Below are 140,321 nucleotides of genomic sequence, written 5' to 3' on the forward strand. Positions count from 1 at the left end.
TTAATTTCAAATAATATGATTGCATATCTGGAAAACTCAAGAAAATAAACTAAAAGACAGTGAGATAACTAAGTAATATGGCTGGGTGCAAAATCTATATTCAGAAGTCAAAAGTCTTTACATAACCAAAAAAAAAAAAAAATCCAACTAGCAAGCATAACGGAGGAAAAAGGATTCTGTTTATAGAGCAACAACAAAGAAGTAAAACATTACTAGAAATAAACTTAAGGAGTAAAGTTCAAGAATCACACAGAGAAAAGCTCAAAATGCTCCTGAGAAACACACAAAAAAGATGAACAGATGGAAAGGTGAACTCAACAATTCAAAATATCAATTCTCCCCTAAATTTATCCATTTAAAATTATACGTAGATTATAGCAAGTTTTTTTTTTTTCTAGCTAGACAAACTGATTAAAATTTTCACATGCAAATAAATGTAAGCAAGCAAAAAAGAGGGAACACAATTCTGAGAAGGAGCAGTAATGATGAGGAACTCTACCTGTAAAAAAGATTATAAAGCTATAATTAAAACACTCCAGTACTGTCATTTGGGGAAAAATGTATTATTCCACAAATGGTGAGGTAACTCAGCAGCAATCTAGAAAAAATATTTAAGTTCAATCCATTACGGCTTATCTGACCTCAGGATAAATTTCAAATGGGTGAAAGATTTAAATGTAAAAATTAAACAAAATTAACATAAGGAATGAAAGGATGTATATAGGAATAGATAAGATCTTTCTTAGTGAGACATAAAAATGGAAGTCAAAAAAGAAAAGATTGATAAACCTGACTTAATTACAAATTTAAAAAAAATCAATATGGCCCTGGCCGGTGTGACTCGGTTGGTTGAGGTCACGAGTTCGATTTTGAGTCAGGGCACATGCCAAGGCTGTGGGCTTGATCCCCAGTAGGGGGTGTGCAGGAGGCAGCCGATCAATGTTTCTCTTCTCATGGATTTTTTTTTCTCTCCCTCTCCCTTCCTCTTTCTCTCTGAAAATCAATAAAAACATATTAAAGAATTTTTTAAACAATAAAATAAAATTAAAAATTAGTATGGATACCACCTGAAACAAAATAGACAAATGACAAACTGAGGAACATATGTGCAACCCATGTCATAAAAGGTTGATTTTACCAACATATAAAGAGCTTCTATGAATCAATAAGAAGTATAACAACCCAGTAAGAAAAAAAAAATGGGCAAAAGATAAGAACATATATAGAATACTCTAACCTTTACTCATAAAGAGGTTAATGCAAATTAAAACTACATTGTGATACCATTTCCACTTATTAAATTGGCAAATATAAAAACGCTTTATAACAAATCATGGGAAAATAGGTAGTGTAAAATGAAATAACCAGCACAGTGGGTGATTTCATGATGTCTTTCAAAGTTACAAATGTTCATACCCTTTGGCCTAGGGAGTCTTCTTCTAAGGAACTGTCATTCAGGTCATCTGACACGGGAACATGACGTATTATTTGGTGATTAAATGTATCACTGGCTGTAAAAGCAGTAGATTGAAAACAACTAAAATATTTATCAGCAGGAGAACAGTAGAGTGAACAATGTCACATTCATATCGTAGAAAAATCTGGAGCCATTGAAAAAGGAAACAGAAAAAGAGGGACCTCTTAATTAGGGATATGTCGAGATATTTTGCCAGGTGGAGGACATGTGCCTAATAGACTGCCAATTGTACGACAAAGAAAAAGGTGTCTGTGTTCATTTGTTTATACAAGCTTAAAATACCTCTATAAACCTACACTGGAGCATTGATAGCATTGATTTCCTGTGGGTGAAGGGAATCAGATGCTCGGGGACAGATGCAGAGAAAAAATGTTTCGAAGCATTTCTTGAATTTTGAACCATGCGAATATACTGTGTTTTGACCCTAATGTATTTGAGTATGGCTGTGTGTTTCTTTGATATTCTGGGACTTTAAAAAATAGTCTCTGTTGGAGATACTTTATCTTCTTAATTCTCTAGGTATGCTAAATTAATTTACAGAGTAAGATCTTATTTATCCAAAATTCCACTACACCCCCCTTCCCTGCCCCCCACCTTCGTAGAATCAGGCTAGGATCAGAAATGGCAAAATAGGTGTCCCAGAGTCCATGGACAGAATAAATCTTAGGCACTTGACTCATAAGAAGTCTGTTAGGCTCCCTTTAATCTATTTCATTTTATTTATTTACTGGAGACAATTATATCAGGCTTGATAAAGTGTTTTACTCATAGACAGTAGATAGGAAGGGGCAGGGCCTACTGAAAGCACCAAGCAGTGTGTTAGCTCACAATCTGAGAGGCACGCTGGGGCTAAAACAAAGTCAAGCCAAGGACTTCTGGCAGCAGGAGCAAACCTTCTCAGAGATCATATCTGTATGACTGTGCTGTCCTGTTATTCGTCTTGAGGGACCCACATCACATTCAGGTATGTTCAGTAGGATCAATTGAGGTGGGTTTTCATCCCTAATGTTTAAATGAAATAGAAAAAGTTTTGATGATAAAACTTGGGTTCTATGGAAAATAGAATAATATGTTTCAGATTGGTGGTGTTTTGCAGCATATATATTTTTAAAAAGCTTAACTGGAGACAAATAGAAAAAATGGCAGAATAACTGGTCATAGATTCCTTTCTCTAATGAACATAATAAAATTTCCACATAGACTCAACAAATGAAAATATCAGTATCTAAAATTGAAAGCAGATATGCAAAAATGAGGCAAGAAAAATATTCTAAAACTATAGAGCGATTCTGCAATACGTAAGAGCCCAGAAGACAATTTTAACTTCTCTGTCATGGAATGACTCCAAAACTCATGATCAGAATATAAAGAATGAAAAATATCTAAGAGCAAAGAAATGAGAGAAATCATAGCAATCATGAATCTGGGACGCATGAGAACAAAACAGATTGTAATGTAATGATTAACTCTAATAGAGTAATTAAGAATGTTGCTGCTATACTCTTTGACCCAGCTATCCATCTATAGGAATCATTCTTCAGATATCCTTACCCAAGGTGCAGATAGACACACACCAGGGTATGTCTAACCTTGTTGGGAACATACATAACTTTTGCTTTGAAACAATGACACTTGAAGCAATTTATATACCCACTAAAAAGGGACTGATTAAACAAACTATGTTATAGCCATATAATAGAAGACTGTGTAGTTATTAAATAGAAAGAGGTAATGCTATATATACTGATCTATAAAATTTACTATTTTAAAATGATAAAAAAGCCAAGTTGCAGATCATTGTGTGAAGCATTATATATTTTGTTTAAAGAATTTCTGTGCATGTGCACATATGTTTACACTTGTGTGTTAAGATATGAATGGAAAGGGTTATAAAGATAAACACCATACACCTGAAACTAATATATGTCCACTGTAATTGAAAAATAAAAAAGATATATTTAAATATTTTTAAAAGATACACACCTAACTGTTATAAGAGTTGGTTGGGAATTTGGGAGGGCAGGGGAATGGACAACAGGTCAGAAAGTTTTACATTTTACTTTACACATAGGAATATTATTTGATATTATTATTATCGTTATTTTTAATCCTCTCTGAGGACATGCTATTTGATTTTTTAGAGAGAGGGAAGGGAGAAGGGGAGGGAGAAAGAGAGAGAGAGAAACATTGATCGGTTGCCTCCTGTATGCGCCCCGACCAAGGATGGAACCCACAACCTAGGCCTGTGCCCTGACCTGGAGATGAGCCCACACCCTTTCAGTGTCCTGGATGACACTCCAACCAACCGTGCCTCATGAGCCAGGGAGATATTATTTTTTAAATGTTTTAGAAAGAAGGATATTTTTGTCAACCCCAAAAGTCTAATTGATGGGAGAGATTAGGAAATCAAACCCCAAACATAATTGGTTTAAGATAAAGTGATAAAAGTGACTGAGCTAGAGAATGGTGTGTAATAATCTGTTTGGGATTTAAACAGAGTTCCCGGATAGGGGGTTTCAAATCCGTCAAAGCTGCTATAAAGAAGAGAGAGAGATTGTCTTGTCTGCCTGGAACTCATCCCTCCCTCCTTTCTCTGGGCAGCACCCCTTTCTCTTGGGAAATGCTTCCTTCCGCTTTGTAAACATTTGGCTTAAAGAATATGCAAGTTTCTTCCCAAGTCTGTGCTCCTGACCACAAACGACAGGCCGAAGGCGGGCACCTGACCCACGCTGAGCAGACCCAGGAACACTGCCCCCCCCAGGGACCCCGGGTGATGCGGTGCCCACCCGGCCGAGGCAAGGCCCATCCCAGCTCGCTCTTGGCATCGTTCAAACTGGACTCGGAGGTGAAAGAGGGCCCTTTCGTCCTGATGGTGGGAATTAAGGAGCGAGTATCCCTGCAACGGCCACCACCCACACGGAGGAGGCCGGGTTGCAGGAGCTGGTGGAGCCAACGCTAGAAAGAAGCTGTGGGGAGACCTGGAGAGCAGAACAGCCCAGCCACCCCGCTGCCCCACTGCCCCACTGCCCCACTGCCCCACTTGCCTGTCTCCTGGTTATGTGGGGAAGCAATTCTCCCCATGGCCCAAGGTAGCTCAGGGTGCCAGTGCACTCTGCACGAAGGGGCATACTTGTTAGAGCAAAACCAAACTAAGTACAGGAGGGGGAACAACTCAGCAGAGCAGATTTCCGCCCTAATTATTTCTCATAAGATAAAACAGCTCCCAAGAAAAGTCTCCTTCTATATTGAAAAGCATGGCCAATTTATAAAGTTTAAAAATAGAAGATGAACTAAGACACTACCATGAACTTATAAAGCGAGTATGATTGATATGCACTCTAAGGGGTGTCGATGCATAAATTGTTAACCATAGTGGTCACTATATAAGATAACGGAAAGGCATAATAGGAAAGGATATTTGAATAATTTTACATTCAATCGAATATAGCACTGACACGTATGAATGAAAACATGTTTAGGATGGAGCGGAGTGTGGCAGCCGCCAGAAGCCTCCTTGCAGACCTCCGGGAGATGGACTAACTGGGGAAGAGCTGCAGCTGCTGGGCTGTGAAACCCATCACCGTGGGCGGCAGTGCCACCCACAGGCTGCTCCCATGGGACCCACGGCACACCCATTCCTGGGGACAAGGGATTCCTCTGACTGAAGCTTCAGCTGGAGGACTCCCGGGTGGTTTCCCAGGCCTCCCTGACTACGTGGTCGGCTAAAATGCTTCCACCCACCCTGTCTCCCTCCTTCCATCCCTCCAGGCCCGGCTCGCATTGTGCTTGAGGACTCCCCAGCCTTCTCTGGCTCCCTCCCTGTGCTCTCTCCCAGGCCTGTCCCTAAGGAACAGTTGCGTGGTTCATCTGGGCTTGGCACCTGGCTCTCTGATAACCCAGAGAGAGTGACAAAATACTGCATGCATGGCGAGAGCTGGGCAGGACCAGAGTGGGAGCTACCTGGGCAGGTTCAGGGGCAGGCGTCCCAGATGCGGCAGGGGATGGAAGGCAGGATTCCACTTCACCATGTAGTGGCTTCCCAAGGCGCGCAGCTTCCAGGGGCAAACACGGATTTGGTCTTGGCTGAACTCAGCGCTTGGAGATCTCAAATAAGAACTGAAATGCAGGGAGCATTAGGACTGAAATTAGTGGCCAGGGGTGCATAACCGTGGCTGGCTCATCTGTTCAGCAGAGCGAAGGGTTCAGGGAGCAGGATCGAGCTCCCCAGGCAATGGCGATGGTTGAGCTGGAGCTGAGACCCGGTCCTAGCAGAGGCTGCAAGCAGAGATGGGCACAGAAGTTCTGTGGCATCAGTCAATGCAGAAACCATGGCACAAAAGCGGTGGCCCAGGAGGCTCACTCAGCCACCACAGATAATCTTTAGGGACCACGGCGCTCCCCACAAACTGCTCATACAGCACTGAGATTGTAGTGCAATTCTTGTGGGTCAGGATTACCTCCAAAGGAGTGGTGATTCTTGGGGAAGGGGGGGCGGCAAGGCAGGGCCTGGCATCAACACGATAAAACAAATTAATGAAAATATTGATGACTTGGACAATCCAGTTATTCAGGCAAGTTTGACACACTGCTGTGAAATTTGATGAGAAAACTTCCCAGTAGCAGGGATTCTTCCCAGCAACTTCTCTAACCACAATAGATTCGAAGAAGTTAATAATAAACACATTAACAAATTCCTTCATTTCTTGGGATATTAAAAAATATTTTTATAAGTAAACATTGGCTTAGGAAAGAAATTAAGAATTCATTAGAAATCTATCTTAAAGTAATAATAACACTGCTCTGCATATCAGCATGAGTTGGGACACCGCCAAACGGGGTTTAGAAGAAAATGTACTCCCTTAAAGGTCTGTAATAAGAAATTTTAAAAAGAGATATTAATGAAAAATAATTAGGACACTGTAAAATTCTAGAAGAGGGCAAAGTATTAATTGAAAGCAAAATAGGAAAATAATATAAAAGCATATGTTAGTAACATGGAAAGTAGGTGGTATAAATTACATAAAATTAAAAGTTGGTTATTTGAAGAGAGGAAAATTGATAAATTTCTGATAAATATAACTAAAAAGACATGTATAAAGATATCTGTATGGACACCCATATGTCCTTTATTGTATCTCTTGGATAGCTGTGACATCTACCAATTAAAAACATCAATGTGCACACATACACACACGCAAAATCCTAACATTCCCCACACTAATCTCCTTTGCTGGCTTCTCTTTCTAGCCATCAAATGGTGAGGGGACCCACGATCTGACCTCTAAGATTCATCCCTAGGTGATCTCCTCTGGTCCCTTGACTTTAAAGAGAATCTTCTTAAATTCAGGCTTTCAATTTGCCATCTCTGTTCTTGACCTTTCCCTTGAGCTCTAGATGTTTTTTGTTTAATTTCCTACTCAGCATCTCTCCTTCACTGTCTGGTAAGCACCCTGTAAACACCTAGACAGAGCCCTTTGCATGCACCCACTCATGGCTTGTCCCTCCCTCAGTTTCCCTCCCCGCAGGGAATGGTACCACATTTGCATGTTACACCTCTCACCTCACCTCCCATGGAATGTGTCAACTAGTCCTATTGGCACCATCTTTGAATATACTTATATTTCAGCTGCTTCTTGCCACCTCCATCGCTACCACTTTAATCTGTATCTTCATCTTTTCTCGCCCGGATTTTGCAGTGAATCTAACGGCCTCCTAATGAGCCTCCCTGTTTCTATTCAACACCCCTTCCCAGGAGGCTGGGTGATCCCTCACACACTGTCCAGTGACTTCCCATCACACTTAAAGAAAAGTCCAAAGCCTTCCCTCAGATCACATGGCTAGCTCCTTTAACTCCTGCCCAAATGCCAGGTCACATTGTCAGAAGCGGTGCTTCATTCCCACCACCCTTCCTCTCGCTCTGTTCCCTTTTCCTGCTATATTTTTCCTCACAGCCGTGAAAACTACCTAAGACTGAAGGATGTATTTGCATGTGTGTTTATTGCCTGCCTCTCTCTCCCTCCGGCTCCCTACGCCCGTGCCCTGCCCTGCCCACCCCTACTCTTATTGCCTCAAAAAAAAAAAAAAAAAAAAATCTCAGAAACAGCAATTCCCAAAAATACTTAGGTAAGAAGGCCGAGTGGAGGCCTGGCAAAGGGAACAGATGCCTGAGGCTATGGGAGGCCCCCACATTCATGGTCAGAGGCAGGAACTTGAGCACAGCAGTTGCAATACATGCTGGGATTCGAGTTATCACACAGGACTGACGCTGTGACCTCAGCAGAGCCCAGCTGCATAATGAATACCTGTTGGAAGGACAGACAATGCCTGGAAGTGATACCTGCCATCCATAAACACGAGCATGGGGGTTGGAGTCCACTTTCCTTGGGCGATCCTTCCAGTTCTAGGGTGGAGCTAGAATGGAGTCTTTATTTCTCCAAGTGAATCTCAAAGTACAATCAAAGCATGCTAGCTCTGATTCACCTCTAGTCACTGGGAGAAACGGAAATCAAAGAAAGGCTTGAAGACTCTGGGTATGGAAGTGTAGGGAGAGACACTGGGGCATCGTCTCAGCAATCTGAGAGCCCTGAAGGAAAGTGACTGCGCTCAGGTCTCCCCAGGGCAGGAATGGAGCTTTTAGTGGGGCTCAGTGAGTTCGGGACTAGTAGCCTGGACAGGGTGCAGGTCCCATAGCCTCGGACACCCACAGCCAGCGGCCTCTGGGTCTTCTCTTTGTTGGAGAACCTCCAGGTGTGGTTCCGACCCTTCTCAAGAGCAGTTGGGCATTCTGGGCTCGAGTAACCCAGCAGTCTTTTAAATATAGACAGTGCAAATCCATTAACAACACTTACATTTTAAACATAGCATTGGCACCACCACTCAGGCTGCTGTACCGAAATCAAGTTACATCCGCCAGTTCTATATTTACAGACCACAGGCTTTAGAAAATGTAGAAACAATCTGGAAAGCAGGGTAAGAACATTTCATTTCAAAATAGGGTTTGCTTGGGAGACTCCACGTCCCCTAAAGAGAATTGTCCTGGAGGCTCTCCTTTACCCCCACAGTCACACAGAATCTACAGCAGGGATAGAGGCAAGATACACACACATGATAAATCTGGAAATCTTATTTTGTTCAGTTAAGAAGTGAAAACAAGCCAGAACTAGACTCATGAGAATCTGGGGTTAGATGGATGCGTCAGCTCTGTACCCTCCCCATGACTCCCCATGTCTACTGTACACTTGCTAATGGGTTGTTTGGTTTTTGAATGTTGAGAGGTTCTCTTAAATATGTATTTTAGATACTAGTTCTCTGTTGGATGTGTGGTTTGCAAATATTTTTCCCAGTGTGTACTCTGTCTTTCCATCCTCTTACCATGGTTCATTGCACAGCAAAAATGATTTAATTTTGATGAAGTCCAGTTTATTAATTCTTCCTTTTATGGATCATGCTTTTGGTCTGCAGGCCTCAGAATCAGGAGCACCGGTGTCCAGGAGCAGGAGAAGAGGGATGTCCCGGCTGAAGCAAAGATGGCAAGTTCACCTTCCTCCGCCTTGTGCTTCTAGTCAGGCCCCCGGCAGATGAGGTGACACTCGCCGGCACTGGAGAGGGTGACCTTTTCCCCCTCAGCTTCACTGAGACATAATTCTGTGTAAGTTTGTGTACAATGTGATTATCTGATACACATATTTAAAAGCAAAATGATTACCATAATGAGGTTAATTAACACACCCCTTACCTCATATAAGTAATATGTTTTTGGTAGTAAAAACATTCAAGATTTATCCTCTTAGCAACTTCCAAGTATATGATATAGTATTGTCGACTGTGGTCACAATGCTGTATATTAGATCCCCCAAACTGATTCATCTTATCACTGAAAGTTTGTAGCCTTTGACCAATATTTCCCCATTTCTCTCACCACCCTGCTGCTGGCAACCACTATTCTACTCTCTGTTTCTGTGAGTTTAGCTTTTGTAAGAAGCCACATGTAAGTGATATCATACAGTATTTGTGTTTTTCTGTGTGGCTTATTTCACTTAGCGTAATACCTTCATTCTTATGGCTGGATATATATATGTCACATTTGCCTAACCCATTCACCCATTGTTTCCATAGCTTTCCATGTAGTGTGAAAATGCTGCAGTGAGCATGGGAGTGCAGCTAACCCATCAAGATCCTGACTTCATTTCCTTTGCATATATACTAAGAAGTGGGATTGCTGGATCATATGGTAATTCTATTTTTTTTTTTTTTCTTCCAGAAACATTCCTACTGTTTTCCATAGTGGCTGCACCAATTTACATAATCACCAGCACTCATGTCTTGTCTTTTTTTTTAAAGATTTTAGAGAGAGAGAGGAAAGGGGGAGAGAGATCAATTTGTTTTACAATTACTTATGCATTCATTAATTGATTCTTGCATGTGTCCTGACCGGGGATTGAACCAGCAACCTTGGCATAGAGGGACAATGCTCTAACCAGCTGAGCACTGGCCAGGCCACGTCCCTTGTCTTTTTAATAGTAGCCCTTCTAACAGGCGTGAGGTGATATTTCATGGTGGTTTTGATTTGCATTTCCCTGATGAGTAGTGATGGAGAGAAATTTTTCCCGTGCCTGTTGCCCTTTTGTATGTCTTTGGAAAAATGTCTATTCAGCTCCTCGGCCCATTTTTAAATCAGATTATGTGTTTTATTTCTTTATTTGTTTGTTTATTTATGTTTGGTATCAAGTTGTATGAGTTTCTTATGTATTTTGGATATTAGCCCCTTATCGAATGCATTGTTTAAAAATATCCTCTCCCATTTTATACGTTCTCTTTTCACTTTGTTGGTTGTTTCCTTCGCAGGAGGAAGCATTTTATTTTCACGGAGTCCCACGTGTTTATTTTTGCTTTTGCTGCCTGTGCTTTTGGTGGAACAGCCAAGAAGTTATTGCCAAGACCAATGTCAGGAAGCTTCTCTCCTATGTTTTCTTCCGGGAGCTTCACAGCTTCAGGTCTCACATTTCAGTTTTTAATCTATTTTGAGTTGATTTTTGTGTCTGGTATAAGATAAAAGTTCAATTTTATTCTTCCACATGTGGATATCCAATTTTCCAGCACCATTTGTTGAAGAGACTATTATTTCCACATTGTGTATTCTTGGCTTTCTTGTCTATGATCGGTTGACTATATACATGTGTGTTTATTTCTGGGCTCTCCGTTCTGTTCCGTTCCATTGATCTCTAGCTCTGTCTCTATGCCAGTACCATACTGTGTGTTTGTTTTTTTTTAAAAGACTTTATCTTTTTTAGAGCAGATTTAGATTCACAGCAAAATTAAGGCGACAGTACAGAGATTTCTCATATACCCCCTACACATGCATAAATAGCTTCCTCCGTTTTCAACATCCCTACTAGAGTGGAACATTTGTTACCATAGATGAGTCTACATTGACACATCAACATCACCCAAAGTCATAGCCTACATTAGGATGCACTCTTGTTATGTATTCTATGGGTTTGCACAAATGTATAATGGCATGTAACCATCATTTTAATATCATACAAAGTAGTTTCACTGCCCTCAGAGTCCTCTGTGCTCTACTTAGTAATCTCGATTCCCTCTCCCACACAACCCCTGACAAACGCTGATATTTTAATGGTCTCCATAGTTTTGTCTTTTCCCTAATGCCATTTTGTTGGAATCATACAGCATGCCGCCTTTTCAGATTGGCTTCTTTCACTTAGTAACATTCATTTGTGTTTCCTCTATGGCTTTTCATGGCTTGATAGCTCACGTCTTCGTGGCACTGGATCATATTCCATTGTCTGGATGCACCCCAGGTTATCATTCTGCTACTACAGAGCATCTTGGTTGCTTCCATGTTCTGGCAATCGTGAATAAAGCTGTTACAAACATCTGTGTGCAGGTGTTCGTGTGGACATACATTTTTAACTCCTTTGGGTAAATACCAAGGAGCGTGATTTCTGGATTATATGATGGAAGTATGTTTAGTTTTGTTAGAAACCACCAAACTGTCTCCCAAGGGGGCTGCACCATTTTGCATTCACACCCGTAATTAATGAGGGTCCCTGCTGCCCCACATCCTCACGAGCACTTGGCGGTGCCAGCGTTCTGGATTTTGGCCATTCTAATAGGTATGTAGTGGTGCCTCGTTGCTGTTTAATTTTCATTGCCCTAATGACATATGATGTGGAGCATCTTTTCATATGCTCATTTGTCATCTACATATCTTCTTTGGTGAGGTATCTGTTAAGATCTTTGGGCCATTTTTTAATCGGGTTGTTTTCTTATTGCTGAGTTTTTTGTATTTTTTAGATAACAGTCCTTTATCAGATGTGTCTTTTTCAAATATTTCCCCCCAGTCTCTGGCTTTTCTTCTCATTCTCTTGACATTGTATTTCACAGAGCAGAGGTTTTAATTTTAATGAAGTCCAGATTATCAATTATTTCTTTCATGGACCATGCCTTTGGTGTTTTATCTAAGAAGTCATCATCATTCTCAAGGTCATCTAGGTTTTCTCCTATGTTACCTTCTAGGTGTTTATAGTTTTGAGTTTTATATTTAGGTTTGTGATCCATCTTGGGTTAATTTTTGTGAAGGGTATAAACGTCTGTGTCTAGGGGTGTTTTTTTTGCGTGCAGATGTCCAGTTGTTCCAGCAACATTTTTTGAAGAGACTCTCTTTTCTTCATTGTATTGTCCTTTTTGTCAAAGATCAGTTGACAATATTTGTGGGAGTCTAGTTCTGGCCTCTCCATTCTGTTCCATTGATTTGTTAGTTTATTCTTTAACCAATACCACACTATATTGATTACGGTTGCTTTATACTAAGTCTTGAAGTTGAGTAGTGTCAGTCCTCTAATTTTGTTTTTTTCCTTCAATATGGTTTTGGCTATTCTGGGTCTTTTGCTTCTCTATGTAAACTTTAAAATCAGTCTGTCCATATCCACAAAATAACTTTCTGGTATTCTGATTAGAACTGCATGAAATTTATAGATCAATGGGGAAAACTGACATTTTGACAATATTGTTCTCCTATTCAGGATTTTATTCATCAGAATATTATTGTTTTTTCATATAGATCTTGCACATATTTTGTTAGATTTGTACTGAAATATTTAATTTTAGGGAATGCTAATGTAGCCATTATTGTGTTTTTAATTCTCAATTCCACTTGTTTGTTGATGGAATACCATACTCTTTTGATTAGTATGACTTTGTAATAACTTTGAAATCAGGAAGTGTGTTGCCTACAGCTGAGTTCTTCTTTCTCAAGATTGCTTTGGCTTATTCTGAGTCTTTCTTAGTTCCATGTAAATTTTAGGATTTTTTTCTATTTCTGTAAAAAAAACACGATTGGAATTTTGATTATGATTATATCAGGTCTATAGATTGAAGACAATCCTGAGAGTAGCAGTGTCCATTGCAAGGATACTGTTTCCAAATAATAAAAACCATCTAATTCTCAACATATTGATGAGTTCTGCACGTGAGAAGATAAAGTTTTCTTCCTAGCTTTGAGCCACTCTTGACCATCTGGGCCTTGAAGCAGTAGTGCGTGTGCTCAGAGATTTGAAAACGAGCCCCAAACTCTTAGTCATTTGTCTGTTTGCAGATCAATGACCTGACCTCTTCTGCATGCTCTATATCACAAGGAACTAAGTTTCCCAAGGCCCCTTCCCCTCTGGCTTCTAGGAAGATTCAGTAAGAGGAATAAAGTAGAAGTAGAGAGAAAGCCAGGGCATTTCTCCTTTACTCTCTGCTTCATGGGGCACCTCTAGTGGCTGTATCTCCTTTGTGGCTCCAACTCCCACCGGACAGCTCTTTCTCCTATGGTCCCAGTTTGATTGATTCTTTTTTCTGCTGGGTGGCCCCAGTTCCTGGGCTTTGGTAACACTTTCCTCCCCTTCCTTCCTGTGGCCTTAAGGGTGGTAGTAGCTCTTTGCTGTTGATGATTTTGGGGTTGTCTCGTCCATATGGTTTCTCAGTTCTTCTATCATCTACGTACCAATTACATGTATTAAATTTATCTTGTGTTTGAAATACCTGGAGTGGTTTCTGTTTTCCTGGGAGGCTCTAACTGTTAAAGACTCTCATAAAAACAACGTCAAATTGAACAGTTTAAACAAGGACATCCAGGTCTCTGGGTGAACCAGCAAGCATTGTAGGAACAACAGAGCATTATGAGATCTACTTCCTCTTTCGCACCATGCTAGTTCTTAAGGCTTGCCATATAGCTCAGCCTGTAGACAATCATTCACATCCTAGTCCATGCAAGTGACAGTCCTTAGAGTTGTGCAGTTCACAACATGGCCATCTGTATCTAACAACCCTGGGTGGGTAGATGCTAACCTCATTTTTCTTGGATAGTGATATCTGTTCTTAGTAAGACTAGAGTCAACTAGAGGTAGAAGAAACTATAAAAGCTTTAAAAAAAACACAGTAATTTTCTCTTATCATTCATGAAGCATACACCTTCCAGACAGCAGAATGGAGGAAGGGACAAAATAAATGGAGAGGCAATGGAAAAATGCCAGGTATCTCCTAAGAAAGATTCCAAATAGCTACTACATGACACTTCTGCTCACATCCCTTTGAGGGAGTGGTGGTGGGTGGGCTTAGATTGTTCCTTTTCTGGTCTCTGGTTATCTCTAAGAAGCTCATGCTCATGCTCAGGCCTTAAACTTATAGAAAGTTCTAAGGCCCCCATAGAAGAAATAAATAGAGACTAAATCAGAAACCTAAAATCATAGGCATTGAGTCCTAGATTTTACAGATATAAAAAATCAGGTAAAAAAATCACACAGCTAGTTTATGAAAAATGTAGGATTGAAAACCGGGTTCTCTCATTCCTAGTTTGATGAGCTGTTCATGACATGTCGCCTCCCAGGGAAGGCTGTCCTTCGTCCAGTAGCATAGTAAGCAGAGATGCACATTCTTTACAGTTCATCTCCTCCAGTGGTGGAGTTTACTTTTCTACTCCTTGAACCTGGGCTGGCCTTGAGACTTGTGCTGACCAATAGAATATGGCAAAAGTGATATTGTAGACATTTCAAACATAGGTCTTCAGAGCCTTGTAGCTTCCACTCTTGCACTCCTGAAATGCAGTTGCCATGGGAACAAGCCTGAGCTGTCCTGGTGGGGGGGGGGGGGCGGACACAGACGGACTCCATGGAGGAGACCTCAGGCGCGATGGCCAGCAGTTCCCGCCAGCCACCAAACTGTGCGACCACTCTCGACTAGGCAGCCCCGAGCTGCCTGCCATTTGAAACCAGACACATAAATGAGCACAGCTGACGCTCCAGCTGTACTGAATTTGCCAACCATAGACTGGAGAGCCAAAAAAATTAGTTTTTAAGGTATCAAATTTGGGGGTTGTTTATAATGGGACAATAAATTACTGGTACACTTCCAAACAAGTAAATCATATTTCTTGTGTGTGTGAATGTGTGTGTTTTAAGCTTCACAGAGGAAAGACCACAAAACTTGTCCCATTCTTTGGTTTCCTATCGTTCTAAGTGGGAAAATTGTTGTTCATCAATCCTTTATACAACACAGAAGACCTACTGAACATTAAATTGGACCATCCAGTGCTAAATGGTTTATGATCTTTGTATTAGTAAGATAGATTTAACTGAAATCATGCGTAAGTAGTTTCCATATGATGAAACAAGTGAAGCTCCTTGTCCTTGGTCATGAAGTTAATATGATGGGTTGAATAATGGAGCTAGACTCAGCCAAGTGCAAGCAGAATTGTCTATATTACAACTATTCCTGCAAAACCTTTTCTGTCAGCTTGTTCACCACCTCTGAGGGAGATCTTGGGCAAGTCTGGGAGCTCTTCCCAGGTACTTTAGATAATAAGAAGGCCCCCAGTCATTTCCTGGTAATAAAGGGGGATGTCTACCATCAAACTTCTGGATCATTGTCTCTCTCAAAATTTCTGTTCCTCCCCAGTCTGCACTTGTCTCGGGCTTGGAGGCTGCAGTGAGAAATGCAGCTCATTATCAGGATCTCCTCTCTTTCTCCACCTATCTCTTTCCTAACTTGCAACAGCAGATTTGGTTCCTTCCAAGTTGATGATGGGGAAGTGGGGAGAAGTAAGGATGGAAAAGTTTTACTTTTAATCAGTGGAGCCCTCTGGATGAGACTGATGTCCAAAGTTGTCTCTATGTTATGGAATACTCTTCTGGGCTCTTCAGAGTTATTCCCACTAGGAACATCTGATTGAAGTCCTCCAAATTGGATTATGCTTCCCTTGGCTTAGCATACTTAATTTTGCCTTAATTTTTAAGGATGTGTGTCCAGACTCTTCTTTCTGGGTAGCTTCTCTTCTGGCAGGAAGCCCAGCAGCATGTACATTCCAAGTCAGCTGATGGCCAACGCGCTCCATGGGATCCACAGAGCACAGAAGGTTCACATCCTTAGAAGTGCACCTTGTGTCCAAAGCTGTGCATCCAGGGCAGGCATCCAGGCAGAGTCTCTTGTCTTTATAATGTTCAGACTTAAGTCGTGTGCTACTTCCCAATATGTCAACTTCTCCAAATTAATCTCTTGAACATACTCATTTGCCTCAAAGTGAGTGATAAATATGATTCACGGTGAGGAAAAGAAAATCCCCTGTATCCCCAAACTCTCTTTTAAAAATCTCCATTTTCCAAAGTCTTAGCAAATTCAGTCTTCACAGTAGTTCTAAGAGCTATTATTTTTTTCCAATAAACTTGCCCAACTTATAAAGTCAATAATTATCAGAGCTGGGAATCAGGCCGAAGCCTTAACCATTGAGACTCTCAGTCATGACAATTCTGCTTTTGGAAGTCTCTTCCTAATGAGATCTTCTTTAATCTAAATTCTTTAAACTATCCCTCACTGCTTGACCGTGTTATATGACTGCCTTGGGGCTGCTATTCTGCAAACTCTCAAACATCCAACTTTACCTTTTGAAGACCGTGACCTTTATAACAAAGGTCACATATAATCAGCTACTATCTATAGTGGTTAAGGTATCAAAATCAAGGATGGGACATTTATCTGCATAATGTGGGACTCTCAGGTTTGCACATCACTGGCAATTCACTTCTAAGATCACTTGATTTCAGTGACAACAGCTAAAAACTACCTCCTGAGGAGCAATACATCCCATTTTGAATGAGCCCAAATAAGCCTTGATGTTCCAGGCAATGCTGGGGGGTGGGGTGGGGTAGGGTGGGGGGGAGGGGAGTTGACAAGAGGAGGAAGAAATAGATCACTGGGGCAGGTTCGGGATATTCTGCTTTTTCAAAGGAAGTCATAGTAAGAGTTGGGGATCACCTCTGAGAAAACAGAATTTATGCTTTTTGGAAAAAAACTGAAGTAACAATAAAAGGACTACTTTTAATATTTTTATTACTATGTGCACTTCTTTTATAGATATAGGATTGGAAGAAGAGTATGTAATCACTGTTTAATTAAATTAGTAAGTCCACCAAACATTATTAGATAAAAGTTGGGTTGGTACTTAAATATGCCAAAAACTTGAAGGTAATACCCAAAGACTGAGGTATGAATGTGAACATGTGGACACATCTCAAAAGGAGGACCTTTGTCTGTTATTTTTCTGAGTATTTTTTCATATTATCACTTCCTTCTTCCCAATATGACAGGGGTGCAGGGAATTACCCTGAAAACAGGAAACTCCAGTCGACACAGGTACCAATTTAATGTATGTTCCTCAAAAAGAGTTTGTATAAGGTCCTGCAAAGCCCACTGCGTTAGTCTACTAGTGCCATGATTATGCTTTGTAACAAATTGTTCAAAACTCAATGGTTATAAAAACAAGCATTCTTATATTCAAAGATCTGCATATTGACTACTGTCCAGCTGATGAAGGCTGTGTTCGATTGTGCTTCAGGAGGCGTTTGGATGGGCTTGAATCTAGGACATAGATTTATGCAGGTCTGCTGCATGTGTTTGTTCAGGGACCCAAGCTGAGGTAGCAGGACCTGAGCAAGTCACATTTTCCCATAAAGAATCACCTGAATACAAGAGTCTAACCAGACCATGCAAGTGATTTTCAGACTTGGTTTTCATGTTTATCATGGTTAGTAATGTTCCATTGGCCAAAGTAAGTCATATGACCAAGCCCAACATCAGTGGACCAGGAGAAATGTTTTGTTCATAGTGGTGGTGGTGGAGTTGATTTCAATCTGGGTTCTATCAGCTACTAGTCATGTGGTTTTAGGAAAGTCTCTTAATAAATCTGTACCTCCAGTTTCCTCATCTGTAAAACAAAGCATGCCCTTGTTGGCAGATTAGTGTAGGACTAAGGAATTAATGCATGATTTGTGTATTGCCTTGCATGTTGTAGGCCAACAACGAATGATAGCTATCATCATTTGCATGTGTTTATTTATGCTGTCCCAGAGTTTCTAAGAGCAATATAATAGTATCAGATCATCTACGAAGTAAAGGGTAAGAGATAGTGAACCTGGTTTTTCTACTTTGGGTTCTCACATCTCAATGGAATACAGGAAAAGGCTAAGAATTTGCTAAGAGTTGGAGAATGGGGGCTGTTTAAGGAGAGTTTGGGGGATTCTGGGGGTTTCTTTTCCTTCGCTGTGAATCATGTTTACCACTCACTTCAAGGCAAATGAGGATGTGCAGGAGGCTAATTTGGAGAACTTGACATATCAGGAAGTAGCACACGACTTGTGTCTGAACATTATAAAGACAAGAGACTCTGGCGAAGTCACAGAGCCGGCCAAGAGGAGCCACCCAAGGGCAAGATTGCTTGGGGAGTGCGGACTCCCTGCTGTGCCTCTCCTGAGAAGCCAAGATAAGGGAGGAGAGGCCACAGTGTCTCCTGACTGATAACCAGGCTCCACCCAGAGGCCAATGGTGTGTGTAAGGGGACAGGGGCCTTCAGTGGCAGAAGTGCCCCTTCTCCAGGACCAACAACTGGGGTGGAAGGAGGAGGGGGGCCATTTCCTGAACCCTAGTCCTGGGACTCGGCACCCAGACCACAACCAGGAAAGATTTGGGGAGCCAGAGAGAAGGACTGACGGACAGACTGCAAGCCCCCTGGAGAAAACCACTTCTTTTTGGAGTCAGAGGCCTCAGCTGGGGAGTGGGGGCGGCTGCTGTGTGAGAAGGCCCTGCCCCGCCCTGGAGGGGGGCCGTGGGAGGCCTGGGAAGGAGAAAGGGCAGGAGGTGATGGGGGAGGGCGGTGGTGCATCCAGGGGACAGGTTCATTCTGAAGCCCATTTGGGAACACTGCCCTGGGATGAAAATATGTGTGGGGTGGGGTGGGGGGGTGGAGGTGTTAACATGACCTAACTCTCTTTAATGTACCCCCTTCCCGAACCAGCTTCTCTCCTCCTCCTGCTCACTCGGTTCAGGAGGGTGGGGACAACGGTGGGGAGAGCCACGGGGGACCGAGCCGGGAGAGTGGAATGGGGACTCTCTGGAGCCAGGAGGTAAGTGACGTCCTCCATCTGCCCTGGGCAGACTGATGACACCCTTCCAGCTCTAGTGTCCCACCCCCTCACAGCCTGCTTGGTCTTTACCCACGACACCCGGCATCTCTTGCCTGCGCATCTCCCAGGGGTCTGCACAGGGCCGAGTTTAGGGAGATAAGAACAATCTCTGAACACGGGGCCCCAGCACTAACTTATTGATTCTCTCCCCTCCTTTCCCCTTCCCCCTCCCCTCTCCCCTCCCCTCTCTCTCGTGTTTTCTGCCTCCTGGTTCCGCCTGCACAGAGACCTCTGGAAGAGGGGCAGCTCCCCCGGCAGAGCAGATGGTGGGCCAGGGCCAGGCGGCTGCTAATGGCTGCCCTGCTTTTAGGCCTGCTCCTTGGTTCCTTTGTGCTTTTGACCTACATCTTCCAGAGCTGTGGACCTCGTAAGCAGGCTCCTGGAACCCCCAACCCCCGCAGCCCTCCCTCAGTCACGGGCCCCATCTGTCCATCACCCGGAGGCTCCGCGCCCACCGACCTAATTCCCCACTCATCCTGGCCCTCCCCTCTCCCCCTTCCCGGGGACACCAATAAGGCCATCTCCTCACCAGGGCTCTCCCCGTCCTCACCACGCGTTCCTTTGCCCAGCCCCTTGGGGGAGCCCTCATCCCTCTTTCCCCCCAGCTCTGAGCTTTTCCCCACAGGCTCCTGCGAGAGGCCCGCGTGTGGGCACCTCCTGAGTCATTACCTGGCCTCTAAGAACACCAGTGTGGCCCCCTGCACTGACTTCTTCAGCTTTGCCTGTGGAAATGCCAAAGGCACCAGCGACCCTTTTCAGGCCCTTGCTGAGGAGAGCAGGAGCCGACTTCGGAGGATACTGGGTAAGGAGTGCAGGGCGAAGGTTCTCTGTGCACACCGGTGACTCTGAACCTGAACCCTCGTGACTCCAACGCCTGTGTGGCTGGGGGACCGCGGGCCTGCGCCATCCCCAGTGGGCCGTCAGAACACCGCCCGGGTGCGCGCCTCTCTCACTGTACCTGTCGCCTCGGACACCTCCTCTCAGCCATCTCTCCTGGCCTCTCACTTCATCTTTTCTTTACCTAACCCCCACCCCCTTTCCTTTTCCACTTATCCGTGGTTACTCCCTCTCTCCAAGTCCCCCCCTTTTACCAGCTCCATCTTTGTTGTCGCCCCTATATGTTCAGTTTCTGCCCTGCGCCTGGTCTCTTCCCCACCAGCACCTCCTCAAGAGCTTTTGCCCTTTAATTCTCTCCATCACTCTCAATCCCTGGCCTCCGAAGCCTTCTTGTGTCCATGCCGCCTGCAGGGTTGTCCTCTCTGTGCCGTGAGCTCCCCTCTCTCGGACAGTGCTCTCCTGTGCGCCACCGAAACCTGGGGCCTTGGCGTGCAAGCCGAGCTGGAGCAGTGGGACAATGGGGGTGGACCGTGGGAGGCGGGGTGGGAAGAAAGAAGTGGCACAGCGGGGTGAGAAGTGACGGGGGGGGGGGGGGGGCGACTTTACTTGGCTGTGTGTGAGGGAAGGAGCAGACTGTGAATAGGCATGAAGAAGAACAAGTTAAAGCCCTGGGGCAAAGAAAAATCCCTGTAGGCGGTGGCTGTGGAGGAACGACAAGACCCCAGGGGAAAACCATGAGGGAAGAACCGAGCCCATCCGGGGGGCTGCGCGTGGGTCCCAGGGAATGGGACGGTGGTGAGGATTTGGAAATGGGAACTTTTAAGACAGTCCTGCATTGCCAGGGGAAGGGAGCCTGGAGAGTGTGTGGGCAGCGCAGGTTGGAATTTAGGCGAAATAAATGCACCCCCCTGGCCTCCTTGTGATGCAGAAAGAGTGGAAGTAGGCTCCCCGTTGGCGGGGCCGGGCCTTCCTTTAAGGCACAGGGGTGAAAAGAAACAATGGGCTTGGGATAGACCGTGTGCCCACGATGGCATGAACGGACATTAGGGACACCGAGGGAGAGGCGCTAGATCTTGGAGGGCGCGTGATTCCAATGGGCATGGGTTTGGCTTATTGTCATGTGTCTGTTTATTTTTTTAAGGTTCAAAGAGGGAGGAGTCTCGGTTAGGAGAGCCCGCCCCGTTTCTTCTCCCGGCTAAGCCCTTCCTCAAAGCTCTCGGATGTCCTGAATTTCTCTGATTCCTTTATTCATCTCCCTCCCGCCTTCCACGCCCACCCCCTGTCCTCTGTCCATATCCCGCTTCTTCCTCTCTCTCCTTCCCTTCCCTGCCTTTTCCTCCTTATTTCCATTCTCACCTCCCCTTTATTTTCCTCATTGTCTCCTCCACACCCTTTGCCTGCTCTAACTCCGCCATCTAGGTGATCTGTCCAGACTGGACAGTCCTCCTGTCTCCCCAAGTTTCCTCACCCCTCCACACCCCCGCCCTTCCCTTTCCCCATGAGTCTCCCCTCTTTGCTATAAGCTCCCCGCCTCAGCCTTCTCTGCTTGCCTCTGCTCTGGCCCCGCTCCTGTAACCCACCCGTGCTTCTCTTCTAGAGGCCCCAGGGTCCTGGCACCTGGGATCCGGGGAAGAGAAAGCCTTCCAGTTCTACAACTCCTGCATGGACACAGGTGCCATCGAGGCTGCAGGGGCTGGTCCCCTCAGACAGGTGATTGAGGAGGTGAGACACGGGGCATCATTCTTCTGGATACACATTACATAGGACCAATGTACGCTCAGGGCTGTCGTTTTGTTTTCTAGAGGGTGGGTTTCTTTCTTAGGGATCCCCAAGTTCTAGGAGGTTAGATGGAAATGACAATGCCCTGTGGAAATATTGGGTCCTTGGGTGAGGCTGGAGAAAGGGGGATAGAGGTGGAGCCCTGGAGAGATCAAAGAACTCAGAGTAGAGGTCAGGAAGAAGCAGCTGTCTGAGGATTGGGGTACAGGGGTCGGAGACAAGACCCCTATGCTGAGCCTTGTCTCTCTTCTTCCCAGCTTGGAGGCTGGCTACTCTCCAGTAATTGGACTTCCTTAGACTTTAACCGAACTCTGAGCCTTCTGATGAGTCAGTATGGTCACTTCCCATTCTTCAGAGCTTATCTGGGACCTCATCCCACCCCTCCACACACGCCAGTCATCCAGGTGAGGGATGTACTGGCAAAAACACAGGGAGACCTGGGCCTGCCTGGAATTCCAGCCTCTCATTTCTTAGAGGAGGGGTGCAGGTTGGGGAGACAGGATAAATATGCAATGTAGGGAAAAGACCTATCTTCAGGGCAAATCATTCAGGTGAGAGTTAGCACTCTAGGCAAGATTCAGGAAAGGAGCAGCAAGGCCAGTCCTGGGAAGACAGAAGTAGTTTGGGTCTTCCTTATTGCTTATCTGATTACCCCAGAACCTCCTAACTAGACCCCTGTCTCCAGTGTCACAGTTACTCTTTATTTTCTTCTGGGGAACCTTTCTCCATCAAGAGCTAATTATGCTATTATCTCTGCTTAAATGCCTTCGCTGACTCACCAGGTCATCAGGATCTAGTTCTTAATCTCGAGCAAAACCTTGCAGGTCTTTTTACTGTCTGATCCTACTGACTTCTCCAGCCTTATCTCCTGCCACATCCCTTCTGCCCCTTAAACTCCAAGCCATGCTCGCTCACTTATAACTCCTCAGTCCTTTGCATGTCTGACTCCCTTTGCCTGCAGCACCACTCCCCAGTCCCCCACACTCAGCCTGGAAGATGGACATATTTTGACTTATATTATCACGTCTTCCAAGAAGTCTTCACCGACACCCTGGCTAGAGTTTGGGAACCCCTCCCCTTTCCCATGCTCTGAGCACTAAACTCTGCGCTGGAGACTAAGCCTCTTAAAAACAGGGCAGCGCTGTGTTCACCTTTGTTTCTCAGGACCTAGCCCAAGGCCAGGCCCACACCAGGTGTTTGTTAAGCAAGTAAATAAATAAAAGCATTGGCGGCTTCGGTATTGTGGTAGGCAATGTGATGCTATGTATTTGACACCATTCTTAACCGTTTCACAAATTTATAAAGGGTAAATATACAAGAAGAACTGATCACCAGTATGGGGTGTTCTAGGCTTCAGTTCTAAAGGGGGTGCTCAGGAGTTTAATGGCCTTTGGGGATTAGTTAAAATCTGAAATGGTTAAGGAAAGGCTCAGGGAGTAGAGACTGTGAGCTGAGCCCTGAAGCTGTGGTTGGTTCATACAGGTGAAGGTGAAGACATAGGGCATGCAAAGAGCAGTGGGGGAAGTCCTGAGCGAAGGGGAAAGCCTGGGGTGGTGTGACTCCTCTGTGGGGTCGGTGGACAGAGGATATGGGGGTGGGGTGCAGTCAGAGGTAAAAGTAAGCCTGAAGACATGAGGCCAGGCTGATTATTCCATTCCTAAGAAGCCAGATCGAGGTGATAACTTTTGACATAATAGAAAAACATTGCTACTGAGGCCTTTCAAATCCAAGGGTTGTGCAATGAACTTAAGTGGAGTCAGCAGTTTGCGAGGTCAACCTGGAGGTGCTGAGGAACCGAGAGGGGCAAGTTTCAGGTTCTGAACTGAGATGCTTACGGTAGAAATGGGAACAAGAGGCCAGGTGTGAGGGTTTAGGTGACTTCGACCTTGTGGTCATGGTCCAGAGGACTTGATGACTGATCGAATGTACATAAAAAAAAAAAGGAGAAATTGGAAAAGGTTCTCCCAGCTTTGATTTGGTGTGAATGGGAAGAAGGTGGTTACTCTCCATCTCGAGACTGGATGGAGCCTGGGGAGAGAGAACAGACGGCAGAGGGAGCACCCCAGTGAGGGGCTGGGGGCAGAGAAGAGCAAGAGAAGGCAGGGGGTGCTAGTCAGACGGGCCACCAAGTGAGCCACAAAGGACAGGGAAGGAGCCAGTTTCAGGAAGGAGGAGTCAGCCCTGATTCTAAGACTTCTGAGCTCAGAGAGTAGGGAATGAGCAGACAGCACTGGGACCTCCTACAGATAATATCAGGAACGGCTGTGCGACTGGCCACAGGCCACACGGAGTTGAGGAGGGAGCGAAGGGAGCCGAAGTACGGACATAGACGACTTAATTCTTTAGTACAGACATAAAATGCGATGAGGGAGTCGGGTGAAAGTTTTTTCAAGGCCAGGGAAATTGTAACTCAAGGCAGGAGTGGGATTGAAGTTGGAAAAAACAAGGGAAACTGTAGGAGAAACAATTTTCAGAATGGGATCGAGGACCCGCCAGCGCAGAGCCCAGATGAGGCGAGGGAGGCCAGCAAGCCTCTCGGCCCGTGTGCAGAATGCAAGAGGACACCCAAAACCCAGTGGTCAAGAGAAATCATATTTTAATGAATATTTAAAAAAATCAAGGTCAATGCAAAAACCCATGATGAACAAAATATCAAAATTTTGTTCAGTGTGGACTTTTTGAAAAAGAAAGAAAAAACCATATATCTATTTCTCCAAAATGGATTAAAACTCTATCATAGACTTTTTTGAAAACATCTACAATTTTTTTTTTTAAAGTGAATTGAAAATACATTGTGGATTTGGGGGCGGGGGAATCTATGGCGAACAAGGCCTTGTTCTTTTACTCAGCATGGATTTTTAACACTCACTTTGATTTTTAAAAATGTCAGTTAGGATATATCTTGATTACTGAGTTTTTAGTACCTCTTTAATTTTGCACCCGAGATGGGTATCTCGCTCATGTACCCTGGACCTTACCCTCGCACAGAAATGCCTTCTTTCAGGGCATGGATTATTACGCGTCTCTCGCTGAGCGCCCCCAAACTGGCTGAAATACCCACCTTCTCTGGTCTTTTTCCCTGTGCCCCTTGCATCCAGGCCCGTCCTTTCTTTGTACTCTCGCTCCTTCTCTGTGCCCTGTTTATTCCATCTCCTGAGGCTGTCTTCCACGACGGCCCCCATCTCCCCACACCAGCCCTCTCCTTCCTCCACACTACCCACTTCTCTCCAGTCTCTCTTGTGTCCAGATAGACCAGCCCGAGTTTGACATTCCCTTCAAGGAAGAGCAGGAACAGAAGATCTATGCCCAGGTAAGACAGAACGGTGGACAAAGGTCCCGACCTTTGCCTCTAGGAGAAAGGCAGGGGCCACTGGTGGCTGTGACTGAGGTTCCCCCTCCCCCAGATCGTGCGGGAATACCTGACTTACCTGAATCAGCTGGGAACCTTGCTGGGAGGAGACCCAGGCAAGGTGCAAGAACATGCCTACTTCTCCATCTCCATTACCTCGCAGCTGTTGAAGCTTCTGAGGCCCCTGGGGCAGCAGTGGGCACAGGGAAAGCTCATCCAGATTGTCACTATAGACCGACTGCAGGTGCCTTGAACCAGGGACTGGAAGGGGATGGGCATGAGGGTCTCTCTCCCAAACTTCCTCCACCTCCTTGTCTTCGCTGTCCGCATTCCCTTAATTCCTTTCCATCCCTGACATTTTTGGCTCCATCGGTTCCCCCAGCCACCCCCTTCCCCATGCCCCCTCAAACTCTGAAGGTGGGGAGACTGTTGTCCTTCCCCCTCTCCCCTTTTCCTGTTCCCCTCAGCCTTTGTGTCCCTTTTCTAAGGAAATGGCCCCTGCCATTGACTGGTTATCCTGCCTGCAAGCAACATTCGCACCAATGTCCCTGAGCCCCTCCCAGACTGTCGTGGTCCATGACCTGGATTATTTGACGAACATGTCACAACTGGTGGAAAAACAGCTGTTGAGCCACAGGTTTGCCCCAGGTGGGACTGGGGAGGTACCGGGTGGAGGAAAGAGCCTGAGGACCCAAAGGTCTCAGGAACGCAGGTGACTTCTGAGAATGAAGGCTGGTAAAGGCCTCCCAGGAAGATGGGGGAGATTCACAGACCCATGGGACAGAGAAGGGGTGGGGTGGACAGCCCAAGAGGGAATGGAGGAAGGATGAGAGGCTTGAGGGGCTTGGGGAGGGAAAACACACATGAAGTGAGGGATACAGGGGTCCGGCAAGTCGCAGGATTTGCTGGGAGTACACCCAGCCTGTGGAGAGCCTCTAAGCTGTGGGAGATGCTGGAAGGCCAGGCACGGGGCTAGCTCAGCGGTATATGTCTCATCAGCGGCTCATGGGTACGCATGGGTGTGGGGGGACGCAGGAGGTGAAAGCAGGGGTGCTCTGGGGGGAAAGCTGAGGGAGAGGCCACTTCTCAGCTGGAGACCTTGTGGGAAAGATCAGGAAGTTGAGGAAGGTGGGGAACATGAGGGTGACGCTCTGTGTTGGGCCCCCCTCCATCCCTGATACCTGTGTGCCCACCACCTGAAGGGACTTCCTTCTCGGGCTTATGCCCCTCTTCATAGTAACTCAGGGGCAACAACATCTGGAGCTGGTTTACACAAGGGCACAAATCACACCTGTAAGAGAGATGCCAGCAGGGCAGAGAAAGGGCCCAGGCCCGGCTCTGCTGTGCTTAGAAGGTACGTCTTATACATCTTAAGATGAGCTGAGATGCCTTGGTTGGGGAAGTAGATGAATCAGTTTTGTGAAAACTTAGTCCAGCCTTCATCTAGACCGGATCCTTCCCTCCCTATGGCTTGAGAAGTCTGCCTCTTTGTCCAGGTCCTTCTGTCGTCATTTTCCCAGCCCACTCCGACCCAATCCAAGGCGAGCTCTCCTTCCCTTTCTCATGGTCACATGGTTCTCCTCCGTAAATACAGAGGAGAAGGGGCTTCTCCCCGGAATCCGCCTGACTTACGCAAGGAGAGGCTTTGCTTGAGGGACCCCCAGAGCCTTGGGGTGTAAGTGCGGGTCTCTTTTCTCTCCACAGGGACTTTTTGCAGAGCCACATGATCTTCGGGCTGATAGACACCCTTTCTCCAGCCCTGGACAGTAAATTCCAGGAGGCACGCAGATTGCTGAGCCAGAAACTGCGGGAGCTGACTGAACGGCCACCCGTGGTGAGGACAGGAGGGCATGAATTGTCCCAGATTGGGGGCTAAAGGAGCACCTGTCATTTTGAGGGGTAAATTTTGGCCTATCGCTCTCAGGTCGGGGGCATGAGGGTAGATGCCCCTCAATGTCTGGGCCTTTCACAGAGGCCAACAGGGTGGGCATACAACACTTACCTTGAGAACCGAGGTGCCAAGTACCGGAACTTTATGGCTATGGCCTTTTGCTAAGTATTAACGGTTAAATATAGAACTCTAAAATGACCAAGAGCTGCCTTTCCTTTGTCATGACCCGTAAACTATTTTCCTAGCCACTCTGAGCTCTGAGATTTGAAGACGGATGCAAGACAGGTATAGCTAGCAGTGGCCTTCCCTCTGTCCAGGTGGTTCCAGTCTTTAGTGTTCAAATTCTTCACGAACAGTTTATCTCTGACATTCAGTGGGATCTGTTGGGCCACACTGTGCGCTTTGTGGCACAGATCCCAATATATCTGAGGAGGGGGCTAAGTAGCAAATGCATTTTACTGACTGAAGTCTACTGTGTTAGATAAGATGTGGAGATATTTTTTCACTGAGAACTTTGAAGTCCTGGGTTGGACACATCCAAATGCAAGTGGAGGTATCTAGTAGGTTAGAAACACCCCAACCTCGGGCCTTGATTTAGTCTTGAAATTCACGGGGTTTTTGTGGCATTTTTCTTAGTCATTTATGAACCATTTCTCTGCCCTGGAGAAACTCGCCACCTGAAATATCTGTGGAATTCAGAGAGGGGAAATGTATGCACAGGGACTGGAGTGTATGTATTGCTTATTGAGAATTTATAATGTGCTAGACATTTTTCTAAGCCCTTTAGATAGATGAGCTGGTTTAATTCTCACAAGTTTTCCACATAATTTTGTCCCTGTTTTATAGATGGGGAAATCAAGGCACAAAAGTTAAGAAACTTGACCAAGATAGTACACCTAGTAAGTCGGTAGAGCTACATTGGGTAGCTACTCTTTTGCAGTTTCATTGCATGCATCTTTTATCATAAATGACTTTATTTGAACTCTGATAGTCTGGCTCCAGAGTCTGTGTGCTTAATCACTGTTTTAGAAACAACAAAACAAAACAAAAACACTCCTTCTTAGGACTTTCACTCAGGTGGGCAAGGCCCCAGGTAGATTCCTTCTGCTCAGCCTTTCTCTTCACTCAGATGAAGAACAGAACCCCGACTCCCGTTAGCTGTGGTTGCTATAAAATCCCTGGCAACAGCCAGCTTCCTATGAATCCCAGAGCCATGGCCTGATGGAGATTCTTGAATAGGGGGAAGAGTGCCAATGGTGAAACTCAACGCTTGAGCTTAGAAGGCTTACAGTTTGCTAAAGTCATGTCCTTTAAATATATCTGTATATCTATATATTTATATATCTATATTCCATTTATTAGGATATATAGTTGTTTTGGGGCTTAAAAGCTGAATGAAGCCCTATCAACAAATGGTTATGTGGCTTTGGGGACCCCACTTCACCTCCCTGAAACAACGGTACCAAATATAACAAGTAATAATAGCTGATACACACTGGGTAGCTACTCTTTTGCAGTTTCATTGCATGCACCTTTTAGCATAAATGGTTTTATTTAATCTTCCCAGAAACACTCTGGGGACCTCAGAAAGAACAAGTAACTTTTGCAAGACTACACAGCTCACACATAAGAAACAGACACCAGGACAATCCGTCTGGCTCATGGGGTCATGTTTTTAACCACATACTGTGCAGGATTGAGAAATTAATGGGTGGTACAGAAAATGGGTTGGCAAATTCTTTCTATAAAGGGCAAGATAGAATAATTTTTGGCTTTGTGGTCCATATGGTCTATGTGGCAACCACTCAACTCTGCCTTTGTAACACAAAAGCAGAAGTAGAACAAATAAATGAAAGGGTGTAGCTGCATTCCATGGAAACTCTGGTTTAGACAACAGATACTCTTAGAGTTCCCAAGAGGAAGGGATCTGGGTTGGTTTGACAGTCCAGTGGGATTTCCCCACAAGAGGTAGGAGGGAAGCAAGGTCTAAAGAATCGAAGTTTTCTGGCAAAGAAACTGCTATCATTTCATTGAGACAAGCCATGGGATAGACTGGCTGAAACATGGTGCAATATGACAGATCCTCCTGGTGGCTCTGGCTGAGAAGAGTGGGCTGGGCTACACCTGCTGCTGGGGTGCATGCCCAGGAGTTTGAGGATCAGCAAGGAACCGGTGTACCTGGAACAGAGAGTGCAAATAGGATAAGAGTAGGGAGGAGTTTGGAGAGGGAAGGAGGGGAGAATACAGGGCCCGGTAGGTCACTGTAGAGATTTTCGCTTTTCTCTGCATGAAAAGGGGGCCTAGAGGATTTATCTGTTTTATGTTTTAAAAGAGTTTATTTTGAAAGTAAGCAACAAGATTTCCTGATAGATGTGTGGTGTGAGGAGAGTGGAGTCAAAGACACTGCGAAGGTTTGGCCTTAATTTGACCAGAATTCATGAGTCTATTCGATGGTTATTACGTACAGATTTCTAACTATATTCTTCTGAATGCATTCTCCTTTGCATTGCCCTTATCCAGAAAGGCTTCGAGGTCTCATTATATGACCATATTTTTCTGGTTAATTCTGAATATATAGGCAATAAAAATGGCTCTTAAGCTAGGTCTTATTAAATTTGAGAAAGCAGAGTTTGGGGCAGTAAAAGTAGGACTTCGCATTTGTACTTGTTAAATGTGAACTGTTTCTATTCAGGCCAGGCTCCCAATTCAGGTAATTTCAATCTTTTTTTCAATCATCCATTATATTTCCTTTTCTTTTCCACCCTGGATGCTTTGCAGTTTTATAGTGTATCTTCATCTAGGCTACTGTGAAGATCCTGAAGAAGAAAGAGCCTCGGATCAGGCTGTTGAAGACCTGGCTATAGATTCATCCATTCATTTATGCAGCAAATATTTATTGAGCACCTGCCAGATACCAGACACTTCTCTAGGCACTTAGACTACAGTGAACAAAAGAGAAAAACATCTCTGCCCTCAGACACTTACATGCTAATGGATGAAGAAAGACAATAAGCTAACCAAATGTTATGGAAAAATAAAACAGGGAAAGGAGAGGCTGTGTTAGGCGGGATCATCTTACAATTGTCAGTAGTCCTGGTCAGGGACACTCATACCAACTTGGATCATTAATTTTCCCCCCTTGATTTTTAGCAAGAGTGGAAGGGAGGGATGGGGGGGTAGAGAGAGAGAGACAGAGAGGGAGAAACATCAATGTGAGAGAGACACACCAATTGGTTGCCTCCAGCACTCGCCCTCACCGGGCCTGGGGCTCAAACCTGCGACCTAGGTACGTGCTCTTGACCAGAAATCAAACCCTCAACTCTTCGGTCAGCGAGCTAATGCTCTAACCACTCGGCAATACCAGCCAGGGCAGAGTCATTAATTTTTGATGCTTTGTTACGGTTCAGCCAGCTGAGAATCCGCTCAAATTACACTATCATCCAACACAGATTTCTCCAATCTAATTCACGAAGATTTCATTTGTGGCTTTGTCAAGTCCCTTCTGGAAATCAAAATAATGCCAGTGGGGTAATAGTGTAGAATTTACAGAGCATTTTCAATGGATTCTTTTACCTCATCTTTTAAGCAACTCTGTAAAGAATCAGAACAGTTATCTCACTTTCATAGCTGGTGTATCTGAAGTCCTGAGGTTTAAGTTAAATGTCAATATTTAGTGAATGTTGAATTCTCTGTGCAGAGGTGGTATTGAGGTGGTCCTGGGGTGGCGGGAGTGTGCATCTGACATATCGATGTGTTTTGCTGGCTCCTAAAGCTTTTTATAAACTTTTAATTGATCGCCAACATTCAAAAATTAGGAGATGGCGCACCAGTAATCCAATTTCCAGCCCTTTGTTGTGGTAAGCGTGAAGTCTGGGCATCGCTGGGCTAACCTTGTCCAGGGGCAATAGCTGCTGGCAGCTCATTCAGACTGGACGTGTTCTCTACCATTTGTCATCACCCCTCCATGTCCTGTGGTTCTGATGACAGGCATCTCTCAGTTATGTCACCTCATGGCCCCTACTTGAGTTTGTGACTCCTGGTTTGCGGTATGTCCTAGTGTGGTGAACATGTTAGCCGGAGAAATTGCTATTATGTTGACCTTGTTTGTGCTCGGTGATCCTCCATTGGCCCTTAGTCATTACACATTATTTTCCAAGTGTTAAAATATAGTCAGTTTAATGATTCCTAGAGTTGCACAGGGGTGAGCAACGGGTAGTCTGAGGTGGCATCTATACTCTCTAGTAACCAGGTCAGGCCTGCTGGGCCTGGGCTATGGGGACAGGCATGGAGCAGGCAAAGGCTGTTGGGGAAAGGGGCAGGCCCCAGTGAAGGGGATCAGAGAACAGCTCCAGAGCAAGGAGGTGTGGAAAGGGCAGATGACACCAAGAGCAAGGCTGACGCTGTTTGTTACTGCTCCAGGTGTTGCCCCAAAGCCAAGCTTGTTGTAAGGGAGGCCTGTGGGGGACAGACACTGAAGGTGGCCAGCAGAGCCTGCACTTGACCCAGTCCTTGCTATCAGACCGAGGTTTCCTTTCCACTTGTGTTAATTCTTCAAATGTGTGTTTCAGAGCTCCAACTAATATGCTAGAGAAAGTGTCCGAGTCCCTTCTCCTCGCAAGGTCCTCTACAGGTCTCATGGTGAGGGGACAAGAACACACAATGTGGGCAACCAGGTCTGCAGCCACATCCAAGATGATAAATGTCCTAACAGGCACGCCTGGGACTTCCTTCTTCATTGAGGACAAGACCGGCCTTCTCTTTCTGGTCTTTTTTTTCGTGGGAGTCCCATAAACACTCTCTCCAGCCTTGGGACCAGAGAGCTTAGTGGCAGCCTAAGAGGAGATCTAAAGGGAGTAAATAAGTTACAGGAATGAAGTCTTGTGACTTCATCCCACTCAACCCAAATTAGCATAGTAGCTGATTTTCCCAAGTCCCAGCTCAGCTTTCCCTTAGGCCAGCTCTCTTATGCCTACCCGGGACCCTTGAACCTGTTTTTCAGCCTGGCCTGTGTCATCTCTGGGCCTACCCCTTGGGCAACTCTTCCAAACCATCCAAGCCCACCACCAAAACCTCCCCAGCAACCCTTTTTTCTTATGCTTTCTGCCCTGCTGTAAAAATCTTGTCCTGCTGCCAAGGCCCTATTATGTTTTTGTCTATCTCTCTGCCTTTGAGATTGAAGATGTCCCTTGTCTCCCCTTCATTTCATCTGGCTTTGGCTGCAAGTTTCTTAGCTCTCTGAATTCTTGTCTTTAGTCTTTTCTTTAGTCTGTTCTCCTACCAGACAACAGTATGGCATCTGAACCCCAATAATTTCACTCTGATAATTTTCTTCTTTATAAGGCAAGATCCTGCCATATGGCCCATGACAACCATTTGGAGAGTGGGGAGGGTGGTGGAAGGGAGGAAGGAATAACCTCCTCTAAGTTGCATTTTAAGCAAAGAAGCATTGGAAGGGAAGTCATTGCTGGGCTCCCAGAGCAGTGCTTGTGGTGGGTGTGGAAGGGGCGGCCAAGGGACCTGAGGGGTTTGGCATCTAGCCCTCTCCTTCCCAGGAGCCTTTCTGTTCTCAAGACGGATGCATCCTGAGGCCTTGCTTTCAATTTCTGTAGGCAATAAACAAGGATTATTTGCCCAAACCAGGCTCATGAAACTGATCCTGGAGACCTATGCCTTTTTGTGCTGAGCGGCAATGAACCCATGTGTGCCACCAAAAGGGATAACCCAGTAAAGAGAGACAAACCCAGAATGTCCAGAAAAGAGGGCATCTTCTGTGGGGGGAGGACAGGACAAGATTGGCTTGGGGAAACAAACGAGAACCTCTTATTCCAACTTTGTCTCTGTAGCCTGCCCGCCCTCGATGGATGAAGTGCGTGGAGGATACTGGAGACTTCTTCGAGCCCACCCTGGCACCCTTGTTTGTTCGTGAGGCCTTCAGCCCGAGCACCCAAAGTGCTGTATGTGAGAGCTCTTTCCCAGGCCATGTTCCTCCGTCCCTCCCCACCCAGCACATCCTCTCCTAATTCTGCTGACTGCTCCCTTCTTAATGCTTGGTGTGTTTAAGGAGTAAGGCAGTCCCAGAGAGAGACCCCAAAGAATGGCAGGCGATGTCCCCAGGGTCTGTATGGTTTAGCTATGGGACATAAAGCGTACACAACATGCACTAACTTGAACAAGTCGCCCAACTCTCCTGCTCTTGTGTTTCCTCAACCAGAAAACGAGAAAACTGAACTCCATGACCTCTAAGGCTACTCCCTGTTTACAATTATTTAACAACACATGAAACGACATGAGGATGGATTGATATAATCTTAAGAAGTGAACATAACTACCAAATACTTTTCTGAGTGCCTACCATGTGCCTGGTACTCTCGTAGGAACTTCGCTTGAACTACTTTAAGGCCGAGCATCGTCCTAATTTTATAGAAGAGAGAACCGAAGCACAGAGAGGCTTGCCCAAGCTGCCAAAAAGCAGTCAGGACTTGAACTTGGGCTCCTGGTCTTGGCATCCATTTTCCCCCATTGAGGAAAGATATACACAAGGTGGTAGATGGCTGGGGAAGCGATAACTCTAGTCAGGTTGTGAAGCTAGGGACACTTCAGCTTGCTGGGACGCTGAAGTCCCCAGGAAGATGGAAATAGAAAAAGCATGCCTTAAGAAAGGGTGTGAGGACAAGGGTCCCCAAGAGCAGAGGTGGAATGACAGTCTCACCCTCCCTCCGCCTTCTGAGTGGATTGCTGGCCCAGGAGCGAGGAGGTGGTCTTCCCCCCTCAGCAGACTGAGGTCTCCCCACGGAAGAAAGGAAATCTGCTCCCCTGTCTCCCCTCAGGAGTGACCAGCTCCCACCTTCCCTTTCTAGCTCCACAGATCTTTCTACCTTGGGGTTTGGGTCACCTAGGAAATGCCACTTTCCTCTCTGTCTTTCAGACCTCCCCCCTTCTCAGGGCCAAGGCCCCTCTTTAGAGGCTCGACGGGCAGGACCCAAGACTGAGGCAGGTCCTCACCCTGTTTCTCTGTCCCTGCCCCTCACGCCCACAGGCCATGGACTTATTCGGTGCCATCAAGGACGCCCTCATCGCCCGCCTCAGGAGGCTTCCCTGGATGGATGAAGAGACCTGGAGGAAGGCCCAGGACCGGGTGAGGCCAGGAGGAGACACAGGGTGGGGCCAGGCAGTGCCGGGCGGGGGGGGGGGGGGGGGTTGCATATTGGATCAAGAGATCCCGGTGGCTGGGGGACAGAAAGGGCACAGCAGTACACAGCAAGTTTAAACACCAACACATGGCGCACCCCCCCCCCAGTGGCAACATAAAGGGGGGGCAGGGCAGTGGCTGGACAACTTCCCTCCGATCGACTCAGGGTAGCTAGGTTCCTTCTACCTGTGTCTCCCCAGGTCACCCAGCTGCAGGTGGAGATGGGGGCTCCAGAATGGGCCATGGAGCCAGCGCTGGCCAGACAGGAATACGGCGATGTGGGTCCCTGCCCTCGACGGCTCTGTCTTGGTCCTCAACTTCCTCACCCCATGACCCGCCTGACAATCGGTCTCCCTGGGTGATCCCAACCCACCCCTTCCTGGCCCCGGAGCTGGCTGGGCTTTCTGGGGGAACAGACACCCTGTGGGTCTTGCCCGCAGGAGAACAGAACATTTTCAGGTCACGATGTGTGTGTGCACACGTGCATCCCTGCTACTTGACCGAGCGTGTTTATCTATGTGCTGACCCGTGTGGAGCCTGTCTAGACCACAGGTGGTGTGGGGGCGTCATGCTGGTTTCCACTGTACTAGGCTGTCCGTGTGTCAGGGCTTTTCTGTCTGGGTTCAGATGCAGCCGTCAGGGTAGGTCCGTGTGCATGTACACTCGTCCCCTCTTGCCTCCTCCCAGGTGCAGCTCGGACCCAGCTTCCTGCAGTCCTTCCTGAGCGCTGTTCGATCCCGCCAAGCTAGAATCATCCAGAGCTCCTTGCAGCCTTCCCCCCACCACAGGTATGAGAGCCACGGAGACACAGACACTGCCTCCCACAGGTGCCCACCCACGATTAGCAGGAGAGCAAGCCAGGGGCTCAGGGAAACAGGAACAGTGAAAGTAGCTGGGGGTGACCGCATATGTCTGGGGGGGGGCGATAAATTATAGAGTTGGTATTCATGTGTGCTCTCCCCACAGGTGGCAGGTGGCCCCCTGGGGGGACAATGCTTACTATTCAACACCTGACCACGTGGTGGTCTTCCCAGCCGGACTCCTCCAGCCACCGTTCTTCCACCCTGACTACCCCAGGTTTGGGCCATTCCGTGAGGGTGGACAGATGTCACGATGGATAGGACCTGTGGTTGGGGGATTGGGGTTAAAAACGTCAAAAGGTCCTGGGGGTAAGACAAGCCCTGTCTTCTTAGGGCCGTGAACTTTGGAGCTGCTGGCAGCATCATGGCCCGTGAGCTGTTACACGTCTTCAACCAGCTCTGTGGGTACCAGTGGGCCGCTGGGAGGTGGGAGCCCAGGTGACGGCTCCAAAGGAGGCCTAGAGGAGGAGAAAGGGGGGCGTGGGAAGGCTCCAGGCACGACAGCCCCGAGCCTTTGCAGTGCACCTGGGAGCCGGCCCAGCCTGCGGTGCCCCCTCCTCACTCCTGCCCCGTGCCTTACCATCTCCTTCCCATGCCCCATTTTCAACAGTACTCCCTGGGGGCTGCCCCGCCTGTGACACCCGTGCCCTAGAGGGGGCACTGCTGTGCCTGCAGCGTCACTACGCTGCCTTTCCGTTACATGGCGTAACTTCCTTCAATGGCTCCCACACGGTCCTGGAGAATGCGGCAGATGTAGGGGGGCTGGCGATTGCGCTGCAGGTAACTCACATCCCGAGGGCCACGATCTCTTTCTACCAGCAGAGTAGATACCCTGTCCCTGACTTTTCCTTCGACCACCCCTCATGCAGACATAGTTGCAGAGCTTTCTGCCTGTCACATCCCCACTGAACAGTGGCCGCTTGGGGATCCCCCTCTGGCTTAGCAGGTCCCTCTTTTCTAGGATATCCGTAGGTTTTCTGACAAGTAAATTTTCTCCTGGCTCAGACCCGTGTGTTAGTGCAAAACTTGGGGAAGGGGACCATGAACTAACTGGTCTGGAGTATTGTGAATAGGGCATCAAACTTCCAAATGGCACAGGTCTGGGGCCTAAAGGCTGCTCTCCATCCCACTCCCACATCTAGGCATACAACAAGCTGCTGTTATCACACCATGGGGAGACCACCCTGCCCAAACTGGGCCTCACCCCCCAGCAACTCTTCTTCCAAAGCTATGCCCAGGTAGGCAGCCACCGTCTCCCACCGCAGCTTGCTCCGTGTCAGGTAAACACCTTGTTGGTAACGTTTAAAGGATCTCTTCCTCTCATACGCCTTTCCCCAAATGCCCCCCACCGTCTGCCAAAGATGTCCCCACTGTCTCCTTTCACAGATGTCCCCTTGGGCCCATCCTTTCATATCACCACAAATGCTTCTGCCAAATTTAGCATCCCCTTCAAAAAACAACAAGAAAACTCTGCTCCCAAATCCCTCCCTGAGATGAACTCAACTTTTTTCCATTTATTTTTTCCTCCCGGAAATAGAAACCCATTGAAAACAAGCCTTAACACACTATAGGCTACATTTCTCCTCAAAGGCCTCCCCCCAGGTGTGGTCTCTACCTGATGTGACCCCCAAACTACCATGTGCTACCCCAACAGACGTGGCCCCCCATTCCTCAGTATAAATACCCCCTTACAGAGTTCTTCTAATAGAACCCACAGCCTGCCCCCCACCCCCATCATCTAGTGCCAGGTTAAATTACCTACAACTGGCAAATGCTCCCTCTCTCCACATGACCCTTGGTCATTCCCATCTCTGCTCTTGTCTGTCTGCTGTCCCTAGTCACCACCACGTCACCAGGTCTTGCCTACTGACCCTTATCTGCCCTGCTAGTCACCTTACCCTCTGTGGACCTCCCTTCCTAGGTGATGTGTAAGGAGCACAGCACACAGGATTTTCAGGACACTCACAGCTCTCCCGCCCTCCGAGTCCACGGGCCCCTCAGCAGCACCCCAGCCTTTGCCAGACATTTCCACTGTCCACGTGGTGCCCTCCTGAACCCCTCCCAACGCTGCCAACTCTGGTAACCTGGCTACCAAAGCGACCTCAACACACGTGTATTGATACCTCCCTGCCCCGTCCACGGAATCAGGGCGATGTTTCCTCTCCCCCCCCTTTTCCAAAAATAAAATCTGGCAATTGGCTTCTGCCTATCTCTCAATGACTCTTTCCTGGTATGCTCTGTGCCTGAAAGTCACAGAAAAGATAGAGGAGAAACTTCCAAGCAGAGCTCCACAGACTCGAGAAAGAAAAGAACCAATGCTTGGTGGCCTGGTAGTAGGTCTAAAGGTCAGTGGGCTGGGAGGTTGGGTGATTAAACAGACTACTTAGAGATAAGAAGGCTTTGGTTAAGTCTCAGAAATGGGTCCCCAATTGTTTTCAGGATTTTATTGCTATTACTTTTATTGTAGCTGCTTCCTCCCCCTGATCTGCTGTGCTGAGCGAAGCCAGGGGAGGCGTGGGAGAGAGAAGGGCGGGGTCGGCCCTGGTGTCTCCAGCCCAGAGGGATGGAGCTCAGAGCGAGGGATGGAGCTCAGAGCGGAGGGAAGCAGGGGCAGGATGCCGCGTGTGTGTCTCCGCGGGACCGTGACCTGGAGCCCAGGGGAGCGAGTCAGTACGCGATCATGAAGCCGAGGTAGATGTCCAGGTCCTCATCCGGGAACCAGGCCGCCACCTGTTCCTCGATCTCCCTCATAAAAAAAACACGATGCTGGCCACGTTGAAGCACAGGGCCAGGGCCAGCAGGTGGTCCTGAGCAGCTGCATTCTCCTTTGTCTGCTCCTCCGTCTGCTCACCCTCCTGCTCGACCATGTTCAACTCCTGCCACATCTCGCCCGCGGAGGAAGCCACGAAGTACTCTTTGAACCACTCCTGGTCTGGAACAGGGCGGAGGGGAAGGTGCCGAAACACTGGCCCTAACCTGCCCCTGGCCCCTGGCCCTGGCACTCACAAGGAAGGGGAAGTTGGAGAAAGCGGGAAAAGTTAGGACCTGGGGATTTTAACCCAATAGCCCATGTCCTTGTCCTTGACCAGAGAGGTGGTGCTCTGTCTGAAGTCCCTTCTTTCTTTTTTTTTTAAAATCCTCACCTAAGCGATATATTTTCCATTGCTTTTCAGAGAGAGTGGAAGGGAGGGAGAGAGAGAGAGATGTGAGAGAGACACATCGATTGGTTGCCTCCCGCATGTGCCCCATGTGGGCCAGGATCGAGCCTGCGACTGAGGTCCGTGCCCTTGGCCGGAATGGAACCTGGGACCCTTCAGTCCCCGGCCCACGCTCCAACCACTGAGCCAAACTGGCTAGGGCTGGAAGTCCCTTCTGGTCCGTGTGCCACCACAGCTCCAACTCAAGAGCACACACAGCCCGTTTCCAGCTCAAATGGCCTCCTCCGAAGCGTTACATCACTTGGGAGTGAAGGACCATCTTAGAGAAGGGTGAAAACTGTGACCCTCTTCTCAGACAGCTGCATCTATGCTCTTACATGTGAAAGCCCCACGCAGTTTCCGCTGGCCCAGGTGTTCCCCTGAACGGGGCCCTCCCCTGCTCGAGACCCTTTCACATGACACCCTCACACTTCAGTAATAGGGGACCAGGTATTCTCCACAACCCAAACCTGTCTCAGATTTCACTCTGGCCTGATAGTCATCTGGGACTGATTCCAAACATTTTGGGTCCCTAGCCTCCTGAGGTCACCCCCTTTTCTACTTACCTGAAGAGGATATTTGTTCTTTCTGACTCTTCTTGCTAGGGCCTGGGCTCCCTGCCTGAGGCTTTACCCCTTTTGCCCGCAGCAGCAGTAGGATGGCTGCCAGGAGCGCTGCTCTGAGAATCTGGGAGCCCAGGGATGTCATGGGCCTGCCCATCTGCCACCTGTGGCCTTCCCCACTCTCCAGAGCCCAGCAGGCGCCCCACCACCTCCTTTCCCTGTCCTGTCCCTTACCCCTTTCCCAGCACCGTTTTCTTTCCTCCCCTTCTATGGGAACTCTGACCTCATGAGCTCTGTGATATCACAGCCATGGGCTGACTCATCCCAGCTCACTAAAGAGAGTTCCATCACTGGGCAAGATATGGAGAGTAGCCAGCAGGGGACAACAGAGCCTTCGAGCAGGACCATAGGGGGGCGTCCTGCGGAGAGCAACACAAATGACTTAAGAGTTCGCAAACGGCTTACTCATCCATTACACCCTTATAGCAACCAGGTCTCAGAGAAGCAGTGTCATCAGACCCATTTTATAGACGAGGCTACTGAGGTTCACAGAAGAAATGACTCTCCCAGTTACGATCACACAGATAATAAGGGCAGCGCAAGGTTGTTGACTAACTCTTTTAATTCTAAATGTCACAGCGCCCCACTCTTCCATGCAGCCTTTCTCGAAGGTACGTGGCTTGCGTAGGATGAGGCAGAGAGCAGATGTAGAAATAGGATGGCCAAGTTCTGGGCTGTGCAGGAAACTCAGGTCCATTAAAAATGAGGGAGGGGGAGCGGCAGGGGTAGAGCACATCAGTGCAGGGGGGTGTGTGTGTGTGAGAGAGGGAGACAGAGAGACAGAGGGAGACGGGTCAGAGAGACAGAAAGCAGGGTGCCCCGGGCTCAAGTAGAACCCAGCCTCTCCTTCCTTCTCCCCTAACTGTTCTCATTCCTACACTTTGCGCTCTTGTACTGATAGACTGGGACAGGCTTTTCTCTCATTTTACATCCTCTTGTACTTTTAGACACAGAAGAGACGTTGTCAGAGGCTCATTCACTACACTTCTTGCTTGGTAGGAGGAGGTAGAGTCTTCAGAGAAGAAGTGGTGTGGCAGAGAGACAAGGAGCCCAAGTGACAGATCTCGAGATCTGCCCACCCTGCCCATGAACCTGGTGAGCACGTACCTATTGGCAGTCACGGCTGTGGCTAATTTTCATCTGTTTCTTGTGACAGAGATGATGGTTACGGGTGAGTTGGGGTGGGGTGGGGGAGACAGGACGGAGGCCTGCTCTGAAGACCGGCAACAGATACAGGCCATGAGATATAGGAGGGGCATGAAGATGGGGATGGGTGGGAAGAAGTTTTTAGACACACTTGATCTACCCCAATGAGCTGCCATTGCTCCTGGCTCCCATGCATTCCACACCCGAGTGAACCACCAAATGCAGGGGCAAGGACATGTGCAGAAGCACTTACCCTCTCTGGAAGGGGGTTGCACGTGGAAATTTCTTTCCACGGACGTTACCCATGTTGCCTACTTCATATACTTCCTGGTGATCCAAGCTAGGTGACAGGGCGACTGAGGAATGGTACAGGAGGTCACTTGACGGTGGGGGTGGAAAGATTCAAGTAAGCAGGTGACCCTGCTCATTCCTACCTTGAACTCATTGACCTGCAGGTCCAGGGAACGATGCTTGGGTGGAAAAAAAAACAACATCACTAATGTCCTCCTGGCTATTTGGGAGACGGAGCCTCTTGGTTCCTGGCCAAAAGAGAAGCCATCTCCAGCTTGTGAGCATAAATAGGGAGGGCGGCTGGGGGTGGGGAACATCTCGTGGGGGAGGCAGGAGTGGAAAGAACTGGATTGTACTCACCGCCCTCCTTCCTAGCTCCCTGTGCTGAAAGGATGTATCCTTGAAGGAACCAGGAATCCCTTAAAATTTGTTCTTTCTAAGAAGTATTTGAGAAGTGTGAAAAACAAGAAGGCCTAATAGTTCTACCCTCGAGTGCGCATCGCCATTAATGTTTGCGAGCACAGTATTCGAATCCCTTCCCTACGTGGCTGTGGGCATGTGGGTGGGAGTGTATTTGCTACAAATTAAAATCCAGGTATCATGTGTGTCCCTCCTTATTGCATCAGAGCAAGAGGTTGGCTGCTTTGGTACCAACCGGCCCTGGGACCTGACATTGCTCCCGACCCGGCACCTGGGAGGCGTTACAGAGTCACGCTGGACTTTGAGGAGAGAAGCGACAGACAGGGTAGTGATGTGGAATATGACAGAGGTGAAGGCGTGGTGGGGAGGAAAGCCAGATGGGAGAAGACAGAACCCCTTAAAGTTTAGAAAACAGTTTATAAGTCTCTAGTCTACCCCGGGGATGGGTGGCACTGTTACTGGAAAGGGGAGCTGGTCCCGAGGGGGGTCTGTTTAGGGCTGGCTGGCAGTCTGTGGGTTCTTGACTTCATTCAGGAAAAATTCCACACCACCAATCCAGGTGATTTTTGAAAGTATGTTTATTAAAGCTGGGGACAGTGAAACAAAGGAAGGGCTTAGGATAGAAGGAGCAACAGGGGAGGGACTAGGTGGGAAAATGAGCCTAGGTGGAAAAAGGGGGCTTTGGGGACAGGGTCAGGGGGTAGACCGGGATGAGCTGCTGCTGCCCATTACTCCCCTGGTTGTAAGCCTCATGGGGTCCCTTGGACTTTAGGCTTTGCACATCTGTGGGGAAAGAGGGGGAAGGGAAAGGCACAGGCGTGCTCCTCGGAGGGAGAGCCAAGCCGGGACCTTTGTTTTGAGGGGTTTTAAAGGCTGGGGGTTTAAGGGAGGTCTTGGGGGGGAACTCAATAGAATAATTATCAATTTTATACTGATGTGCCAAAATGAGATTTATTCTCTTAATTTGCCTGTCCTTGGGTATGGCTGGCAAACGGCACTAATTGGATTTCTGCTTCCTGTTCCCCTGAGTAGGGTGATTTAAGCTACTTACCCTCTGGCTGGGGAGGAGAAATGCAAACCATTTACTCTTTCTTTTTTAAGGATTTTTTATTCATTTTTAGAGAGAGAGGAAGGGAGAGGGGAGAGAAACATAGATGTGAGAACGACACATTGATCCGATATGCTGACTGGGAATCAAACCAGCAACCTTCAGGTGCATGGGACGGCACCCATCCAACTGAGCCACACTGGCCAGAGACAAACCATTGACTCGTAAGCGTCCTTGGTTTAGGGAACATAGGGATTTACTAGATGGCTGCAAACTGCTGTTTAACTATCTGTCTCAGTTTCCCCATTCCACTTGCCAAGGAATTTTCCTAGCTTCTTACTATCCTGCCTGAGGGCAAACGGGTCCCTTCAGGCTGCTGGTAGCTGCCCCTCCTGCTGCAGAGCTCAGTGCAGATACAGAGGGCAAGAGAGAGGGCGAGACCCTGCCCCCCTTCCCCCTCCAGGAGCCAAGGACCTGCCCTTGGTGAGAGGAGGCTCACCTGCTCCGTGCGGCTCTGACTGGGCCTCCCCTCCCCGCCCCCAAGATTAGCTTTATAGGCCGGGTGCTCCTTTCCTGTGCCTGCCCGGGCTTATCAGCTCATCTACAACCCCCACCTCAACCTTATCGCTCCCTGCATCTCCTTAGACTAATCCCAAGGCTTCAGAGGCTATTACCACCTCACCCCGCCTTACCCCAGCGAAGCAAAAAAATGTCCCACAAGGTGACTCCCTCCCCTCCCCGCCACCTGCACCCCCACCTGCACCCCCACCTGCACCCCCTCCCCCTCCCCTGGTGAGAGCATGCCTTCTCCTGGTCTCGGGCATCTCTTCCTTGCCTTATTTATTTCCCTGTCCTTCTCTAGAGGTTATTTTGTCCATCCTTCAATTGCTAGAAAAACAATACCACTGCTCTGGCTCTTATAGCAAAAGAAGGAGGCATTCCCCTTCTCCTGGAGACCCCCCCCCCCCCCCAAATCTCTCACATCTTTATAGGCAGAAGGTTTCCAAGAAGCAACAAGGTATGGCTGTGATCTGGAGCTAAGGTTTCAATTTAGAGCCAGTTCCAGTTTTGCTGCTCGCTGTGGGGACTCACACTCCCAGCCTGAGCTTGGTCTTGGTCTTCTCATTTATGAAATAAAGAGAACCCTCCCCTAGTCCCACCTACCTCTTTAGGGTTATTGAATGACTACAATTCAGTTGTAGGTATGGATTGCTTTGAAAACAATCAGGGGGCCCGGCCAGGAGTGGCTCAGGGGCTGAACATCGACCTATGATCCAGGAGATTGTGGTTTAATTCCCGGTAAGGGCACATGCCCGGGGTGTGGGCTCAATCCCGTCAGGGGATGTGCATTGATGTATCTCTCTCTCGCCCTCTCCTTTCCTCTTTCTGAAATCAATAAAAATATATAAAAAATAAAAAAAATCAGGGGGAGACATAGCAACTGTCATATCATAATATAAAGTTCTCTTGGCTTTACTCCGCCCTCCTGCTGAATCATTCCTGGAGAGGGACCCAAACAGGGGTGGCCCTCCCCCACCTACTCTCATGTCATTCTGCTCAGCCTCTAAAAACACAGGGGCCCCTGAAGGTCTCCTCTGACAGGGGTTCCAAGAAGCTGGAAGGGGAGAGGAGTCACAGTGGGTTTCTCACAGAAGTGGGGTGGCCAGGAACCATTCTGCGAGGTGGGGCTGCAGAGTCGAGGGCAGAGATGACCACCACTCAGAGAAGCAGCCCCGGGGCCCTCTCCGTTCATCTGTGGTAGGGGAATCAACACCCTTGAGCTCTTAGGGTCATGCTTTACAGCCGCGTCCATGAGAGAGCAGAGGTGCTTCCCCCATTTTACAGATTAACGGACTGAGGCACAGAAAGCTCACCTAACTGATTAGCAGGGGCTGAGAGAGCCAGGGTTCAAAGCAGGCTGATTGCCCAGCTGGAGGACGTGATTTCCTGATCACCTGCATCCTAATGACTGCCCGTCTTGCGTGTGGGACTGGCTCCCAGGTCTCTCACCTTGCTCTCTGTCCTGAATGCTGTGCCCCACCCCTCACCTGTCCAGGTCTCAGCCCCAACCCACTGCCAGAGTTCCCTCCCCTCTTCCCTCCTGGCTCTAGGGCAGGCTCAGTGTCCTAGAGGTTCGCTCTAGAAAGAGCTCCTCCCACCCCAGGTAAAGCTGCTCTCTCCTGGCAGGGCAGCCAGTCCCCAGTGCACATGCACACACACACCCACACCCCACAGCTGCACGCTGCACACACAAGTCTCACGGGAGATACACTCGCTGTCACTCCCAGCCCCAAGCAAACCGGGCCACTTCCTCGGTAGCTGCCAAGTCTTGGACCTGCCTCCTTACCACGCCCCATCACCTGCCAGTGCCTGCAAGAAGAAGACATGGGGGCTCCTCCACTCAAGGCAAAAGGGCCCTGGACCCACCTTCAGAAACTTCTGACCTCCTGGCTGCTCCGAGAGAAAGACTGGGATCAGCGTCTGGATGAGGCCCACATGCTGCAGCAGAAGAGGTAGGCTGTCCAGGCAGGCGGCACCCCGCCTCTCGCAGATCCGCAGACCTTCCTGCCCACGGGGGTCTATCCCCAGAATTCAGCGCCAAGCACACGGATGTGCCATTTTCCCCCAAGCCACTTACAGTCACAAAACCCGAGTTGCCCCTCTTAGTGGTAGTGGGGGTGGCGCTGGGCCACATAGGGAGGCCTTGCTGCGGGTTCTGTAGATTAATAGACAGGGATCTCACCTGCCTGCCTGGTGGGAGAGGAGGGTGGGGGCCCGGAGGGACCAAAGAGAAGAAGCCAGTGTGTTAGGGGGGTTGTAGGCAGGTGATGGCTGGTGGGGAGCAGATTGCTGGGGAATGGATGAGACCCCGTGGGTTGAGGAAAGAGGGAGGAATTAGCGTTAGTATACGTGGAAATCGGTTGGTGGGAGAGAGGAGAGCTTTGCTCACCGGAGCTGACAGCCAAGGAGGGAAACACAGGCGACCCTGGAGAGTCCTCAGTTCAGTTCCTCTGCCATTTACTGAGCCTGCCTGCCGTGTGCAGCGGTGTGCCGGGGACTGAGGATACAAACGCTGATAACCCCTGTGTCTGCTTCTGGGCCACTCAGCTCAGGTGGGGCCGACACACCTGGGGGCAGGTCATTTCGTGGCTAGTTAGCCCCGAGGTCCACACCCTGGGACTCATCCTGTGGGCGGGCCTCTGACCTGGAGTGTTTGGGGCACTTGTCTACCATGGGAGAGCAGGGGAATGAACTGAGCACACACCGGCCGATCTGGGTCCAGCCAGGGCTGCTTTCACGGGCAGGTGGCCTCTGCAGTGGCATGGGGCTCTGTGCTTCAGAAAAGCCCTGCACTCCATTAATGCGCTGCTGTTATTATCTGGAAACTCTCAATAATTTTTTTAAATTGTTCAAAATATTACAGATGTCTCTTTTTCTCCCCATTGACCCATGCCATCCCACCCCCCACCCCCCCCCACCCCCCGCCCCAGTTCCTCACCACACCATTGTCTACAAGGGGTCCTGCGCTTTCTTTTTGCACCCGGCCTCTCAACTTGCAGGGCTGGGTGCAGTCTAAGCCCTAGTTCCGAAAGGCGCTCTGCTAGCTCAGCAGCACCCACTCCAGGCCCTGCGGTGGAACCTTTGGCCTCCCTGCTCTGTTCCTTGCCTCAGAGTGGGATTAGGGCTGCCTCTGAGAGAGTGGCGTTCCAGACCTCCTCTCTGCAGGGGGCAGGGGCTAGAGGCCAGGGTGACGAGGCTTTGCGCGGTGCCCTCAGCACAGGCCTGAACCCTGGAAGCCCAGCCCTGGCCACCCCGCGCTGGTGCTCCCACCGGACCAAGGGTCCAGGTGAGATGGAGCGGGGCTGGCCCTCCCTCTGGTGGTCCCTCCTGCGAGCGCTTCTCTAAATGCGGGCAGACCTGAGCTCTGCCTGAAGATAAAAAGCTGCTTCCTTAAGTAAAGCTTTTCCAATGGCTCGAGGGGATACTGGGAGAGAGGAATTGGGGGCTGGGGGACATCATGGTCACTTGTCAGTTTGTCTTCCTTTTGTGTCTCCCTCATGACCCTTAACCTGCCAGACCCTGTGGTCACCTTCACAGTGAGCTAATCCTGACTTCCCCAGCAGGATCGGCCTCAGCTTTATCTGGTGCTTGGCTCCTCCAGGCAGGGGGAAAACAAAGATTGACCAGGAGAGGTGCCCGGGGATGGGCCTCTCCATGGGACGCCCCCTCACTCCGAGCTGCACCATCTGAGAAGCTGCAGGCTGTCTCCTCAGTTACAACCTGGGTGTTTAGACTCTTCAATGATAGGGTAGCACCCAGAAGGAATAGGTCCTCCATAACCCACCCCAAACTCTCTCTGTCCCCCTCAGGGACATGAATCTAAACAGCCCAGAGGGTAATCAGAACTTCAGCAACTCACAAACACCCGCAGCTCTCACCCTGGCCTGTCTCCCCTCCCTGCCCAGCTTTGATCTCTCAAACTCCTCTTAGTGAAACAGTCGGTTCACAGGCCAGGGTGTCAGCCGGGGACAGAAGTTCCATCTTCCCCACCTGCTCTAGTTCCCCAGGTTCCTGAAACATTACCCAGCTTCGACTGATTCAGCCAGGGCTGATGGCCTCCTCTCTGCGCCACCATGTCCACCCATTTCATAGCCAGGGCCCTCCCCCTCTGAGGGTCACTACAGCCCTCTGCTGAGTCCCCCACTCACAGCCTGAGACCCTCAGGAAGGAAGACTAGTGTGATGTAGGCTCTGCTCTTGGCCTCACTGCAATTCTGTCTCCATCTCATTCATCTTCTCCCAGGATTCAAGAATCTCCGCTGCTTCGGGCAGCCAAGGACAATGACTTGTGTGCCCTGAAGAAACTTCTGCTGGACAGAAGCTGCGACTTTCGGCAAAGAGGTGGGCTCGAAGTTCAATGTGGTGGAGATGGGGCTCCTCCACCCAGGACTCCCAGGGTTTCTGGGAAGGGGCCTGTCCCCGGAGGGGAGTGTCTGACCCCCTTATCTTACTGTGCTCCAGGAGCCCTGGGGGAGACGGCGCTGCACATAGCCGCGCTCTATGACAACCTGGAGGCCGCTGCGGTGCTGATAGAGGCCGCCCCGGACCTGGTCTTGGAGCCCACCCTGTGCGAGCCATTTGTAGGTGAGGCGCCTGCACAGTGTTTCAAGGTGGAGACAGGCAGGAGAAATGGGCCTCTGAGTTGGCCTTGGCTTCCACGACTCTTTCAGCCATTTATTCTTTCCCTTCAACTCCTTTCATGTTCCCTGAAGGACAGGACTCTATTTCTTTCACTGTGACACTAGAGTGATTACAATTATGCCCCACACCCAACAGCAAGATGTAGGGACTATACAGCCAACAGCCTGAGGGACTCATTGCCCTCAGCCCCAGGCCACTCTGTGGAGCCAAGGGCAGAAATCTATTCAAGGATCTGTCAGGGATCCCCTACAAGCCAGGCGGATGGTGCGCCTCTGGAAAACAATGGGGGCAGGCCCCACTACTGAGGGCTCTCTCTGAACCAGGTCAGACTGCACTGCACGTGGCCATCATGAACCAGAACGTGAACTTGGTGCGAGCCCTGCTCATTCACGGGGCCAGCGTCTCTGCCAGAGCTACAGGCATAGCTTTCCACCTCAGTCCCCACAACCACATCTACTATGGTGAGAGCCAGGGCAGGGCTGGGGGAAGGGGAGGCGGGCAGTGGGCAAGAGCAAGGGGAGGGAGGGCTGAGGAGGGCTCTGTGCCTGGGGAAGCTGGAGGGTGGGGTGAAGTCAGCCCTTACGGGGCTTAAGGCCAGAGCCAATCCCCCCAGGGCCCTCTGCACCATCCCTGCCTCTGGTTCTGCTGACAAGTGTCCCCAAGCCCAGAGCCGAGCTGAGCCGAGGACCAGGCAGTCACTGGGGAGGCGCCCGGCCCGGCCCGGCCTGCTCTCATGCCATGGAGCCCTCTGTCTCCTCAGGGGAGCACCCTCTGTCCTTTGCCGCCTGCGTGGGCAGCGAGGAGATCGTGCGTCTGCTCATTGAACACGGAGCCAACATCCGGGCCCAGGACTCCCTGGGTAAGCACTGGAGTGTGGAAAGGACCAGGGAGCAGCCAGGGGGTGGGAGAGGAGCGGCTGGGACAACCGTCAGGCCCACCCTGGGGCGGGCATGGGGACCAGCAGGGCCTTGGGTTCAGTGGCCATGTGACACTCGTGTCCTCCCCCAGGAAACACAGTGTTGCACATACTGGTCTTCCAGCCCAACAAGACCTTTGCCTGCCAGATGTACAACCTGCTGCTGTCCTACGACGGGCGTGGGGGCCACCTGCAGTCCCTGGACCTGGTGCCCAATCACCAGGGTCTCACCCCCTTCAAGCTGGCTGGAGTGGAGGGCAACACTGTGGTGAGGGACACCCCCAACCCTACATGTTATTCTCATGGTCATTCTCCTCAAAACCCCAAAAGGATGGTGGTCCCTGGTCCCTTACTTTCAACTCTGTCACTGAAGCCTCAACCTCAGGAATCCCTTGCTGAGGAGGACCTGAGACCCACCCTTTAGAAGATCTGCAGGGAACCCAAAGCTCTGCTCCCTTTGCCTACTCTACTCAATCATTTTTTTTTATTCTCACCGGAGGATATTTTTCCATTGCTTTTCAGAGAGAGTAGAAGGGAGAGAGAGGGAAAAAACATGGATGTGAGAGAGACACGTCATCGACTAGCTGCCTCCCACATGTGAGCTTTCTACCAAAGTATCAGCCCAAGACCCTGCAGTCCATGGGCCAACACTCTAACCACTGAGCCAAACCGCCTGGGGCTGTCCTCTTCTTTCAGGTCTTTGTAGGGTTTGTGGGAAGGAAAGAAAACCAAAAAATAGTAAGGAGGTTCATGTAATCAAAGGCTTGCCACCCCCCTACGGTCCTGTCGGTCAGTCCCCAGGGGTGGGCTCCGGGCTCTTCGGCGGTGGTGCCCCCCGGAACCGGCTCCTCCCACTCTCGCCCTCCACTCACCGCACCTGTGTTCTCACAGATGTTCCAACACCTGATGCAGAAGCGGAAGCACATCCAGTGGACCTACGGGCCACTGACCTCCACTCTCTATGACCTCACGGAGATCGACTCCTGGGGAGAGAAGGTGTCCTTTCTGGAACTTGTGGTCTCCTCTAAGAAGCGGGAGGTATGGATGTCATGGAGGATCCGGGACTGTCATGTGTTCCCGCAGAGCCTGCCCATGTGCTAAGATCCTGGGCTCCAGACTCTTCCTTGCCTGATAATAGATGGAGACAAGACTCCTGGGGCCTTTGGGAGAAAAGTCCAATGAACACCCCTTTCCTGACTGCACTTTCCCTCTGCTTTGCTTTAGTCTCTTTTCTTTGCCTTTGTCAAACTGACATTTCAGATGAGGAACTCTCCAGATGGAGGTTGCTGCTCATTCATTCATTCATTCATTCATTTGGCATATTGAGGACTTTCTGTGCTCCAGATGCTGCACAAGGAGGTGTGAATGCAGAAATAAGCAAAACACAGTTCCTGTCAGTCAGCTTCCTCAGGTGCAGTCCCTTCCCCAACACTTGCAGTAGAGTACAATGTATACAACCCCAGGGGGTTGTGCTGTGCGCAGTGGCAGCAAAACCGAGGTTAGATGGGCCAGAGACGAGGTCCCAGGAGTGCTTGATCTGGGTCTTCAAGGAGGAGTTGGGACTCGCCAGGGAAAAGAGAAAAAAGAGCTTTCCAGAGAGGGAAAAACAGTGATCATCCAGACAGGACTGAGCTGAGTGATATGGGGCAAAGGAAAATTTGCTGAAGACAGGTAGAGAGGAGAAAATACTTTGAGCTTCCAGGAACCTCGAAGATAAGTGAGAAGATATAGCTTCTGTTGTTTATTGCCGGTTGATAATTTCCTAGGAGCCCTTCTAGAGCCGTATGACTCAGATGACTGTAAGTACTTCTGTAATGAACAGAAGAAGAAGTGAGTGGCTAGTTTGGATGAACTTTCTCAGAGAATATTCCTGGAAACCTATGCCTCATGCAGGATTTCTTAGGAATTAGAGCCAATCCATCTGGAAGATGGTGCCACCACAGATCCTTGGTCTCCCATGTTCTCCCACAGGTTGTAGTCTTGTCTTTGTCAGCTAGTTTTCTTTCCCTTAGAAATTCTTTTCTAGCTCCTTTTACGTCCCAGGCTGCCTTCTGCCTTAGTTCCACCAGAAGACCCAGGCTCCTACCTTATGGTTAGAGCTACTTTACCTTCCTACCCTGCCCTGCCAAGCACATCTGGAAACTGCACTGTCTCTCTTCTTTCTGCCAATGATTAATCCCTCCAGCTGTGCTTTGGATTTGCCTTTTTATACTTTCTCAGCTGTCCATCACCCTCTCACATTTGTCTCTTTAACCTTTCACTACCTGGTTACATGAGAGCACCAACCCACCTGGCTTAGGTCATTGGCACACCCTACCTACTACCTGTGTCCTCTATCTCCTTTCTCCAGACCGCAAGACTTGTAGAGCAAATCTGGCTACTTCCTTCTTGAACTCCCAATGGCTTCTCATTATGTTCAGGAAGAATAAAAAAAATCAAACTCCCCACCTTAGCATCCATGATGTAGAATGATGTGACCGTTATCTAATTCATCCATCTGAATTCCTGCCCGTCACCCCCAACGGGTCGTCTCCTGTCCCCAACCACATCTCCTCTGCAAGTGGCTTCTCACACCTGTCTGCCTTGCCCGTTGCTACCACTTCATGGAGTGATCTTCCCAGCACTCCCTTCACCCAACGATCTGCTGCTCATTTTTCAAAGCCTCAATGACGTTGTAGCGCCTGTGTTCACTTCTGTAATAGTCTACCTGTAGCAATAACACAAGGCCTAGCATATAGGAAAAGTTTACCAGTTGTCTGTAAGAAAAAAAAAAGATGATGCCAGTGCTGGTGACTGCCCTGCCCATCTGGGACCCAGTGGGAAACCCCGCCCTGCCCACTGTGTTGGTCACCCCAAGCTACACTCTCCTTCTGTGGCAGGCTCGCCAGATCCTGGAGCAGACCCCGGTGAAGCAGTTGGTGAGCTTCAAGTGGAAGAAGTACGGACAGCCCTACTTCTGCGTTCTGGGCGCCTTGTACGTGCTCTACATGATCTGTTTCACCATGTGCTGCGTCTACCGCCCCCTCAAGTCTCGGAGCGACAATCACACAGCCTCCCGAGATATCACCCTCCTGGAACAGAAGCTACTACAGGTGACTCTTTGTAGAAGGGGCTGAAAGGGACTGTAAACATGGGGGATGGTGCTGGAGACCAAAGTGATACCACCCAGGACAGACGCCCCTCACTGGGCTCCAACAGCTGCAGGCTCCTAAGCACCCAGACAGAAATTGGCCGTGAGATACGGGCACCAGAGAGGAGGCTTAATGAGTAAAAGTGCGCTTGTCCAGGTTGCTGTGACTTCCCTCCTTGACTCTGAAAGGATGCTTGGTGTTGGGAACACTGTGCATTGGTAAATTTCCTTTCAACGCACAGAGAGGACCAGTCTTTCGTAATGTGAACTTGAAAGGAAACTTTGTTTTCCTAAAGGGAGAGAAATCGCGCTCCAAGTCCACGCCTGGGTCCGTTTCTGGTCTGTGAGGGCAGCACAGCACCTTCTGGTTTGCACTCTCTTCTGCGTTTGGTCAATACGAGCATGTCGGCAAGAATGCGTCAGCTGTCTGACCACCGGTGAGACACGCTGCAGGAGGATGCTTGGGTTGCGTAGCAGGATGAAGCAAATAACCCCCGAGGTCCCTTTCCTCTGGCGGGCTGGCCTCCTGTGTGTCCTTCAGAGACCCGGGTGGTGAGGACTCTGTGTAGACATGTGAAGAAATGTCAGAGTCTGCCGTTGAAGGGAGCAGACCCTCCTTGGAGTGTAACGGGATGGGTAGACTCCAGCGAGTACTGAGAATAGGCGGACAGCAAGCGCAGCTACATTAGGCTGGCTGGTTTTTCATAGGACAATTTGTTTTCATCCTGGTGACCTGAAAAGAGCTGAAAGGGGCTACAGGCGTGTGGGCAGAAAGTGAAAGACAGAGGAAGAAATAAGAGCTAGGTGACTGGAGAAGTGTGCTCTATGCAGTAGGGACCAGCCATGGGTACAGCTCAGCCTGGACTAGGGTGAGAGCAAGAACATCAACTGCCTGCTGGTCAAAGAGCAAGGTCAGACCAAAGACAGTGGTTTGCACAGAGAAGGAACAGGGCCAAGTGCTTCCCTACCCCCCAAAGTAGGTCAGGACACTCTATCTCTCCTGCTTCTGTAACCACCTCTCATTCATAGACAGGTGCTCATGCACCAGAGCCCCTGCCTCTTGTAAGGAAGGATTTGCTGACTTGGTAGAGGAGGGCAGGGGTGCTCGGGGAGGCTGTGTCCTGTGCACCTCAAGCTGGGCATGAGGGTTGCCCCTGGTATGGAGACCACACAGGGAAAAGGGCATTTAGAAGACGGCCAAGTGGACGGGTGAGTGCCTAGAAATTGAAAAAGGTATAAACATGAATGACTTGGGGGTGGCTGGACTTTTCCAACACCCCTGGTCCTCTTTCTGCAGATGAGCTCTTTCCGGGCCTTCCTTTGTCTCAAGCTTATGTAGGGTTTTCCAGATCTGGAATGTAGATAGCGTTCTGGCCCCAGAGTTGGGTGATGCGAGGGATTAATTAGCACTGAGTCTCCTCCCTGTGTGACTCTTTCTCTTTGGGGCAGGACTAATAATGTACAAACATGTTCCTTTGACCCAGATCGTCTAAATTATATTTTATAACCCCTCCCCTTGCCTCAGGACTAGGTGAAGCATAATTATAGCTGACTGAGCCTACCCATTCTCTTTTTTCTCTCCTATTCCTTTCTTTCCTTCTCTGGCATTTTTAACTTTCGCCTTCGCCTTAGGTAAAAGCCTCTTGGGCCCACATAGAAGACTCACGGCTTTCAAATATCTTTACCTTGCTGGGGAAGGGGGCCTAGAGGGTTAGGAATGCTGCTGTAAGGGGGTTGGACAGGAAAACACACCAATGAAAGGTTCTTCTTCTTTGGCATCGCCCTCCGAGACTTGGTCCTGAGTTTATGGACCATCTGTGTTCCTCTTATTTAGTAGAAAGTCTATTTGGATTAGATTGGGGCTCCCACACTCATCAGCATGATTTGTAAGATCCTGTTTTCACAATGCACCAGATTAGTTAACTAGTAGGAAATTCTCTTTTTTCCTTGCTTTTTTGTCACTTGAAAGTCTTGGGGAAATGAGAATGCACCGATATTAGTGTGTTGACTTGATTAATGCAATTGTTGACAGATTGGTTAGCCCATGGAGCTTTTCCTTAGATAAATGAATACTCTAACCTCCAGTTAAATTCATCAATCTGAATGCACAGGGCTCTCGGTCACTGGAGGATTTCCTCTGTGGATCTCCTGGGTCCTGGAGCAGTCACTGGGCTCCATGGGGACAGCCCAGAGCACCATCTCATGACAGTTGAACTGAAAGAAAAAACTACACACTGTACAAAAGCAGACATATATGAGGATGGAGTTAATCTCTATCTAGTCTTGGAGATATCTTAACGGGTGTCTTCAGCCTAAGATGCTTCATTGTTCAGCCAGAAAAGTTATGCTTTCCCAGAGTTTCCCAAGAACTCTTTAATTAACTGGAGTTAATTTCCTACCTCCATTCAATGCTATTTAGTTTAGGCAGAACAACATGTACTATAGTACTGGTTCTCTTAGGTTTGCAGGTGAGTAGGTTGTTCAAAGTCTAGGAGTCAGGTGGCTTGGACGTCAGTTCTAGCAGATCCTACCTCTGTCTAGATCAGTGGTCTTTAACCAAGACTGCACATTAGAAACACGGGAAGCTGGTAAAGATACCAGTTCTAAGCTGTCACACCTAATAAAACAGAATGTCTGAGCTGAGGCCCTGGCATTGGTGTTTTTAAAAAACTTGTTCGGTGATCCTGACACTTAGCTAAGGCTGAGAACTTCTGGCTTCCATCTTTGAGATCGACTCATCTACAGCTTTCTAGTCTTAAGTTGGTCACTCTGATCATTAGATCCCTGATCTGTTGGGCACTCACCATCAGGTTTCCTTTTTGTCTCTTGAAAATTTTCTTGATCTCTTCTCTGCCTCCCCCACTTTACTAATTCATTCATTAAACAAATAATCATCAAGAGCCTCATAGAGCCTAAATATTATTCTAGGCATTAAAAATTTAATGTGGTCAGAACAAAACTGTGCTCTTTGAGAGTTTTCAGACAGGTTTACATTAATTAAATAAATAGATATTTCATTACAAAGTGTGATTGTTACAATTTACATTATTTTTTCCCTGTGGAAAGAAAAAGGACCGTAATATAGCTTGTAACAGGGGCCTGGGCACTCCAGAAGGCCAGAGAAGCCTTCCCTGAGGAAGATAACTGAGCTGAGACCTGGGTAAGAGAGAAAGGTGAAAAGTGAATTCTGAGCAGAAAGGAGGCCTATGCAAAGGCAGGAAGAGCCTCGCCAATATCTGGGCACTGAAAGAAGGCTGGGAGCACAGGGAGCAGGGGCAGGAGGCTCCAGGTGAGGTGGTCCAGGCGGATCCTTCCCAGATCATCCAGGCCTGCGGGCCACACTGATCGAGAAGCCGTGCTTATCCCAGCAGCAAGGGAGAGCTCCGAAGGATTTTTAGACAAGGGAGGGCCTAGACAAGACTTTATTTTAGAAAAATGTCTCTGTTTTTAGGGTGGAGAAAAGATTGGAGAGGGCCAGGGAGGATGTCGGGAGACCAGTTAAGAGGTAATTACAGGCCAGCAAGTAAGAGACAATGGTTGATTGTCTTTGGGCTGTGATGGGAAACCAAGAGGAAGTGTTGGCATCAGGAAACCGATTGAAGGTAAAATCATTGCTGCTGTGCGATAGATTGGATGCAGAGTGAGGGAGAGGGCCGTGGCGGGCAGGTTTCCATTTATTTTAAATCACACCCTCTCCGCCTGTCACGGTCAGTGGATTGATCTGTCCACACATCATCATTTCGTGTAAGCTCTCAAAGACCCAAGCACCCCAGCTTTTTGAAAACCCCACTGATCTGCAGCTCTACACTGCTTTGCTTAGGGGTCTTAACCACTTACTGTGGAACAATCACAGCAAATTACAGACAGGGAGAGAGATGAAGAGAAACAGGGAGCCTGCTAGGGAAAAGCAGCAGCTACTGAGTGCTCGCTTGGTGCCCTGCACCAGTGCTCCGGGGAGCCTGTGAAAAGGCAGATTCTGGAAGCAAGGCTGGGGTGGGACCTGAGAGTCCGCATTTCTGACTCGCCACTGGGCGATGCTGCGATTTTGTAGATCCCATTTTGGATGACAAAGCACTTTGATATACGTGATTCTCATATGCATCCTAACAAGTGGGCAGCGCTGGGCCTGGGGTTCTGGTCGGCTTCACTCCCAAGCTTCTCCTTTAAAGGGAAGCCAGGCCATCCCTCCCTCCAGCATGATGTGCCGGATTTCAGTCTTCCTTCTCAGGGGACCCACTGCACGAGAAACTCATGTCTCCAGGCTTTGCCCTGAGCCCGGGCCTGCCACACTCACCTTTATCTGGCCACATCTGACCTCTCCCTGGCGAGGTGAGGGGCCCTGGAGTGCAGGGGCAGCGAGTCACACAGGGAAGTGCCTACCAGAAAATAGTTACCAGAGCTGTTTTCTAGATTTGATAATAGGCAACATTTTAGATGTGGTTAACCTCTTGGTGTACAGGGTAACTCCTACTTCTGTGGTAAAGACTCCTCTGTAGAGAGTAGAAATTTCCCAGGTTAATCCTCCTGAGAAAATGCAGAGACCAAGACATGAATGAAATCTTTGGAAAGTAGCCCTAGATGGGAACCAGGAGGCTTTCCCCTTTTTCGGCCCAGTGGTTCTCAACTTGGGGTACATACCAGAAACACCTACATCTAAAGAAAAGAAACGAAAAGAAAAAAAGAGAAAAGAAAAGCTAGCCCTGGCCAGTGTGGCACAGTTCACTGTCCTGCGCACTGAGAGGTGGCCCAGTTCAATTCACGGTCAGGGCACATGCCCAGGTCACAGGCTCCATCCCCCATGGGGGGCATGCAGGAGGCAGCTGAATCCATGTTTCTCTCTCTCTCCAAAAATCAATAAAAACATATATATACTTTAAAAAGCTAGGTCTCTGATCCAAACTAATTGGGTGAGAGTGCCCAGTTGTTTCTATGGGCAGCCTGGTTAGAAACCCTTGCACAGTTGAGAGGATCAGAGTAACTCTTCATTATAAGCCAGTAAGACTCTTTCTGGAAGCTTCATTCCTTGACAAGGCTGGGATCTTGAGCCTACAACTGGGGTTTGATAACTTTTTCTGGTGCCCTCCCACCTCCCTCCCAGGTTGCCCATGCCCCGCACCCTTCCCGGAGGAGGCGTACAGTTGTGCTGTGCACACCCTTCTGGGGATTTCCTTCAAGGCAGTGAGCTCGGCCGGCTGATAAGTGAGAGCAAGCTCACTGGAGTCAGCCTCTGCAGGGGAGTTAGCTGTTGACAACTCCTGAAATTTCAAGCCACATGATGATGTAAAGACTTCTGGTCATTGCTGAAAGGCATTTGTTTTTAAAAGGGCGGGGTGGAATATTTTCTCAGTATAATATTAGCCAAGCCTGCTTAAGTGACCTTGAGTTAAGAATCTGAAAATCCCAGAAAAGCCCAATCAGTTGTCACCCTTTCCCCCATTCCCACTTTCTGAGTCCCCCTTGACCATTCCTCTGTAACCCTCAGATCGTGCTTGGCTGGTACCTGCCTGCTCACCTCTCATTTCCGTCCTTCCTTCTTTCCTTTCTTATTATGGGAGCACCTCCTATGTTGTGCATTGTGGGTGAAATGTCAGAGTTAGATGTCCCCGCTCTCAGGGAGCTCTAAGATTACCGGTGAGACCTGGAGGACCCAGGCGACCTCAGTGTGCTGGGTGAGGGCCAAGAGCAGAGAGTGGCTCCATGGACCTGCAGAAGAGACACCTGACCCAGGAGCAGGGCTGTGACTTGTCTTGAGGATTCAGTAAGGGTGAGCCAGGAAAACGGGGTGGAGGAAGGAGACCGTGGCACTCTACCTCCTGGTTTAAGGGAGAGGACCTTTGGCGACAGAGTGGTGGAGAAAAATGACTTTTTAGGGCAGTCACACTCCAGGTGGAGCAGAGACAAAAGCTTGGGGTCCCTGGACACCTGTCACTCACCGATGAACTCATGCAGGAACACCTTTCTGCAAAAGAATCTGATGAACCAGCTAACAGTGCCGGTGAGAGGACATCCCAGAAGGTGTTGGCGAGGGATACTGTCCGCAACAGTCGCCATTAGCTGGGGGTTTCACCTTTTCATCTCCAGGGAAGAGCTGATGTCACTCTCTCGCTGGCCCCCGGGGGTGCTCTGATCCCCCACAAATCACCTGGCCACCTCGTGCACAGTCACTTCCTTTTCTTCTTAGTCGAGCAAAGGGAAGGTTGGTGGCAGTCTTCTAGACATACTCAACTAAGAGACAATGTTTTTGTTTTTATAATTTTTTAAAAATATGTTTGTTTTTTCTAAAAAAATTGAATTTTAGAGAGGCAGGAAGGGAGAAGGAGAGAGAGAAAAACATCAACTGGCTGCCTCCTGCACACCCCCTACTGGAGATCGAGCCTGCATGGGCCCTGACCAGGAATCAAACCTGAGACTTTTTGTGCAAGGACCGATGCTCAACCAACAGAGCCGCACCTGCCAGGGCCAGGATACAAAGTTTTAAAATGAATTAAAAAATTTTATATGGGCACATATATGGCATAGATGTAGTTATCTGTTTTTATATTTAATGTTATTTTGTTTCTATAGTTAATGTACTTATTTATCCTATTACTACCTGATCTCAAAAGGAGTCAGCGTGTTGTACAATTGGAGACAGATGCCACGGGCACATTAAGACAAAGAAGGAACAAGGCCCATGAACTGAATTTCAGAACAGAGGAGAGGGTTTCCAAAGTATTTGCTAGAGCTCAGGATGAAGAGAGAACCCTGGGCTTCTTTAGAAGCAAGGGGAAAAGGAAATTTCCCATTATATGATAAAATAAAATTCACCAATTTCTTAAGAAAGGCAAATGTCAGAGAAGTTTACAGACCATCAATTCTTTTAACAAAAATGTAACTGGAGTCTAGTCACAGGCTGTTAGATCACACTGTTCCCCAGGCACACAGATGCCAACTCTTTTCCTGGTCTTTCCTGGCCCCATGTGATGTAGCTGAAACATTTCTACCATCTGTTGGTCAGTCTGACCCTCAAGGCTATCTCCTTGGCTTCATCTGAGATGATCTGATCTACACATTCTGAGCTGTGGGCACTGGTGGGCCCTTTTTTATGCCATAGGTCACCTCCCTCCATATGGCAACTCTTCCTGTTCCTAAAGCCATGCCTCTCGCTGGACCGGCGAGTACACCGTGCAGTAGCCTGCAGAGGACGCCTAGAGATTCCCGTTTATCAGCAGGGTGAAGATGCTTAGCATCCCTTATGCCTCATGAGCAACCACATCCTCCCAAGCTGAGATCATCAGCTTTCCCACTGGCCCCGGGGTCCCTCAACTCCTATCTTGGGTACACTATTCAGGGGTGTGACCTTGGAGAACAGAGTTCCCAAAAGCCAAAAACGTACTTGAATGTGTTAAAATTATTTGTCCAATTTGATGTGGGGCTTACATAGTTGTGAACAGTTTTCTGGAAGGAAGGCCTGTGGTCTTTGTGATATTCTCAGATGGGCTCAACTTCAAAAAAGTTAAGGATCGTTCTTGTAGAATTCTATCACTACATCTGCATGACGTTGCAGAGACTTCCACTGTGACGCCAAATGCACAGATGGTCTCCTTTCCATCTTGAACTTGGGACTATATGTTCCATACCTACTGCTCAGGACAAGGCATGGGCCCTTCCTAAAATCCGTATGGTGTCTCTAGCACCTTGCCTGCCCTTTTCTCTATTGTCAAGCCATAATAAAACCGCAATAAACATATCTATAGTACTTTATGGTTTATGAAGTACATCCAAATATATCCTCTAATTCCAATCAGAGTTTCCATTTTACAGGTGGGAAACCTCAAGGAAGGTCTAGTGACTCATTCAAGGTTTCGCTGGAGCTGGTGGGTTCTGGTTCCACATGGGAAACTGAAATCTGTGATGTTTGTAGTCTCTTCTCCCTGCCAGGAACCACGAGGGGATCGGAAAAGCTGGACTTTCCGCATAGCTGAAACTAATCCAAGCCACTGATGCCTCTTCCTGTTACAGTAACTTTCTAAACCTGATGTTCCGAAATGTGATCTGAGCCCCTCAGTACTTATATCATAAATTACCGCTCCTAAGCTAGTACAAAAGATGATTTGCTAAGGTGGCTTCTCAAGTTATCAACATAGGCGACATGTATTAACCCTTGGATGCACACACCAATGTCCTGGTCACAGAGTTAGCCTCAAGGACAAATACCATCAAGGGGTCGTAGTGGTGGTGGTAAGGTGAACCTTTCATCATTTTGATTTAAAAAAAATATCTTTATTGACTTCAGAGAGAAGAAGGGAGAGGGAGAGAGAGATAGAAACATCAATGATGAGAGAGTCATTGATCGGCTGCCTCCTGTACGTCCCCTGCTGGGGAGCAAGCCCGCAACCCGGGCATGTGCCATGTCCCCAGGCATGTGGGGAATTGAACCACAGTCTCCTCCTGGATCATAGATTGATGCTCAGCCCCTGAGCCACTCCAGCAAGGCATCATTGTGAATAGACTTCAGTTACTTTCGACCTCTCGCCCAGAAGGATTGGAGTCTCCATCCATGAGAAAGCATTTCTCATCCTGAACTTCCCCCCACAGGAGGCCTATGTAACGGAACAGGATAAAATCCGGCTGGTGGGGGAGCTGGTGACCATCATCGGGGCTGTGATCATGCTGTTCCTAGAGGTGAGGTCCAGGTGGGGTGCAGGCCCAGGCCATCGATCTGCGGCCCCAGGCGGAACTGCCATCTCCATGGTCTTTTTGTTCTACTGGCCCCTTCCCAGATCCCAGACATCTTCAGGGTGGGTGCCTCCCGCTATTTTGGACAGACCGTCCTTGGTGGGCCGTTCCATGTCATCATGTGAGTGTCCCTTCCTTCCGACCCCATGCCTTCCCTCACCAGAACTGTTCCAGGTCCCTCTGGGACCTAGACTCAGATGACTCTTCTCATGTGTGTGTTTTAGATGTAAAAACTAAGCCTGAGTGTGTGGGTACCACCTTAGTCATGCCTGTGCTGGAGGGGACCTAGAATATTTCCAGCCTCCCCCTCACTCCCTACTCCCTGCTCTCCCCCAGCATCACCTCTGCCTCCCTAGTGCTGGTGACCATGGTGATGAGGCTCTCCAACACCAGAGGGGAGGTGGTCCCTATGTCCCTTGCCCTGGTGCTGGGCTGGTGCAGCGTCATATACTTTGCTCGAGGATTCCAGATGCTGGGTCCCTTCAGCATCATGATCCAGAAGGTCAGTGCTTTCCCCAAAGTTTCCTCTCTCTTCAGCTGTTAGGACTTTCCCAGACAGGGGGGGGGGGGGGGGCAAAATAGAAAGTGCTGCTCAGAGTGGGTCTGGGGGGAACTCCAGGGACCTCCTGGTCTATTAGCAATAGCTCCACAGACGGGAAAAGATTCACTCCCGCCCCCTGCCCTTCTCTGTTTCCTGTAGATGATTTTTGGAGACCTGCTGCGTTTCTGCTGGCTGATGGCTGTGGTTATTCTGGGATTTGCCTCAGGTAAGAGCACAGCTCCCTCCCCCGCAGATCCTTGGATCCAATTCTCCAGAGCGTTCACTCTCACTCTTGCTCTCAGTCCTCATTTGCACTCCCATTTGCTCTCCCACCACCACCCCAGTGGGAAGTGAGTCAAAAAGCAACTGAGGCCCGTAGAATCTGGGTCCCTCAGGTTGGCCTAGGAGGTGGACCCATGTGCTCTGAATTTCTGAACCAATAACGTTGGTGTTGACTATCTGCCCTGCAAGATCTTTAAAAGACACATAGAAAAAGGGCTTTGGTGCGGAAGGGGCATTACACAGGAAAGACTGGCCACCCGTGGAGCCCAGAAAATGACGTAGGCAAACAGAGGCAGTGTGGTATTTAGCTTTCTGTTTACACTCTAGAAGAAGGAACAAAGCATTCAATAACACAACGTGCTTTGTTTTCTGTGTGCTCAAAGTTGAAAAAAAAGGGAAAGAATTCTCAAAAGGAGGTACAAAAAATGTTTGGGGAGTTTGAGGAACGAGAGAGGAAAACAGACGGAGAGTTGTGAAGACAGACTGGGCAGAGAGGGGAGGGCCAGGGAAAGGAATGGGTGGAAGAAAGGTTTTATGGAAAGGCAGGAAGAGCAGGGAAGAACCGAAAGTGGCTACTCTAATCCAGTCTACAGCAGGACACCCATATGACAAGGGGTGTGCTACATGACATCTGAAAGCCCCCACCCCAACTCTAAAAGACCAGGGCTCAGTACAAAGGGTACTGTTCCTGTCCTAGGAATTCCCTGTTGAACGGGGGAATCCCATAAAACAGTCGACCAAAAATTTGCACCAACAGCTGCACTATAAAAGGGTAAAGCTGTAAAAATATATATATACATGTGAGTATTAACATTGTCCAGAGTGATGAATTTGGTCCTAGGATGTCTCAGGATTAGCCAGGTCCACAGGCGGGGACTCCCGCGTTTGCACTCACACATCTCGGTGCGTGTGCATGAGCCCGGGCGTGCGGGGTGTGTGGGAGGCAGAACGGCCGCTCACCGCCACCCCTCCCGCGCCCTTGCCCCGCGTCCCCGAGCAGCGTTCTTCATCATCTTCCAGACGGAGGACCCGAGCAAGCTGGGGGAGTTCTACGACTACCCCACGGCGCTCTTCAGCACCTTCGAGCTCTTCCTCACCCTCATCGACGGCCCCGCCAACTACAACGTGGACCTGCCCTTCATGTACAGCATCACCTACGCCGCCTTCGCTGTCATCGCCACCCTGCTGATGCTCAACCTCTTCATAGCCATGATGGGCGACACTCACTGGCGGGTGGCCCAGGAGCGGGACGAGCTCTGGAGGGCCCAGGTGCGTTTAGCAGTGTCGGTCTCCCCGAGGAGCAGGGGGTGGGGAGAACACTTGGAGGGTTATGTCAGGGTGGATGACCCTTAGGCGAGTACAGAACACCCAGCGGGCTGTCCCCTCGACAGAGGTACATCTGGACAGATGGAGGGGACAGAAACAGGGTGAAATGGTAGCAATAGGTAGGATCAACCCCAGGATCTGAGGGGATCGATCACGGTCAAGAGAAGTGTGAAGTACTAAGAAGACAAGGACTGTAAGAGTAGAAAGTGGAGAACTGGGCTTTTGAAAGGGTTGGCAGTCCCCTTGATTCATAGAGCTCCCTGGCCCCAATCCACCCTGACTGCGCCCTCCCGTTCCTGCCCTAAGAGGTCATGGTCCTTTCAAAACTGGGATGGTCCTGCTGTGATCAGAGGAATGCAGGGGGGCAGGCCCGTCCCGGCTTTGGACACTCTTCTATGAATAGCAACTAAAACTGAGTCAGGTCTTTTCGTTTGGCCCCAGTTAATCTTATGGTCAACTAGAAGCCCGAATCTCTGTTACACAATTTAGCTAAGCTCCTCCTCTGTTTCCCTGTACTTACATGGATACTTGAGTCTTAAACGTAAGTGGAGGACCTTACGTTTGGTTTCCTTAAACTTTATGTTCTTGGTTTCTGCCCAGCATTCCTGTCTGGTGAGATCATTTTTATATTGCTTCTGCCACCTTGCAAAGGACATATCCCTCCCTATTTTGTGTCACAGGCATATTTGATAAGTTTTCCTTCTATGTTTCATCTGAGTAATTAATGAGGGCTGGGCAAAGTACAGAACATGTGATATGCTACCAGAATTTTCCCTGCCAAGTGTGTCACCATTAACCCACTCTTCCCCCTCCTAGGACGTGGGTATTTAATTTGCTACAAATTCCCTAAACACTAGCAGCATTACTTCATCTTTAAGACAATAGAGATTTTATTTAATTGTTTTATTTAAATCAAGACAATCGGTCTATGGCTTTCCTATGAAAGCAAATGAGATCACTTTGGAGTGACTCATTTTCCATGAATCTGAATACTAATGAAGGGGTCACTGGATTATTCAAAATACTCATAAAGCCCGGCCGGGCGGGGCTCAGTGGCTGAGCATCGACCTATAATCCAGGAGATGGAGGTTCGATTCCCCATCAGGGCACATGCCTGGGTTGCGGGCTCAATTCCCAGTAGGGGGCGTGCAGGAGGCAGCCGATCAGTGACTCTCTCATCACTGATGTTTCTCTCTCTCTCCCTCTCCCTTCCTCTCTCTGAAATCAATAAAGACATATTAAAAAACAAAAACTCATAAAATATTCTTCCTCTTTTTATGATGAATAAAAAGTAATGCAGACAGCATGGTGCCTGGCACAGGCTAGGAGATGGACAAATGACCGTCATCTCCACTGCTCCCTGGTGTCCTCACGCCACCGTTCCCCTTGCACTCTCTGTGGCCTCCGGTGTTCTCTGAACCCCGTATCTTTCTGAGTTCTCCCTCTCCTCCCTCGCCCTTCCAGATCGTGGCCACCACCGTGATGCTGGAGAGGAAGATGCCTCGCTTCCTGTGGCCTCGCTCCGGGATCTGTGGGTACAAGTACGGGCTGGGGGACCGCTGGTTCCTGAGGTGAGTGGCCATGTGCACGCACCAACTGGAAATGTGTGTGACGCCACGGGAGCAAGGGTGACCAGCTCCTCACTTATCACCCTCCCCCCATGCTCGAGATCCCAAATTGGGCCCAAAGGAGAAGTCCCCGCTCTGTGAAGTGAGCCCGCATTAGCCGGGCTGAGGGAGGAGGCTGGCGCTGAGCGGGGATAGAAGGAATGGTGATAGTCAAGGCCAGGCTGTGGCCGTCAGGGCAGTAACGTGTGAGAAGCTACGTGCGGGGTGTCCCCCCAAAATGTATACACACTGTAACAGCTGATAGCTCAATTTTGAAAATGAAATGCATTTTAATAAACACTGCCTTTATATTTATTCAAAGTGTGTGTATACATTTTGGGGGGACACCCTATCTATGTGTCCATACTCAGATGTGGGCGCGGGTTACCCAACTTGTTCTAGTCTTGTTCCCAGCGGACCCCCGTTTCTAGTATATTCTTGCCTTGAAGCTAACCTCCTTCATACTCTATTCTTAGCGCCTAACCTGGCCCTCCCCGCCCCTTATTTATGTCCTGAATTATGTGTCATCCTGGTGACATAGCTGTCTCAGTTGGCTTCATTTTTCTTTCATATTCACCGGAATCGCCCCACCGCCATACCCACGCTCAAGTCCTGAGTTCAAGACCCCTTCGGTCCCTACCCGAGCTGGCCCTCCATTTGACTGCACCTTCCTTCACTTGACCCGGGGTGCTCTTCTTACATCACCTCTGCTCCCCGCCTTCCCCTTTCCTCTTGACCCAGTTTCCTACACGTGCCCCATCCACCTGTGTTGCGCCCCGGGCCCACCTCTCCCCACCTCAGCTGAGTGCTTTCCCTTTTCCCGCCTCAGAATCGAGAGCCTCCATGATCAAAATCCTCTGCGGGTGCTTCGCTACGTGGAAGCTTTCAAGTCCTCAGACAAGGAGGATGAGCATCTTTCTGAGAAACATCTCTCTGTGGTTGAAAGGGGGACTCGAGCCAGAAGCTCCCTGACCCTCCCAACGCCCTCCCTGTCCCGGACCACATCCCGCAGCAGCAGTCACTGGGGCTGGGAGATCCTTCGTCGCAACACCCTGGGACACTTGAATCTTGGACTGGAGCTTGGTGAGGGGGATGGAGATGAAAACATGTATCTATGATTAGGGCCCCTGCTGCTCTTCATGTAACTCCAAGTGGCCTGCCTGCGGGAGGAGGCAGGGAGAGAGACACTTTCCCATGCAAGTATCTAACTTCCATGCTGTTAACAATGGCAGGGGATAGAATAATTCTTCAAGGCCATGCCTCAGCTTTCATCTAAGCATTTCTGGAGACGGGCAGTAGGCATGTGTTGTCCTACACATCTTCTGAAAGCCCCATATCTTGGGAAATGAAGGTCTCTTTTTTGAGCAAAGTTGGGCTTGGCCATTAAAGACGTGAGGTAGGGGTGCTGGACTAATAACATCTGGATCATCCTTCTACCCCCTGAAGGTACTGGAAAGTAGCCTGCTGTGTAGCCTGCCTGGCTCCACATGGGAAAAGGCAGGCACAGCCCTGAGGTAGTGGCCCTTCCCTTTTTCCTGTAGCCTCAAAGGACTCTCTCCCCACCTAGCAACCAAACCCCAACTAGACAACTGCAAGAAGAAAGGTCCTTTGCCCTTGCTTTATTGAAAAAATATTTATTGTAGTAATATACACACAGAATCGATCACTTGAATCATTTTTAGGTATATGATTCCATGGCATTAATTACATTCACAGTATTGTACAACTATCACCAGTATTTATCTATAGAACTTTTTCACCATCTCAAGGTGGAACTCCTCTACCCATTAAACGTTAACTCCCCACCATCCCCTAATAATCAATATTCTACTTTCTGTTACAAATTGGACTACTCTAGGCACCTCACAAAAGTGGAATCATGCAATATTAGTTCTGTCGTGCCTGGTGTATTTCTCTTAGCACAGTGCTTTCAAGATTCATCCATGTAGCCTGTATAAGAATCTCATTGCTTTTAAAGACCAACTAATAATTTAATTGTATGCATATACAATTTTTTTTAATCCATTCATCCATGGTTAGACATTTGGGTTGTTTCCACCTTTTGGCTATTGTGAGTAATACTGTTACGAATATTGGTGTGCAATTATGTAAGCCCCTGCTTTCAATTCCTTTGGGGATATACCTACAAGTGGAATTGCTCGATCTTATGGTAATCTTTGCCAATTTTTTGAGAGCCTGCCGTACTCTTTTCCATAGTGACTGTGCTATTTTACATTTCCTCCAGCAATATACAAGCATTCCAGTTCCTCCACATCCTCACCAATACTTGTTACTTTCTGTTTGTTGTTGCTGTAGTAGCCATCCCAATGGATGTGAAGTTTATCTTATTGTGGTTTTGATTTGCATTTCCTTAATGCCCAATGGCAATGAACACCTTTTTTGTGTGCTTATTGGCCAGCTGTGAATCTTTTTTTTTAAGAAATGTCTATTGAAGTCCTGTGCCCATGTTTGAATTGTGTTGATTTGCCCATGTTTGAACTGTGCTGATTGTTTGTCGTTGTTTCTGAGTTGTCTCATCCTTGCTCTTTGAGGCTCGGAGTCTAAAGTGTTTGTATCTTGTTTGCATCCTGGTGTGTTTTTAAGTATATGTGGTAAATGATGACTTTCTATGCTTGAGTGGCCCAAACATGCCTTTATGGAACTGTCCCTGGTCTGTCTCTCAGGTGGCTCATTAGCAGCTGATCATCCTTGTGTCTGAAGGTAGCTCTCTTCCTGATGTCCCCTGCCACCCTCATCTCCCTTTGTCCCTGTGCTGAGCTGTTGGGTGGATGACAACCACAGAAGAGGGGCATCCCTCTTCAGGAAGGAAACTGGTAACTGGGCGCCCACCACAGGAACTCAGGTGCAGCTTCCCTCTGGTCTCCCAGCCCTTCTCATTCCGGCCCCATTATGACCCTCACCAAAAAGCCATGATAACTTTTAAAAGGATTGTGCTCTACAACAGCAAAGAGATATGTGGGATTTGTGAAACCATAGATGGGTTCACCCAGATACTCTTGCAAACCTCGGAAGAGTGTGGGATAGTGAGGGGTCACACGAGCATGCATGTGCGCCCCACACACGCTGCGGGGACATGCAGCATGGGTTCTAAAAGTGCTCGGTCACCACGATCCCTCGTATTTTCTTTCACCGTGGAAGCATGTCCTTTCCTGTGGACAGCTAAACCCCCTTCTGTGTCCCAGATCGTTTTCTGTCTCTCTCTTCTGTCATCCTGGTCTATCACTGTCTTCTCTACTGCTTCACTCGTGTGTCTTCAACCTCTCCCTCTCCACTAGCTCCGGTCAGCAAATAACCACACTCTGTTCTTTTCCATCTCCAAACACATTGCAAACGCCTCCACCTCACCCCCAGCTATGACTGCCCCATCTTTTTTACTCTCTCTTCAGGCCCAGACTTCTTAAGAGAAGAATCCATTTTCCACTGACCTCACACGGAGTCCTCAATCCATCGTGATGGGACCTTCCCTCTCTGTGCTTCTGATGTCACTCTCATCAAGGTTATCTGTCCACCTGCAGCTAAATCCACTGAGAGTTTCAGTCTTGCTCGAACTTTCTGTAGCATCTGTCAGATTACAGTCAACCCCTCACCACCTCTCAGCATGTCCATGGCCACATACTATACCACTGTGTCTGCCTCTCTTCTACCAATCTCTTCAATATTTGTGGTCCACAGGCTCTGGGCAGTCCATTTACTTTGTAGGTTGCATTAACACACGCAAGTTTGTGATTCCCAGCCCCTTATCTTCAGTTTAGATCACCCAGGCGTGCACAGCTTGGTTGCCTATCTATTGGACATCAGTACCTGAAACTTTTACAGGCACCTCAAACTCAACATGTCTCAAACTGAACAGCTTTCCTTCCTCACCAAACCTGCTCCTCCACTAATGCTTCCAACCGAATCATGGGCAAAGTTGCCCAAGCCAGAGTCCTTGACACCATCTACACATCCATCTCAACTCTCATCTTCAGTAAATCTTAAATCTTGTGAATTTTATTGCCTAAAACATCTCCTTTGAAAAGTAACAAATAGTGATTAATAATACATCACGTGGCACAAAACTGAAGGAGCACACAAGATATATGGGGGGGGGGGCTGGCGGAAGCTTTCCTACCTCTGTCCCAGCCCTTTTAGTGTTCTTCCTATAGATGTTCACTTATAAAAGTTTATTTATCCTTTCAAAATTGCTCTCTGCATGTCCAAGCATATGTATGTATACATTCCTCTTAAAATACATATGATAGTACAGTATATTAGAAAAATAGTTCTTGCTTTTCTCATTTACTATAGGATATCCCCAAAATTATATACACACACTTTGAATAATTATAAAGGCAGTGTTTATTAAAATACATTTCATTTTCAAAATTGAGCTGTCAGCTATTCAAGTGTGTATACATTTTGGGGAGACATCCTGTATATTTGAAGACTGTTTCATGCCACTATAACATAAAAGCACCCCCTTTTACTCGTCTCTGCCTCTCTGAATCCCACTGGCTTTCTAAAACGGGCCACAGCTCTCTCCAGCGTGCATCACAGGGTTAGGTTCCTAGCTGCTCTCTGCTCGTAGGCTCGGTCTCCTGCGATCCGTAGTGCACACTACAGCCAAAGTGATCTTTGTACAATGCAACTTCTGCCTCAACGGTGGTCTTTGGAAAGCCTTCCCGTAGGCTGACCCCTGGCAACGTCTCCAGCCTCCTCCCACACCTCTCCTCTTGCCCTCGGCCACCGAGGGAATTAGTATTAGTCACTCCATGGTGCTAGCTTCTCCTTCCCCTTGGCCTTCGCCGCGTGTGGGCCATTCTACCTTCTGCACCCATCCCCCTTTCTGTCTTTGTAACTCGTATCCAGCCTATTGGTCGCAATGATCACCCACTGATTGTGTGCTCGTGTGTGTGTGTGTGTGTGTGTGTGTGTGTGTGTGTGTGTGTATGTGGGGGGGCGCATTCCTGACCCACCGGCTGGCTAGAGTCCACCTGCTCTGTGTCCCCAGGTCACCTACTTTTTTCTTTTTAGGACACATCCCGCACTTTATTGCATGTACTTGTTTAAATGTCCTGCAGTAGATTATAAAGCAAAGATGACGTCCATCTCGTTCATTGTGCCGCCAGCGTGTGGCCTAATTCCCGGCACAATCAAGTGGGAAATAAATATCCATTAACTGAATCTATGAATGATTGGCCTGTTTTTATTCTGAGTTCTTCCAGTGGGGTAACAAATACCTGCCATTGAGTGGGGTTGCGGGAATTAAAAACGAGCAGATGATATGGGTGGAAACACTTTGGGAAGGAAAAACACAGACACAAATGTGATTATTGAGAAAATGTTCGTATATATATATACACACACACACACACACACCTGTGTGAGAGAGAGAGAGGTGGAAAGCTGTGGAACATCATAAGGACGGGGAAAGAAGGGGGCCCCAGCCGTGGAGCTCTGGGACGGATCTTCCTGAGCCGCCCGGTGCGTGGTGCCTAGAAAGCCGCAGTCCAGGCCGTCGGGGCTCTGCGTCTGCCTCGGGAGCCCAGCTGAGAAAGGCAAAGACGCAGGCAGGCTGAGTGGACCGTGGGCTGAGGGTTCAAGTGCCCAGCAGATGCTCTTGTCCCAAAGGGCAGCTGCCAGGGCTATGACGGGGCTCCAGATACAGGGGCGGGGGACAGAGAAAAGCTGCTGTTTCTGCCTCAGGGATTCTTTGGGTCCCCCCCAAAATGGTTATCATTCTCCCCTCGTCTCCCTCCTCCCTGGTGACTTCAGAATACGGAAGGCAGGAAATCCTCGCTCCAGGCGCCTCACAGGCCGGAGGCAGGGGGGTGACAGCAGGGATGTTTTGTTCTCTCAAGAGGCTGTGGACTCTACAAATATGTCCCCTCCCAGCTGTTTGCAGAGTATTCTGCTGACAAGGCTCTGCTAGGGAGGGTCGTGGACACCCCGAGGATTGGCTCTGCCAGCAGCCTTGGAAAGGAAGGGCAGAGGTCACTGTCCCTCCCCTGTGCCCTGCCAAAGGAGCGCCAGATAAGGTCTGGGGTCCTGCAGGGGAGGGAGGCAGGAGCCGGAGAGGCTGGGGGAGAAGGGCTGACGTGCGGGTCCCAGGGGCACGGGGCACATGGCAGAGAAAGGGTGGGAAAGTGGAGTTGGCGTGAGAGCCAGCTGCGGCCTCCACGAGGCGCCTTCGCCACCTGTTTCCACGCTGAAAGCTGAGAAAACACCTTGACATGGTCAGGGATCAGTTACCTCTCCAGGTCAGGCCTACCTGTTTCTGAAAGCCCCTGGGGGAAATGAGGCTGGGCAAGGGAAGAAACGCTTTGACTGGAGGACGGAGTGGGCTGGGTAACGTGGCCCCTCTCTCTGTCCTGGGAGGGCAGCCAGGCAGGAGCCACCTGGGCTAAACTGGCCACACCTGCCTCCTTCGCTTGTCCCACGTCTTTGTTACCCTGGCGCTGAGGAGGTGGCGGCTAGAGCCCTGGGGCCTGGGGCAGCGCTGACTCAGGCAAAGCTGGGCTGCAGCCGGAGGCCTGGGTGTGCCTGACCCCGCTCACCCGGGCAGCGCTGGGCATCTGCGAAAGGGGTCTGCTCGGGCGTGTGCATGCGTGCAAGCGGTCCTGAAAGAGCTGCTCTTTCTTCCACACGCGTTCACTCCTCTTCTCCTGCTGCTGGAGTTAATTGCTTGCCTAACTCCCTCCTGATGGAGCTGTGAAAGCAACTGTGGGGGTCTGGCATCAGGTTACTCCCAGAGACTCCATCATTGCTACCACCCCCCCACTGACTACATGGCAGCGGCTAGTGTGGGTTCTGGGCTAACCTGAGAGCCACTCAGCTCGCCTCTGCCAACTTTCTCGTCCCCATGAGCATCCCCACCAGACGCCGGGGCCCTCGAGGGGTAAGGAGCCCAGGTGAAAAGCCCAGCTTCACTTCGCTGCTCCGCCCTGGGATCAGCTGATGGTTTCTGACTTGTTTCCCTGACCTGGCTGTGAAACGATAGTAGCAGCACACTCGCGAAAGCATGGGGGCCGCTAGGAGTTGACCAATGGCGAGAGCTGATGTTGGGGTGTACCTGCCCTGGCTCCCCTCTCTAATGCCCGTTGCCCTCTATGTTTCCTCCACCCTTTCTAGGCACTGCCTTCCAATCCCCCCCGAGATAAGTGGTAAGGGAGAGAGACAGGTCATTCAAAGCCTGTGGCTACGTGGGGGTGACCCCTGGCCCAGTCCTTCCAGATGCTCTCCTGCCCGGGGTCAGAGAGCGTGACCCCCCAAATGGATGGCTGGTATCTCCTCCCAAGACTCTCAGGCCTGGTCCCTCCTCTCCCCACATGAACCAGTCTGGGGAGGACACCCGGCCATTCTTCCCTATCTCAGGCAGAAGTCCCTGCTCTTCATGGATGAACCTGATGGGCCAGGAGGGGACAGCCCCCAGGCCCCACAGCCTCTGGGCCTTAGGTCAGTGATGGCCCCCTGCCCCTGGGTCCCAGGCCAGCCGGGAGGGGCGCTCAGGACAGGGGGAGGGGATGGAGTGGCTGCAGCCAGCGCAGGTGCCTCTCTGCACACACCACACCCTCCCCGCCCCTTCACCCCAGCTGCTGCTGGTTTCCCACCTCCTGCAGGCCAATTAACCTCTTAAGGGCAGAAGTTATTGTCTCTGTGTGGGCTGGGGATTGACAAACACCCTCCCCGCACCCAGGGCATACACACTTCCCCGCCGCCTTCCCTTGTTCCCCTGTCACCTGCTGGGCCTCTCTCTTGCACGCTGATCCCCCTTCGCCTTTGGGGCCTAGGCAAGGAAATGGACCCACTAGATAGCTTGTGACTCCCTTGGCACAGATCATTCTCCATAGAACCCAGTTCGACGTCCACTGCATGCCAGGAACCCCGGCAGGGAGCAGGAAGGACATGCCATGGTTTCGTCCCTGCCTCTGAGGATCTGCAGGTGGGGGAGATGGGCAGGTAAGGGGCCGATGCTAAGGCAGTGCCCTCTGCACATGAAGGGCATGAGACGGGGTGGTGGGGGGGCTCGGAGGAGGCTGGCACCAGCCCCGGCTGGGTGAGGACGGGTGCAGAGGGGAGACAAGAGTGGACGTGGTGTTTGAGCTGAACTTCAAGGGAGGAGCTGGAGTGTATACAGCAGAGGCTCCCTGGGGGCATCTTCCTAAACCGGGCCAGGACCGACGTGGTGACAGAGCCTGGTGCGGGGCCACGCCATAGACCCCATTTCCCCTGCCCACTCCGACAGTAAACAAGGGGCTAGACTTCAACAGTCTCTGGGAGGGAGGCAGGGTGAGGGCCGTGGGATGAAGGATGCAGAGACCCACCCTGTGCAGGTGGTGACGGGCTGAGGCTGGAGCTGCTCTGGGCCCCAGGGGCTTGGCCCAGGGGGAGAGGGTAAGCTGGTCACTGAAAGGGCTCCTAGAGCCCCAGACAGCAGGAGAGGGCAGTGAGGGAACAAGGACAGAGGCTGTTACTGCGCCCCTGCCGCGGGCCAGGGCCTCCCACGCGTCTCCTCTAACTCCCGCCACCAGCTGTTGCCGTTCTACTTCTCAGGGAGGGCGAGGGCCCGGCATAAGGTCAAGAGACTGTGACTGAGCTCATTTTGTGGACGGAAAGCTGAGGCTCAGACAGGCAGGCTAATCTGCCCAGGACCTCTCTACTGGCAATCAAGTTTGACTTTGAACCCAAATTGATCTGTCCTCAGGACCTCGGCTCCTCCCACGACAAGCTTCAGGGCTCCCCCCAGACAAGGCGGCTCTGAAGTCTCCACCAGGAAGCCATTCTCTGGAAGGATTCAATCTCAAATACTCCCTCCCAAGCAAAGATAAAAAAGCAAGTGACTTGCATTCATTCGTATGACACTGTCCGGCATATAAAGCCTTCTCACGTCCCTTATCTTCAATCCTAACAGCCCCGTGGAGTGAAGCGCGCAGGCGACTGTCCTCCGTTCACACATGAGGAAGCCGATTCTCGGAGAGACGGTACCGCTGAAGTCTCGGATGTCACCGGGGCAGGGCAGGGTAACAACCCAGAGACCTGTCCCCACAACCACTCCCTCACCTGCCTATATGGACAGAGGGACAAATCCCGACCCAGGTAGGTGGGGCCCTATCCTCTATACCAAGTCTGCAGCCAGGGCCAACACAGAGGGTGGCACCCAGAGACACCTCGGTGCGATGCTGGCTCACGGACACTGGCATACGCTCGACAGTAAACATTTTAGTACATCCGTAGGGCGCCCTCCACGATGGGCACCATCCTGAGCCGCAGAACCCCACGCTGGCTCCTTCCACGGGGATGGCAGAAGGCGGCCCTGTGCTCTGGAGTCTCCGTCAGCACTCTGGCCGGCTCGCCAGGCTTTGAGGCCCAGCCCTGATGCTGCCTAATGGTTCCTGGACTTCCCTATAGCTTGGGGACACATCTCAGTCAGCTGTTGTTGCTGGGAACTTCAGGCAGGCCAGGAGGAGGGGAGGAGTCAGAGAGGGGAGCCAGGGCCCAGAGCGCTGGCCCCGGGGCACAGCCTGTGTTGCTGTGCCCATTCCTGGGGCCAGCGAGCAGATCCCTATCAGGAGATCACAGTGTGTACTGTCAAGTGCCCTGTTCCTGCACCAGCCTGGATGTGCCCAAATCCACCTGGCATTTACACTCCCACCTGCTGTACCAGGCTCCACACACACAAGAGGGGCACCGTGTCCTGAGGGCCTGGGCAGTGGGGCCTGGACAGAACAGCGCTAGTACTTTCTTTCTCTCCTAGTATTTGGTATCGTAGTGGCAGACCAGGGACCTCGAGCTCCTGCGCCTGTCACCTAGGGAAATTCAGAATTGCCCGTAGCTATCTGAAGAAAGGACTGCTTGGCCTCGGTCCCTGCCTTGTACGCAGCTGGGACAACGCCTCCTGGCCCCCTGGCAGCTGGTCTCTCCACCCTCCTCAGCTCCCACCACACCCTGCTTAGGTATCTGCACAGAATCTGCCCCAGCCTTGCACTGCCTTGCAGTCCCGGGGTGGCACCCCCTCCCTGAGGCCCTCCAGGGGCAAAGCCACAGCCTGGCTGTGGGGAGAGTGAGGCCCAGAGCTGCCTCCCAGGCCTGCCTTTCAAGCACCAGCCTCCTCCTCTGTGCTGCTCCTCAGTGCCTTCCCCTGCCTCTCAGACCCTGCCCACACCCCCTGCTCCCCCCCCACCCCTGCCTCTCTGACCCTGCCCACACCCCCTGCTCCCCCCCACCCCTGCCTCTCTGACCCTGCCCACACCCCCTGCTCCCCCCCACCACCCCTGCCTCTCTGACCCTGCCCACACCCCCTGCTCCCCCCCCACCCCTGTCTCTCTGACCCTGCCCACACCCCCTGCTCCCCCCCCACCCCTGTCTCTCTGACCCTGCCCACACCCCCTGCTCCCCCCCCACCCCTGCCTCTCTGACCCTGCCCACACCCCCTGCTCCCCCCCCACCCCTGTCTCTCTGACCCTGCCCACACCCCCTGCTCCCCCCCACCACCCCTGCCTCTCTGACCCTGCCCACACCCCCTGCTCCCCCCCCACCCCTGTCTCTCTGACCCTGCCCACACCCCCTGCTCCCCCCCCACCCCTGTCTCTCTGACCCTGCCCACACCCCCTGCTCCCCCCCCACCCCTGCCTCTCTGACCCTGCCCACACCCCCTGCTCCCCCCCACCCCTGCCTCTCAGACCCTGCCCACACCCCCTGCTCCCCCCCACCACCCCTGTCTCTCAGACCCTGCCCACTCCCCCTGCTCTCCCCCACCGCTGTCTCTCAGACCCTGCCCACACCCCCTGCTCCCCCCCAGTATGCCCTGTGTGCTGTCTGCAATTGCCCCAACTTTTCGACTGCTTGCATTAAATAAATAGATTCGAACAAGCTCTTATCACCACCCCATTGCTCTTTCACTGACTTGGTGGGAGTGGGGAGAGGAAAAGAGTAAGCTGTGCAGGTGGGGACACACCAGGGGGATGAAATGCCGAGACAGGGCTGCCGGAAAAAGCTGGGGTTTCCTGTGGGAACACATTTCAGTTTGGGGTTTTCATAGCTGACCTGATTTGAGACAGTAACTAGACCCTGTCTCCTGGGCCATGAACCAATCTGCTTGCTCTAGGCTTGGTGGCCTGAGCCCAGTGTCTTCTGCCCAGAGTGGACTGGGGTGGAGTCGAGAAGAACTGTATTCCTGGCTGCCAGCCCTGTCCCTGGCTGCCCGGGCTCTGGGAATCCCCACAGTGGAAGGCTCTCTCTCCTCGCCCAGAATGACCGGAGTCCCAGGATCCTGTATTTATAAGGCTAGAGGGCCATCAGAACATGTGTCCCCATGTTCTGCCTCCTACATTCTCTCTCCCCTCTCTGCTTGGTGTAGATCTGCCCCTGTGATTCGGAGACAAAGACAGGCCAGTTTCACCTGAGAGAGGAGAGCCCTTTCTTTTTAAAAAAATCCTCAACCTAGAATGTTTTTATTAATTTTTAGAGAGATAAGAAGGGGGAGAGAGAGAGAAGAAAGAAAACATCTATCGGTTGCCTCCCATATGCACCCCGACTAGGATCGAACCCGAACCTAGGTATGTGCCCTGACTGGGAATCAGACCCACAACCGTTTGGAGCACAGGATGACACTCCAACCAACTGAGACCCCCGGCCAGGATGACAAGAGCCCTTTCTGATATGAGGTGCTCCTGAGCTCCAGCACTCCTGCAGGCGCAAGTTGAGTGTGTGTGTGTGGGGGGGGGGGGGGGGACGGACATGACTGCCTGTTGAAAGGACCAGGGAAACTTAAGAACTCAAGTCCTTCTTTTTGCAGATCAGGGCACTAAAATGCAAGCGACTTGGCCAAGATCACACGGTGGTTTCTGGTTGAGATGGGGTTGGAATGCAGCCATCCTGGTCACATATATTGGTGCCTCTCTGCTTTGCCTCTTCCAGAAGCCAGCCACCTGGGTCACTCACTGTATTTGGAAAGCCCTTTGGGGCCTGTGCACATATCAGCGGCTTAATTCCTGGTTGACTTCTTTGGTGCCTGCTCTAACGGAGTTTGGGATAAGGTAAGAGGGGGTGAAAGAGGCTGGGGGAGGTAGCAGAGCAGAGAGGCCCAGCTTGGAAAAGGAAAAGGCTTCCGGGCCTGAAAGGAAGAGAGAAAGACGGAAGGAAGGAAGAGAGGCTCAGGAAGTGTGGCTGTGGGCTGTGACACCCCCCTGCACACTGCCCTGTCTCCAGAGGGGCCACACTGGGACTGTGAACCATGACTCCAGCCTGCAGAGACCGCGAGAGAGGGTTAAAGTCAGGTCAGGCTCCCTCTGCACTCAGCCCCTTCCCTGCACCTCTTGCAGGGGGCATTTTGGAAACCAGATGCCCAAAATCATCGAGGGAGTGAGGGAGGGGCTGAAACCCCAGGGAGACCTCTCAAGCCATCAGATCAGCCCTGCAAAGGTGGAGTAGGAGGGAAGGGTGAACCTGGCTGATGGGAGGATGCTCCCTGGCACGCAACATTCCCCATACCCTACACTTATGTGCCCATCTGTGCCCTTGGGCACATTCTGCAAGAGGTAAGGGCCCAGAAGGATCAATGCCTGTGAGTTTTTAAATCTGCAGACTCTTAGGACAACACAGGCACACATGCCTGTTCTAAGCATTGTTATGGCCCACCGATTCATTTCACATGGCATGTACCAGGCATTAACATATGTTAAATAGTGCGCACTCGCACACCTGAGGAGGGGGGACTGGCTGCAGGGTGCCCTTTGCCATGGCCTGTGCCCTGTTTCCAATTCAGCTCCTCAGCCACCCTTCTCTTGGCCTTCCCCAGATCTTATCAAAACAGCATGGAGCCCTCGATTCTGCTGTGCAGTGTCCCCGTGCTGCGGGCACTTAGGTGGGCTCGGGGCGACCACCATAGAGAGCTGGGCAATGAGGGCAAAGGGGTGGAGCTGCAATTGCCACCTGGGATGAGGAAGGGGCAGGACGAAGGTCACATCTGGGGGAAGAGAGCATGACTGTTCTGCAGCAGTTTAGAGCTCCGGGCCGGTGGCAGTGCAGGACCAGTGTGGACACAGGAACCACGTGTGGCCTCTTGTCCTTCAGAATCACAAGGCGTTTGAGTCAAAAGGGACGTGGAGTGTTTGTCGTGCTAACTGCCATCCAGATGACACAGGTCCATGGGCTCCGGTCTGACATGTTGGCGGTCACCATCCCACCCGAGGCCCTGGGCAGTGCGGTGACGCATGCTTGTGTATGTGTACATGTGTGTGCACATGAGCTGGCACCCAGCTTGTGACATCAGGGACTGGAACAAACTCCAGGCTGAGTGAGCCGTGGCTGTGACCTCGCTGCCCTGCGGGCTCCGTCATCGCAGTCCCTTGGCCTGCCCCGCCTGCCCTGCTCATGACAGCAGAGCTAAGGGACACCCTCCAAGAGGGCGTGGGGAGCAGGGACGGGGTCATGCAGTCAGCTGACAAGGAAATGAAGGCAGAGAGAAGAGAAAGGAGTGAAAGCAGCCCTGGGCTCCACAGAGACCGCTCAGAGCCCCGGACACACACACACTCACCTGTGCACCCCCATAGCACGCACCGGAATCGCCCCCCACATCACACTCCACAACCACACGCAGCACCCATCACACCCCACATACACACACCCCACATACACACACCCCACATACACACACCCCACATACACACACCCCACATACACACCGCACACACAGCATCCATCACACCCCACATACACACACCCCACATACACCCCACATACACAGCATCCATCACACCCCACATACACACACCCCACATACACACACCCCACATACACACCGCACACACAGCATCCATCACACCCCACATACACACACCCCACATACACCCCACATACACAGCATCCATCACACCCCACATACACACACCCCACATACACACACCCCACATACACACCACACACACAGCATCCATCACACCCCACATACACACACCCCACATACACACACACCCCACATACACACCCCCCACATACACCCCACATACACAGCATCCATCACACCCCACACACCCCACACACACACACACACCCCACATACACCCCACATACACAGCATCCATCACACCCCACATACACACACCCCACATACACACACACCCCACATACACACACCCCACATACACACCACACACACAGCATCCATCACACCCCACACACCCCACACACACACACCCCACATACACACACCCCACGTACACCCCACACACACAGTAGCCATCACACCACTTCATACATCACAACTCCACACACAGCATGTCAGACGTCACCCCCCCATATACACACTCACCACACACAGATCATATCACAGACCTCAACTACACACACAGCATACGTCACACACTACATACCCCACACACACACACACACCTCACACACACAACCCACATCACACACCACAACCACACACACATGCGCAGAACCCCACACGCTCCAGCACGGAGACTAAGACCACGGAGACAGAGGCTTGAGCAAGGACAAACAGAAACGGAAAGACGTAGAACAGATGAAAAGAGGGACAAAACCAGAAAAACATACAGTATGTTTACACTTTCTGCCCTAAATCAGTGGTTCTCAATGGAGCGTGGTTTTGCCCCCCAGGGGACATCAGGCAACGTCTAAAGACATTCTCGATTGTCACGCCTGAGCCAAGGGGCTGCTCCTGCCACCCAGGGAATGGCAGCTAAACATCCTACAATGCCCGCAGCCCCCGCACTCCAGAGTTTTTTGTGCCAAGGAATCAGTAGTGCGCAGGTTGGGAAACGGCGCCCCAGATGCAGGAATCGGCATCAGGCAACTCCTCGGCCCCAGTCCGGGCTGTCCCCCGGTCCTGCACATATGGACACACGCGTACACACGTCATCCCTCTGACCCCCTTCACCCCAGCCCCTCCGCTGACTCCCGAGGACCTAACATTTGCTTAGAGTTCAAGCTCAGCCTGAGGCAGGAAGAACCTGTTCCAGACCCAGTCAGCGCTGACCCTCCGGGCCTTCGTCCCCCGGGGCCTGACCTCGTCATTCCTCCAAGGCTAGGCGAGGGGCTGACCGCCACGAGTCAGGGGCAGACTGGGCGACAGCCGCCAGTCATATGCTCGTCCTGAGAGATGGGACCGCCGAGAGGGACAGTGACTTGCCCAGAGTTCATAAAGTCCTCCTAAGAGTTAAAGGGACTTGGAGAGGGTGTGATGCAAGTCTCACCCCGCGAGGCTAGCCGCTGTGACTGTCCCACCCTCCGTGAGTTCCAGCCTCGCTCGCCCCTCGCCCACCGCACCTACGCCTCCTGTATTTGGACACTCGAATCTGGGACTCGGCTGCAGAACCACCTGAGTCGTCCCTGGTGGGAGGTGCTGCAAGCGTGGCCTTGGAGTGCGCCAGCTTAGCCTCCGCACTGCTCAAGAGGCGAGGAGCTCCAGGACATCTTCCTGTCCCCTCGGAGGCAGCAATCCCGGAGGGTACAGGGAATACGGCTTTAAGATGCGAGGGGAGCCTTGGCCGGTGTGGCTCAGTTGGTTCAGCATCATTCATGTACCAAGAGGTCACTGGTTCGATTCTCGGTCAGGGCACATGCCTGGGTTTCGGCCTCGATCCCCAGTAGGGGGCGTGCAGGAGGCAGCTGATCGATGTTTCTCTCTCTCCCTCTCCCTTCCTCTCTCTAAGATCAATAAAAAGATATTAAAAAAAAAAAAAAAGAAAAAAGATGTGAGAGGACCATGTAGGTAGTGTCACCCACCCAGAGGCCCACCTTTTCCCACTGTCCAAGCACATAATGTTGGGTCCAAGAGGTAAGAGGGCATTGTTGGCAGAAGCTAGTATCTGGCAAACTGCTTGTCCCCTCCCGGTCCTCCATACCCATCTTCAGTCTGGTCTCAATTTCCCATTTGTCCTGGGGGGGGTGAGGAAAGGAAGGTCAGGAATGACCAGTTCCCCCTGTAGCCTTCCTTCCCCACATGTAAACACCTCACTGCCTTTCCTCTTCCCGGCCAGGGACCTCACTGGGGGCTCTGGCTGGAGCCCAACGGGACAGAGCAGGTGGGTGGGTCATCAGGCAGACAAACACAGGCTTAATGGGCACAAAGGTCCTGGGTTCAAGGTTTGGGTTCTAGCGCCTTCCCTCAACCCAGCCCGAACCCGCTGACCCTGGGTGGGTGGGGAAGGCAGCTAATCGAACTGTACTGTTTGCTTAGGGCGCTCTGGCCTGGCCCTGGGCCAATGGCAGGAGCAGGCGCCTCACTTCCCTTTAGATGTGAGTGACCCTCCTCCACCCTGCACCTAAGCTGGCTTCTCCCCATACATTCTCCCTCTCCTCTCTCTCTCTGTCTCTCTGTCTCTCTGTCTCTCTGTCTGCCTCTCTCTTTTCCTCTCCCCCCTAATTGCATCCTCTAACCCTCTGAATCGGGGACACATAGAAAAAAACAGACTCTGAGGCTAGTGGGTGACCCCCCCACACACCTGGGACTCTGAGTGCCCAGGCCCCAGGCCACTGGGCCTCTGGCTGGCCTTGGACCTCTGTTTCTTCCCAACACAGAGATTGAAGTGACTGATCTTTAAGAGGGCCCCCAGCTCACACATGTCAGTGCTGTGTTGTGGGACTGGGATGGCTGTGCTCTCTGCCATCCTTCATCACTGTGACTTCAGGTCCCTCCCCATCCCTGGAGCCCTGTGGGCCAGTCGGAGTGCGGTGGAGACAATGGCCTCAGCATCAGGCGTCTGGGCCCGAATCTGGCCTCTGACACCGAATGGCTCTGTGGCCCTGGGTGATTTACTTTGCCACTGTGAGCCTTGTTTTCCCCCCTCCCTCGTTGGTAAAATGCAGGTAATGAGCGTGCCTCACAGGTCTGACGTAAGCCCACCTGGGACCACTTAGTGACGGGCTCGGTAGCGAGCAAGTGAACAAACGCGGCCTCCACTGGACGTTGCCAGAGAAAGTACCTGCAATGCTTGGGCATATTTATGCAAAAAAGTTCTTTGTTGTTTATCTGAAATTCAACTTGCACTGGCATCCTGTGTTTTATTGGGCACCCCCTATGTATTTGTGGTGCTGGGGAGGGTCTCGAGGGCCAGAGTGGGGGGCTGCAAACTCTGCCCAGGGGCCGGATCCTGCCACAGCTCCATTTTGTGTCTGAGTCCAGGAGCTCAGAATGGATTTTACATATTTAAAGGGCTGTAAAAAGAAGAACAAAAAGAATGCGTGTCAGAGACTGTCTGCCTGGACTTGCAAAGCCTAAAATATTTGCCTTTACTCTCCCAGCCCTTTACAGGGACAGCTTGCAGACCCCCAGCTGGGGAGGGGACTAAGGCCTCAATACCTATACACGGATCCTGGGCCAGGTGAGTGAGTCGAGGGAAGCTAAGTCCCCAGCAGGGGAGACAGAACAGGGTGGGGGAGGCGAGAGGAAAGGCCCCTTGAGAGATGGGGGCTCACTTGAGGTGCCCTCAACCCCCAAAGGCCTGCCTGGCTCCTCCCTCCTCCCTCAGTGCCTTGAGTCACTCAGCCTAATTTCACCCTTCCAGGCCTTTCTATAAAAGGTCAGCAGGTGTCCCAAAGTCCAAGGGAGGTCTCTTGAGCCTCCTTGAAGGGCTCCCTTCCCTGGACTGGCTTGGGGGCAGGGAGCCAGACCAAGGTGAAGGAGTTTACGCAAGGCCCCAGGTGGCAGGCAGGGCTGCTGGCCTGTCTCTTTAAATCTCGGGTAATTTGGGAGGAGGGAGGGAGTTTGCGCTTTGAGGAGCTCCTGCCCCAGGAGCCCAATGAGGGCGTCCCAGCTCCGCCAAGTGGAACAAACTCGGAGCCCTCTGCAGTCTGGCCGGGGTGCCTCCAGGGAGGTAGGAGATGGGGCCTCTGCAGGGAGAGGGCAGGCCGGCCCTGGGGGAGACCACTGTGTCCCCAAGGCTGAGTCCAGTCGGGGTCTGGTCTCCGCCTCAGTCCCACAAGGAGCCTGTTCTACACGACATGGGGTTCCCACTGCCCAAGAAGACCGGGCTCATTCTCTGCCTGTGGAGAAAGTTCTGTGGATGGTTCCAGAGACAGGAGTCCTGGGCTCAGAGCCGAGATGAGCAGAACCTGCTGCAGCAGAAGAGGTAAGCCGCTACCTGCTGCTGTCCCCCGGGTGTCCCTCTCCCCTCCCCTCCCTCAGGCTCCCTCTTCCCCTCCTCCCTCTCGGTCTTTGTTTGGCAACTCTGTCTGGACAGACTGCGCTCCATGCCAGCCCTCTTGGGAGCATTTTGTCTCAAGAGTCTTGGCCCGAGGGGCCCCAGGGTTGCAGGTGAAAGAGGAGGGCCGGTGTGGACACAGGTGCTCACTGTCTGTAAGAGCCAAGTCAGTTGTGCAGCTTCTTGCGAGTGCAGCTGACCCTTGAACAATGGGGGGTTAGGGGCACTGAGGGGTTGCAGCCAAAAATCCGTAAATAACTAGTGTGGGCCCTCCACATACAAGGATCGTCAACCACCAGTTGACCCTTGAACAGTGTGGGTTTCAGTTGCAAGCCTCAATTGAACTGCGTTTGTCAGTTGAGCTGAGTGGGTCCATTGAAAAAAATCTGCTTCCAGGTGGACCCCTGTAGCCCAAAACCATGTTGTTCAAGTGTCGACTGTGCTTTCCTAATGGCCAGGCAACTTGCTGGGCCTTGGGAAGATTGTGGCATCATTGAACCTCCACTAGAGAGGTGCTGGTGGGTCAGGGCAATGCTTTATATCTCTACTCCCTGCCCCTAAACACTCTCTCAGGCAGAAGCATGTAGCTCACATACGTAGGCATGTGGGAATGAATGAGTACATGAATGAATGAATGAATGAATGAATGAATGAATGAATGAAGCAGAGGATCTGCAGACTCTAGTAACCACAGAAGAAGACCAAATGCGATCATGGTTACCATTCCTATGCATTCATAGCATCAGCCATTGAGGGGAGGGTCCGAAGGTGCACAGAGCTGGGACCCAGCCTGCAATTCATTACTCTCTACTGGCGGAGAGGGGCACAGGAAACTGGCCAAAATATGTTCAGGACCCATGCTCGCCCGCTCCCTCATCCAGGTTGTGGACTTTGAGAGGCTCTAGAGTTTGAGGCCTATTGAAATTTTACTTGTTGCCTCCAGCCCCTGAAAATGTCCCTAACCTCACCCGATGCTCCCCTCACCCCTCATCCCTGGCAGTTTAGTGTTGGGAGCAGGGAGGAGGGGACATGGAGGAAGCTTGAAGCCATCCCAGTGTGTTGTCTCCTTCCAAAGTCTCTATGGAGTGGCCCGCCAAGGTGGTGTGGCACCTGAAGGAAGTCCTCCTGTTGGGGTTTCCCTGGGCCCCTAAGGCGGCAGATAATATGTCTATTTATAGGAGAAAACTTAGACATTTTGTGCTTGAGGGTGCCCCTCCATGTGCAATGGAGGGGCTTGCCTGAGCCTGACCAGGAGGGAGGCTAAGAGGCCACCTGCAGCCCCTGTAGGTTTTCTTTTGCTCCAGGATTCTGGGCTGGGATGTGCTCATTTTTGGCTTCCTATCTCTCCCACCAGCCGCCCACCTCTGTCCGCCAGGCCTGGGAGAGCTGGGGCTGAGTACATGTTTGGCTGATGACATCTTGAGGCAGCAGAATGGGGTTGTTGTTGCAGACTAGGCCATCGCTGGTCCCACCCATCCCCTTCCTACTCTTAGGACCCCAGGGCTGGGGAGCCAGACAGAGCGCAGAAACGCCCGGGGTGTCGGAAGGGCAGGTGGAAGTTCCCTGTGAGCCCAAGCGAGGTGCAGACGGAGTGGGGGACCATGGCCTGGCCAGGAGTGGGCTGCTTCCAGCCGCCCTTTCTGCCCACCTTCTTCAGGACATCAGGGAGGCCTTCTCTTGTACTTTGGGCTAGAAAGGCCTGATGTCTCCATTCCAGTTCCTTGGCCCTCTTCTTCCCGAACATAGGGAGCCAGGAGGATTGACTGTCCTCTGGGGGGGGGGGGGGTGCCTGAAATAACCAGGAAGGGGAGGGGACTAGGCTGTGCAGTCATCCAGCCTAAGGGAGGACGCAGGTCATTAGGTAAATACCAGACACCCATGGACACATGGACACGAGAACAATACCGTCAGGTTGGGGGTGCAGTGATGAAAGGAAGCAGCCAACAATGTTACCAGCACCGATCTTATCTCAGAACCCCCATCTAACCGTGGGAGGGAGGGCTCTATCCCCTGTGAAGAAGGCAGGCCCAGAGAAAGCAAGTGGTGACATCAGGGATTCGTGCCAAATGCTCAGAGGGGGTTGGGGGGATTCCAGGGGGTGGTGCACGGTCCGGTGAGGAGAGACGACTTTCTGGTCTCTCCAGGCTGATGGAGAACCCAGCCACCCTCTTGCTGGTAGGCTTTTTTTGTGCCTCAGTCACGCAGCCTGCTCCGGATAAATCCACGTCGTTGCCATCCAAGCTGAACTCTCCCCTTTCCCCCGTCCCCCCTTTCCCCGGGCCTTGAGTTGTCGTCTTTCTTTAATTTTTAATTTATCTTTATTGTTGAAAGAATTACAGATGTCCCCTTTCTTCCCCCATTGACCCCTTCTACCCTGCACCTACCCCCCGCCCTTGAGCTGTCTTCTTTCCTGACGTTCAATGCCCTGAACATTTATTGAGCAGAAAGTACTCTGTTAGGTTTTCAGAAAATGAACAAGGCACCTTTCCTGCCCTCTGGGAGCTCAGGTTCTCATGGGCGACACACACCAACATGTGTCTACCCGGCGATGCTTGGTGAACGTCCCAAGGAGGGTGTAGGCAGTGCCATGGGTGTCCGATTTCAGCTGGCATGGGGTGTGCTGGGCAGCGGCCAGGCGCCTGCCCTGCCCCTCACACCTGCCCCTTGCCGGCACAGCCTCCCTCCCACAGCTTTCGGGAAGGCAGCGGACACAAGGTTCTCCTCTGTTGAGGTCGACACCTGTAAATAGATGTGAAATGACGTGTCCACGAGATGCAAGCCCCGGGACTTCCAGAATGCCAGGGCTCCCTCGGTAAACACACGCACACGCGACCCGGGCCTGCTGACCCTCGCCACAGAGTCGCGGCAGGCAGAGAGGCGGCCCGACTTCAGGTCTGGAAACGGCCACTCTCCTGGACCTCCCCCCGTTGCCAAGAACTTGACCTGGAGGGAGGCGGCCCACAGCGGTCAGTGCGCGCCTCTCCCTGCGCATGGCTTCGGTTCCCTTCATCCCTGGTCATCGCTCCGGGCTGCCCCCCGCCCCCTGGGAAGAGTCATAAAACTTGAAGAACCACATAATTTAGCCGCGAGCGCCCGAGGCTAGGTTCTGGGCGAAGCGTTTTGCCTCTGCCTCTGTGCGATCTTCTGGCAACGACTGGGCTGTTCTGCCTCGGTTTCCGTTTCTGAAAAGCGAGAGCATTATTCAGCCTGTGTGGTGGGGCTGTTAGGAGCAAAAGCGGCAGTAAGCGAGGGGCTGCTTTGGGAGCTGGAAGGCGCATTTGACACACGGGGTTATTGGGACAAATAAAACGGCAGTAAAAAGGCACCTCCTGTGATAGCCGGAGCTTAGAGGGGTTGTCAGCTCTTCCCGTCAGAGCTGCATTCACTCTGGAAGCGGACTCTGAGCTACTGTGTTGTTTGTGCCCTCCCCTTCCCAAATGACACCCTCCTGTGACAGGGTGCTTGTGGCAGAACCAGGGAAACCCACGCAGGTCCACGCAGTCCCCCGCGCCTCCTCTAACCCGATCAACACTGAGAATGGGGACAGGGAAATGACAAACAGGGCGCTCGTTCGAGCTCTGCCTCTGACTTGTCAGGACAAGTCACCTCCAACTCCAGGCCTCTTTCTCCATCTGTTGTCTGAACAGATTCGACTAGTTTTCTAGGGACTTCCCAGCTCTAAAGTTCTGACTTGAATTCTCCTGCAGACGCTCTCGATCCTGCCTTGTTTCTCAGCAACGAAATAAGAAACCCCATGTGTGCACCCTGCGCACACGGGTGTGTACACACACACAGGCAGGCACACATGCTCAGGAATGCAGGGGGAGCCCACAGGTGGCGGGAACTGGGGGAAGGGAGGTGGGAGATTCTCACCTGGTGGCCAGAGGGGACCCCAGCGGGGAGATCTATGATTTGTTTACAAAGAATGTGCCAGGTTTTATGCCAGGAATCCTGTAGTGGGGGTTTGCACCAGCCTAACGTGGAACTAGATTGTTCAACTTGATTTATAATTGCCCAGCAAATGAAACAATCTAAATCCCGCGAACACCTCTCGTACGGTTATAATCCCAGATTTCTTCTATCGTTTCTTGTTGCGACTTCATCAGGAGGTGCTTTAGGCTTCACCTTTTTTTAGTGATGTGTAAGAAAGCATGTATGTCTAGGGCATTTCTCACCCTTCTGAATGTGAAGCACCCTTTGTAAAACAATGGATTATGAATAATTATCCCTCTGAGTTGGGGTTTCTCTACCTTGGCACTATTGACATGATAGATAGGCAAGCTGTTGGTTATGGGAAGCTGCCTGTATAAGATGCTTGACAACATCCTACTCTCCACCCACTGGGAGACAGCAGCCCTCCCTCCCTTCATTGTAATAAAAATGTCTCCAGACACTTTCGGGTTCCCTGGGGAGGGTGCCGGGGTCACCCCTGTTTGAGAACCATTGCTCTAAACCACTGTTTATAACTAGGGGATTCTGGTAGTAATGTGAAGTATTCTGCTAAATCAAGTGAAGCTTTCGCCTGGGAAGGAGAGAGTATAATCTAACCATTCAAACGGGAAGATACTTTATTAGCATCTCCCCCTCTTCCTGCCCTGGGGCAGTGTCTGGCAGCTACCTGGTGATGTGTAGAGTTTGCTCCAGATCGAAACTTCTGGGCTGGGTTGCTATGAAAGAAACTACCAGTGCTTCAGGCATACGGATCTTTGGATGAGTCTGCTTTTGTGCCTTTATTATGGGGCCCAAGGATAGGTGTCTTGGGGGGGCCCCCTTCCTGCCAAGAATGTGAGCAAGGGCTTTCTCTGCTGTCCCCTTGTGGCCCTGTGATGCTATTGCAGGTAATGGCTGGGCCTTATCCCCTCAGAACCACCCCCACACAGCCCCTCTTTTTGAAACAATACGTTGTTAGTATAAGTATGTCATAAATATTGTATGGGGCAGACTTACACTAAAAAATTATCTGTTGTACATCTAACATTCAAATTGAACTGAGCATCCCGTCTTTTTACTTGGTAGATCTGGCAAGGCTAAGCTGGACAGTTGCTCCTTGACCCTCCCAGGCCAGTAGGGCTGTCAGCAGAGGCAAGGAAATGAACACAGAGGATGTTTCGGGGGACATTTACTGGCTTCAGAGATGTGTAGGGATATATATCTTCCAAAAGGGATATATATCTTCGAGCCTGCCACCAGCTAGCCTCCCCACTCCTACCCTAGAGGCAGGGAGCTGTGATAGAGCTGGAAATTGGGTAAGGAGAGCCCTGGGATCCAGCTCTAGCTTTGCCATTGATCTTTCAGACATTCAAGTCAAAGCAGACACAAAACTAGAAGCTAATTGGAGGAGGGCAGGGAAAGGACACAGATGAGAAAGTGGCCGATTGTTGCCTTCAGGTCTCCCTAGGACAGAAGAAGAGACAGATACTAATCACAACACAAGTGCTAAACAGAAGTAAGGCCAGAGGAGAGAGTGCAAACCTTCCTAGGGAGGCCGAGTGTGCATGTGTGTGGGGTGTGTGTGTGTGCGTGCAAGCACACGCATGCATAGTGCTGACTCTAGGATATCTACAGAGGAGGGGGTCTGTAGAAATTGTTAGAAAGGTGGTGGTGAAGGGATATATAGCAAACTTGTTTTGCAGCTATTTGCATACCAAGCATACTATTTTTTACTTAGATTATATGTTTGCTTAAACTTGGCTTGGGGATGGCCAATAAAGATAACAGGGAGAGACAGTGAGGCCAAACCACCTTTTGGCACTGCTCCTAATTCACTCATTCTGCAGAGAGTGGGGATGGCTACCATATGCCGGGCACGTATCCTAGGAAAACGGAAGAGATTATTATTGGGGTGGAGGGGGGAGTTTTAGGTGAGAGCAGGGTATGGCACAGGTGGTGAGGCCAAAATGCCTGGTGGGAGGAAGAAAGCATGGAAAAGCATTGCCCAGAGGCTGTAAAAGACCCCTGGCTTCCTTCTCCTTGGGCTTTTAAGGACCCATCGGACTTTTGTGAGCTGTGATTGCATTTACCATTTATTTATTTATTTAAAATATCTTTATTGGTTTCAGAGAGAGGAAGGGAGAGGGGAGAGAGAGATAGAAACATCAATGGTGAGAGAGAGTCATTGATCAGCTGCCTCCTGCATGCCCCCTACCGGGAGTAGAGCCCACAACCTGAGCACATGTCCTGACCAGGAACCGAACCATGATCTCCTGGGTCACAGGGCGATGCTCAACCACTGAGCCACACCAGCCGGGCTGCATTTGCCATTTAAAGAGAGTATGTTGGCGGCATTGAGAAAGATGAACTGGGTGGTAAACAGGGTGTGGGGAGACTCGTTAGGAGAGTACTTTGCTAATCTGGGTGCTAGAGAAAGAAGACTTCAGTTAATGAGGGGCAGTGAGGAGGCAGGGATTGAATGGAGAGGGAATGAGATGGCGAGTTGGCAGGGCCGGGTGGCTGACTCTGTGGCATGAAGGGCCGAGGCCAGCGTTCTGGGAAATGCGTCTGGAGCTCGCTCCTCTCCTACTCGCCCCCCATCCCCAGCGCTGGAGCGGGAGTCCTGCTGCTACCAGGACTCTTCGTCACATAATTGGCCATCTCTGGTCTCTCCCATTGCAAGACCCCCTGGCTCTGGGCCGAAAGAGAAAATTGAATAAGAGGGGTCCCATGTGTCATAAGTTTTAATTTTTTTAAAAAAAAGGTTTTTAAGTTCATTGTAGGAATAAAACTCGAGAGGATTTGGGGAGTCAGAGAAGATGATTTTTGCTTAAAACAAGTGGGAAGTAGGAAGGGACGAGAATCTGACTTAGGGGCCAGGAAAACCAGAAGGATGCACTATTGCTTTTGGACTGAGCCCTAATGATGCTGGTACAGGGAGGATAGTGCCAGGATCCCCAAGGGCTTCGCTGGAAGGTCTCGGAAGAAGAGCACCAGGCAACAGAAGACAGTCTGCTAAACTCCACGTGGTGACTCCCCCCACAGACAGGAGGGAGGGCTGCCTTGTGCTCCTCGAGAACAAGGCTTATGGTGGTGGGTAATCTCGGGACACTCGCTGGAGCCGAATCAGGGTTGCTCCAGAAGTCAAGCGGTCAGGAGGTGAGTGAGTTCCTAAGAAGATCTCCTCCCCTGCACTCCTGATGTACACAGCCGGTGCACTCACACACACCCTGGCGCCCACACCAGGGGGAGGGAGGCGTGCAGGAAACCCGTCACTGAGGTTTGGATTAACTGACTGGTCAGGAAAAAAATGACCAGGCAACTCTTTGCACCCCAGTGGCCTCCCTTCCCTGTACAGGGGGCCCTGGGGTTCATTGTCCCGGAGGTCCACGCGTTTGTATACAATGACACAAAGCCATCCCCCGTCGCTCATGCTCACTGTTGCCCCCTTTCTCACCCCGCTCCCTTGCAGGCTCTTGGGGTGTCCTTTCCTTCTAGCTGCCAAAGAGAATGACGTCCAGGCTCTGCACAAGCTGCTCAAGCATCAGGCCTGCGATGTGAACCAGAGAGGTAAGAAAGGAGCCTAGGCCTCAGCGCTGCTCTCCAGCGTCAGCCCACGGGCGCAGCTCCCCAGTGTGGCCCAGGCCCTTCTCCCATGGGCCCCTAAGTCACTACTGTCCCCATCCCCCTGCCCATAGAAGGCCCGTGCCTCTTCCTTCTGTCCAGGAGCCCTGGGGGAGACGGCGCTGCACATAGCCGCCCTCTACGACAACCTGGAGGCCGCCACGGTGCTCACGGAGGCCGCCCCGGAGCTGGTCTCCGAGCCCATGACCTCTGAGCTCTACGAGGGTGAGGAACCAGGGGCCTGGGGTGGGGAAGGGGACACCTGCTGGATACGTCAAGTCAAGCTCTGTGGTGGATAATTTGGGGAAACCAAAGGGGGGCTCTGAGCCCCGCTATCTCCATTCACTTCTCCATCTCCCGTCTGCCTTGTCATCCTCACTACATGGCATTAGAGCCCCAACCCCCCGAAAGGGAGAGACCTAGAGAACGGGAAGAAGTGGGTGGCAGCTGGATCCCCTGGGAACGCTGCCTGGCCCAGTGTTCCCTGTCTCCATCCCCCGGGCCGCCCTGGGGTAGGACCATGTGTAGATATGGGGCCCCCTGCACAATCCTGGGGACAGACCCCGTGAGTGAGGGCTCCCTCTGAACCAGGTCAGACTGCACTGCACGTGGCCATCATGAACCAGAACGTGAACTTGGTGCGAGCCCTGCTCATTCACGGGGCCAGCGTCTCTGCCAGAGCCACGGGCACAGCTTTCCGCCTCAGTCCCCACAACCACATCTACTATGGTGAGAGCCAGGGCAGGGCTGGGGGAGGGGAGGTGGGCAGCGGGCAAGAGCAGGGGAGGGAGGGCTGAGGAGGGCTCTGTGCCTGGGGAAGCTGGAGGGTGGGGTGAAGTCAGCCCTTACAGGGCTTAAGGCCAGAGCCAATCCCCCCAGGGCCTCTGCACCATCCCTGCCTCTGGTTCTGCTGACAAGTGTCCCCAAGCCCAGAGCCGAGCTGAGCCGAGGACCAGGCAGTCACTGGGGAGGCGCCCGGCCCGGCCTGGCCTGCTCTCATGCCATGGAGCCCTCTGTCTCCTCAGGGGAGCACCCTCTGTCCTTTGCCGCCTGCGTGGGCAGCGAGGAGATCGTGCGTCTGCTCATTGAACACGGAGCCAACATCCGGGCCCAGGACTCCCTGGGTAAGCGCTGGGGTGTGGAAAGGACCAGGGAGCAGCCAGGGGGTGGGAGAGGAGCGGCTGGGACAACCGTCAGGCCCACCCTGGGGCGGGCATGGGGACCAGCAGGGCCTTGGGTCCAGTGGCCACGTGACACTCGTGTCCTCCCCCAGGAAACACAGTGTTGCACATACTGGTCTTCCAGCCCAACAAGACCTTTGCCTGCCAGATGTACAACCTGCTGCTGTCCTACGACGGGCGTGGGGGCCACCTGCAGTCCCTGGACCTGGTGCCCAATCACCAGGGTCTCACCCCCTTCAAGCTGGCTGGAGTGGAGGGCAACACTGTGGTGAGGGACACCCCCAACCCCACCGTGTCCTCCTAACGACCCCCGTCCTATACTAGCCTTTTGAGGAAATAGAGGTAGACAGTCATCTTGGATGCCCAGGTCCCATTTTCAGGTTGGGATTCTTTACTCAGCCCCTGTATTCCCTGCCCCCTGATCCCTTTCTCGCCCGCTTTCTCTCTCCCGAGGTGGTGGGGGCTCACAGTGCAGATCCCACCCTAGGGTGATTTGTAAAGCCCGTGTCCACCTGCCCTTTCGGTCCGCAGGGCAGCTGCCCTCCTGACTCTCACCCTTCCCAAGCTCCAGAGGGAGTTTTGGGGATCAGAGAGCAACACAGAGGGTCAGCGTGAACGTGGGCTCTTCTGCCCCAAAGGCTGTGGTCATTGAGTGAAGGGCAGCCACCCTTTCCGGTGGTGCTGTCCTCCTGGATCTGCTCCCCACTCCCACCCTGTGACCTTCCCCTTTCCTGCCCCTCCTGACCCAGTGCCACCCCCGCAGATGTTCCATCACCTGATGCAGAAGTGGAAGCACAGCCAAGGGACATTCGGGTTGACGACCTACACCCTCTATGACCTCACGGAGATCGATTCCGCGGGGGATGAGCCCTCACTGCTGGAACTTATTGTCACCACCAAGAAGCGGGAGGTATGAGGTGTCCAGGTCAGAGAGCCCGTGGGGAGGGATCTCGGGGTCTCTGAGCCACTCGCTCAACTCTCTTCCTGCTGCAGGCTCGCCAGATCCTGGACCAGACTCCAGTGAAGGAGCTGGTGAGCCTCAAGTGGAAGAGATATGGGCGGCTCTACTTCTGCCTGCTGGGCGCCTTGTACGTGCTCTACATCATCTGCTTCACCATGTGCTGCGTCTACCGCCCCCTCAAGCCCAGGACCGACAACCGCACCCAGCCCCGGGACAACACCCTCCTGCAGCAGAAGCTACTTCAGGTGACACCCTAGGAACAGCCAAGCTTCCAGGCAGGATCAGCTCTCTTCCCTTTCTCAGACTTCTATCACACTCCTGTCCTACAATCCATATTTCTCCCCTCATCCAGGTCTCAAACACACAGGCACAAATTCAAAATACACATACACAGAAACACATATACACTCAAGAGGGGAGTTGGAGCTAGGCAAACCTAACAGGGTAAAAAGAACCGAGCCCTGGCCGGTGTGGCTCACTTGGTTGGGCATGATCCCGTGCACCGAAAGGTGGCCGGTACAATTCCTGGTCAGTGAACACGCCCAGGTTATGGGCTCTTTCCCAGTAAGGGGCGTGCGGGAGGCAGCCGATTGACATTTCACTCTCACATCGATGTTTCTCTCTCTCCCTCCCCCTCTCTCTTCCTCTCCCAAAACCATTAAAATTTTTTTTCTTAAAAAATAGAAGAGTCAAACAAGGGACACTGACTCCTGGACCAAGGGCAGGCAGGGCAGATGCACAGAAACCCTGAGTGCTCTGACCACCTTTTGTCCCCTCAGGAGGCCTACATGACTCCCCAGGATGCCATTCGACTGGTGGGGGAACTGGTGACTGTCATTGGAGCTGTGTTCATCCTGATCGTAGAGGTGTGATGTGGACTGGGTCTGGGGTGGGGCTGTCTGGTGTGGACGGGGTCCGAGGCCCCAGCCTACAAGTGCCTTTGTGTCTCTCCAGATTCCAGACATCTTCAGGGTGGGGGTCACTCAATTCTTTGGACATACCATCCTTGGGGGGCCATTCCATGTCCTCATGTGAGTCTCCTTCTCACTCCCATCCCTTCCCTCACTAGGGTTCATTTCACCTCTTGGGTTCCTGACCCCTAGGGAACCTTAACCCCAGAGGTGCCTCTCAAGTGATGTGTGTGACCCTGTGTATTGAGCTTGTGAAGACTGAATCTGAGTGGTGGGTCCTGTCTCAGTCACACTGTTGCTCCTGGGTCCCCAGGCTAATCCTAGACCCCTCTCATCACCCCTCCCTGCTCTCCCCCAGCATCACCTATGCCTGCATGGTGCTGGTGACCATGGTGATGAGGCTCACCAACACCAGTGGGGAGGTGGTGCCCATGTCCTTCGCCCTGGTGCTGGGCTGGTGCAATGTCATGTACTTCGCCCGAGGATTCCAGATGCTGGGCCCCTTCACCATCATGATCCAGAAGGTTTGTGCCCCCCCCCCCACCCAGGTTTCCTAGAAAAAGGTCCAAGAGGGGCTGCAAACGTTTCTGTCAAGGGCCAGATAATAGATGGTATCTCGGGCTTTGTGAGCCACATATGGCCTCTGTTGCATATTCCTTTCCTCCTTCTCAACTTTCCCCTCCAAATCTTTAAAAAAAAAAACTATCCTTAGTTCAAGGGCCATACCGAAACAGGCCAAATAGAGCTGACCTGCAGCCATAGTTTGTCAACCCGTCCTAGAGGGTGGAGCTGTGAGAGTCCCGAGTTAGATCTGCTCAAGGCTGGCAGAGGTTCAAGCACAGGTACCCCTCCCCCCTCTAGATGATTTTTGGTGACCTGATGCGATTCTGCTGGCTGATGGCTGTGGTCATCCTGGGCTTTACCTCAGGTAATTCATCTATTCAGGGTGGGGGCCATGGGAGGGAGAGCTTGGAGGAGCCTAGAGAACACAGAACAGCTGGGATGAGCGTGGGGATAGGAGGGAGGAGGGGCCATGGTGTCTGAGGATGGGGACAGCCCTCAGAGGTGAGGGAAAGCTGGGAGTGTTGGGGACAGGTGGCTCTTGGAATGAGCATGAGCCATATGGAGAACAAGGCAGCCTACGAACCCAAAGCATGGGCTGGGGCAGTGCTGTCGAGGTGAGGGAAATGGGCAGCGGAGGGCTGGCTGTGGCTGGGACACGGGCATTGTCACCCTCACCACGGTGACTCTCACCCCCTGGGGGGGAGCAGCCTTTTACATCATCTTCCAGACAGAGAACCCCGACGAACTGGGCCATTTCTACAACTACCCCATGGCGCTGTTCAGCACCTTCGAGATGTTTCTCACCATCATCGACGGCCCCGCCAACTACGACGTGGACCTGCCCTTCATGTACAGCATCACCTACGCCGCCTTCGCTGTCATCGCCACCCTGCTGATGCTCAACCTCCTGATCGCCATGATGGGCGACACTCACTGGCGGGTGGCTCACGAGCGGGACGAGCTCTGGAGGGCCCAGGTGAGTCCCCTGGTGGCCGGGAGGATGAGTGCAAGTCATTCGAAGCAGGATAGTCTGACCCCGCGTGTTTGGGCGGTTACTGCACCGTACACAGAACAATGCCCCGTGCACCGTGGAGCTGCATGAGCAATGCCACCGAGCAATACCGGCGTAGCTGGAAAGAATGCCTCCCAGTTTGCGCAGAAATTAAAATCTGTCTTGCTCTTGCCAGGTGGCTCAGTTGGTTGGGGTGTCCTCCCATCCACTGGAAGATTGTGGGTTTAATTCCCGGTCAGGGCACATACCTAGGTTGCAGGTTCAGTCCCTGGTTGGGGCCCGCACAGGGGGCAAGTGATTGATGTTTCTCTCTCTCTCTTTTCCTCTCTCTCTAAAACCAATAAAAACATACATATGCTTGGGTGAAGATTAAAGAAAAATTAAAACCTGTCTTTTCTGGAATAGTGAACAAGAATTAAATAAAAAATAAGGCTAATTGTGGCTAAAATGGGATTCTGTAAATTTTGCTACTGAATAAAAAGCGGAGTATCCCATCTTTTGGGCAATCTTACAGTCTTCAAGATTTGACCCAGAAAAATTGGACATGTTAAAAATAATGTCACAAAAACTCCCTTATAGTAGCAGAAACTATCTTCAGAGCATCATGATGGGGACAAGCGGCCATTAAATGAATCAAATCATCACTTTAAAATATATGCAGAAAATAATTTATCTCAAAAATAATTCCTACAAAATAAAAATGGAAAGCCTGGAAATTGGATGGCATTTAACTCTGCTGTGTAGAAAATGGAGTTTAAAAAAAACCAAAAACCTAAACTGGCTAAACAGGAAAATATCTTTTTCCAGGCAAATGCACTGATATTAGATGTCTCAGGAGGATGTTTGCATTTATAAATGGCCTATATGTCTCTAGGGTTGAAATATCCTGTAGCCCTGGGCAGCTCTATTTGCTTTCCTCGCCTTCCCATGTCCTTGGAGCGAGGTCACTCAATCTCCTGCAGGACCAGCCTGGCATCAGCACTATCACATCCCATTGAGTCTCCTACAGAAGAGGGTTGAAAAAGCTGACATCACTATCTTCAGCTTAAGGGTGCTGTTTGTCGCCTCTGGGCAACCACAGAGTTCCTGAGTTTCTTGGCTGCTACTTAGCTGGCATCCCTCTGCCTGGCACCCTCTCTCTCCCTACGCTTCATTTCCGTCGACACCCAGCCTCTTCTGACTTCCCCTTCTGTCCCCACATGCAGGTCGTGGCCACAACGGTGATGCTGGAGCGGAAGCTGCCTCGCTGCCTGTGGCCCCGCTCTGGGATATTTGGGGGAGATTACGGGCTGGGGGACCGCTGGTTCCTGCGGTGAGTGACAGCCAGAGGCTGGGTGCTCCTGTGATCTCAGGGGTCCTGTGCCCTCCCTCATCCCAATGGCCTGGCTGCTGAGGGCCTGAAACCCCCTGCCACATCAGACAAGGAAAAGGCCCATCATGGTGGGGTGCACAGGAGAGAAGCAGGTCCAGCCCTTGGCCCTTGGCCACCTCTCAAGTCCCCTGTTTTCCCCAGGGTGGAAGACAAGCAGGACCTCAACCAGCAGCGAGCCCGGCGCTACGCACGGGCCTTCTACAACCGGGGCTCCTATGACTTGGACAAAGACTCAGAAAAAGTGCAGCAGAGCCACCCCTCTGGCCTCAGCTTGTCCCTTCCTTTCCCGTCGGTGTCGCGAAGCACCTCCCGCAGCAGCACTAACTGGGAGAAACTTCGGCAAGGGACCCTGAAGACAGAATCGAGGGGCATAGTCAACAGGGGCCTGGAAGAGGAGGGCTGGGAATATCAGATCTGAGCACGTCCTTGCTTTGGTTCCCGGCAGGTACCCTCGTGTTCCTGGGAAGGTTACAAAACCCAAACCAAAAATACCTAGAGGTCGAACCTCCCAGGTCAAGGGGAAAGGAGTAGAATAGTTGGGAATTGCTGTGCCCAGGCCTCTGCTCCTCACTGGACTCTAGAGCAAAGGGAAAGCCAGGAGGTGGCTGGTGCCCCCTCCTGGGCTTTAGGGGAGTCCCGCTGCACTGTCACAGCGAAGCACTTTAAGGACCCGCTGGCCACCTTTGCACCCAGTCTCCACCCCCGTGTCAGAGAGGGGAGAGCCCTGCCCTGTGCTCCAGAGAGTGAGGGAGAGGCTTGTGGAGAAAGTGTGGGAGTGAGGGGACAGGCCCCTCTGGGGTGGGGTGACGCTGGTTGAGTCTTGTCACCTTCTACCTTCCAATAAATGATTCCCTACTCTGCTCCTCAGCTGTGCAGTGTCACCTTCCCGGGGTCCCTTGCAGACTGAGGTCTCACCACACCTCCAACTTGCAAAATCCCTTCTTTCCCTTTAATGTGGGGAGGGAGGGTGGGAAGGGGCACAGGGCAGGGAAGGGAGCATCCTGAGGGTTGGCTTGAGTGTGCGGGTGCAAGAGGCCAAGATGGAGACTGGCTCCTGTCTCCTACGTCCCTCCTTGGACCTGTGTCCCGGCCACGTCCTAAGCATCATCAGTCACAGCTTCCCGCCCGGGCCTCAGACCTCCACGGAGCCTGGCTGCCGCAGGTGCCGCTGCAGGAGCTGAATGTTGTGTAGCAGCTTCTTTTGGTGGCCAGCCAGGGTGACGCCCAGGGCAGGCAGGTCTCTGGTGGGGAAGGGGTGGGTCAAATCTGGGCCAGCTTCTCCACGATTCCAGGCTTGACCCTGGCTGAGGGCCCAGAGGCTCCCCCACCCGCCTGTCCCTGCTTACTCCAGGCTGAGCTGAGCCACATCACTGAAGGTGCAGAGGCCACACCTGGAGAAGCTGTCCTGGTAGCACTCTAGTCCGATGGCCGAGAGCCAGGCCTGAGGTGAGTCCAGAGAAGGAAAGTCCAGGGCCACAGGGTTCAGAAGGGCCTGTGACGGTCTGAGGGGGGAGGGGCAGGCAGGTCAAAGTCCCCTCTTCATCCTAGACCCCGCTCCTCAGTTTTCTTTTTGGTTTGCATCGACCCTCCCTGGTTCTCCCAGGCTCCAGTCCCAAGCTCCAGACCTGTCCCCAGAGCTCCCGCCGGCCTGCAGAGTGTCTGGCTTGCGAATCATCTTGTCAAATGCAGCCACCAGCTGGTCAAAGTGGGGACGCTGGGTACGGTCTTTCTGCCAAGTGTCCAGCATAAGCAGATGTAGTCCAGGAGGACAGCCTGGAGGTGGGGGCAGCCGGAATTCCTGCTGTATTGCATTTAGCACCTGGGGATTAGAGGAAGAATATGGTGAGGGAAACTGCTGCACATGGGAAGGAGTATATTGTCAGGTAAAGGGGTGGGTTGGGATCAGGCAGAACATGAGATCGCAGTGGTGAAGGAACTTAAAAATACAGAAAGCAAAAGCCACGAGATCTTAGGGAGGGAATGGATCAGAGAATGGAGATCTCAGAATGTGTGAGTCTGTGAGGCTGGTGGGTGAGAAGGATCGGGGGTGGGGAGGCAGCAATTCTAGATCAAGAGCTCACCTCCTGGTCACTCATGTCCCAGTAGGGCCGTTCTCCATAACTCATCACTTCCCACATCACTATCCCAAAGCTCCAGACGTCACTGGATGTCGTATGTTTTCCATGTGCAATGACCTCTGGGGCTGCCCAGCGAAGCATACAACCTGGGCCCTGAGGGGTAGGGTTAAAAGTACCAGTATCAATAATCACAGCAACAGTCACTTTATTGAGCAACTACTTTGTGCTTAGATGTGAGTCAAAGGTTTCACATCAAGCATCTCTCTTAATCATCATGAGAACCCTGCAGGTAGATGACATTCTCATTTTGTAAAGGCTGAGGCATTAAGAGACATGGACTTGGGCAAAGCCACAGAGTTTAGGGTAGAGTGCTCAGGATTTGTGCCCAGCGGCCCTGACTCTAGTCTGTGATCATTAGGGGAAGGGCAGGAGGCGGTTCTAGGTCTCTGAGGTCTCCCGCCTTTCCCAATGGCCTCGAGTCCTGAAATCCTTGAATGGCCCCCTTGCCCAGGCTTCTATGCTGAGTGAAGCACAGGTGAGCGCCAGCCCTCCAGACACAATGATATGCCGCCTGCCGAGGTCCCTGCCCCAGGCCCTGGCTCATCCCCGAGCACCCGCTAAAGAATGCAGAGCCGCCAGGCCGTGCTCTCACCTGAGGGCTGTGGCCAAGCCGGGCCACTTTGCATACCAGGTGGCTATTCACCAGCACGCTTCGGGCAGAGAGCGCTCGGTGCACGAAGGCGAGACTGGCCAGGTACTGCATGGCGGCCGCCACGCCCCGCTGCATGGCCACCAGCTGCAGGCTGCTGAACTGGCCCTCCCGCTGCTGAGGGGCAGGGGGCAGAGGTCAGCAACGGCGCGGGGAACCCCAACACACGCACAGCAGACGTCAGCAGGGGAGGGGAGGGGGCTCGGGAATCAGAAAATGGCCCGGGAATGAAGGCTGAAGACCCCCGGAGGTGGGCAGGAGGGGGCAAAGGTATAGGGCTCTGCCTCTGGAACAGTCTAGAACCGCGCACACTCCCGGACCCAATGCCTCCCCGCCTTCCCCCAGGCCAACTGACCCTGAGGAAGCTGTCCAGGGGGCCCAGCTCCATGAGCTCGGTCAGCACCATGAGGGGCCGGCTTTTGGTGACCACGCCCTCCAGCCGCAGGATGTTGGGGTGCTGGAACTGGCCCAGCACGGCGGCCTGGCCGAGAAAGGCCATCTGCAGGCTCTCGGCACCTCCGGTCCACAGGGCCTGGATGGCCACAGCCTGCTCCCGCCGGCCCCTGGGCTGCAGCCGGCCCCGGCGCACTTCTCCGAAGGAGCCTGGGGGGACGGGGGATAGATTGGGCGATGGTCCAGGAATGACGGGGGGCTCACGGCGTCCTGCCCAGTTAGAAGGAATCCTGCCGGGCCCACCCCCTCTGCTGCCGCAGTACCTGCCCCAATGACCTCCTCGATCTTGATGTAGGCAGGATCCACCTCCCGGGCGAATTCTCGGAGGGCCTGGCAGGGGTCTTCGTATGTGGATGGGTCGATGTAATACTTCACCCCAAGCCCTGTAGGCATGTGGGGTGCGTTATGAGGGTGTGGTGAAGGTCCCCCCACACCGCACAGGCGTGCCCTCTGACTTCTGAAGACAGTGCCAAGGAGGTCCCCTCAGCCTCAGGGGGGCCAGCCTTGCCTGGTGTGCTCCTGGCCTGAGCCCCCAGCTCTTCATCTCTGCACCCCCACTTCCCCAGACCCCTCACCTGGGCTGCTGTACTGCTGCAGCTGCTCCGTGTAGCCTGTCCCACGTCGTTTCCTAAGGGACAAACCAAAGGCCTGGAATGGCACTCGCTCCCTCTCCTCCCCTTCCACCCCGCACAGGGTGCCGTCTAGACTGGGGTGGACCAGGGCCCTCCTTCCCACCTGTGCATGGACCCAGGAAAGGGCGGGTATGAGGGTCTCTGCAGCGGGCTTTGGGCCCCCAGGACTTGGGGGGTGAGGCAGGGTGAGCGGGGACACGAGGAAGGGCTCACCTGTGGAAAACCACAGCCAGCACGGTGATGGCCGCCAGCAGGAGGAAGGCCAAAGCCCCCAGGATGGACCCAATCACCAAGGAAAGTCTCTCCGGAAGCTGGGCCGACGGCTCACCTGAGGGGCCAGCCGCCCAGGGTCACAGGTGGCCAAGGCCTCAGGTGTGCCTTCAGCAACATGCCCACCATGAACCCACCCAGCCACCCAGAGCCAAAGGTCGGCGCTTGGCCACAGCGCTCCTCACAGCCTCCTGCCTGCAGGGCCCCTGGGCCCCTCCTCACCACCCTCAGAGCCACCGCCTCCATGCTGGCTCCCTCACCTGGAGGCAGCGTCTGGAAGTAGACTTTACCCCCGTAGGGGCCGTGGCCTGCAGCGGTCCGTGCCCGAACCTGGAAGCCGTAGATGTGGCCGGGGCTCAGCTGCGTCACGGTGGCCGTGTTGGTCTCGCTGGTCAGGGTGAAGGAGTGGGATTCATCTTCTGCCTGGGGGTGACAGTCACTCATTCCTAGTGGCTAGTCCCAGACCCTCCCCCCTGCAACCGCCTCCAAGACTTCGGCTCCTCCCACCTTCCTCCGGGCTCCAGGGCACCACTCCCTGCCACCCCCCTCTAGCCCCACTGGGGGGCACTGCAAGCTCCCGGAGCCCTGCTGGGCTGCCCCCCTTCCAACCTGGTCATAGTAACGCAGCTGATAGTCCAGGATGTTCCCGTTGGTCTGGTCTGGCTGCGGCCAGGACACCGTGATGCTGTTGGACGCCCTGCTCACCTGGTGCATCGCGGGGACTGCGGAGGGAACTGGGGTGGGGGGTCAGTAGTGGGTCTCCGGGGACCAGAAGGCGGGAGTGGGGCAGGGGTTCTAAGGAGGCGAGGTAGGGCCTCAGGCACAGGAAAAGGCTCACCTGCGTGGGTGGTGCTGACATTAATGGACGCAGTCTGGGGAGGGTCGGGGCTGAGCTCTGAAACCCCGTTGACAGCCTGCACCTCCAAGATGTAGGGGACGTGTGCCCGGAGACCCCCGACTAACACCCGGCTCTCAGTCAGGCCCCTCTGGCGGGGGTCAAAGTGCACTTCATCCCTACAGCGGTGACAAGCGCCCCCGCTGCCAGGCCCCTGGTGGCTCCCGCACTCCTTGCACACGACGTTGAAGAGCAGGTCCCCGCGCCCCCCAAGCTCCTGGGGGAGGCGCCAGTGCAGCATGAGCGCTGAGCCTTGCACCTCGAACCACAGCTCCCGGGGAGCCGACGGAGGGCCTGGGTACCAGGGCGGGAAGGGCCACAAAGAGGGAGTGATGGGGTAGGAGTGACAGAGGGAGGAGGCCGGGGCAGACAGGGACAGCACAGGGTGGGGCCAGAAAGCAGAGGCGCCCACGCGCAGAGGGAGGCAGGTGGCCGCCCGGGGTGACGAGGTCAGAGAGAGAGACAGGTGGGGCAGGTAGGGGAAGACACAAAGGACAAAGGAAAAAGAGATGTCACCGCCAATGCGCACCAGCCCTACTGGTCGCCCTGGGGGTCCCCACCTTCCCGCCCCACTCCCAGTCCTGTTTCTACCTCTGGGGCAGGTGAGGGACTCACCAGTGCAGGGGGCCTGTGGGGGGTCGGAACTGGCCCGAAAGAAGCCCACAAGGCAGGGGCAAATGGGGGCTGCAGGCTCGGAGGCGTGGCTGCGGGCAGGGCACGGTGAGCAGGGGGCATTCCCGGGCACGGCCTTGTAGGACCCCACAGGGCAGGCTGAGGGGCAGAGGAGAGTGGAGGCTTCAGCTCATCAGCATCCCCCCTCCCCCACCAGAGCCCCCCCCCCCAAGGCTGGCTCCTCCTTCTCCCCAGAGATGGAACCCCAGCCCTCACCTCCCTCTTTCCCTCCCTCAGGCAGAGATTACTTCTGCCACTTGCTGGGGTGGAATTGCATTTCCACTGATGGAAAAAGTGAGGTGGGCGGGGGTTATGGGCAGGCCAAGCTCCAGAGGTAGGTGTCTGTAGGCTGATTGCATAACCTCCCTCTGCAGAGGCCTCCTGCAGCCTCCACCTGCGGCAGAGCCCTTCCCTTAGTCCCCAGCTGGGACTCCCTGCCCTCCACCTGCATCCTGCCACCTGGCCCGGGGATGAGCCCGCCCCACACACGGGGCGAAGGCGGACAAAGGACCCCACCCCAAGACGACCCAGGAGTTCATCTCCTGATCTCCACCACTTCTCAGGCCTGCAGCCCTAGCAGCCTCAACAACGGCCGTGGGAGTCTCCAGAAGGTGTTGGAAATGTCAGATGAGTGGATGAGAGTGGATTTGTGTGCTTTTAGGAAATAAACAGGAATCCTTCCCTCAAATAGCTTATTCCTGACCTTTTGGGAACAAAATGACGTTTGGGGGTGTTCAGGAAAGGAGCCCAAAGGTTGGGGCAGGTGGAAAGAGCAAGTGGGAGCCAGGGTCTCACCTTGGCAGGCCTTGTCTCCACGTGTAGGCTGGTACCCAGGTTGGCAGCGGCAGCCCCCGACAGCGACCATCCACTTGCCCTCCCCATTGCAGTGCAGCCTGGGGGGGCTGCCCCCCGCCTGGCCCCCACTTCCATCCTCCTCTGGCTCTGCATGAGCCACACAGGTGCCCATGGCTGCCACCAGGGAGGCCCCCCCAGCCCCACTAGCCTGGGTCTCAGGGAAGGAGGCGAAGGCACGGAGCACGGAGGGGCAGGCATGGTAGAAGAGCTTGACGGCTACGAGGGCCAGGCAGGCCCCGGTGTCCTGGAAGGCCACGTAGAAGCCACGCTGGGTCAGGGGGCCGAAGCTCCGCTCTTTGATGTTCAGCTGAAGCCCGGCCCTCGGCCCAGGCCCCTGGGGCCCCACTGCCCAGGCAGAGGCAGCGGGGAAGCTCTCGTCCGCTGCAATCGTGTCCACCTTGGTCCAGCGTTTGAGGTGCCAGGTGGAAACACTGTCGGGGCCGTCGGGCTCCTCCGCCTGGCGGTAGTAGAGCGTGAAGGTTTCCCGACAGGTGCCCCCAGCCACACCCAGGCTGGAGCACGCCCGAACAGAGAAGTGGAGTCGGATGTGTGCCCTCTGGGCCCCGAGTCGCTCCACAAAGTGTGTCTGCAGCCAGTTGTCCTGCCCGGTGCCTGGCGGGGCCCCTGCCACATGGCAGGCCTCAAAGGTCCGAGTCAGGCGTCGCTGGTCATCCAGAACGCTCACTTCATCCCACTGCAGGGAGGGAGATGGGTGTTGTTAGCAGCTCAGGACTTGGAGGGTGCAGGAAGGTGGGGGGGAATATCTCTTCCACTGAGATTTAAAATTAATGACATGGCCAGCAGGGTAAAGGATATCCCGAAGCCCTGCCCCTCTGGAGAGAGAGTCTTATTCCAATAGTCCCTACCCAGGGACTCCTTCTCCAATCCCACCCTTGGGGGAGCAGGGGGAGGGCGGGGCCATGGGTTCAGAATGGACTGACACTCACCCCACCTGGCGGGTAGGTGAGCCAGCCTATCTCAGACGTCTCTCCGCTGGTGTCCAGCAGTATCTCTGCCCAGAGATAAGAAGGGTCAAGCAGTGGCCAAGGCTCCCACCAGCACTGCTAACTCCCACCCCATTTCCAGGAGGAAAAACAGAATCTCCCCCCCTGTTCCATGGAACTTAGCAGCAGGAGCACTGCTGACCTTCAGGAGCCTTTCTCTGAAACCCTCCCACTCCTTTCCCCATCTCCATGTCTCTAGTCTCTTCTGCCTTCTCTAAATCTTTCCCATTTCCCACTGTGCTGGGTGTCCACTGGCAGGCAGGGGTTCTCAGGTCCCCACTCCCTCTTACCTTCCAGAGCCAGAACCGAGGACACCAGGAGCAGGACCCAGAGACTGCACACCATTCCCGCCACTCTGCTCCCTGACCGTGCAGCACCCTCAGCAGCCATGGGGCATCTTCAGGGCTCCCACCATTGCCCTGGCCACCACCCTGCGCCCAGGCAGGGAGGGCTGCTGCTTTGCAAGACTGGGGTCTGCAGTCGAGCTTGTTTCCTAGGGAGACACAGGCCCAGAGAGGCCGGGGGAGGTAACTGCACCGCTTCATTATGGCCCAGGCTCCAAACCTGACCCTGTCTCCTCCTATAGCTCTCAAACTGTCTCAGCACCGACGGTGGGACGAAAGCAGGTGCCAAACCCACTGTCCTGGAGGGCCACGTGCCTGGTGGCTCCCGCCCCCCCATGGCCATCCTCCCTCTCAGAGCACAGAGTAGTTAGTTCTGGGCCAATCTTAGCCTTCTCTTCTGGAAGGAGCTATTCCAGTTTTCTCTTCATTTACTCTCTTCTGTTCCTCCTTCCTCCAGCTACCCTGTACTGGGAGTCGGGAGATTCTTCTCATTAAAAGCAAGTGGGTTAAAAGCTACTCCTTCCCTGGGGACACATGATCTCCCCTCCCCCACATCTTTTGACCCCATCAGAGTTGGACATGCCAGGCATCTCAGTGAGGCAGTGAAGCGAGAGGGACCACTGAAGAAGAGCCCTGGGGTATGTTGGGAGGGTGGGTGCCAGGACAGATGCGCAGAGACCAAGGGGTGAAGGCTGTCTGAGAAATGAGTCAGCGTACAGGAGAAAGAGAGCCATGGAGGACTGGCATACACAGGCATTTCATGAACCGAGGTCCTCTCTCCACAAGGGGCACATTTCCTCTACGGCTTCCAGAAAAATAAATGCATGCCTTAAATAGATGCAAAGATGCTTCTAGTTTGCTCACAATGAAAGGAAGGCGTGTTGAAACCACAGGGACATGCCATTTTGTCCTGGGAGATTAATAATGCAGTGGGTTGGAGAAGGCATGGAAAACGGGCTCTGTGATGGTCACTGCGCTCACGAGTTCACATTAGAGCGGTCTCTTGGAAGGGCCACTGTGATGTCTACCGAGCCGCTTCCCTGCTAAGAACTTGTCCTTCAGGTACCATACACTTGGATCATTTGCACAGATGTTCCAACAAGGATATTTATTGCAGAACTGTTTGTAAAGGAAAAGACTGTAAAGTAACTTACATCATTAGGAAGATGGTTTATGGGCATGTAAAGTACAGCATTGGGAATACAGTCAATAGTATTGTAATAACTATGTGCGGTGCCAGGTGGGCACTAAGCTAATCAAGGAGATCACTTCATAAGGTATATAAATGCCTAATTACTATGTTGTACACCTGGAACTAATATGATATTGTATGTCAACTGTAATTGAAAAAATTTTAAAACTATGGCACAACCTTCAAAAGGAGTAAGGGCTACTGTTTAGGTACTGCTAGGAAAATAATTTCCAAGTGAAAGTCCAGTGCAGAACAATATAAAGCACGCTCTCAAGTGGGAATTTAAGGATGTCCATATCCATGTCCACATCCAAGTGTGGGCCATTACAATGAGTAGACAAAGCCTGGGAAGAAAGCTGGAGGGATAGGATGGGAGCTGGTGCAAGGGAGACTTATGTTCACTGTGTTCCTTTTATTTTTTGTATTTAAAAAATCTTGTATATATGTATTAGCTTTTCAATAAATCATTTATTAAAAATCTATTCCTTTAAATCTGTAGATAATAGCTGTTTGGTAAAGTGAATCAAATTAGTGGGCATGCCCTCGAAATGACTGACTACATAATAAGCTACCCTTTTATATAAAATGCCCCTGAGCCTCAGAGGCATGCACTGCAGCCCACGAGCACATGACCGGGAGGCATGGTTGCCTCCAGGGTCACGGTGACAACAAACAGGCTCAGAATTTCCTCCGCTCCTTGCTCTAGAGATTAGTGATGACCTCTCTCTCTCCTTGTGGCTGAGTCTCAAAAGTCCATGAGTTGGATGGACAAGAACAGCAGACCACATTTATTTCTGTTGAGAAGAAAACAGTCATGTTGCTCAAAAGGCACAGGACTGAGAGTAAAAAAAAAAAGAAAAGAAAGTTGGAACACGTGTCCTCCTGGATATCTGTGGCCCTGGGACCCACAGTGCTGTCGAAAACGACACATTTCACAATGATGCTCTAATCAAACAGCGCCCAACTGTGATAAATATGAAAATCATGATGTGATTTCTATTACTCTAATTTTTCCTGGTAATGCTGGCTATAGAGTAAGATGAAGCCTTCGGTGTTACCTGCACGTGGTTACTGTGAAAAGACACCGTTTCTACATCTGTATGAGCTGATGTGTGGGGGGCACCTGACAACCAGCACTGACATTTACCTTTCATGCTTCTGGAACCTACATGTGAAACAGACTTCAACGCAGGGCACATGGAAGCATTTTCAAATCATCACATTGCACACCTTAAACTTCCATGATGTTATATGTCAATTGTATCTCAGTGAAGCCGGAGGGGGGGAGAAACATTTCCATTGGGCATATTATTCCGAAGAAACAAAGGTTCTTTGCCAATACTGTCACAAATGCTACTAGAATCATGTGCGGATTAAATGCACGCCTCTCAGAAGAACAGAGAGATAGCGAAGTGGAGAGCAGGGCCCCATCACCAAGGGCTGTTTAATAACTATCCTGAACTAGCTCATGTGGAAGGTGCACCCCCAAACTTCCCACGGCTCAACTCGGAGACGTGCCTGACTCACCAGAACCAACCCGATTCTGCCCAGACCAGAGTCTTTCGGAACAAACAGTCTTTCCAAGAACTGAAAATGCCCGCAAACTGTCTCCAAACAATGAAGGCTGTTACCCATTTTCCCGCAGATAAGTCTTTAAAATAGCCTCTTTCAGTCAGAGCATGGATGGAGCCTGGAGTCTGTACAAAGAAGAAACTAGAAGCACTGTGTCTTCCTAGGCTGATAAACTAGACAAATAATCATGGAGATGGGATAAGAAAACACTTCAGATACATCTCCATGATTATTTTATTTTTTGGAAGGGCGGCAAAACACGAGAGAAAACATGCAACGCGGAGAATATCAGCCGTGCAACGTGGAACATTCCTGAAGGTGAGGAACGGCCAAGCATCTGCTTTGATGACCCGCAGCACAAATAACGCGGTGGTTGTGGCCGCAGCAGCAGGGCGTGCGTGCGTGCATCGCTTTCGCTGGCATCTTAATGACAACATGAAGCTGGCCCCTCTCCAGAAATTCCAGAAAAGAGCAAAAGCAATTATGAGGCATGTTAAAGACACTCAGCTTCTGTCCTCAAGAGGGATCAGAAAGAAAAAAATAAAATGGATTGCCACATCCGTAATTTTTTAATAATTTTACTAAGAACAAAGATATCCATTAAAAAGAAATGGTTGAAGATGACCAAGTACCCAGAAGTGTACTTCGGCTAATCTGATGAAGACATCTTTTAGATTCGGATCCAGGAGACTGAGGGTTATAAACAGGTTTCTTCAGGAAAGGAAAAAAAAAAAAAAAATTGTGGCTGAGGGAGACTAGGCTGTTAGGTCAGTTCTGGCTCATCAAAGGAACCAGATAAACTCGAGTCTTTTCCTTTTTAATAGATAAAAGGAACCGGAGAGCATCTCTATGGCTAAAATAAAAATATGGAAAGAAGAAACTTTATCAAGATATGAAAGAAACTGCTGTCTGCGAATTCCTCCCACTGTGGATTCTTTTGAGACAAGTTTCAAAGGCAGAAATGTAAGTGACAAGAGCAAGGCGGCTCCGCGCACAGGCCTGGACGCAGGGCTAAGCGAGCGGGACTCAGGACCTGAGGACATCTTTCTGGGCTTTCTGAGGCCTGCTCAAGGCTTCTCTATCTTTGCCAACTAGGAAAGGAATTGGCCAGTGTTTAGAAATCCTCTCACCCATGAAAGAGCAGAAAACTTATCCCAATCAGGAAAACTTTCAAATGTCAGGTGTGTACATGCTTTTGGAAACATCGAACACCAGACGCGGCAGAAATGTAGCTATAAAATGATAGCTCAGAGAATGAGACTGGTCAGCCACAGTTTCCTGAGACAAATATTACATTCTGTGACTGTCTGGGTGTTTTGTTTTGTTTTGTTTTTCCCTCAGCTCCTCTTCTGGCTATATCACCTCATACCTTTTCCATACCGTAGAGACTCTACAACACCCACAAGCCCATTACACGTCTTAGGTTTGCCAAAATATGACAGTGTCTTAGGCATCAGGATTGTATTTTGTTTTAGAAACTGGCAAAGATTAAAGACGTGTAGAATCTTAGCTTCTAAATCATAGCTTATGGTTTCAGTTATCTATAAAAATGCACGATTTAAACAGGAATATGTCTGTACGAATTTTAAAAGTTAACTGTGCTCAAATCAATGTGCTAAATATGATAATTTTATGAATAAACCAAGCTGACTTGGTAGAGTTCATGCACCTCAATCCACAAAGCAGGTTTCTAAAAATTAAATAATATAAGCCAAATAAGTTTGGAAGAAGATATGGCAGAAGATATATATCAAGCCATTAAAACTGGTTATTGTAGGCGTATTGCATTATAGGGGGAGGGGTATTAACGTTGTCTTACAATATTTGAATTGATTTTCTTATTACAGTGAGCATATCTTCTTTTCATAATTTAAAAAATCTCATAAACAAAAAGGGGAAATATTTATAAAACCTAGACTAGTATAGTATATATTTATATTTTATCTTCCCTCTTTTTCCCCCACTGTAGGTTTCAAAATATCTAGAAAATTTCATCTAGAAGAAGAAAGCAGAGAGAGAGAGAGGCAGGAGGAGCTGGGAATGAATGAGCAAACGAATGTCAACAAGAAAAGCAATGAACTTTTATCCCTGGATTTTCCTTAAGCTTCTCTCCCAAGAAGTTCACATTGTCCCACTGATAACATCACACTTCTCTTACAGGACATCAGAACTGTGACTTCAAAAGGAAAGAGGGGACCAGAGGGGACCGGGCACTCGGAACACACAGGAGGGGCATCAGGGTAAGCAGGGCTCAGACAGGAGCATGCAGTGAGGCAAGGCAGGCTGCAGGGGCCCTCGGGGCCGAGTGGAGGTCCCAAGGGCACAGGGGTCAATGGTTTTAGGTCTGGGGTGGTTGCTGAGCTGGTCCTCACACTTGTGAGCCACAGGGTCAGCGTGGGAGGGGTCGGCACACAGGCCCTGCCCTCCGTCCTGTTCCGCAGCTATTTAAACGCCCAGGAAATTCCAGTATAATCCTTGTTCAGCTTAATGCTTCAGCCGCTCCCCTTTAATCTCCACCTTGGACCTGGTCTCAGTCACCCTGTCTTCGAGCCCCGGCCTCCTGCCTTGTAAGGGATGCCACTGGCCTTTAAGGCAGCACCCAGAGCAGACAGTGAGGAGGTGGCTGTCCTCCGGCGCTTCAGCCCCTCCGCCCTGGCTGGGGAGCCAATCTGTGGATTACCTAGCAGAGGACAGTCCTGTGTCCCTTAAGGCCTCCAGCCCTGAGAATGTCCCCTAGAGCATGAAGATGCTGACGAATGTGCCTCCCACTGTGGAGCTGGGGGAGGCTCTTAAGATGCAGGCAGTGTCTGGGTTTAGCCAGACAGCCATTTAGAACCAGGCTGTGCCCTGACTCTGGGAAGGAGCACAGGGAGGGTGCTGGGGCAGGCGGCACACGTGCCCAAGGGATGAGTAAGTGGAAACTGGGAGAAAGCCCATGAGTGCCAGGACCAGTGCCTGCAAGAGCGAGTGTGAGGTTGTGTAAGGGAGAGTGTATGAGCGAGATGGGTGTGGATGGAGGTGCTGGGAGGTGTGTGAGTGTGAACACGCCCATCAGTGCAGACCCGGAGCGGCCCTCAGACGCCCATGCGCCCTACTCCACCCCGAGTCTGCCTGTGAACTGCCCTCTGCCCCACGAGTTGCTTCTGCAGAAACCCCTGGGCTGGGAGAGGGGGGTAAGCAGGGAAGTAGAGAAAGGGAAACCAGGGGGGGCCAACCCCCTTTCCCCCAACTCCATCCCCCCTCCTTCCACCTAGTGGGGAGTGCAGTGTGAACAGGAGATGGTGATGGGGGTGATGGGCTGGGAGAGAGAGCAGCTGCCCCAGAGGAGAGATGGTCCTGCCCTTCCCATGCTTAGCCCATGGCTGCCTGTTGCGCCCCAGCATCCTGGTGACACAGCCATCATTGCCCGCCATCTTCTTGCACCCTAAATGAACCGATGGACCCCAAAGGAGTCCTCCTCCCTAGGCCTCTAGGTAGGTACAGAGGTGTCCCCACCCTGGCCTTCCTGGGACAAACAAGGTCCTTTGCCCTGAAGGAGCCAAGTGGTCCCTCTCCACAGCTCTCCGCGTGTCTCAGTCCCCTAGTGTCCCACTGCTTGGACAGTTTCCCGGCAGTGCCCACAGTCCCACAGCCCCTTTCCCACTGAACCAGCGTCTCCCCTTCCAGAGCCAGAGTCAATGCCCCTGGCGGTGCAGGGCCTGGCCCAGGTTAACTGATTGGGAACAGGCCCAGCCGCTTCTCTCCAGGGGCAGTGCCAGGGACATTACAACATCGGCTGCGCTGGGCCCACGCCAGCTCCCCCGGGGGTGGGAGGGGAGAGGGTACCAGACGGCCAAGACTGGTGGGTGGCGGCCGGCGGGGCCAAGCTCCCAGACAGCCGGGGAGGGGGAGGGGGAGGGGCAGGGCAGGAGACTTTGGGGCAACTTGAGGTTTTGTCTGGGGAGCAGGAACCAAGGCTTCCCGCCACCGCCAGGCTACCTGCGGAGATGGGGTGGGGAGCGGGAGAGCCGTGGGGAGCCGGGCAGGTGTGGGATTAACCTCCTTGCTCCTCCCAGCTCCGCCGGGATTGGAGAGGAGCCACCGGAGCGGTGGGCAACCCTCTGCAGAAGGCTGGGAGCCCGGCTCCGCGAGGACCCCCAGAGCAGGACCCCCATGTCAGAGCCCGAGGAGTGTCTGCAAACAGCGGGGGTCGCGGCAGTAGCTAGGGCAATGGGGGTGTCAACGAGGCTGCATCAGTTCCCCACCCCCTCGCCAACCCGGTTCTCCCTAGGGAGGGGTACTCGGCACCCCCCGGAGACTCCCGAGGATCTGCAGAGGCCTTGGCTGGAGGGACCCTCAACTTTTGCAAACCTTAATTCCTCTGTCCTCAGGCACACCGACCCCCCAACAACCCCCCAACCCCCACCACCGCCTGCGACCCCGGGGCTCACCTTCCGCCGGCAGCAGGCTCCGCAGGTCTGCGCCCCCGAGGCCCGGCGCTCGCCCCGCGCCGCCGGCGTCCGCGCTCGGGTGCGGGGTCCCTCGCTCTCCACTGCCCGGGTCCCCCCGGCGCAACGCGTCTCTGGGGCTCAGGGCGGCCGGGAGGCGGCGACTGGCGGGCCCGGGCTGCTGCCCTGGGGGCGGGGCGCCGGGTTGGTGCGGGGCCCGCTCGCGCTCGCCGTCGCCGCGCTGGGTCGCGGGTCCCGCCGCCCGCGGCTCTGCTCCCGAGACGCGGCGGGCGCGAGCGCAGCCCGGCCCGCCCCTGCGCGTCCCCCGCAGCCGGCCCGGCCCGCCCCCCTCCGGCCCCTGCGGCCGCCTCCTTCCCCTCTTCCGGGGCGCCGAGCCCGCCCTCGGCCCGGGCGGCGAGCGCGCGGGGAGAGCGCGTGGCGGCGCGGGGCGGAGGGACGTGGGCGCGGAGGGCGGCACGCGCGAGGGGCTGGCGCAGGCGGCGGTCCCCGGAGATGCGCTTAAACCCCCGGGACCGGCGCGGCCCCTGGCCCCGGGAGAGAGGGGCAAGCGCTGCCCGGCGGAGCGCGCGGGGCTGCAGCGGGGCCGGACGCGCGCCCTCTCCCCTCCCCTCCCCTCCCCGCCCCTGCTTTTCTGCTTCAACTCTAGGAACTAAACCCTCTGTTTTGGTCCCTACTCAGGTTTGAACTCAGGTGGGCGTGAGCTGAGAAAAGCGAAGGAAAAGCAGTGGGTGGAGGGAAAAACAAACCTCAGAGGGTACGGGGGCGCCTAGGCGGCCAGGGAGGGGGCGCGCGGGTATGAAAGCGTCGCCGATCTAGCCTTTAAACCCATCTCCCTGCTCGTGACCCTGGATCTTTGTCATCGTTGGGGCTTCTGACTCTCCCCTCCCCTGGGTCTTAGGGGATGTCCTGAGGTCGGTGCCTGGCCCTGCCCGGCCCGGGCAAGTCGCTGCGCCCCTGGGTGCCGCCTCCCTCGCCCGCGCCCTCGAGAGAACCTCCCCCGCCGCGCGGAGAGGCTGTGGAAGGGACTCAGCGGGTTCCTGGAAGGGAGGGGTGAGGAACGCAGGGGACGCCGCGAGGAGAGGCGTTTCCGTCCCCCCCTTCCCCCCACCCGCCTCTGCTCGAACCCGGGGTAGGATCGGGGGTCTTTTGTTCGCGATCAAAGCGCTGAGCCGGGGCCTCGGGCGAGGCGTTGCTACCACCTGCTGGTTCTTTCGGGGAACACAGGCACCCGGTGTGATTCGCTCTACCTCCCCCTCCCCCCCCCCAGTCATCCTGTCCCATCTTACCCCCCAAAGTCCTTCATTTAGTCAAGACGCAGTTACGTTTATTGAAGCACTAGCCGCAAATGGGCTGATCCAAACTGGTACTTAAGGAGCCGTCGGAAACCGAGGGAAATTGTGAGCGGGCTCCGGGAGCCCACGAGCCCCATGCACAGAACAATGAGAGTCGTCAGGAGGCGCCTGGGAGAAACCAACGGGCTTTAATGAATTGGCTGAGCGAGGGAGGGCAGGGCGGGCCGGCGGAGGAACAGGAGCACCTGGAGTTAATTAATAAGCCTAATTCTGCGCCTGAACCTCACTAGGTCCACTCTCACTGGTGAGTCTAAGGACACCTCGTTTCTCCCCTTTGTTCTGGGCCTCAGTGCCAGAGAATTGACTTCATTTCCCAATCGGTTACCTCCCAGGCCCTGACAGACTTTTGTGAAATGTGAATTTACATTAGATGTGGTGTTACCTAACTCATGATCCTTGATGTGTTAACAATGTGACTGATGGACAGAAAGCTACGGGTATATTGGAAACTCTTTTTTTTTTAAAAGCATAGGATTAAATTGTTTAAAAGTATTGGCCAAACCAAAACATAGACGTTACTTTATAAAACCTAGACATTCCAGTAGTAGTTTGCAACACATCATGAACTGATACGATAACAAAAATATCTCTGTTGCTTTCCACGGTCTGATGTGTCTGGTTGTTTACACTGCCCACTAGGTGCCTATAACATGAAATTAAGGTTTTGTTGTCCAAGGCTTATGTAATTAGTTATTTTTCTTTGGTTGATAAAATTTGAGAGGCATCCAGTTTTCAAAGAAGGATCCATTGTACTCTCGAGGCAGAGAGGTTTAAATTTGCGATGATAATTGGCCCTGTATCCTAATTTCCTATGTGTTATCAAAGTGCATTTGAAAGGTAGGTGGATAACACAGAATGCATTGTTAAGTTATGCTGCTATCTGCAGCTATTAAAAAGCAAAGTAATGAATTCCTTTTTCAAGCTGAACATAAATCTTTGCTACAATTTGTTCGTTGCCTGGCGCGCATTAGGTAGTTAGAGGTGTTTAGAATACGTGAGTAAAAGATCATAGTGTTGAAACTTGTTCTGTGCTGATGGGCAGGACTTAAAGTTCGTGGCTTACAGAATTCAGTGTCTTGGGACGCAACCATCTATAATGTCAATTTGGAGCCCAAAAGAAGCTCCTGATTAAAAAAACTCCAGGTGGTTTGGGATGGCTCTGATTGGTTCTGCTTTTTTCCGTTTTTGCCGCCTTGGGCTTTTCCCTTTTCAGCATCTATCACTCCCCAAGGGTGTACAATCGTCTCCCTCCTTATTTCCCTTTAGAATGGCTAATGTAAGCTGATGTTCCTGTAAACAAGGAACTTTATAAGTCATTTCAGTGATAAGAATTCTAGTAAAAGGCAATAAAGGAATTTGCTGAGCCCCAGATCTCTTATTCCTGATTGTTAATTACATCTCCAGGTGTACAGCCTCGCAGGGGTTCAGGCCCGTACCTGAACTGGCCCGAAGCCCTGTGGCCTCCAGGTGAGGTCTTCCTTCCCAAAAGCTGGAGTCTGGTCCCCAAGCATTTTGTCCAATAAAAATGTCAGATGCCCATTTATACAACTGAACTTTTCTTTTCTTTTCCTGTTTAGGAACTTCTAGAGGGTTTTCTAGGCTTCTCCTACAATTGAGGTTTATTTTGAGGACAAACCTAGTTTGCCACTGATTTGTCGACCAGTGGCGGCTGTTATCCTGGATGCTCACTGAACATGAGAGATCTTCAAAATTTACCCATGAGAGTCTATCCTTCAACATGACCCTAACCAAGAAATAAGGAGAAGACATTCAGCAGTATTAGTGCACAGAAAGAGGAGGGCTCTTCTCTGATGACAGAATGTTTTATCAGTTAGAGATTGACAGGAAGCTGCATGTAACAGAAAAGCTGTACAACAGTGGTTCCAACAAATTGAGTAATTCAGAACTGCTGTGGAAGCCCCAGGTCAACAAGACAGGTTTCTGTCGTTCCACCTTTAGGGTGAGGCCTTCTTTCCCGGTTCTCGGCAGAGCCCCAGCTATAACGCCTATTAGTTTCAGTCAAGAGAAAGGAGATAGCACCGAATATAGGGCATGGCTTCAGCCAAGTTAGCACCCTTTAAAGAACCTTTCTGGAAGCTCCATCCTGTGACAGCTCCTTATATATTATTGGCCAAGACAGTGTCATAGGATGACCCTATCTGAAAGTGACTGGGAATTGCATGTTGCACCAAATAAAATTAAAACTCAGTAAGAGGAAAGAAAGAATATTAGACAGGCAAACCAGCCGCCTCTGGTTGATCACAATCACCTATGTCTTTCCCTGCAGTCAGAAAATGAAGGCTTTCGATGGGACATCCTTGCTGGTATCCTCCCACCCACCCCAAGACCATCATCTTTAATATATTTTTTTTAATGTTCAAAGATGATTCTTAGGAGGTTAGTAGAATGAATGGAAATGCTAGAAGCCTCCCCTCACTAAAATAACTATGACACCAACTCAAAAGAAAAATAACAAACGCTGTGCAGTTACTCATAATATAAACAATAGGAGTTGAAAACATCCTAGATCTTAGTAAGAATTTGGCAGGTCAGGGTTGGTAAGTGCTCCACCCACTCTGCGCTTCCCTTGTCTGTGCTGTGTCTGCTCCCTTCAGATGCAGACAGGAGATGCAATGATGTGCCATGTGGAGCAAGGGGTCCCATGGGCTGCTCTTCTGTCAAGTGCCATCGTGTCCCCCAGCTCTGGTCCCAGATGGTGTTTTTAAAAAACATCCACATTCCCCCAAACAGGAGGGTGACCAGCCTTGCTCCAAGATCTGCCTCTTGCTCTGGATGTGGCTGGAGCATCTCCTGCTTCTCCGGCTGCTGGACGTTCCCTTGTCTTAGATTCTCTCTCTCTGTCCATTCACACAGGATTCCAGAATCTACCTTATCAGACCTGCAAGCACCAATATTAAAGGGAACAAGTCAGTATCAAGAATGAGTGAACAACAGCAGCCATAAAACTTGGGATCTTTTAAAAATCTGAGGCCACGTGGAAGTGGAGTCAAGGTGTAAGGGTTTTGAGAAAAAGTTCCACTTAAATTCTTAGACAGTTCAAAGCAAATACGAAAACTATTCTTAAAGGTTGGAATAAAAGGCAGTGAAAACTAAAAAAAAAAAGAAAGAAAGAAAAAGAAAAACACAATAGCCATAATAAAACCTCAGTCATGCAGAAATAAAATGACAAAACTCAGGGAAAAATAAACCAGTGAGAAATAACGAACCTGGGAAGACACTCAAGATGTGAGACATGAATAGAGTATTTTTAAATAAGAGAGGGTAAAATGCCTGCAAATCCAATAGGTAATTTTAACCTTAAAATGACAATAATTCCAGAGTGACAAGACAGATCAAATACACGAAAGGGGGGGGGGGAGACAAAATTAAAAAAAATTATTTTAGCATCTGGCAAATATTAAGTAGTTAACAAATATTTATTAAATAGTTAAACTAACTTAAAAAGTCCTGAAACTGAACACGTAGAGATTTTGCTATCTTCTAAGCAAAACTGATGAGCGGGAATCAATGCCAAGCTATATTCCGGTAAATGTTTTCCAGACAGTACCTAAAAGTTTACACATCCACTCAAGAGTTAAAAATTAAAATACATTCCTATTTCTTCTCTTGGGCACTAATTAATAAATAACTTAGGGTTTTCAGGAGAAAAGAATAAGACGTGGCTGATCAGCTTCTGAAAAGCCATTCTCAACGCTTGTCCTTGGCTCCCCAAAAGGTGGAGGCTGTGAAGCTCAGTAATTGCCCTCCTAGCCTTTCCCCCAGCTAGGAGTGGATACCGGGCCTAATTCCGCTTCACCAGAAGAAAAGAACATTCTGCTGGGGAGAGGGGGAGCTTAATTTCCGAAAAAAGACGCAGATTTGGCTGATGTGGTCCTCTCTCCTTTGTCCTGCTACATAGTCATCCCAGGGATATTGCCCTGGTTTCTTCTCAATGCCACAAAAACAAACAAAGAAAAACACGGAGTGGCCGAAAACAACACAGATGTATTATCTTACACTTCCCGAGGTTGGAAGTTTGAAATGCATTTAATTGGGCTCAAAAAAATCAAGGCGTAGGCAGGACTGGTTTCCTCCTGGAGGCTCCACGGGGAATGTTTGCCTTCCTTTCCCAGTGCGGCCTCTAGAGGTCGCTGCATTCCCTAACTAACTCGGCCTGCTCTACCTTCAGTTGTTGGGGGAAGGCCTGTGCCGACTCTTCTGCCTCTCCTCCCACTTGTAAGGACCCTTGGGACTGTATTGGGCCCATCTAGATAATCCAGGATGACCTTGGCCTCTCAAGGGCAGTTCCTTAGCAACCTTAATTCCCCTTGACCATGTCAACTCACACAACAGATTCCAAGGGTTAGGATGTGGATCCCTTTGGGGACCATTACTGTGCCTGCCACAGATGCGATGGCCATAGTGGCAGCTGAGCCAAAGCCAGCACCCCCGTGCCCTTCCTGTTACATGAGAAAAATAAACACCTGTAACCGTGGGTTCTTTTTGTTATCTGTAGCTTCATAGACTCAAGTATTGTATCCCCAGCCAAGGGCTTCTTCTTTTTGAAAGGCAAGATAAGGTCATTCTCAGATCTGCAAACTCAAAACATTTACCCCTCAAGTCTGTTTTCCAGTAAGACACATTGCAAAGGCACTGTGAACAATTAGGAGATCAATAAGCCGTTGCATTCATTAGGGAAGCTGTGATTGAGGAAAAGTGGTTATAATCACGGGAACTATCTGAAACTGTAGGATTAAAAAAATTTAAAAATTCAAACCTGCAAATTACTCAGCAATAAAAAGAGGAAAATTAAGTAATTGAGGGTAATTATGGGAGCAAAAGTTAACTGCTCAACGTAAATATACAAAAAAGTCGTTTTTTTTTTAAAGGAGATTTTAAACTTCAGACTGTATTGGTATAATACAAAATATAAAAGGGAAACAGCAAAGATGGGGATGTCAGCAGTGTTAGCTTCTTTGACTTCCATCAAAGGAAGTCAATAGTTATTGTTGGCATAATTGAGTAAAAAGAATTTTAATGTCTTAAGATAATCATGTAAGATTATCTTTAAAATAGGGTGTCAACCTTATAAATCATAGATGAAAGATAAAAGCAAATGGATATAGTTGATTCATCCAAAGGCAAAATAATAAAAGATAACAAGGAAGTATTAAAATATGGAAAGCATAATTAAAGTGACATATTTCAAACCACGTACAATGTCTTAAGAAGCCACTTCTATGGTAAGTCAGTGGGATAAGTACATTGTGAAATTTCACCATGTAGCAAGCAACAAAAGGGCTCGCATTTTATAATATACTTAAATGAACCTTTGCATTTCTAGAAGTGTTTATATCAATGAGACAGTATTGGGGGGACATTTGACCCTTTCATTTTAAAAATAAAATACCATTAGTGACAGTACTAAATAATACTGTTAAAATTAAATATATGATTTTGAAATATTTAAGCATGGAATTCAAGCAAATACAGGAATACGAGCACATAAAATTGGGAGGAGAACACTGCCCCTCTTCCATCTACAAAATTGATTAGGCCCTTACAAGCAATAATTTCAAAGCTTCATCTGAGTCTTTGTGCCGCTAAAGCAGCAATCATGAAGAGAGAAAACTAAGAAATGAGCTCACTTTTTATTATAAACCCAAAGGAATGCGGTGTGAAAGTGGGGGATGATTTAAAAAAATCATGGTATCATCAAATTCAACAAAAATATCGGTTTAAAGACTTGAATCACTTTAAATGAAAACGTGCAGCTGTTTATTTTCATATTGGAAAAGAGTAAATTTCTTAATGAGGTCACATTCATTCATTCCCTTCAAAGCAGATTAATGAAGCAGAGACATTTGTCAGAGAATGTGAGCTGTTAAATAAAAATAGTATAAATTACAGAAATCCCCCACGTTTACTCTCATGAAATCACTTCTGACAACACCGACTCCCCCGTTCATCCCTCCCACAGACCTTTTAATTGCCCAGAAGGAGCTTTTCCAACACTGCTCTTTATAATAGTGTAATTACTAATTTTTATTATGGGGAAGGTGGGCTCCACTAATTGTTAAATAATTAGGTTCTTCCTCCTTGTAATTTCCTTGTGTGCTACCCATGAGAATTAATGTTCGACCTTATTAATTGTGCTTTTCTGAATCCCTGCTACCTGTTGGCTACTGGAGGAAAAACATGGTGCATTATGACTCACCAAGATAACACGGAGCTTGGATTTAGCGCTGCCCTGTGTTATTCTGAGTAAAGTAAATAACTCAGGCTGTCTCCCCAAAGGGATTTTAAACGCCAGGTTAATTTAACGAGAGAAATAGAAGGAGGAGGCAGCAATGCCGCGTTCCTGGAGAAGAAAGTCGATACTGTGGCTCAAACTCATCTGCTTAGAGGGACGTTTCTCTCTTTTGTCATCAACTTAACTCCTTTCATTCTTTAAATCTCAGCTCACAGCCCAGAAAAACAAAACTTCACCCAAAATGGGTCAAAGACCTAAGCTTATGAATAGAACTATAAAACTCTTAGAGAAAAACATTGGGGAAGAACCTTCATGATATTGTATTTGGCCATGATTTCCTGGACATACCCCCAAAAGCACTGGCACCAAAGGAAAATCAGGACTTAATCAAAATCAAGAATTTTTGTACATCAAAGGGCACTGTCAAGAAACCAAAAATTCAACTCACAGAATTGCAAATTATATATCTGATACGTGATTAATATCCAGAATATATTTTTTAAAAAACCTCATAAAACTCAACAGTGAAAAACCAAAAAACCTAATTCCAAAATGGGGCAAAGGACTTACATAGACGTTTCTCCAAAGAAGATAGATAAATGACCAATAAGCACACGAAAAATATGCTCATGTAAGTCCAAACCACAATGAGATACCACTTCAGGCTCTCCAGGACGGCGATGGTTTAAAAATGGAAAATAACAGGTTTTGGTGAAGATGCGGAGAAATCAGAACTCTCCCGTGTGGCTGGCGGGAAGGTAAAGCGGTGCAGCAGCCGTGGGAAGCAGTTCAATGGTTGTGTAAAAAGTTAAACACAGAATGACCGCACGGCCCAGCAATCTCGCTCGTAGGTGGGTGTCCAGAAGAATCGAAAGCACGGCCTAGAACAGCTGCTGACACCAGTGTTCCAGCAGCGTTACCCGCAGGAGCCAGCGGTGGGAACAAGCCAAGGGGCCGTCACCAGACAAACAGATAAACAACATATATGTACACAGAGCGAATGCTATTCAACCAGAAGGGGGGTGACACTTCGGTGCATGCTACAACATGGCCGGGCCTTGGAGACATTGTGCTTAGTGAAATAAGCCAGGTGTAGCACACATGGTGTATAATTTCGGTTTCATGAGTTACCCAGAATAGGCAAATTCAGAGAGACAGACAAGAGGATGGGGGCTGTCAGGCGCTGAAAGGGAAGGAAAACTGTGGGTCGACAGTTTTGGGGAAATGAAAATGTTTGGGGTATAGTTAGGGGCTCACACACAGCATTTAGGAACTTATTTAATATCACTACATTATGGTTAAAATGATAAATATTAAGTTATGTATAGTTCACCAGGCTGAAAAAATTCTCAGGTTTCAGGGAAACCTTCTGAAATCACATTATACTCACCCTTTGTGCCTTTTCTCTCACCACGTTCATCCTAGGTTGTAAATCTGGATTTATTTGTGTCATTTTGGGGGAATGTCCCCTCTTCCCCAGGCTTGTGTGCTCCACAATGGTTTCCATGTCACGTTCGCTTACCTATCTTCCAACAGTGTCTAGCCCGTTGAAATCATTTGGTATAAAAGTTGTTATCGAATTATTTTTTTCAGTATCAGGAAGGAAACTAAAATGTTATTTTATGTCCACATACATCGCAATTATCTAAATCATCCTCGCCATGACATTTACAGAGCTGACTAATTTTAATAGGTTGTTTAAAAATATAATTTAGCAATTGAGGGGTGACTACGCTGCACACAAACACACACGGAGAAACGAGTCTTAATTATTCTATTGTTACTTCACATGATGATCCATGATCAAATTATAGATTGCAGAAGGGACGATCATTTCCAGGGATCTCTGAGCGCCACTATTTTCTCTCATTTGAACTTGGTGGGAATTAGGAAGGGCCACAGCCACACATTTTTATTTCACCCTGAAGACTAATAATCGTGGTTTGTAAACAAAGTCGCCTGTGAGAATCTACCTATCTTGTTCGTTTTCATTTTCACTCGAGGGTATTTTTTACATTGCTTTTCAGAGAAAGTGGAAGGAGGGGGAGAGAGAGAGAGAAACATCGATGGGAGAGAGACACATGGATTGGTTGCCTCCCGCATGAGCCCCGACCAGGGCCGGGGATCGAGCCTGCAACCGAGGTACATGCCCTTGGCGGGAATCGAACCCAGGACCCTCCAGTCCTCAGGCTGACGGTCTAACCACCGAGCCAAACCAGCCAGGGTGAGAATCTACCTGTCTTGCAATGGGCTTCAAATAAACTAGCAGAGTGGGTTAGTATTATGGACTTTTCTCTCTCCTAATTTGCAATAACTTGTCATGCCATTGCCAATAATTCAAAGGGTGAACCAAAAAAAAAAAGAGTGAGATTTAATTCTATTTTTATTTTTGTTTCCTCATTAGGCTAGGAAGTTTAAGATTTTAGGATAGCTTCTTTGGTGAATGCTTTAGAGCCTGAATCCCCAGAGGTATAATGACAAAATTTTATTTTGTAAGCATTTTTATAAACAATTCTTTTATAGCAGTAATGATGGCGGTGGTGAGGGTGGTAGATTTAATGCTATTTTAAAAATAGGAATTTGTGTAGTTACATTGATTATATTGGAGTTATTTTATTAGGTGTCTATCCCTATTTAATCTGCTTTGTTAGTAAGAAGTATGTGCACTAGTTTCGTTACTTAGTCTATTTTTCCAAAATGGAAACAACTTTCCATCTTTGTAAATAAATAATTAAGGCTGTGACGACTGTTTTTGTTGGGCCTCCGATAAGTTTGCGGATAATTATGATGTGCGCCTTTCTCTGGGATCCAGGGTTTTTCCATCTGCTAAATGCCGCTGAATAATTTAAAGGAATTTTTTTTTTTTTTTTTTTAAAAAAAGGCTGCTAAGACACCGGTTGGCAGAGAGACAACATTCAAGGAGTAGAAATAGTTATAATAGGATAGAAAATGCTTTGGGTTTTTTCCTCTTGGCGTCGAGTTTGCAGGTTCTCCTCGGGGGACGTTGTGTTGTTGTGTTCGGAGGAAATGTGTCGGCAAGACGTGTGGAGCGAGGGCGACTGTGGCGAGGGCTCAGGCCCAGAAACATGCTCCCCAGCTGCCCCCACATCTGGTGCTTGAGGCAGGGTGACTGTCACCCACCCTTTCCCCCCTGAGTATCTCATGCATTGGTTATTTTGGGCCTGGGGACTAGAGCAGGGTTGAGTTGCTTTACGTAATTGCTTTATGCATTGTGTAGGAGTCTGTGTTTAACTATTTTTTAAATAGCAAGTAGATGGAAATTTCAGGATACCAAAGGAGGAAAAGTAGCCAAAGAGAATCACGCTTTCTTTTTTTGTTTGTGGTTTTTTAAAGTCCCTAATTTATTAATCCTCTCGTGAAAAATCTACACCTCCATCGGCTCCTGAGCAGGACGGAGCTGTTTTGGGGTTGGAGGAATGACACCTTCATTCCTAGGGCATCTGAGTCTGCGGGGTCCTGGCTTCCCTGGGTTGCTGTTGTTTTCAATATGTGGGAATATTGGACAGAGGAGCCCTCAGAGGCACCCCAGAGAATGCTCTGGGTTCCAGGCAGAGCCCTGCTCACTTTGTAACAGCCACCAAATTTCCCTTTGGTCCCAGGGATCACTCACTCAAGCTGATATAGTGACCACTTTATAAAAATATGTCAAAAGTACCTACCCCTTTGTGCTTAACTCTCCCCCTCACGTTTTCCATCTTTGTGTGTGCGTATGTGTGTGTGTTTGGGATCTATATTTGGGCTCTTCTCCTGAAATTTTCATGCAAGCAATCACTTTTTTAACTTCCATGAGCTTTCTCTTATTATTTGTTATTTAAATTTGTTGTTAGTGGCTACAATATATCCTCAAACTTATCTGAAAAGGGAAAAAAAAGACTTAGAATTTAATTAAGATCCTTGTCTTTTCACTGGATTATCTCTGTTTCCTCTGGAGTCAACATTCCTGTTTTATGACCTTGATCTCTCCCTTTTATGTTACTACATAAGTAAGAGTAATAAGTGATACCTGTTATAACAAACAACCCCTCAATTTTTAGTGGCTTAACCCAATAGAAGTTGTTTTCTTTCTGTTTACATGAAGCCCGGTGCATATCTTTCTGGTCAGTAAGCTCACCTGGGCAGGTCTCTCCGACGAAAGGTGACTCGGATATCCAGGACACCACAACATAAGGCTTCCCATTGTTGTCACGAAAGGTGAAAAACAGGAGAATAACATGTTGAAGACTTCGTGGTTTTAGCCAAGCCTGGAAGTGGCACATGTTTTTGCTCACACTCCACTATTCAGAACGAGTAGCCTTTGGCCCCATCTAGAAAGATGTGAGGGAACTGGGAAATGTCAATTTTTTTTGTACTCTCAAGAGGATAATAAAATCGTTTGATAAATCTATAGCACTATCTTTGCCATAGCTGTTCTCTTAAAAAAAATGCCTGCTGATAACTCAGTCATCCAATCATGTTTATGAATAAAAAATGTTGGTTATTACCTGTAACTAACTAGCACTTCCTCTGATAGAAGTGGCCTCTTCCCTGCATGAGAAGACGGACTCAGGCTCTCTGTGGGTGTGGCGTGTGGCCTGGCAGGCTTTGCTCTAAGATAAGCAGTCTGGGAACCTATTCTCTGAAAGCCATTGCTCCTCTTAGGGTAACACTTTTAGGTGCTTTTCTAGCTTCATGTTATAGATTTTTTTTTCTTTCTGATACCAGAGGGGAGAGGTCCTCATCTCCCCCAGTTGCTAATGAGGGTGGGTTTCTTGTGATATCATAGGAAAAAATATTTCTGAGACTCGCATGGTTGAACAAGTGATTTTTATTGGCAGGAATTTCATCCCTGAGTGTCTAAAGTCTCATTTTCCTTTGTCCTGCCATGTAAGAAGTGTAGCTGGGCTTCAGCAGAGCTAAAATCAGAGTCAGTGTCTAGAGTTTCCTTTCCATGTTAGGGCTGAGTCCAGTTCGGCATCAGGCTAGCTTAGCTTGTGTCCCCTGCTGTCGTCCATTGCATGTGGGGTCTGCAAGTCCACATGGCTACGGAGGAAACATGGGCAAATTCAAAGAAGTCAAGAGCGAGCCAAGAGCACACGAGTCAAGTACAACAAGCAACAAGAGAGAGAGAACTCCTTTTGTTTAGGGGATTATGTATTCCCAAATTTTCCTGTGCTCGCAGTGGCTACTCCCATTCTGGCCAGCCATCTCTGTCCCCAGGCTGTACTGACAAGCAAGAACTTTCCCTACCTATGTCACCCCAACTTTACTGGGCATGTGTCTATCTTCCCTTTGTTGGATCTCTTACCGCAGTGTTTCGCAAGGAATAGGCTGGTGGTTCCCTGGGAAGTGCAAAGTTGCAGTTTCCTGGTGAAGCTGCCCAAATGATATGCCTATAATGTCTGGCCTCCCCCTTTGCTCCTCTCCTAGTATTAATAACTAGCTAATTACAATGGTATCATTTTCTCAAATATATTCATATGTGTGGAGGTCAGAAAGAGGCTCTGACTTAGCAGCCATTGAACATACAGTTCTTCAACCAACTGTCTTGTGTTACATTTTTTCTCGTACTCTGAGCACATCCCTTTGGATCTGAGGTACTCTGCAAAACGGAGCAGCTTCATCTCCCGCTTTATCTCCTACCTGGACTGAGCTGTGTCTCTCTCCACTCTGATTTATATTTCATTTGAGCCATAGCCATCTTTGATCTTTCAGAAATGCATAAAATCTTGTGTTGCTAATACTTTCCTTCCAGTAGTCAGCAATCATATTAATTTCTTCTCTTTTATGCTTCTTTGCTAATATTTATATCCCAATAGTTTGCCGCTTCTTTTTGGAGTGAGGGGAGGTAAATAATTTTCTTCAATCCACTGTCTTGAACTAAAAGCGATACCTTTTTTTACTTAGTAATAAATAAATTTTCATGTCAATATAACTATTTTTGTGTATTATTAAATAATCTAAAACCAGTTTTGAAATATGCAAAATATTTCATTTTGTAGTATACCATAATTTACCAACTAACTTTCTCTGGTTGAATATGTAGCTTGTTTCAGTATTTTTAAAAAATATTTAAAAAATTTTTATATTACAGTTGACATACAATATATTAGTTTCAGATGTACAACATAGTGATTAGGCATTAATATAACATACAAAGTGATCACCCCAATAAATCTAGAGCCCACCTGGCACCATACATAACTATTACAATATTATTGGCTATATTCCCTATGCTATATTTTACATCCTCATGACTATACTGTGACTACCAATTTGTACTTCCTAATCCTTTCCCCCTTTTCTCCAATCCACCCAACTCTATTTCCTTCTGGCAACCATCAAAATGTCTGTATTTATGAGTTTGTTTCTGTTTTGTTTGTTCATTTATTTTGTTTTTTAGATACCACACCTAAGTGAAATCATATGATATTTGTCTTGCTCTGTCTGACTTATTTCACTCATTAGAATGCCCTCTAAGTCCATCCATGATGTAGCAGGTGGCAAGTCTTCATCTTTTTACTGCTAACATTCCTTTGTATATGTGCACCACTTCTTCATCCGCTCATCTACTGATGGACACTTAGGCTGCCTCCACATCTTGGCTGTTGTAAATAAGGCTGCAACAAACATATGGGTGCATATGTCTTTTCAAATTAGTGTTTTGGGTTTCTTCAGATAAATACCCAGAAGTGGAATTGCTGGGTCCTTTGTTGTCTCTTGTTTTAAAGTCTGTTTTGTCTGGTATAAGTATTGCTACCTTGTGATTTTTCCCCAGTTCCATTTTCATGAAATATATTTTTTCATCAGTTTACTTTCAGTCTCTGTGTGTCTTTCAATCTGAAGTGAGTCTCTTGTAGACAGAATATATATGGGTCTTGTTTTCTTATGCATTTAGCTACCCTAAGTCCTTTGATTGGAGCATTTAATCCATTTACATTTAAAGTAATCGTTGATGGATATGTAATTGTTTTCATATTATTATTCTTTTTTCCTTTTATTGTTTTCTTTCTTTTTCTTAAAGAACTCCCTTTAATATTTCTTGTAATATTGGTTTTGTGGTGATGAACCCTTTAGCTTTTGCTTGTCTGAGATCAGTATTGTTTTCGACAATTATAAACAAGCCTGCAATGCACATTCTTGTAACCCAGGATGTTCAATGTCTGATGATTGTCTTAGCTCAAACTCCTTGAAATGGAATTGCTGACTCAATGTATTTGCTTTTTTATGACTTTATATATGTCTAGCAAATGGCCCTCTAGACATATCATACTGTCTTAAAAGCCCATCGGCAGTAGGCATTATCATTTAAAACAAATTTTATCAATTTATTTATGCTTCAGCTGTAAAATATGGTCTAGGTGTTGAAGTCTTGTAAAGATTAAACATGTACCTCATATGTGCCTATCACAAATTAAAATAGGAGTAAATTTTATTTTAAAAGTAACAAATTATTTAAAAGATAAAGGAACCAGTTGGCTGTCTCTTTATGAGAATTAAATAAGATTATATATGTCTTTATATAAATATATAGATATATATATAAAATATAAAAATGTTAAAAAGTGTTAAGTACTATTGTTTTCTCTCTTTCTAATCCCTCTAATGCAAGGGTGTTCTAAATCCAAGGCCCTAGCTAGGACACCGGGAAAGCGAGCAATCCTGTGGATGGCATCTGAGCTTGGGGCCAGGCGGTAGGAATGACCCATTACTGAAGAAGCTGGAAGAGACCAACAAAGAATTGGCCTCGGGGAACCTGCTTCTCCTTGGCCAAGCATTCAGATTTCCTTCAGGTTGCAGATTTATCTGAGCATCTGTGTGAGCGGCTTCCCCGCAGGACTGCCGTCACCCCCTCCCTGTACACCATCCCCACGGCTAAGTGATCTGCTCATCCCCACTCCCACTGAGCGTTTATGTGAATATGACCCCGGTGCGGACAGGACACATTTCTGGTTCACTCGGGAGCACTGGGGGTTTTGATAACAAGTTGGTAGAAAGGAAGGAACAGGGTTTTGAAAAGAGTAAAGAAAACACAACCAGCATAATATACATTGTGAGTATTTAAAGGGATGATCTTGGATGCAGAAAGGTGAATATAAAAGTGTTGGAAAGTTAGGTCCAGAAATTATAGGATAAAGAGAACTTGGCTTGAGCAGGGGGAGTAAGTGCCCAGATGTGCCTTGGCCTGCACCATTCCTGTAAATTTCGGATCTTCGGGCTGAAATATTGGCTACAAGAAGCATTCTACATTAAGAGCCTTGCTTTCTTCTTCCCCTCTGCTCCCCCTGTCCTGGCGTGCACCCTAGCCAGTGAACCGGAGCCGTTGCTCTACATCACATTCTGGCCTGAAATACATTTGATCAGGAAGACGTGCCACCAGGCCCCGCTGGCGCAGGCCTGCATCCTGCTTGGTTTCCTCCGTCTGCGCCCCGGGATCCACTCTGGGTGTCTCCCCTGGGCTGCCTCATGAAGCAGATGAGCCAGGCAAGGGTCCGAAACAAGGGGGCCCTGTTTGAGCTTATATCCATCAGGCTAGCATTCCTCTGCTGGCTTAAAACAAAATGAGAGAATTTGGGTTTTTCCTCCCATTTACACGAAAGAAGCCCAGAGTGACGCAGCCTAGAGCTGGTAAAAAGACTGCAGGGTAGTTTTTGATGAGATAGAAGTTTATTTCTCTTTCACATAAAAGCCTGAATGTAAGTAGTTCAGGGAAGCTGCAGAATCCACATAATGACCAAGACTCAGAACTTCCTTCCCTTCCTTCCTTCCTTCCTTCCTTCCTTCCTTCCTTCCTTCCTTCCTTCCTTCCTTCCTTCCTTCCTTCCCCCCACCCATTTCTATCTGTCTGGCACACGCAGGCTGGCTTTTATCTGGCTGTGTGTGTCTCACACATTACTAACTTATCTGCATTTAGCACATCTTATGAAGGCTGCCCGCATCTCACAAGCTACCTAACTCTGCACTTGGTTTCCTTACCCTCTTTATTTGCTTTCTTGTCTCTATAACAGATTTTAACTTTCTCCTAATGCTAGATATGTAACATATATAAATGCCAGATATGTGCCGTATATAAATAACATGGCATGTGCTAGCGACAATATCTTCTAATCCTTCTGTCCTGGTTTTTCATTATATTGAGATTTTTGAAGTCTAGACCAGTTGTGCTGCACCAGCTCCTTCGTTTAATCTTTAGCTTCCAGTTCTTTACTTTCCTCGGACTTGGGACATTGTTAGGAAGAAATATAGGCATCCACCTGATGTGGAAAGCCGCTATTAGTGAAAATATCATAACAGTGGCTTCTTCTTACTTTTTTCATAATTATAGCTTCATTAAGCTTAGAGGTAGTGGTCCCATCTCAGGCTTTTATGAAACATGCAGGAGCCAACTCCTGAGAGTGTGAGTGTGTGTGTGTGTGTGTATTTGCTTGTCTTGTTCTGTTACGATTTGTTTCTCTGGGTCTGTTCTTGGAATATTGTTTTATGTCCAGAATCTTGGAATCTAGACTCATTCAAAGAATAAGTCTTCGTATTTACTTAATTCTATTTTAAAATGAATTCCATTCCAAGAGATATGGCTGGTCATTTAATCCAGTCTTCTAACCGCCTGTCCTGGGGGATGTCCCAAGAGCATTGCTGATCACTCATGCTCAGGGGAGCACGTTGTCTACAACAATGCCCTGTAATGATAAACACTCAATAAATGCTAATTATTATTCTTCATATTATTTTTGTACTTTGAGTCAACTTACCATGGGTTCTGTCTCTCTTTCTCTTTTTCCCCGATTCCTTCACAACTTTTCCTTTCACCAAATTGGGCCTTGCTTCCAGGCCCCCCGTTTTGAGAGTCTCTTGGGAATCCTGAAATTCTCAATTTCTGCGAAATTCCTATTGTCTTTCAAATACTTGAAATTCTTAAGACTGCAAAGTACATGCTAACAGAAACTCAAGCCTGTTCTTTAGTCCGTTCAACACTGCTGTGAAGAGGGAAATTAAAAAACACACCCATCTCATCTCTCGCCTCCAATCCTAGCTTTTTATTGTTTCTCTGTCCTTGGGGGAAACAACATGAACCATTTTCCCTGATACAACACAACTGCATCTTTAAGAGCTTTGGAGCCAGACTGCCTGGCTTGGTCTCTTGGCTCAACTAACTCCTTAGTAATCCTGTGACCACGGGCATTATCTAAGCCATCTGCGCTTTCTTATCTGCGGAATGGAGGTGAATATAAAAGCATCTGCAGCATGGGGCCCTTGTCAGGATAGAGCTGTTAAGCCTCTCAGCACTGAGCACAGTGTCTGAGAGGGGGTCACACTGATAGGCACTGGAGGAAATGCTGGGGGCTGCCCAGCAGCCATGCGAACCCCCACTGTTCTTGCTCTAGGACAAGAGGCCATGGAGTGGAGAACATCAAACACGCAAGCTGTCCTCGTTAGATGGAGCCCAGATGTAGCCTGTGTTGTGTGACCTTAGGCAAGTGATTTAGCCACTCTGAGCCTCAATGGCCTCATTTGTTAAATGGGACCAATACCAGCCACCTCTTAGGATTTTCTGGCTTGACTTTAAAGGGTGGTGATATGTGAGAACAACTAGATTGCCCTTGGACACAAGTACTCATAATATGTTATCTGTTAGAAAATAATTGTCCGTTCTTTGCATCTCTTTAGTCCATTCATTTTTAAGCTTCTTGTGGGAGTTTCTTCCATTTGCAGACGAGGTTTATGGTTTTATTTTCATGAGACACTTTCTTTAGTGACTGTTGACTTTCCTGAAACCTTTCCAAACTGCTTGTGTCTCAGCTTCCTTTAATAAGAGAGAACTAATCATAGTCTAGCACACAACTTGAGACAGAGCCCAGCAAGATTTTAAATGAAGATATACCTGACGCTTTCTCACAGCCTCACGGCTCTTAGTAACATAGCCAGGAATAAACATACCTGACTGGTCAAATAATTGTTGCTATTGATATGACTCATCACCAGCCTCACATTTGGAATCTCAGGGTGTGTGTCTGAGAGAAAGTGTGTGTGTGTGTGTGTGTTTGTTGGCCTCTCCTCCCTTGAACTTCATTTTCCCACTTTGAGGCACCTTGATCCGGGAGTGACAGCGACCGGACACCCCACTTCTCACTCTGACTTTCCTCCGAATGGCTCTCCTTTTTGCCACCTGCCCAAATGTGTCCATTAACCCAATTAACCACACCCAGAGCACCGCCCTTGTACCCCAGCCATCCTGTTGGCAGCACCCAGTCTCATCCCCGCTGTTGTTGACCTTGTGCAGTTAGTGTGCATGCTGTTTTCTTCCCTTTCTCCACTTTTTTTTAGCTTCACACCCTTGCCCTATGTATTCCTCCTCTTTAGAAGCTTTTCCTCCCACTCTTGGCTCCCACTGAGAAGTCCCCCAAAACCAACCCCAGAGGAGGGGCACCGTGGTGGTGGGACAGGCTGTACTTTGGGCTTTTTCTACCCCTCTCCCTCTGCTTGTCATTATTTGAAGTTGTTGCCTTTTATGTCCACAGCCCTCTTGAAATCTATAGCTTGGCATCCTCTCCTGACCCATTTTCACATCCTAAGATGATTCAATAACCGATTCGTGTTCTTTTCTCTAGTCCCCCCCTCCTGGCTTTTATTTATGAGCTCAGCCATCTGTTGAGGAACCATCGAGAGTCTAGATCATACACCACTTGGGCCAAGCACTGAAGGCCTTTATCTTACAAGACAGTTCTTTCTTAGCACCTTTTCTGCCAGCATTTCCAGTCCACATAGTCTTCCTTCCCCTCTTGGATCATTTCTTCTGTTTCTTTCACTTACTCACCTTTCCCTGGGCATCCCGACTTTTGTCAGCCTGAACTACTCTGCACCTCTCTTTGATGCTGTTCGCAGTAGATATTTACTATGGACGGAAGGAAGGAAGATGGAGTTTGAGCCTGACTGTAGTTACCAGCTAAAATAAGGGAAGGGGGGCGAGACTGGGCTCAGCCGATGGTACTCAATGTACATTATACAACGACATCTCCCTAAAAAATATAAACACTGAAAATCAAACAAAGGGCTCTTGTTACTTCCCTCTCCTGCTTGATGTCTCAGAAATAACCACTGTTATCAATCTGGCGTGCATTTTTCCAGTCCTTTTTTCTCTATGTGTTTACATCTCTTACTAAAATAAGCTACGTGGGAGTGGATAGCAGGCATCCAGTTACAACTGGTTGAATAAATGAATGTGTGTATGTGTGTGCATATACGTATATGAATAAACTGCTTTGCATGTGTGTTTTGATACAGATCATATTGCTTTTATACATATGACTTGGCAGCTTGCTTCTCTCGCTTAACATCATATCTTGGGAATATTTCCGTAGCACCGCATAGTGCTCTATTTTATTCAACAATACTGCTGCGGAGTATTGCATGTTATGGATATTTATTGGTCTGTTCTCTAACTGATGGATATTTACATATCTCCTATATTTGCCATTTATAAACCATACTATAACATACATCTTGGTGACATTTTCTGCCGACCCGTACATGTATTTTTATGGAATTGTTTCTCTGAAGGGAATTGCTGAGCAACATATTCTGTGCTTTTTTAATAACCGTGGCTAGATCGCCCTCTGCGGACTGTTGCAGTCCATATTGTAGCCATGGGTGAGAAGATGTATCCGCCACATGCGTACCAATGTCAGATATTATCGATTCCTTTAATTTTGCTGATCTGATGGGTGAAATGGAGTTTGTTTTTGGAAATATTCACATATCACTAATCGTTAGTGAGATTAAACATCTTTCAATGTATTTCTTGGCCTTCTTTATGGTGAGTCTGTCTTCTATATATATATATATTTTTTATTTTTTTTTCTTTCTCCTATTTCAGAGGAAGAAATTTCCCTCTTGGCACTCAAGAATTAATTCCCCATGCTTTCTTGTTTCTTGTCTTCACTATTTAATATTTTCAATTTTCCTGTTTTCACAGATTTCTTGCAAACATAATCAGATTGCAGTTATCTTGGGATAAAAGACTTGACTCAACTCTACAGTTCCCTCAAGCTCCTCTCGTGTTCTCTCCACTCCTATACTTGTCAAATGGCTCATCACTGATACCAGTGGTTTACTTGGTCCTAATTTCACCCAACTTTTTATGTCCCTTTAAATCCTGGTGTCATTTCTTTTTAGTGACCGAATTCTCTTGACTCCCAGGTGCCATCCCATATCTCTTCTTACCTCTAAGACAACCTTCTTTCTTCCTCAAGTTCTCCCCCCCCCCCACCTTCCTTTGCCAAAAAGTGTGAATTTTCAGTGATTCCCCTTTGTGAACCTTTGTTCTTTACCTTCCTTGCAGCTCTGGAAATCTCATCCATTCCAAATGGTTCAGCTATTTTCTTTATGGAAAAGACTCCCAGATCAGTATCACCAGTCCATGTCTCATTAAAAATCCATACTTCGCTGGCACTTTCCCCCATTGAATTGGACCACTGTAACTTCAAGATCAGAGCACTAAATTATACTTTGTATGCCCAGTGTCCCAAACCAATCCTTATAATTTAACTAAATTTTGTGTGTAACAAAAGGGAGAAAATCTTATGTTCTGAGTAGCAGAATTCTCCCTAGATAGAGACTCATTTTGTCTCCTAAGTACTTTGATGAGTCGCTTTCGGTGAAGGGGAGAACATCAGAAAGGACTGAGCTCATATACAAAGAGGTGGGCGTGCAGAATGGAAATTTGGCAAAAGGATAGGCATGTTTAAGAGAGGTTTTATGAAGCTTTTCATTTGGTATAGATTTATAGATTGACAGTATTTTTCTTTCAGTACCCCAAAGGCGTTGTGCTCTATACTGTTTTCCTACGGGCACTGTTTTTTATCAATAAATCTTTTGTCTTCATTATTTTGTTCCAATGTACAAAATATGCCTTTCTTCTCTGGCTGCTTTTAAGATCTTCTCTCTAACAATAGTTTTGAGCTATTTGACTGTGCTATTCTTTGGGGTTTGTGTAATTTTCTTGTGCTTGGGTTTTGTCAAACTTCTTGGATCTGCGGCTTTAAAGTTTTATCAATTTGGGAAATTTTCAGCCATGATTTTTTCTAGTTTTTTCCTCTCTTCTCATCTCTCTCCTCTTCTTCTGAGACTTCAACAAGTATATTAGGCCATTTGAAGTTGTGCTATAACTCAGATGGTCTGTTTAATTTTCAAAATTTCTTTTTCTCTTTTTTTTTTAAAATATTTTTTTATATCTTCATTGATTTCAGAGAGAGGAAGAGAGAGAGACAGAAACATCAATGATGAGAGAGTCATTGACGGAGCCCACAACCCAGGCATGTGCCCCGACCGGGAATCGAACCCTGATCACCTGGATCCTAGGTCAACGCTCAACCTCTGAGCCACACCCTGCCAGGCTCTTTTTCTCTTTTTATTTCATTCCAGTTTGTTTTTAATGCTATGCCTTGAAGTTCATTAGCATTTTCTTCTGAATTGTCTACTGTGCTATTAATCTGCCTTCGGTCATTGTTTATCTTTTCTTCAGAATCCTCATTTGTGCTAGTTTTCAGCATCTGTCCCCACTGCTCCCTCCTTGGTATGACTGTCTGTCCTTCAGTCCCTGTTAATTCATGCAGGATGTTCTGTGTCTTCCATATCTCAACCAGGAGGCCTCTTCAGGCCTGGTGGCATCTCTCAGTTCATGTTTTCACTTAATGAGAAAATGGTTGCTCCTGATCTATCCTTTGTTCCCTGGAAATTCTAGGCGACTCCCTCAGATCCCTCTGTCAAGAAACATTTTGGGGCCATGGGTTAGTTTTTCATGGCGGCTATAACCGCAGCAGCTTAGAACGACACACATTTATCATCTTATAATTCTATAGTTCAGGAGTTTGGCACAGGTTTCACTGAGATGAAATGAGCACAGCTGTGTTCCTTCCTGGAGGTGCCAGGAGAGAATCCACTGCCTTACCTTTTGCAGCTTCTAGAGGCCATCTGCATCCTTGGCTCATGGTCTCATTCCGTCTTCACAGCCGGAAACAGAGCATCTCTCTGACTCTGCTTCCACGGCCACATCTCTCTCTCTGACTCTCCTCTGCTCTCCTGTTCCATGTGGAAAGCAGTGTGATTACATTGGGCACACCTGAATGATCCAAGAGCACGTCCCTATTTTAAACTCAGCTGTTGAGAAACTTTAATTTAAATCTCCAACCTTCATTCCCTTTCGCCATGTAACCCAACATATTCACAGCTTCTGGGGATTAGGACATCGACACTTTTGGGGGGCATTTTTCTGCTCCTCACAAGCCATTTCTACTTCCCGGTTTCTGGTGGAGAGGCAGAACCTTGTCCCATCCCTGGGAATTGGCACAATTCGCCTCTGTCCTCAGGACTCTGAGCTTCTGGGCCTGCCCTCTCTGCCTTTCTCTCATCTCTTTCCGTTTGGGATGTAGCCAGGCAGAGGGCAGGGCAGGAGATGGCAGAGGGCAGGGGAATTCGGGAACATCTCCTTGGCTGACTCTCCCCCCTTTCCATCAGCCCAGGTAATTTTTAACTCTTCCTTAGAGGGAAAAAAATAAACCCTGCAAGTATCTTCCAAGTCTACTGGTTAGGGATAGATTTCCATCTTAAACTTCGATTTATTGCTATTCTCTTCACGGATAAAGCTCTATCCTGTCAGTAGCGATTCATTAAGAATCTCGGGTGGAGAGAGAAACCCAGCGTGGTAACAAAGAGAATCTGAAGGGCAGCTTGCCAGAGAGGTGGGCACGCACCTAAGAAAGTGCCCGAGAGAAGGGCAGGGAGAGAGCAGAGCAGAGCAGCCTTCAGTTCTGCTCGTCTGGCTGACACCCGTCACCTGGCAGGAGCGCGGCTGGGGCCCTCCCTCTTGGAGTCCACGGCCACAGCTCAGAGGGCTCATGTCCTCACATTTCAATACATGAATGACTTGAATGTGCCGAATGCGTGAGCAGCGTTGCCGACGGCGATGGAGAATGACGAGGCTTTTTCCTGAGGCACCGGCCGTGTGGAGGGAGCTCCGAGCTGCAGAGCTGGGCCAGCGGCCAGGGAGCCGGGAGCCAGCTGGCCATTCTGATCTGACGGACTGACGGACACGACTCTTCCCGCTCCAGTCTGCTGAGCCAGCGCTCCAGGGGACATTGCGTCGGACTCTCTGCTTGGTGATGACACTGAGCCAGGGCGGCTGATGAGTGACATCAGCTCTCCCGGGCTATGCAAGACCCACACAGCCTTTGCCAGTGTGAAAGTCACCCAGCCCAAAGGAAGCATGACATGGTGCCATCAAGAGCAAGAGCAATGCCTCCGTCCTTGTATCTGCTGCCATCTCCTGTCCACCCTCCCTCCATTCACGTCCCCACCCAGGGCTAACTCAACAAAAATTCCAGGGGCAAAGAGAAAGGGGGACAGAAAAGGAAAGAAAAGGAGAAGAGAGGCTGTGCTCGTGCCATCCTAGGCTGACTCCCTCCATCCCTGACATGCACAGATATTATATTGAGTCCTAGCAGCCGATTTATAAAAACTGAGACCGAACAGCTGCGAAACGTCGTTGGCTTCTTCAGTCGCCTATAGCTGTTTTTTATCGTGTGTTTGAAACGTCCCCGGGATGTGCGCTCGGCTTACCGCTTGCCTTGTCATCTTTTAAGTAAATATCCTAGGAGGATCCATTCCATTTGGGAAGAATGAAAAACAAAACACCCTCCTGCAATTATAGCTCATTGAGATGCAAACAAACAAAAAAGTGCTACAGCTGAAACTCTGTTAGAAGCAAGAAGCCCAACACCAGCTTTGAGGTGCGTTACTTCAGCATCAGCAGCAACAACAAATACATCATCACCCATGGCCTGGGAACACGTCACAAACGCCTGCTTTGTTTCAGGCGCATCCTCCCAGGTAGGCCACTGGACTGCTCTGTTTCCCAGGCGCTGGCCTCACCCCGCCCCACCACGGCCCACACAAACCCAGCAACTGTTGCGAGGAGGAATCCTCAGGGGACAGAGCATGGAGAGAGAAGGGGGAGTTCCCAGGGACACGTTGGCCGTCCTCCAGGCATCTTGGCCTCTATGGCTCACTTCACCAGAATGAGGTTATACCAGCTGCCTGGCAGACTCTCACCCTCTGCTATTATGACCCGATGGCCTGGCAAGGCCTCTGGTGCCTCCGTCACCCCCTCAGCCCCACCCTGCACCCCACCCCATTGTAAACCTTCCACTCTGCACTCTAGGCACAGGCTTTCCCTGGAGTCTCAGAAACAGCCAGCACTTATGAGGGCCTGCGGTGCACCCAGCAAAATGCATCTTGCACCCATTTGTAGGCATTAAGGTCCTTATTTTAATTTCACAGATGAGAAGAACATTGAGGGTCAGAGTTTGCTGAGGGTTCCTAACCAGCAAGAAGCAGAGCTGTGGTCAGAACCCAGATCTGTTTGATTCCAAGGCCCCATGATGTGCCCTCTACCTCCCTCACGTTGCCTTAGGAGGATAAATTAGATCCAGTGAGGTGACTGGAGGCATGAGGAACACAGTGTCCAGCTTTGATCATTCCAGTAGTTGGTCTGGCCCTTCAGGTCTCAGATCCTGTCTGCCACTGAAGAGCCACAGATCCTTTGGTTGGCTGTTACCGCAGCTCTCCTCCTTCCCTCAGAGCCCAGCTCTTTTGCTTTGAAAACCCCGAAGACCTAAATCCCTCCAGCCTTGATCTGCCTTTTTCCCTGGCTACCCAGTGGACATGTCCTATAAGCTGGTTTCCAACTTCTTGTAGATTCCAATCTCAGTTTCTCTGGTGGTTACAGTCTTGATGGTCTCCTGGGGGAGCCAGAGAGTCATCTCTTATTTACAGGTAACTTATGAGTCATTCAACCTATTTACATACCAGGACTTCAGCAGGATTTTCATACAGATAACCAGTGCAGGGTAAAGCTGGTTCCCAGGGAGGGGGGATGGTGATTCATCACACACTTAAGAGGCGACTGGCCTCATTTCCTCCCCAGCTAGAGGGGAAATGATCCCTCTACTCTGGGGCCGCAGATCTCCAAGAGGGAGGGGCCTGGCCACCTGTCTGGCCCTGTCTACCAGGCTTGTTCAACTGAACGCTGGCTTGAACCATGCTCTGCTCTCTCCTTGCGCTTCTGGGCACTTTCTTAGAAGGTACTCTCCTCCCTGGTAAGCCTCCCCTCAAGTCCTCAGCCTCACCGAACCCCATGAATGCGGAGCCTCAGCTATAGGTTTGACTCTCTTTAGTACATTCCTTCAATCATCTGGAATGAATATGGAACTTTATGGCTGGTGTGCTGGGTCTTGGTTTCCTCTGTCCCCTGGGAAGGAGTTTGATCTCTGGTGTCCCCTTGCCCAGTTACCCTCTTCCCAGTGACCCTTGGCCCTCCCAATCTATTCCCCATGATTGATTCCACATGCCTGAGCCGTGGAAGGCTGGAGCCAGCCCTCTGTCTGGAGGGAAGGCAAGCTGGGCTGGATTCTTCACTCTAAATGGCCTTTTATATTCCCCACAGGTGTCAGAGCTCAGACCATCCATCAATGGCCACCTACCAAGGTGCAGCTTATGGGGACCCCAGTCTCCCTGGAGTGCACAGTGAAGGGGACATCAAACCCCACCCTGTATTGGTACCGGCAGGCTGAAGGAGGGGCCCTCCAGCTGCTCTCTTACTCTATCGGTTTGAACCAGACAGACCCCCAGGAGGCCCAGAACTTCAAGGTCTCCAGGCCCCAGGACGGCCTGTTCATCCTGCGCTCTGAGAAGCTCCTCCTCGGGAACTCTGGCCTCTACCTCTGCGCCTGGAGTATCACACTGAGCTGGGTGGGGCAGACCTCTGTGCAAAAACCCCACCCTGCCTCCCCTGAGTCCTCCCGCCCCCTCCAGCAGCCCTCACTCCGGGTATTTGTCACTGGCTTTCTGACTGTCAGCCAATGTGACAGCAACGGAGTCAAGCCAGATTCCCCAAAAGAACATGACCAAGTTTTCAGGGAGAACAAAAAGACGGACGCGCGCAGAGCCTGTGAAGTGCATCCACACAGCCAAGTTCCCAGCGTGGGGGTGCCTAGCCCATGGCTGCCATAGTGCAGTCCTCAAAGGGTGCCAGTGTCCCCGACCCCGCTGGCCTGCCCTGGGGAGTGGGCTCCTGCGCAAAGGGGGAGCGCACACCTGCAACGGGTGTGGTGCGCTGGGGGACTGGTGAGCAAACAGGAGGATGCCAACTCGGGTGACTTAACTGGTTAACTGTCATCCCCTGGAGGGTCTCTTTGATTGACCTGTCGACCTTGTGGAGGCCTGGATGAGGCCCTGAGCCAGGGGAGGGCAAGGTGTTCGTGAGCCAGGCTCCTGCGCTGCAAGCGTGGTTCTGTCAGCATCAGCAACGTGCGCTTAGGGACTGTGATTGCTGTTTTGCATTCTAGGCTTTCTTTTATTATTATTATTGCTATTATTCCCATTCTACTGTTTCCCATCCCTTCTTCTGTAGCAAAAGAGGGAGCAGAGAAGCAGATGGCCAGCACAGAGATACAAGGGGATCGGGAAGAGGCGTGCCGGTGTGCCGGCAAAGCCCTAAAAAGAAATCACCTGGATGCGAACCAGAGAGAGAAAAGGCTTACGGGGATGGCTGGAAAGCGATGTCACCGTTACCTTGGCAACTGAACTTCCTTCCCCGTGCCTCAGTCACTGTCCTCGTTCTTCTTAAAAAAAAAAAATAGTTTTTTTCCTTAATGGCCCTTCTGCTCCACGAGGGGGCACAAAAAGCCTTAAAATACTCTTGTTTCTGGCACCGCTTCATTAGGACGATTCAGACATGTTTATTTTCAGTATCGTTTAATCCGCAGAGGAAGATCTGAGACAGACACGAAGTGATCAGACAGTATCTAATAGCGCCCAAGGGTGCCTGTTGCACCGTCAGGGCGACTGTGTATTAAGCGGCTGTCATGAGCTGGGCCCTGCGAGCCATCACAGGGCACATTCAGGTTGGTGCTGGGCACGGTCACAGCACGGTGTAATCAAGGCACTTGGTCTGCTTTTTTTTTTTCCTGTATGAAAATTTTTATTTCTCAATCAGCAATGCTGGGATCATAGAAGTAAAGGTGCGCCTACAACTCACAGAGCAGTAAGCAACGCCTCAAGCTGATGTTTGGATATTAGCTGATTTTTGAACATTAGCAGAAATAGATTCCTGGTGGAAACGGTGCTGTCCGATTATTCTCAGTTAATAGACTTCAGGATTTAGGACAGTTTTAGATGAACAGAAAAATTGAGCGGATAGCCCGGCCGGAGTGGCTCAGCGGTTGAGCACTGACCTAGGGTTCAAGGAGGTCCTGGTTCGATTCCCGGGCAGGGCACAGGCCCGGGTTGCAGGCTCGCTCCCCAGCAGGGGGCGCGCAGGGGCAGCCAATCAGTGACTCTCTCATCACTGATGTTTCTCTCTCTGAAATCAATAAAAATATATTTTAAAAACATTGAGCAGAAAATAGAGAAAGTTCTCATGTTCCCCTTTCATTCCCCGGCCTAGTGTATTACTAACATTGGTGTGTTGTGTGTGTTCCTATTAATGAACCAATATTGATACATTATTATTAACTAAAGTCCATGGTTTATATTAAGGTTAACTTTGTGTTGTGCATTTTTGTTGTTTTTTAAACAGTACATCATGTCTGGTACTGACCATTACAGTGTCACGAAGGATAGTTCCACTGCTCCAAATCCCTTACGCTTCACCTGCTGACTCCCCTCCCCTTCCCCTGGAAACCCTGGAGACTGCTGATCTTTTCACTGTCTCTGTATTTTTCAGGCACTTATAAAGCCCTATTACAGGATCTAATTTTCAAGTTAGATACTACTTTCCTCTCTTTAAATTCACAAGATATTTTGATTACAACTTACCCAAAAGAAAGATTTATATTTTTAAAAATTAAAATTTAAACTATGTAGTCAATATTTTTAAGTGCTAAATATCCTTTGGTGACAAACCCATGAAACTTATGGGTTTACCCTATGTTGTGCCCATTCAGATATTGGTCATTGGTCTTTCTTTTGGGCTTCGTGAAGCCTCAGAGTCCTTAACAGAGAGATGACCCAGGTAATCTCTACTAGTAGGGTCGACAGGAGAGTTAAAACAGATTTTTCATTCCTGTAAGAAATTCAGAAAAGTTCTGGAAGGAGAGAGAATTTGAACAAGGTTTAGTTTTTTGGGAAGCTAGTTTCAGATAAGCAAATGACCTCAGCAGGAAGGTTGATTTGAGTGGAAAAGTGGTGTCTTGGTGAATATTGTAAGTTTCAGGAAAGCAGGGAGGAAATAGTCCTGGTCGCGGAACAGGGTGACAGAGAGAGGAAGACATCACCAGATAAGGAGAGGCTAAGCAAGGAAAGGGTAAAAGCCACCTAGATTAATCAGAACAAGATAATATTCTGTGTTGCCTGCCCCGTTCATGAGTCCTGTTCCCTGATGGGTTTCCATGGTGCTGATGACCCAGAAAAATCTACAGTCTTCATCATTTCAGAAGCAAAGGAAAGCAGCTCAGGATGGCTCATGCCACCCAGATGTGCTCCCTCTGGCCGGGAACTCATCAGCCCCACTTGTCCCTTTGGGCAGATGAGGCTGTCTCTTTAGGACAGCTCACAGGACCCGTTCTTGGCTCTGACTTTGTAGGTGAGCACAGACAACTGGTCCCACGTATGGGATCCAGGGCCACATGCTGGGGTTTAGAGGAACAAACCTCTTTCAGGTGATTTCCCCTGGATCTCAGCCACTCGTGGGACTTACAGGAAGAGACCTGGGGCCTCTGGACAACTTGGGGAAGATGGAAATGCCCAGGGCTGGGAAGCCAGTAACACAGCAGTTGGCCACTTCATGGCTTTGACCGGGATTCTAAGCTTTGGGTTGCGTGGGAGACACAGTCTGAGCTGCACAAAGGAGGGAGCGGGTTGGATATCCCCGCCCCTCCTTTGGGCTGTTTCGATGTTCTGCTCTGGTTTTCCGCTCTCTCCCGCATTGTCTTTCTGCTCCTCTTACCCAGATGGCACAGAACGTCCATCAGGCCTTAGCAGTAGGGGGTGATGCTTAAAGAAACCCAGCTGGTACAGTGCAGACAGCTCAGACCTCCAGGGACTGGTCGTTTTTCAGTCTGTTCATTAGCTGGCGGTCCCTTCTCCGTGACTCATTAGCAGCTCTCACTGGATGAGCGGAAGGAAGCGGGAGGGTGAGTGGGGGATGGGCCCGGAGGCCTTTAGGGGGCAGATGGGAGAAGGAGTTGCCTGAGTGATGTGGGGCCGGTAGGGACCCTAACTGGGTCAGAGCAGTTACTGCAGCTGTTTATCATTCCTCACTATCTCCAGGGTGCCACTGCAGCCCCGCGTGACCCCCAGCAGGTGTAAAAGTTGAATTGGGGGTGGGGTGGTCTGCAGGTGGAGCTGAGGTGCTCAGATCCCTCTCTGAAGACCCCCTCCTCTCTTCCCACTGTGGGGTGCTCACCAGGTAGAGAGAGCTGCACAGGAAGAGGTCGGGCAGGATGTGGTCGTGTGGTTCTCGGGGTGCTCAGAAGTTGGGT

The 140,321-nt window shown here is 50.0% G+C and overlaps 5 protein-coding genes across 10 annotated transcripts; 3 read left to right on the forward strand and 2 right to left on the reverse strand.

Moving 5' to 3' along the window:
* Positions 1-18,354: 18,354 nt before the first annotated feature.
* On the forward strand, positions 18,355-37,098 carry KEL (Kell metallo-endopeptidase (Kell blood group)). 4 transcript variants are annotated; one of them, XM_081148030.1, is made up of 19 exons: positions 18,355-18,601; positions 18,825-18,933; positions 19,219-19,360; positions 19,619-19,795; positions 21,428-21,552; positions 21,867-22,013; positions 24,857-24,919; positions 25,014-25,202; positions 25,447-25,595; positions 26,663-26,792; positions 32,693-32,803; positions 33,886-33,984; positions 34,239-34,316; positions 34,726-34,826; positions 35,005-35,115; positions 35,232-35,299; positions 35,509-35,678; positions 36,041-36,136; positions 36,820-37,098. In XM_081148030.1, the coding sequence occupies exons 2-19, from the start codon at positions 18,910-18,912 to the stop codon at positions 36,979-36,981; spliced, it is 2,142 nt and encodes a 713-aa protein (XP_081004156.1). In that variant the 5' UTR covers positions 18,355-18,601; positions 18,825-18,909; the 3' UTR covers positions 36,982-37,098. The 4 variants fall into 4 exon arrangements, with proteins under 4 accessions (XP_081004156.1, XP_081004158.1, XP_081004159.1 ...); XM_081148033.1 differs by having other exon boundaries at positions 18,461-18,601; positions 36,041-36,178; XM_081148032.1 differs by lacking the exon at positions 21,867-22,013 and having other exon boundaries at positions 18,358-18,601.
* Positions 37,099-37,645: 547 nt separating this feature from the next.
* On the reverse strand, positions 37,646-38,803 carry LLCFC1 (LLLL and CFNLAS motif containing 1; the record flags this gene model as incomplete). Its single annotated transcript, XM_081147716.1, has 2 exons — positions 37,646-37,830; positions 38,662-38,803. 2 exons carry the CDS (start codon positions 38,801-38,803, stop codon positions 37,646-37,648), a joined length of 327 nt encoding a protein of 108 aa, XP_081003842.1.
* A 5,014-nt stretch (positions 38,804-43,817) lies between these two features.
* TRPV5 (transient receptor potential cation channel subfamily V member 5) lies at positions 43,818-65,929 on the forward strand. Its single transcript, XM_081146414.1, has 15 exons — positions 43,818-44,136; positions 46,427-46,524; positions 46,645-46,767; positions 47,148-47,285; positions 47,585-47,683; positions 47,833-48,008; positions 48,632-48,778; positions 50,620-50,832; positions 59,448-59,534; positions 59,633-59,709; positions 59,925-60,090; positions 60,289-60,355; positions 61,412-61,680; positions 63,202-63,308; positions 64,174-65,929. Exons 1-15 carry the CDS (start codon positions 44,009-44,011, stop codon positions 64,460-64,462), a joined length of 2,184 nt encoding a protein of 727 aa, XP_081002540.1. The 5' UTR covers positions 43,818-44,008; the 3' UTR covers positions 64,463-65,929.
* A 15,132-nt stretch (positions 65,930-81,061) lies between these two features.
* Positions 81,062-95,929, forward strand: TRPV6 (transient receptor potential cation channel subfamily V member 6). Of its 2 annotated transcripts, XM_081146413.1 has the most exons (16): positions 81,062-81,181; positions 81,282-81,436; positions 88,911-89,008; positions 89,165-89,287; positions 89,654-89,791; positions 90,088-90,186; positions 90,336-90,511; positions 91,007-91,153; positions 91,237-91,449; positions 91,984-92,070; positions 92,159-92,235; positions 92,474-92,639; positions 92,977-93,043; positions 93,387-93,655; positions 94,897-95,003; positions 95,205-95,929. In XM_081146413.1, the coding sequence occupies exons 1-16, from the start codon at positions 81,107-81,109 to the stop codon at positions 95,479-95,481; spliced, it is 2,274 nt and encodes a 757-aa protein (XP_081002539.1). In that variant the 5' UTR covers positions 81,062-81,106; the 3' UTR covers positions 95,482-95,929. The 2 variants fall into 2 exon arrangements, with proteins under 2 accessions (XP_081002539.1, XP_081002538.1); XM_081146412.1 differs by having other exon boundaries at positions 81,161-81,436.
* A 56-nt stretch (positions 95,930-95,985) lies between these two features.
* Positions 95,986-110,689, reverse strand: EPHB6 (EPH receptor B6). Of its 2 annotated transcripts, XM_081146410.1 has the most exons (17): positions 110,170-110,689; positions 102,922-103,124; positions 102,575-102,639; positions 101,568-102,321; positions 100,716-100,871; positions 100,044-100,394; positions 99,815-99,939; positions 99,466-99,628; positions 99,149-99,263; positions 98,879-98,931; positions 98,567-98,686; positions 98,206-98,453; positions 97,794-97,967; positions 97,145-97,294; positions 96,689-96,882; positions 96,410-96,565; positions 95,986-96,304 (listed from the first exon to the last, which is right to left on the reverse strand). In XM_081146410.1, the coding sequence occupies exons 2-17, from the start codon at positions 103,019-103,021 to the stop codon at positions 96,196-96,198; spliced, it is 3,033 nt and encodes a 1,010-aa protein (XP_081002536.1). In that variant the 5' UTR covers positions 103,022-103,124; positions 110,170-110,689; the 3' UTR covers positions 95,986-96,195. The 2 variants fall into 2 exon arrangements, with proteins under 2 accessions (XP_081002536.1, XP_081002537.1); XM_081146411.1 differs by lacking the exon at positions 110,170-110,689 and having other exon boundaries at positions 95,987-96,304; positions 97,794-97,964; positions 102,922-103,118.
* Between the last annotated feature and the right edge of the window lie 29,632 nt (positions 110,690-140,321).

The sequence above is a fragment of the Miniopterus schreibersii genome (assembly GCF_964146895.1).
Source record: "Miniopterus schreibersii genome assembly, chromosome: 9".
Classification (NCBI taxonomy): Eukaryota; Metazoa; Chordata; class Mammalia; order Chiroptera; family Miniopteridae; genus Miniopterus; species Miniopterus schreibersii.

Coding starts and splice junctions, on each gene's coding strand:
- KEL (XM_081148033.1), top strand. CDS start 18,910: ATGGGGACTCTCTGGAGCCAGGAG. Junction 26,793..32,692: donor TGACTGAACGGCCACCCGTG/GTGAGGACAGGA, acceptor TTGTCTCTGTAG/CCTGCCCGCCCTCGATGGAT. Junction 35,679..36,040: donor GGCTGGCGATTGCGCTGCAG/GTAACTCACATC, acceptor TCCCACATCTAG/GCATACAACAAGCTGCTGTT.
- EPHB6 (XM_081146410.1), bottom strand. CDS start 103,021: ATGGCTGCTGAGGGTGCTGCACGGTCAGGGAGCAGAGTGGCGGGAATG. Junction 99,629..99,814: donor AGCTGCGTTACTATGACCAG/GTTGGAAGGGGG, acceptor TGTCACCCCCAG/GCAGAAGATGAATCCCACTC. Junction 97,968..98,205: donor CCCTGGACAGCTTCCTCAGG/GTCAGTTGGCCT, acceptor CCTGCCCCTCAG/CAGCGGGAGGGCCAGTTCAG.
- TRPV6 (XM_081146412.1), top strand. CDS start 81,189: ATGGGGCCTCTGCAGGGAGAGGGCAGGCCGGCCCTGGGGGAGACCACT. Junction 90,512..91,006: donor GAGTGGAGGGCAACACTGTG/GTGAGGGACACC, acceptor CCACCCCCGCAG/ATGTTCCATCACCTGATGCA. Junction 93,044..93,386: donor CATCCTGGGCTTTACCTCAG/GTAATTCATCTA, acceptor GGGGGGGAGCAG/CCTTTTACATCATCTTCCAG.
- TRPV5 (XM_081146414.1), top strand. CDS start 44,009: ATGGGGGCTCCTCCACTCAAGGCAAAAGGGCCCTGGACCCACCTTCAG. Junction 47,684..47,832: donor CCGGGCCCAGGACTCCCTGG/GTAAGCACTGGA, acceptor GTCCTCCCCCAG/GAAACACAGTGTTGCACATA. Junction 48,009..48,631: donor GAGTGGAGGGCAACACTGTG/GTGAGGGACACC, acceptor GTGTTCTCACAG/ATGTTCCAACACCTGATGCA.